At 41.9% G+C, this 144179-nt stretch overlaps 2 protein-coding genes and 1 long non-coding RNA gene across 5 annotated transcripts in view; 2 read left to right on the top strand and 1 right to left on the bottom strand.

Moving 5' to 3' along the window:
• LATS2 (large tumor suppressor kinase 2) overlaps positions 1 to 22780 on the top strand; it is a 50561-nt gene extending 27781 nt beyond the window's left edge. For all 3 annotated transcript variants that reach the window (XM_075419003.1, XM_075419014.1, XM_075419022.1), the window contains exons 3-8: positions 9455 to 9587; positions 13503 to 15040; positions 17452 to 18034; positions 18671 to 18853; positions 19266 to 19372; positions 20138 to 22780. In XM_075419003.1, coding sequence (XP_075275118.1) covers positions 9455 to 9587; positions 13503 to 15040; positions 17452 to 18034; positions 18671 to 18853; positions 19266 to 19372; positions 20138 to 20632 — 3039 coding nt within the window. In that variant the 3' untranslated portion in view covers positions 20633 to 22780. The remainder of the gene's footprint in view (positions 1 to 9454; positions 9588 to 13502; positions 15041 to 17451; positions 18035 to 18670; positions 18854 to 19265; positions 19373 to 20137) is intronic.
• A 15980-nt stretch (positions 22781 to 38760) lies between these two features.
• On the bottom strand, positions 38761 to 47086 carry LOC142362138 (uncharacterized). Its single transcript, XR_012764701.1, has 3 exons — positions 46883 to 47086; positions 39716 to 39795; positions 38761 to 39361 (listed from the first exon to the last, which is right to left on the bottom strand). It is a non-coding gene; the product is annotated as an uncharacterized LOC142362138 (long non-coding RNA).
• Positions 47087 to 49720: 2634 nt separating this feature from the next.
• Positions 49721 to 142453, top strand: XPO4 (exportin 4). Its single transcript, XM_075418950.1, has 23 exons — positions 49721 to 49870; positions 78760 to 78865; positions 82377 to 82518; positions 82777 to 82915; positions 95817 to 95933; positions 96722 to 96875; positions 105700 to 105812; positions 108235 to 108392; positions 108665 to 108839; positions 113579 to 113755; positions 115955 to 116097; positions 116211 to 116356; positions 117668 to 117845; positions 119523 to 119682; positions 121332 to 121501; positions 122453 to 122627; positions 123738 to 124031; positions 124942 to 125122; positions 128623 to 128741; positions 129690 to 129820; positions 130607 to 130724; positions 131983 to 132075; positions 135458 to 142453. Exons 1-23 carry the CDS (start codon positions 49802 to 49804, stop codon positions 135653 to 135655), a joined length of 3456 nt encoding a protein of 1151 aa, XP_075275065.1. The 5' UTR covers positions 49721 to 49801; the 3' UTR covers positions 135656 to 142453.
• The last annotated feature ends 1726 nt before the right edge of the window (positions 142454 to 144179 follow it).

Here is a 144179-nt window from a genome sequence, read left to right as displayed (position 1 = left end):
CATGATTTTACCTCTGTATAAGATTTCTGAATTAGCACATAATACTGCTCCTGGTTTGAGTTCCCTCTGCTCCAGTGCTGAAGAAAGATTAGGAGAGATTTGTACAACTTTCTGTCTGTTGATGCACCTGACAAGGGTCATTTGGTTAGACTGAACTCCAAATAATTTAAATATCTCTCCAATGAGCAGACTTGAAGAGTAATGAGGAACAGTTATGGCTGTATATGTAATTGTTTGTTCTGTTTCAAATTAGAAATCGTTTTTAGAGTAGGATTCTTCCCGTGTGTTTGTGTAGGGCTCAGCGCAGTGCAGGAGGCTTCAGGTGCCATCACAGTAGATGGGGTTTTTTGCAGCTTGGAGATACTTCAAGCAGTGAAGATGTAAAAATACACACTTTCCCCTCTCCTTTATTTTACCATTAATGGAAACTTGGCCTGTGAATTGTGGTGTATAGATAGTCCTGTAGTGCTACAGGTGTTCAAAGCTGAATGCTCTGTGTGCACACTCCATACACCTCTGTTCTGATGTGGGATCTGAAGCAAAGTGTGTGTTTTCCAGAATGGAGACCTTCTGTAGTCAGGGAGGTATTACTGTTGGCCAAGTTTGATTGCCAAATCAGGAGCCTGTGCTCCTTCATAAGTTGGGGGAAAGAGTGAGTGCCTTCAGAAAGGGTGCTAGAGCCTCTGAGGTAGGCAGCAAGTCACCACGTATCTTGGGTGCTAACAGTGTCACTCTCTCCACCAAATATGTAGGGAAACTAGGCTTCTACCACCAGCTCTTCTGCCACAGATATGCTTTTTTCCCAGGCTGGGTGGGGGACAGGGAGAACAGGCTGTTTGCCACTGTTCCTCAGGTCTGTTGATTAAGCTGCCACTGTGATGGGGTCTCTCTGCACTCTGTTGGGACAGAGCAGCTCAGCTCTGTTCTTGCTTTCCAGCCTACTTGGAAGAAAGGAAAAAAAAAAAGTGGTATTCATGATGGCTTTTGATTATTTTAACAACAGTAATGGAAAGGGAGTAAATACTGTGGCGTCTTTCTCCTTGCCTGTTTGTAATTGTTCTTTCATGACACTTGAGTTTCATGCAGAGTGCAGATTTTCTGAGTCAGGACCTCTTCCAGGTTCCTGCAGGCCTTCCCCTTTCCAAATCCTTTCCAGAGTGCCTGACGGGCTTCCAGAAATGCTATAATAAATATGTTTGTGTGTATGCATATACAAAAAAATTAAATTACTTGTTTTGCCTGACTGGTGACACAAAGAAGAGCCTTATTTCTTCATGAAAGAAGGAGGTGTCACGTCTTTTTTAATACATTGCTTTCAAGGGGCTCACAGACTTGCTTGAAATTAGATTAATTTCAACAAAATCACATGCACAGATGTGCGTACATCATTTGATATCTGCATGTGTGTATACATACACACACATACTCTCTGGGACACCAGCAGGAGTTGTCTGATTAAATGTTCTGATTGGATTTGGAACTTGACATTGCAGTGCGTGTGCGTTTTGTCTTTAAACAGATTGCATCTCTTGAATAGTTCAGCAGAGCTTACTGGAGTGTTTACATATGCGTTCTTTGTCTGGAGATGCCTTGTTATAAATGCTCCATTTTACAAGCATTTGTTTGGAAATATGTTGAGCAGCCATGCTTGGTGTATTTCCAAATGTCTTAACTTTGAGACCTTGGTTTGGCTTATAGCCTGAAGTTCGTATCTCCCCTTTTCATGCAAAGAGCCATGTTTGAACAGCTCTTGGAACACAAGGACTGTAGTGTAAAATGGCAGGCGTCCTCTGTGAAACGCTCATCGCTGAGCACGGTGTGTCTTGCAAGGAGCTGTGGTGGGGGAATGTACTATACAAGTTCAGTTAAATGAAAAACAACAACAACAAAAAAAAAACACACAAAAAAAGGAGTAGTTATATCCTGCTACTTGATACAAATGGCATAAAGTATTTTGATGTAGCTGGTGCCTTTTGAGACACCTGCTAAGAAGCGATGTCATATTTCCAGGTACCATTCTCACCTCTTGTTTTTTTTCTCTGTTGTCCTTTCTGAGTTGATGAAGGTGTTACAGTGGTTGTTCTTTATAAGTACCCTGCTGCTAAGTCTGTAGAGTATTTTTCCTTCACTTAGAAGAACTTTAATAGCTTTGATTAGTCATGAACTTAAGGAAAAGCAGCTGAGAGAAAACAGCAGAGAAGTGTTTTTTATGATACTTGTGAAAGAACTTTGTATTAGCTCTAGGCCTAGTAAAATAAGAAAGCTAATGTGATGAATTTCAAAGGTTGTCTTCATTTGTCTGGTTCATTTGTGTGCTTTTTAATCGTCCAGAGCTGTTTTAAATCTAAAAGGATACTGGAAACATTTTGAACAGCTATAATCTGGATCATTAGAAGATGATTCTCAGTCTCTAGTTACTTTTGTTTTATTTTACCTCATTCCTTCCATAACTACAGGAAATGTGCCATGTCCTGTGGCTTAGACGATTAAGGTAATCTTATTTCAGGGATGGTTTGTAGTGGTAGTGATATGGGGGTTTCTGTCCTGGGACCCAAGAGACACTTTACCCCTCTAGCATCTTTTTGCCTACTACTCCAAGTTAAATATTCTGGGCTGGACCTAATTACCTTACTTTGATTTAATAATAAGTTGTCATTCTGCCATAAACACAACAATAGCAGGACCCCGTTGTACTGAATGCTGCACAAACACAGAATAGTAAATACAGCTACCTTCTGTACATGACTGTCTAAATCAAGACTAAGAGAGTTTGAAGGCAAGCAGAATGAGCTGTGGCATAGCAGTGAATGTCATGTTAGGTATTTTTTTTCCTTCTGATAGGATGTTTACCAGAGCATTGTATAATTTCCAAAATCCTCTCTCTAGGTTTTCGCCATACTCCCTTCGTTAGTTCTTCAAATGTCCCTTGAAAATGTTCTATAAAAACTTTCTGGTTAAAGTTGTTCCTTACCTGTAATTCCCCATTCCTAATTTACAGTCGGTTATTTTTTTCATATGTTGAAGTGATTTGACTTAGTAAGTCTTACATTTCATCACCTATCCATATTCTTTTTCTGTCTGCGCCAACTTTATGTACTACAGGGTGTCCTTTCTGCATATTTTTTCCATTAGTAAGTCTAGTATTAGGATAAAAAAAAAAGGAAGCAAGCACTCTCACAGTGTGAAGTGCTAATGCGCAGTCAGTGTAAAGGAGGGCTGGAGTATCTGACCAAAATATTGGATGACCTTAAGGACTGGAGTGGTACCAGAACTGAAAATAAATTCAGGAGCATAAAGGAAGGACTAAAAGCCAGGATGAAAGCCCCAAACTCAAAATTCCTCTGCTGAAATCAACAAAGAAAAGAAATGACTTTACCACAAGGGTAATTTTTCCACCAGTATTGCACGTCATCAAGAACAGCGTGTGCAGCTCCTATCAAAACCATGTCCCAGTCTTTCTTGATCTATATCTTTCTTGATATAGAGATGGGCTACTACAGCAATAAGGAGACTACAGAGCCTGTTTTACCAGAGAAAACGAAAAGAATGTGGTTTGTTTAGCCCGGGAGGCCAAGCTGCAAGTATCCCTTAGGATGAAGGGGGCTTGCTCTCTGTAGATAACAGCAGAGCTGCTGAAGTTAAAAGACACTCAAAACTGAAGGCAGAGGGAATGAACTGACCCTGCGTAATTTAGGCTGAAAGTAAGAGGGAGGTTTATCACTGCAAAAACGGTATAGCTTTGGAGGAGCTTTGTAACAGGAGGTATGGGGGCAGAAAACTCTTAACTAGCCTTGGGGTAGATCTCCTTAAGTTTCTGAATGGGTTATGTGCTTTATGGATGGACTAAGTGATCCTGCAGCAAACAAATGGGCACTCAGTAGGTTTCTGCCAGTGCTGATTTCTTCCAGCTTTTTTGATACAGTAAAACTGAAAAGCGCTAATGATTCTCAGGATAGCTGCTTAATTATGTGGCTAGAATATTTTAATCAGGGTCACAGTTAGGCATGGGGATTTGAGGGCAAAATTTAGCACCTGGTGTTAGCAACCTAAAAACAGGCAAAACAAAAGTAGACTACAAAATTGGATGAAGCACCCAACTAGAGAATAATTACAGATAGACAATATTTCAAAATAAGGTTCTCCATTTTGTGGGGCTGCAGCAATCCTGACAGAGCATATTGTACACATTGTTTCCTGAGTTTCTTAGGTTTTGCATGTTTAAAATCATGAATGAAAATACCTGCAATGGTGGACTATCGCAGAAAGGTTCATAATCAATTCTGGATCATCTCTTCTGGCATGAACTTTAATTTTTTCCCTTCCGCAGGGAACCTGTATCTGTTTCCTGCATCTGTCACCCACCCTGCTTTGTGAATGGAAAGCAAGTAATTAATTTTTTTTGTTGTTAGTAATCAATTACTTTTGCCAAATCTTGGAGGACCTATTGTCTCCTTCAGACACAGTGTTCTTGGGAAAAAGTCTTACTTATTGTAACCTCTTGTGCAATCTTCACTTGGATGATATATACATCTTGGCAACTAGGAGCTTTCTGAATGAAAAATGTTGCTGGACAACCCTGTAGTACAGCAAGAACGCAAGCCTCTGCCAGTGCTGGTGGAGTACAGCCAGGCGGGAGGGTAAAATGGGGAAAGCCTTTCACATTGCCTACCGAGCACAGAATGGAATGAAGTCTGTATATGCACACTTCCAAATATCTGTTTACCATCAAACAAGGATTTTCCCTGTTGAGCATCTGAGCTCAAAGGTGGCCTTCCTTCTAGCAAAATCTTGAAATCTCTTGGAAAGCTGCCTTCTACCAGCGCAAGGCTGAGGAAATGAGGGAGAGCATGTTGACCATGCAGCTGTCTGGTTTGAGTAGCTCACTGTAGGAACTAGCTGGGAAACACACCCCTCCCCATTTTTCTCTATGAACCCACAAATTTGGGATCCTGCAGAGTTGTCTCAGTCTGCTTTGTGGTTCGTGGCCTGACTGGTTTCCCATTAGATCTGTCCAGAACCACAGTTGACCACTGAAACCTCATTTTAATATTGCAGTTGTAACATTAATTACAAAATTGTTAGAGTTAATTGTAAAAGCACATATTCCTCTTGTAGCTTTTCACTTTACTTCTGGTTTAGCTTTCACCAACAGCTAGTGATGTCTGGAAGCAAAAAGGTACAAAAAAGCACTGCACAGAGAGGTGTTTGAATCCTCCAGAGGGAATACACAGAATGCAAAGCATGAGTTGGGGCCAGGACTGCCCTGTTCCCTTGTGGTTTATGTGCCTGCTGCCAGTGGCTTGTGTTTCTCCTTGCAGGCTGACAGCTGGCTGGGGGGTTAGCAGAACACAGCTAGCAGCCAGGTTTCTCAAACCGTCCTGTGGCTGACAGCGTTTGGCCTGGTGAAAAGGAAACGAACTGAAGTGGAGGGCCTGATGCAGTGTACCTTGCAGTTAATGGAAAACTTTGTTGACCTCAGTGGGAGCTGGATTTGATCCTGTGCCTACTGGAATGTTTTGGCGTTGGATATGACACCGAGTGGATTTTTTTTTTTTTCCCATGTCGCATTTCTGGTCCTTTTTCCCTTCCCTTTCTAAAACATACTTACCTTAGAGTGGTGTAAAATCAAGACAGCTCAATCTGTGTCAGTGTAGCTGTGCACTTTTGTCCTTGCCCAGTGTCTGTCCTCTTGTTTCCTCAGCTACTTCTACTGTCTATGGTATCAGTTTGCAAGATTTTGGCATTGATTGCCACCTTCTTGGAGGAGATTCTTCTTATGTTCTGCTGCTTCTTACAAACACCCTCCATCGCACTTAAGCTTCTGCTCTCCAACAGGTGTAACCGCTGGCACTGCTTAATCCCACTTCTGCCCTTCTTCCCATCTTTCAAAACAGTCCTTGTATCGATTTCCAGCAAATGCAGCCCAGGCTCTGGGCCCTGCCCCCAGCAGGGAGCCAGCTTCCCCTTCAGCCCGCTCCTGGAGGCCAGCCCTTCGCTGCCTTGCCCCAGCTGTGCTCCTTCGCTTGGCAGAGCTCATTGCTGCGTTGCATGTAGGAAGAAGAGGGCCACCATGCCCCGTTAGCCAGCGGCCACCTCGGGCACAGGGCACACCCTCCGTGACCCTCAGCCATGCATCAGCTTGCCTCCATCCCCGATGAAAAGGTGCTGGAGTGAGCGGAGCCCTCTTCATGTGACTGCCAGAGAGGAGAGAGCTGTGGGCATGGAGGGTGGCGATGGGAAAAACAACGCAGAGGAGGCCAAAGGCCAGCTGTAACTGGAGCAGTGCTGGAGCTTCTTGTTGCCCTCCAGTCTCTTGGAGTATCGCATGGCCCCAGGGGGATTTGTCTCCTGGGTGGAGAATTATGGTTGTATGTGATCTGCCCCCAAGAAAAACCCTTTCCTTTTGTATGTGGAATGTTTTGTTGTTGTTGTTGGTTGCTCTTCATTTGCTTGGAGATGATACAAGGCTTTTGTGAACCAGCATCAGAAACTGGGGCTATTTGTGTCTCAGGATAGCTACAGGGGAGAGGGCCAAAGCTATGGGATGGTATACAGGGGAATCGCAGGTGTTCTTCTGAACGACAAAAAAAACTTAGTTCATTTTTTCCAGGAGCAGTGTAAATGCTAAGCAAACAGAGTATGTAATGAGGAAACCCTTTGGAGGGTGGGACCTGACCTAATGAAAGATGAGGGGCAAGGAGCTGGAGCACAGGGCTGCTGCTGCTGCACTGGGGGCTTGCGGGGGTGAGATTGCCAGCAGCACATCTTCCAGTCTCAGGTGGTTGCTGGCCCTCATAGGTCATTGTACAATCCAGGGGTGATTCTGCCCCTCTACTCTGCTCTGGTGAGACCTCACCTGGAGTACTGCGTTCAGCTCTGGAGCCCTCAGCACAAGAAGGACATGGAACTGTTGGAGCGGGTCCAAAGGAGGGCTACAAAAATGATCCGAGGGCTGGAGCACCTCTCCTATGAGGACAGGCTGAGAGAGTTGGGCTTGTTCAGCCTGGAGAAGAGAAGGCTGTGGGGAGACCTGATTGCAGCCTTTCAGTACTTAAAGGGAGCCTATAGGAAAGATGGGGACAATCTCTTTAATAGAGACAACAGTGACAGGACGAGGGGTAATGGTTTTAAACTAAAACAGGTTAGGTTTAGGCTGGATATAAGGAAGAAATTCTTTACAATGAGGGTGGTGAAACTCTGGAACGGGTTGCCCAGAGAGGTAGTGGAGGCCCCATCCCTGGAAACATTCAAGACCAGGTTGGACAGGGCTCTGAGCAACCTGATCTAGTTAGTGGTGTCCCTGCTAGCTGCGGGGGGGTTGACTAGATGACCTCTAGGGGTCCCTTCCGACCCAAAACTTTCTATGATTCTAAATCGATGATATGGGCTGTTTGATTAATCATTAAGAAAACTGTTTACCAAGCATGGATTCTCTTGGTACCCCACTGCAGACAAAACAAAAAAAAAACCCCAACATTCAAGCCACCCCAAATGTCTGCATGGAGCACATTTGATTTAGGAAACTTTAAGACTTGTGATCTAAGGCTAGATCCAGCTGGTGTAAATGGGCAGAGTGCGTTAGCAGCCCTGTGGAATGGGCTGTAAAGTCCAGAGTCCCTGGAGGGTGAGAAAGCTGAGCACTAGGATGCAGAATTGCTAACACTTAAGAAATGTGTCCAGAAGAAGAAAAAAGAAAGAGAGGAAAAAAAAACATTGTGGGAAATTCTTTCCTGCATACATAATAGTTTTCTGTTGATTTAAAATTGCCCTTACTAATGTGTTGATGCCAGTGAAATATTTCAGCTATAGGAAATGTGAAACCAACTACTGCCTTTCTATGAATTATGAGTCATAAATTGTATGAAAAATATTAAAACTTGCTATAGCTATTCCCCAAGCAGAACCTCTGACTAATGGAGAAAATGCTGCCATTTTGAGGGGAGTAGGAGGGGACTGAGCTAAGCGAAGCAAAATGTGCCAGCGTATGGCTCTGTGCTGTGTGAATTTGTGTCATCCGAGATGATCCTCCCTTGCAAAGTAAAGAATTAGTGAGTATGTTACATGTACATGCAGTTCAGTTGAGCAAAGTTGCTCTTTGCCAGATGATACAGGAAAGAGACGTACATGTGAGGCTACCTGACTGCTAGCCGGTGCGCAGAACTGCCTTGTGGGAGAGCTGTGTGCTTGTGCCAACCCAGCCATCACATCTGCAGTTGGTAACCCAAGCCAAAAAGGTACAAACTCCATCTGATTCAGCACTCAGTGGGTAGGTTGTGATGACAGAATTCCCCTAAAAATGGCACTACAGTGGCAAGATAATAGGATACTGACATTTGCAGGCAGGTCCCTGGTGGTGACATTAATTTCATCCAACTTTAGCCACCTAAGAGCTAGGAGTCCAATTTAAATTAGTCCTCTAATCTTCTGTCACCAAAGGTCAGTTTATCTCCTGTTGTATCTATTTAATGAATTGCCTTTCAGAGGTGATTATAGAAAGGTTCTCAGCAAATACTTTTGACTAAGTGTCTAACTTTGTGGTGGCTGAAGTTCAGCGACGTGAATTCAACATTAAAGTTCTAGATTTCAGTTTCTTCACTAGTTCAGAAAAGCACGCAGTCTTGCAAGGATTTGTGAATTTTGCTTTGCAACCAGAGTCATTGTTGAAAGGTATTCTATATACCTGAGCTACAAGTAAACGTACAAACAAATTCCAGAAGGTGACTTGCTGGCTGTAGAGCAGGGGACACTAACCGTGGTTGTGTTGGGGTAGTTTAACAGTAGTATTCATATTTACTCCAGTTGTAGTTTTCAGGTTGTGTGTCTGGCACCCATATTAACTTCTCAGTGATGGATGTGTGCCCAATAAAATACAGCTAAAAAGACTAACAATATGAAATGCAGTTTGGTGTGCTAGTCATTTTCCAAACAGATAGTGGATGGTGTCCCAGCTGTAGTGAAAACTGCAGTCTTTCTTCCCCATTGGCTCTACAGGGGCCAGGATTTGCACAGCAGAAATCGGTCCCTCCCTAATTAACTTCTTGTGACATCTATGAAACCATAAAGCTTTTACTGTGTTCAGGTATGACTAAGAGACATGCTCTCGAATACCAAAAGCTAAATATTTCATTCTGTTTCATCCTATGTCAAACTATGCTGCCTTTTCCAGATTTGACTCAAAGTTTTTAAGGAGTCTTAAAGTACACATTTCAATTTGATGCTTCTTTAATTGCCAGAGTTTGGGTAGGTTGTGTTTTTTCTTATTGATTGAATTTTTGAGTTGTATAAGGCATGCGAATATTTTCAAAATATGAGTCCGTTTGGCTTCGGGCAGCTATGATCTGGTGTGAATTATAAAATGTTTCTATAAATGTAAGAACACTTACTGCTTTCTAGCCTGTAGTACAGTGCTTGGATTTTGTCTCGGTGTGATTCAAGTCATGTTTGCTTTATACAGGAGATGGCTGTCCGAGCACTGAAGCAGACGGGTAGCAGAAGTATTGAAGCGGCTCTCGAGTATATCAGTAAGATGAGCTACTTGGATCCTAGAAACGAACAGATAGTACGTGTAATTAAGCAGACCTCACCAGGTAAGCATGAACTTTTTTTAAAAAAATTGTGTTCTTCTTTCTTGCAATAAGCTATTTTTGGAAGTAGAGTCGTTGCTGGTGAGGAGTAGTGGATTGGCAGTATTCAGTAGCAGTCTTGTAGGAGACAGTGAAGGAAATGTGGCCCTGCAAGGTGAGGTGGGCTGGAAGCTGAACACAACTAGCCTGCGTTGCAAAAGCACATTCATAGTTCATCTGCTTAAAGACAACGCTATTTATCCCTCGTTGCAAATCACCAAAATCATTTCAAGTTTACTGAAAGTAAGAGCTTGCAAGTACGTAATTGCTATGGAGTTATGAGATAGCTCACTTCCCAGGAATTCATTCATGTTAACATCCTTGTAAGTACACTGTGGAAGTAGCCTGGGCCCAGATAACAGAAGCTTTTCGACTCATCCCTGCTAGTCTGCCTCTGTTTCATGCAAATTAGCAAATAGGAGGATTTGGGCCCTACATATGTCTCAGCTGACAAAAGGACTTGCAAGAGCGGTTTCCCGTCAGGTGTTGGCACTTGCAGCACTTCAGAATGCTTTTGATGTGTGATCAGGATACACTGGTTTGATAGTTTGTTACTTTTATCTTCTTTCAGTTTCAAAAATTGGCGAGGCAGACCAGTAACCATCCTCTGACTGACTGAACCTGTGTAATTGCAGTGTTACATGTTGCAGAGGGGTTAGTGGACTGAGCGGATTGAGAGCTGTTGGCAGGGGCCTGTTTTTCTGGACAAGGAACTTCTCTTGTGTCAGTGGCAAGATTTAGACTTAAAAGGTCGTGTCATTGTTGGACTAGTTGAAGCTAACAAATCCATTCAATCAGTCTGATTACAGTAGTACAGACCTCTTAAGTGTGGTCATAAGTCGAGTTTACTGAGCTTAAGTGATTTCCACATGACAAATTTCTCTTCTTGGCCACCTCAGCAGCTCCTTTTTTCTTGCTTCGTGATCACATCAAAGGTCTTTGTTGGGAAGGGTGTTAAATTTGCCATGGTTGATAGAGACACACACCCAGAGATGAGGAAAGCTGACTAAGAGAAAGCCCATTCAGTTTACAAAGAGAAATCCCTGGATAGGAAGGAGGTTTTGAGTAACACCACTTCTTTCCTGAGCCACATATAGGGAAGACGGAAATGGGGAGGAACCCCATTTTCCAGGTGGTCGCTCTCAGGAATGGAGTTTCAGTGATGGGAAAGGGTGATGGTTCTGTGTAAGGACCAGCTCAGCTGCCTTTTCTATCAGTCTTAGCCTTTTTGTTTTATCATTTGGGGAAATTCTGGAAAATCCTAATTTCTGAGAGTGTCACCCTGCAGGGTGACCACCTGATAGACAAAGTAGTACTAGGCAGTTCGCTATTTGGAGAGCTCTGTCTTAACACATGCGCAAATGTGGGCTCAGTTGGGCCCTAAGGAGAATTTAAAATAACTTTGACAGAATTACTGAACTGTATGTTGCTTTATATTATGAAGGCTTTATTCCTTAAAGTGAAAGAACACACCCGGTCCTAAAGTGCATACTTTTCCTCTGAAAGGGTTGAAAAATCTTTCTAGGCTAACATTTTAATTACTCGGTTGCCTTTCGTTTGTTTTTGCTTTCTTAACATTGCAATGCATGCAGCTGTTTCGAATACTAAACCTTTCGAGCTGAAGATCTACCTTTGCTTCTAGGATACACAGAATGCAAAACTTAAATATCATGCAATTGATGTTTACCTGACTGAGATGCCACAAAATCATATTGATTTGCTTGGTATGGTATTGTTTGTGCTAGGATAGCATAGGTCTCCCCTAGTTCATTGGTAAGCATGTAATGCTACTTGGGAAATTTTCATTTGCAGTTTGAGAAATCAGATCTCCCATGTTTGAATTCCATATATTGGTGTATGGAAATAGATTTTCAAATTACTTGGTTTTGTCCTGTTTTAACTTCAGTAGTAAAGGTGACAAGAATTTCAGTATACTGGCAAGACACAAATAAAAGTTATCAGATACTACTGTGCAGCAGAGTTATGTATAAAAACAGATAATCCCATAAGTATAGTTGATTCATCTCAAGAATTACAATCTAAAGCATTCATAGGCAAGAGATAGTCATAACAGCTACTGTGCTGAATAGGTAAACGCATAGAATAATTATGTGTTATCCACACATCGTTACTGTGTGGAATAAAAAAAATATCTGCAACTACCACGTTTGGTATCTTTCACAAATCCAAATATTCTTACATCAGACCAGAACAGGCTTACTGATGTACAAATGTAGGAGGTGGACATCGTATCTCTCTTAATATCAGCAAGATTCCTTGCACAGCTGAAGTATGTGTCCCAAAGGAGGACAGTTACTGCTGCTGCTTTCCTTCATGGCCTCTGCTAGGGAAAAACAAATTCAGTTTGCCCCTGAGGCTCAGCATGAATCCTACTGAGAGAGATGACAAATGGATCTTACAGCTGCCTCCCACCTCCAGGCCAGAGTGGCCGCTTCTTGGGATGCTTTGGGTTGCCATAGCCTCATCAGTGCATCTCACTGTGTCCCAGCAGGTGAGCTGTCGGGGAGTGCTGTTATACGTACAACCTCAGTAAGCACGGCCTTGTGCTATCATAGGAAAAAGAGATGCCGATCATAGATTTCACTTTAAAGAACACTGATTATTTGTCCGACTTGATTCCATTTAAAAACACAGCACTGTCTATAGAAGTGTCACTTAGTGTGGGGGCAGCCTCTTCAGTGTGCAGAGATGGTGCATAGACCTGTGTTAATAATGTGCATGTCCTTGTGTGTCTGTATATAGCACGGCTTATGTGTCAAGGTGAGGAGTTAACAGCTGTGCTCAGGTGTGCTGCATCTGGCCCAGCTGGGACATGCTGTAATGCAATAATCAGAGAATCTTGCAATCCAGTGTTCAGGCCTGTTAGCTCAATACAACTATTTCTGCAGACCATGTGAAGTCAAGATTTTAAAAGGAAATTCTTTAGGCATAAATGGGCCAAGTCCTGTGATCTGTGAAGGGTAAAGAACCAGAAGGTGAACAAAAAAATAGCGACAGCACAATCTCCCCTTGTCTTTTTAGCACAGCCAGTGCTTTGATCTGAGGACAAATTGCAGGTGTGTAAAGAACTGATGAAAAGTACCATTAACACTTCCAGTGTAAGAATGCTGCTATCTCATCTCTGCACATTCTTCAAGCTAAGATTAACATGTTGACACCCTGAAAGATTTGCCTTCCATACAGATGGAAGATGCGTAATATGAGGAGATGCTCTGTGTCCAACATGTTGGAAAGTACACAGGACAAACTGTATGATGCCTGTGTTGTAAATGAAGGAGAGGGAAACGATTTTTGAGGAGAACGGTAGAACAGAGAGATGTAAACAGATCCCCAGCGTGAGCAGTGAGCTCACTGTACAGAAGATGTGGACTATGTGATGACCTGGTAGCTTATAGTAATGTTGACTTTAAGTTGTATTGACAGTCCTTCCGGGAGCTTTTTTTTCTCCTCTTGGTGCTGTACTTAACCCCCTGCTCTGTAGCTTCCTCCTGTCTGTGAGTAATGAGTGGTAATACTGGTGCAGCTTTAAAAGCCAGGCTGTAGTGTAATTTGATGATTTCATAGTTAAGGAATTTGTGCTTCTATTTTCATGATTTGATAGGACTCCCTGATGATTCCTGGCATGAGCAGTGTTGTGAGCCAGTAGCTCATTATCAGTAGTAGTACTTGGCACCTGTAACTTTAAATGTTCAGAGTGCTTAATTTAGATTTTGGAAGGTGTTTTTATAACACATGCTCCCTACGCAGCATACGTGCATGTGTCTGTATGTCTGTATGTATAGATGGATGAGTAATGCAAAATAATTGGTTCACCTGAATTGTTTCCTAACATTCTTCTGTGGTTTTTTTTTTATAAAGGAAAGGGTATTGTGCCAAATAATGTAACCCGCAGGCCAAGCTTCGAAGGATCAAACGAATCTTTTCCGTCCTACCACCAGATCAGTAATGCAGCCTATGAAGGGACAGGCTTTGGAGCAGAAGGTGCAAACATGCTTACTGATGTTCCAAGGCCATACATGGACTATTTAATCTCTACTTCGCAGTCTACAGCTATGAATGCTCCTGTACAGCGGCCTTCTGGTGTAGGCACTCACAGCACACCAACAAGCCATCAGCAGAAAACATACCCTGCAAATATTGAGTCTTCTGTGATTAATTATCCAGTGGCTAATCACAGTAGTCAAGCTTTACAGCTGCAGGCATCCCATGGCTCCAACAGCCAACATTACAGTAGGCAGCACATGATGGTGCAGGGGGAACCTATGGGGTATGGTGTTCAGCGGAGTCCATCCTTCCAAAACAAGATGCAGCAGGAGGGAGGATACACCAATCTCCCAAATAAAGGGGCAGTTGTTCAGAATAATTCTGGTCATGCATTTCAGCAGACACCGGCAAGCCTGTATATATCACATTCTCATCACAAACAGACAAGTCCTTCTTCTCATCAAATGCATGTGATATCGAGAGGTCCAGCCTTCACTAATGATTTTTCAGACAGTCCACCACAAAATCTATTAACTCCATCTAGAAATAGCCTAAACATGGACCTCTATGACATTAATAATCCTCAAGTTCAGCAGTGGCAGGGAGCAACACCATCACGCCGAGATTCTTTACAAAATCCGGGAATAGAAACATCTCCACGGCAACATGTACCCTTTAGACCCGATGCCACAGTGCCGAGCAGAACAAACTCCTTTAACAACCACCAGCAACAGCCACAAGTGACAGTGTCTATAAGACAGGTTCCTGCAGGAAAACCTGATCCTTCAATTACGTCTCCTAATACGATCACAGCAGTCACATCTGCTCATATTCTCCAGCCAGTGAAGAGCATGAGAGTGATGAGACCTGAGCCGCAGACTGCAGTGGGACCATCCCATCCTGGCTGGTTACCTGCGCAGGCACCAGCTGTGGATGGCTTGGAGATCATTGAGCAGCATGTGCCACCTGTTGGAGCAGCTAATGCCTATCAACTAGATGTGGATTATGGTAACCAGGAACTGCGGTGTCCGCCACCACCGTATCCCAAGCATTTGTTACTTCCTGGTAACTCTGAGCAGTTTGATATCAACTGCTTGTGCATGGGCGTAGAGCAGACCCTCCGTGTAGTCCCCAGTTCGACGTGCAATAAGGCTGAGGAGAACAGTGAGCGAAATGATAAAAGCAGCAAGAACGCTAAAGCTGAAAAACCAAGCAAGGATAAAAAGCAGATTCAGACGTCTCCGGTGCCTGTGCGAAAAAATGGCAAAGATGAGGAAAAGCGAGAATCGCGAATAAAGAGCTACTCGCCTTTTGCCTTCAAGTTCTACATGGAGCAACATGTAGAAAATGTCATAAAGACCTACCAGCAGAAAATTAACAGAAGATTACAACTGGAGCAAGAAATGGCTAAAGTAATTCTCCTTGTTTTGTTATAATAAAAGCTAATGGGGTCAAATTGATTATTACTAATTTTAATCAGTAAAAAAAATTTATAAAAGCAGACTCCACTGGAAGTAGTAGGTATCTAGCACCTCCCTGTACCAGACTATTTTCACTTAGAAGTGTGGATGCAGGTCTGGGAGGCTGTTTGAAAAACCTGAGAAGTGAAATAATATATTTTGATACCAGAAAAGTAAAATGAAGCAAAACCCTCCATAGCAGGAAAGTGTTAGGTTTGCTTAGGCAAGAACTCAGAAGCCAGGTTTGAGGCCGAGATAACACAGGCAAAAATTTGGCAGCTCTTCCATAACTCCAAAAAAGGTTTTCTCTTTGCTCCAGTTCTTCCTCCCTGTTCCGTGATAGCCACTCATTCACCAAAGCCATGGTTCAACTTGGCAGTATATTCACTGTGCCGTCTTTTCAAGTGAATATCTAATACTTGACTGGAAGTTGTCTGTTGAACACATGTAAGTAATAATATTGTGCAAGTAATCGTATCTTGGCCAGCTTGACACTGATCTTGGGACCCTTGCTGGAACTTTGTCTACAAGCAGGTCTCAGGGAGGTGCGCTTTCTGGGTGAGAGTGCTTCTTTTGTGCCTAATAGTAGCTCTCAAACCTAAGCTGATTCACTGATAGAGCTTCTTAAAACAAAGCTGCCAAGTTCTGGTGGTTGCTCTGGCAATATTGTTTTTCATTTTTAAATGTGGAAGAGGTTTGGTTTGTTTTTTTTGTTCCCCGGGCATGACTAGAACATGACTAGTCTACTTTTGTATTTAAGAATAAACTCTGAGGAAAGCTGTTATTAATGCATAATGGATAATAATTAAATGCCCCATCTTCCCTAGCACAGTCAGTTCCAGAGTCAAGTAATCTGATGCTCACATTGCTCCAGAAAACTCAGCAGTTTGTTTGTTGAGGTTAAAATTAAACGAATATGCTTCTAAAATCTCTAGAAGGGTCGGCATTTTAGTAACAGTTAGTAGTTTGTCCTCACTGCAAGTACAGATTGTGTTGCATTGCTTGGATTTAGTGAATGTTTTCCTGAGATTGAGATAGGGAATGATCTCTAGAGAAGTAAACGAGCAGCTAATCGTGTTAGTTGTTCTCTTCTGACTCTTCAGCTTTCCCTCATTTCATAACCCAGAGGTAATTCGGCTATAAACAAAACCAACTCCTTCCCCTAGCAACCTCATCACTGGCTGGAATAATACACTTGGGAGATTTTGGCTATCTGAATATTGTGTTATTCTAGAATTAACCAAGAACACAACACACTAATTATTTCACCTTAAACCAGTAAACACTTCTTTTATTATGGATTGATGTACTTGCTTTACCTTTTAAAAACAGTATTACTTGTTTTGGTTTAGCTGTTGCCTTCAGTCTTAAAATTCATCCTACCTGTTCTGCAAGTTTCTGCAGACCTCCTCCATCCTTTATTCATACAGATGTCATTTTTATACTGTGGGAATTTCACTGCGTAGTCTGGCTGCCTACACTCATCTTTAAAGACCTAGACTACAGATGTGAAGTTAAATCAGTCTAAGCAGGGGCCTTGTGGGCTAATCAGTCAGCTTCCTCCACCCTCCTCCTCATTGCCCCTTCCCACCAGGCACTAATCTTTCTCTCCCAGTGCTTCAGTTGATGCCAGTTAATTCAGGATTTTGGAAATGGGGTATGCAGAAAGAAAGGGGAAATGCTGTGGAAGATAAGTTGCCAGAGGATCCTGAGGCTTCTGCTGGTGGCGGCTGCCAGTGGCTCTTGGGAGAGGGACAGGCACGGAAGCTGGCAGAGTTAGCAGTGTGCAGGCTCCATCTTGAAGGGTGGGGAAAGTCTAGATGGATACTGCTGTTTCTCCCTTTCTCAGGAGGTATCTCCCCGCAGCCATGTGAAATGTTACTTGCAGTTACTTGGAGGCTCTCTGGGGACAGGAGGTGGCTGGACAAGCCAGAACAAAGTGAACTGCTGCATCTAGGTTTAAGTTTCAGTTGAAGTTAAGCTGTACTGCAGTGCATGTACGTGTAGTGGAGTGCAGTGGTAAAGCGCGCATTTGAAAGGTGTAAATCAAACCTCATGATCAGGTTTGTTGTGTTATATTCCCCTCTCTGACAGTATTGCCCCATGTCTCTTTGTTCACCAAATAGGAAAGGCAGACCAGTCTCAGATACAGCAAATTCAGGTAACAAGTTATGGCACAGTGAATTTGGTGGTATTTCAGAAATACCTCGTCAGAGAGATAAGAGACTATATCTCCCATGAATACATCTTTTCTGGTTCTTGGTTAATTTTTCTGAGAAAGGCATTTTGGAAATGCTAGTTTATTATTCTCTCCCTGTGAATGTAACAGTACTAGCTCTTGTGGTTTGCTTTCCTTTGTAAAGGCTGGCCTTTGTGAAGCAGAACAGGAACAAATGAGGAAAATTCTCTACCAGAAGGAGTCCAACTACAACAGACTTAAAAGGGCCAAAATGGACAAATCTATGTTTGTGAAAATCAAGACTCTGGGTATTGGTGCATTTGGAGAAGTATGCCTGGCCTGCAAAGTGGATACCCATGCCCTGTATGCCATGAAGACTCTGCGAAAGAAGGATGTGTTAAACCGAAACCAGGTGGCTCATGTCAAAGCGGAGAGGGACATACTTGCTGAGGCAGACAATGAATGGGTGGTTAAACTCTATTATTCCTTCCAAGATAAAGAGAACTTGTACTTTGTGATGGACTACATCCCAGGAGGGGATATGATGAGTCTGCTGATTCGGATGGAGGTCTTTCCAGAGCGTCTGGCTAGGTTTTATATTGCAGAGCTCACTTTGGCTATAGAGAGTGTGCACAAAATGGGATTTATTCATCGAGACATCAAGCCTGACAACATTCTAATAGACCTTGATGGGCATATCAAACTGACTGACTTTGGACTGTGTACTGGATTCAGGTGGACTCACAATTCAAAATACTATCAGAAAGGTAGTGTTCTTAGGCTTTATTTGTGATGATATTGCATTATTTATTTTGAAACAAACAGGTACCTCTTGGCAGAAATGCCAGCTCAGAAAACAGAGGTGTGTACGTGGACAAAGGGTCATGACAATATGATGTGTCTGTCTTGCTCTTTCAGTTAGTTTGTTTCCAGTCCTTTGTTTCCAATAGTGTTTAAATCCCTACCAGTAATCTGGCTGACCACTGCAGTAGAAGCAATTAAGCGATTTTTCAGTTTACACTTGTTTGGAGGGTCTCTTTTGATGGTGAAATAATTTAATCACAGATTTAAAGTACTCCATGCACCTCCTGCATGTGCCATTGAGGAATATTGGTGTCTTGGCAAAAAGGTCATGAACAATTGGTGTAGCTAATCTAAATACACTCTATTGTTCTGTGTCTCCCATATGGGAGCATACTTCCTTGTGCTGAGACAGAGGTGTTTTGCTGGTTGTGGAAAACCAGTTGTGAACGGGAGGGCAGAAGGAAATGCCTTGAGTTTAAAGTTTAAATTCTGTTCTTCAGTGAGAGTAGGAGATAGCACAACTAGATCTAGATAAATACTTTGCTCTTTGTGTGTTGTGTTTATGACTGTGAATGTAAACTTTCTCTCCCATTTGAAAGGGAGCCATATCAGACAAGACAGCATGGAGCCCAGTGATCTTTGGGATGATGTGTCCAATTGTAGATGTGGAGATAGGCTGAAGACATTGGAACAAAGAGCTAAGAAGCAGCATCAGAGATGTCTAGCCCACTCATTAGTTGGAACCCCTAATTATATTGCTCCTGAAGTCCTGCTTCGAAAAGGTAGATAACCTGTATTTTTCTCCTGTTTAAGTGACTGTCAATGCTTTGATTTCCTTCCCTCCCGCCCTGCCCGCCCCCCCCCCCCAAAAAAAAAAAAAAAGCTTTCTGCTTTGGAAGATTGTCATTCTGAAGGTTACAAACACTTAAATTAAGGAGAACACATCTCTCTACATGCTCCACTGTTTGATTCCCGGACAACAGGATTAGATCTTTACTGGACAGCAGTAGAATTTAGGTCAGCAAACAGAAGTGACTTTATGGTGAAGGTGTACTGGGAGTCCTGTGTTTTTAGATCACAGATTGATTGTCTGAGAAAAGGCAGAAATCTGTGCTGTGTGTTTTAATACTTGTTGCAAGTAACTGCATGCACATTCTGCTTGGTTGGAGAACAACCTTTTGACTTGCCTTTCAGGATACACTCAGCTCTGTGACTGGTGGAGTGTTGGTGTGATCCTCTTTGAGATGTTAGTGGGACAGCCTCCTTTTCTGGCTCCTACGCCCACAGAAACCCAACTGAAGGTAAGTTGAAGCAAAATTCCAGTCTGTGGTAGCAAAATTTTAACCTTTTCCCTTCCCTTCTCCTCCATGCACAGACCTATCCCTCTTGTTTTACTAGAGAAAGGAGCAGTAATTACAAAAGTCTGATTTTAGATAGTCCTATGCAGGGACAAATCCTTTCCCAATCAATGAAGATACTGAATATCAGACTAGAACTGACTTGTCCAACTGCATAGATAGTTATTAGTTTTATGGGTCTTTTCAGCACAATTCCAGTCTCTTAAGCATAAGTTCATCTATCTAAATTCCTTACGATGCCTGTCAGATTTGAGTAAGCTGATATGCTAGTGATAATTGCAGTTGACAATCTAAGCATTTCAAAGTCAAGCAGCGAGTAGTTTTTTATTAGAAAGGCTGTATCTCATGACCACTTTTCCTAGTTTACATTTTGGAGATGAAATGAAGTAATTCTTTGAAGTCATTGCGTGATGTCATGTGTAAACTGAATATGTTCTCAAATCGGACTGTGGGAGCATTCAGGAAGGAACTTGTTTTTTTTAAAAATGGAATTGCTCCTTTTATCTGCTATCTGACAATGTTTCTTGATTCGTTAAAGTCATTATTAACAGCTGATGCAATCTAATCTGTGGGTTCTTGAACATTGAAAATCACTACACAGACTGTGAGTTGGCTAGCTATGTGTATACTTCTGTACAGTTAATGTTGACAACTGGAAGGGTTCTGTTTCCAGGATTAGAAAATGTTTAATACCTTTCTTATTTCCAGGTGATAAATTGGGAAAGCACGCTGCACATTCCCTCACAGATCAAGCTAAGCCCTGAGGCAACTGATCTCATCACAAAGCTCTGCTGTGCCGCTGAGGACAGGCTTGGAAGAAATGGAGCAGATGATATTAAGGCCCATTCTTTCTTTCACTCTATGGACTTCTCTACCGATATCCGTAGGCAGCCAGCTCCCTATGTTCCAAAGATCAGCCATCCAATGGACACTTCAAATTTTGATCCAGTTGAAGAAGAAAGTCCTTGGAATGATGCTAGCGGTGACAGCACCAGGACATGGGATCCACTAGCCTCTTCCAATAGCAAACACACAGAACATGCTTTTTACGAGTTTACTTTCCGAAGGTTCTTCGATGACAATGGGTATCCGTTCAGGTATCCCAAACCTTCAGGAATGGAAGTTGGCCAGTCTGAGAAATCTGATGTAGAAGACAAAGGTGTGGTGGATCAGACTGGAGCTTGTCAGCCTGTATATGTGTAAATTACTGTATAGAGTACTCCAGATAAGACTAATCTCAAATCCAGTAGGGCCTTTAACTGATGCTTTAGGAGCTGATCCTGCAGTCCTTGTTCGGGTGTAACTTCAGCTGATGCTGTAGTCACCCTGGGGAGTCAGAAGCTTGCAGGGCCAGCTCCTAAAAATGGCACTCTTCAAAGTTCAGGTCAGTTTTACTGTAAATAACTTTGTTGATAATTACACTTGAAATCCTGGTCGCCACCAAAATCTGCAAGGCCAACAGTCGATCATTTCTAGGCCTATTTTTATTTGAGGTCAGCATCCCCCTACTCAGATTAACATTTACAGACTTCTGCAACTGTCAGCGTTATTTTTTAAATGAATAAAGAGCACTTATATTTTGTTTATAGCAGGGGGGGTTTCCTACTAAATTATAGGGATTAACTTTGACAAATCATGCTGCTGTTCTTCTTTTCTACATTTTAATTTTATCCATAGCACTTATTTCACATTTAGGAAGATGCATAAAGCTGAAGAACATGTGATGAAAGGTCTCTGTGCAATAATGTAAGAAAGGAAAAAAGAAAAAAAAAAAAAAAAAAAAAGAAAAAAAACAAACCTGCTCCTCTAATTTTCTAAATTTACTGATGCCATTGTGTTCGCACCGTGATTTTTGTTTGTTATGTGTATTTTCCACATTTCAAAATTGTGACATAACCTTAAAGCTGCTTTATTTCCTTCTGCTTATTGGAGTGTAATAGAAAGTGTGAGCAAGTGACAATATGGGTGTGATTTCATTGTCTAGTGTGTGAAGAATGTTGCATGAGCAGTGTTTTTCTATTTGAAATGGCCTTTTCTTGCCATTCACAGGCAGGTCCTGTGGATCCATTTTTACTAAGGGTCTAAAATTAGACCATTTTAAAGCGTGTGTTGATAATGTATTGTGTGGGTGGTTTCCTCTCATGATTGTATCCAATATTAATTTTGTAAAACAGATTGCAAAGGTTATAACTGAATAGTGATTTTGTGGTCTGATGTAGTAGATCATTTTAGTAAACACGTATCATCAGCACGCACGTTTCCCCAGGAAGGAGCAATAGCAAGACCATTGTTACAAAGCTGATTTGTGGCAACAGTCGAGGTTGGGCTTATTCAGGTAGCATGCAGCACAGTGGCCGTTGTCTAATACTAGCAGTAATGCAGAGCACCAGTGCTAACCTATGTAGCTCAACGTCTTCAAAACAGAATGTCTGACGCTGTGCTCCCGTAACACATCGAGAGCCTGAGTGCGATGAGGCTCATGTTTAGCGCATGCAGCTCCACGGGCGTCTATGGAACCTGGAGGTACGTGGCTTTTCCAGACGTTAGATCCCTACACGTGACTGGCTGTGTATCCGTTCAGGATCCTAATGTTTTAGGCACTGACATCTGAAAATGTTGGCATTGTTTGTAGGTCTTTCTGCCCTGTTGTCGATCGGTAAAAATGTTGCTGTGATGGAGCACAATAGTCCTTCATTTCTGTCAAATCATAAGCATACTTTGAAATATCAGTTCTTAACTATGTTAAAATATGCATTTTTCTTATATGTATAAGTGAGAATTATTCAAGGTGATATCAGAATACTAAAGATAATTAAGCCATACGTATTTGCATATATACTATATATAACTAAATAAGTAAACACACACAAAAATCCTTAATTCAAATTAGTGTAACAGTCCTATTTAAAGTGATTGACGTAATAACATTTGAGGAAAACACTCTTTAATGTGTTTTTGCTTTATTTTATTTTTAAATCTGGAGCTTCATTATTTTTTCCGTATGTTATTCCACATATTATTCCTTAATGTTTTAGCATATCCTATCCTATCCATTGTTTAGGTATCTAAGCAACAGCATATAAATTCATCAGCCTAAACTAAACAAAAATGATTGTGTATTTGTTTACATTTGTATGAAAGGAATGTTCTGAGGTATGCAGTGCTTGTGTTGTGACAGTTCATGTAAGATTCAGTATTACTGCTTTTTATATAGTAATGCCATTTTTTGTTATTTACATCTATCTGACATTCTTTCATGTGGTAGGTTCTTTCTCAGGAACTCAATTTAACTGTTATTTATTGATGTATCATTGCCTTTGAAAGCTTCTACTGGCACAATTTATTAAAAATCTGAATCAAAATCTAAAAGGCGTTACGTGTTCTTGAAAAGGATCGTTTCTGCCTTTTTTAAGGCAGAATTTTTAATTGGATTGTCTTTGTAATGCCAGTGATAGGTTTGAGTTAGAACTGTGAAATCTTGCCTCTCCTCCTGCAGCATTTGATGTGGAGTCTCTGGGTACATCAAGACAATTCCTTCTGTCCTCAAGGCCCGTGCGAACAAGGGGCAGGATTCCCCGGTGAGACTTCCTCTGGTGTGACTGGCTCAGCAGGCGGCATTAAATTCAACACCATCATGTCCTCTGCCGTGGTGGCTCTGCCAGGGCCGCCACAGCCGGAGTGCTTGCCCCCTCTGTCTGTTGGCTCCAATGTGTTTCTAATGCGTCAGTAATTCATCTGCAAATACAGAGTCTTTGCAACTAAGCAAAACAAGAGAACCTAGCCCAGAAGGAAGCAGGTGCTTCCACAACGAATATGTTACTCATTTAAAATCTATGCTGCAGGGAGCAGAAGCCAACTCGCATTTCACCTAAAGAAGAACTCATTTGAAAAACAAATCTTTCCAGTTTATCGGGTGCTGTCTCTAGAAGGCTCACGTCCTTTGCAGACATTTCCAGGGTAAACAGAAACTTGGAGTAAATTCTGTGAAATTTGGACAAGTAAACAATGTGCCATATGTTGGGACTGGCTCTAAGCAATCTTGGTTCTGCTGAACTTCCTGCAAAAAGCATCTCATATCTTCTTTTAAGAAGTTACATCAGTTCAATGTTTGCTTAAAAAAACCTCTCTTCCTTTAAAAAAACAAACAACAAAAAACCCCTGACGTATTTATTCCTGACTGAAAGCAAGGAGTTTATTAATTCTGAAGTGGTGTTTGTAGTTAAGGCCACGGGTTACACTGGAGATGTAATCCTAACTTTACTCCTGCTGCTGGTCTCAGTGAGGCAGGAATTTCATTCCTGGGTTTCAGCAAAGATGCAGTAACACCATTTTCTCTGTGTGCAGAAGTCTCTGTAATTGCCGCAAAAAAAAGTAAGTAATTGCTGTTTCCAGAACAGAAACTTTATAATGCAAGCGTGCCAGTGGCACAGGAACAGAAAGGGCCCCTGCAGCCTTTCATCCTTGTATTCTCTGCGGCCAGAGTTGCCAAGAAGCAGCGATGATTGTTGAGAAGCAAATTATTCCTAACTGGATGCAAAAGAGCTACCAGTGGATGTTATAACCAGGTACCTCGCCTGAATAACATGAAAGCTAAATGAGGGAGAGAGGCATTGGACTTTTAAATGGAAATGGAAGAATGAGGTTAACTATGCAGGAAGCAGGCAATCGCCTGGGACTTGATGGAAAACCGGTCTCATAAATGTGAGAAAATTCTGCTCTTTTCCCTGTAATTTTTGAGGTATGAAATAACTTCCTTAAGAGCTTTCCTAAAGAAACTGCAGTGAGAAGAGGAATTTAGAACATATAATTTGGTTCCATCCCAAAATACAGAAACATTGGCAGAAAATGGCAACTGTTACTAAAGTTATTATTGGAATTAAAAATATTAAATCTTTCTCACAGGAAATACTCTCAGGAATAGATAATGTAGAAATAGCAACCATTAAAACTTAAAAAAAAAAAGTGTAAGAATGTTTTTTGTGGCAAAGAAATCTGCTGCAGCAAGAACACGGAAGTTGTGCCTTTCTCTGGTTTCTGTTCTGAGCAGTGAATGAGCAGTGAGCAGCACTCAGTAAAAACAGTCCTGGCCTCATTCGTATCAAAGTAAACGGAGGATCTGATCCGTAAAGCTGTGGTCACCTTCTGCACACGCAACAGCAGCTCCAAGCCCTGCAGAAGAAACTGGAGCCTGGTGACACAGACGATGGAAATTCAAAGGGACTGACGGATGCGCTGACTTGTCGGCGTGGTTTGGAAGGTGCCCTCCCTTCAGTCCTGCGAGATGAAGAATACCTGTGCCGGCACCTCTTCGGTTGTAGGCAGTGAAGACAGCGGGGCTTCACGAAGGCAGGCCGTGTGCGATCTTAAGAATTTCCTAAACTTCGGTGGAGCTCAAACAAGAGCAGGATGGAAGGCACACCTCATCTCCTGGACTTGGTCCTGGGATCCCCATGACCCAGGAAAGCCCCAGGCACTTGGCCCCCTTGGCTGCTGTAAGGAAAGGGGGGATTGAGTGTGTGAGGGGTGCACATGGGTGAGGGGAAATAGCTGATCGTGTCAGATCACGAGTGGCAGCCAGGAAAAAGACTTTAAAGCTGGTCCAGCCTTGCTGCAGCGGTTACCCCATGGAGGTGCGTGTGTTGAGGAGATCGTTGATGTCGGCGCTTCCTGTTTGTCGCAGACTTTCTGGGAGCACAGAGCACACAATGGCCTCCTCGGCGAGTCCTGTTGGGCAGGAGGGAGCCTGCAGACGTACGTGGTCGTGTAGCGAGCCAGACCCACAGCTTTGGGCCACACTGTGCGGGGATGAATGCGGCCACATTGCCACCTGGCTCCCACACCACCTCCACCCCCGGGCTGCTTTAAAGCAGAGTGGAGCAACAGCGATGCTGCGGGTTTGCCCAGCCAAGTGCCACGAAGGAGCTCACCATATGCCATAAGGTGCTTGTCACAGACAATAAGCTTTTCCCCTAAACTCCTGACTTGCTTCTGAAGGCTGCACCGGCTGTCCCATAAATACCCTTGACGTAAGTAATAGCTGTTCCTTTTTTCCCTGGCTTTCATGCTGTTGGGAAGTCACGGGTGGTTTTCTTTTTTCAGGGCACCAGGTGACTGCACAGCTCTGTCTCTTCCCAAAGGGAGCACTGTTAGCTTGCTGTGGCCAGAGGGGCCATTGGGCTGGAAAGGAGAAGGATCTGCGTGTCACTCAGAAACACAACAAGCCTGATGGGATCTCTTTAGTGATGCAAGGTCTGAACATGAAATCACTCCTGAGGGCGGTAGCTCAGCCCCTCGTGGTAGCCTCATGGTCTGATGAGTTACGGTGTCTCTTTGGTGATTGCTTTCCATAGCACTGGTTGTTCTTGGCTTTAATAGCAACAGTAAGCTCAGCTTAACAACTGCCTGGCTTTCGTTGGTCTGATGACAGTTTCAGACTAGTTCATTTCACTAAAAAGTTACCTGATTGTGCTGAATAATGTAACCATTGAAAAGCCAAGAAAGGAACATGTGTTTACTTTTTAAGTGTCTAACTTTGCTACTGGGCCCTCATCACACGGGCAAGCGTTCATTAGCACGTTCTTCTGAACGGCTCAGTTGTCCAATGAATACCAACCTTACAGGTATGTTCACCAGCTATCTAAACCAGTGTCTGGTTTTAGCTCAATGTTAGGGGATCGGTAAGAGGTTTTTTGGTTTGGCTTTCTAGACATGAAATCTAACAGATAGGAAAGGGCAAAATGTAGGATTGATTTACCGGATAACAGCTCCAAAAGCTTCTGCGTAGAGTGTGGTTTAACCTGATGTGATGATGGAGCTCCAGGTCTGCCTTGTCCTGGCTGCGCAGCAGGACTGTAACGCTCACACAAGTCAGTGCTCTGCCCCCCCTGATGCTTAGCACTGGAGGAATTATCTAAATAAGAGTATCTCCCAGAAGAAAGTTTGTCTTTCCGTTCCCAGGGATCGGGTGGGGACAGGCCCTTTCCCTCAGGGAACTCTATTTGTGTTGTGAAGACCAAGTCACTGGGCAGAAGGAGGTGAATTCAAACCCATAGTGCGTTTTTTTTCCCCAAAGAAAACACTTCTCATAGGAAAATATTGGTTTGACAAGAGGGAAATATTTCGGGGGAACTTACTGGTGTGTTTACAACTATAATTCCAAAAAATGATAAAAAATATTTTGTTTCAAAAAAAACCAAAGCAAAAAATGTAATAAAAAGGCCAAGGGTTTGCATTGTGTATAACACAGTATATTCAGAGTTATAAAAATAAAAATGAATGGCTGTGAGTAGGTCATTTTGATGTTTCCAGACTGGATTTTTGAAATATAATTTCTTGGAAATTTCCAACTGTGTGTTCCAATTTAGGCCTAAATGATTTTTTTTAATGTTCCATTTCCCACATAACAGAGCCTGCCAATTTAAACTAGCTCTAAAAATAATAAAAGAGGTCAAACCAATCCAGGTAATATCTGGAATTAAAATGAACTTAATTGACAACCTCACCTCGCATAGAACTCTCACACCATCAGCCTTCTTGCCCTCTTCTAAACTTAACCTGTATCCCAGCCAGGGCTGGGAGCAGGGGTGATGGCAGCCAAGGTGCCGCAGTTGTGCCACGCTGCGCCAGTGTCCGCACCGTCCCTCGGCGGAGGGTGTCCCGCGCCGGGGGGACAGTCCGCGCGCACACACCGCAGCGCCGGCGCGGGGCCCTGCCTGACGGGGGTCAGACAAGCTGCTGGACTTGCACCGCAGCAGCCGCTACCCGGGGCTGAGCCGATCGCTGGTAAGCGTCGCTTTGTAAAGTGCCGACACGAGACGAGCAAGAGCCCGTTTGCTCCGGCTCGTAGCTGAGGGATTGACGCTGCTCCGCATGCAGTCCGCAAGGACGTGACTTCTGTGTGGGCTATACCTGTTCTGAGAGAGCTGGACCAGGGGCTGATCGCTGTTTCTGAGGCCAGGTGGTACCAATGGGCTTGTGTTCACAGTGACTGGGACTAGCGTCCCACCCCCAAGGATGCTTTTCTGTCCCCAGCGAGTAGCCGAGCACGGCAGATGGTCGCAGCCCGGGCGAGCTGTCATCTCGCTGCTACAGAAGGACACAGTATGGGGGACATGCAGCCATCCACGGGTGACAGCCAAGCCTCCGTCTCCACTGCCGCAGGCGAGCGTGGCACATGGAGTGCCGGGCAGACGTCAGGCTGAGCGCGGCACATGATGCCCTCAGCAAGCAGCGTTCCGGGGCACCTCCACCTCCGCTGTCCCCACAGACAGAGCCAGGCCTGCCATATGTATCTCCCTAGCCAAAGCCAATTCCATGTTCCTAACAGTCTTGCACTCGGCCCTGGTAATTAATACAGTCACGACCTTGAAGCTCAATTACTCAAAGTCACCGTAAAATGAAGGACCTCAAGCAGATTAGAGGCGACGTACTAGAGGCAGTCTGCTGAGCGACCATGATTGCAGTGCCTGTGTGTCTGCAGTGCTTTCCTCCAGTGTTTGCTCTCTGTTAAATTGAGTGTACTTCAAAATCTTCTATGCAGGGTGAGAAACTTGGTGGCAAGCTGCAAAACTATAGTTGCTCGGTGTGGAGATTGCTTGGAGGGATTTTTAACAGCTGGTTCGGAAATCAGCTGATTTAATAAGTGGCTTTGCCAAAGCAGAGTAAATTGTTTCCAGCACGTTCCTGCTCCACCTCAGCTCTAAGACACCTTGAGGTGACCTTACGCTGCCCTAAGCAGCCCTGTCTCAGTCCAGTATGGCAGACCTGCGGGGCCCCTTCCAACCCAGAGGAGCCCGTGGCTCTGGGCCAGGGGTGGCCAGGACCTGCGGGAGGCTCCCCCAGCCAGAGGGTGGAAGACTCAGCAGCAGAAGAGAGGACCAAGAAATAAGATGGAAAACAGTTTATCTGGAAAGAAAAATCCTCTTTTCCAGCTACTGAGAACCAGCAGGGAAAATGAAGCACGGCTGTACCCAGTGAGAAGAAGAAAACAGTGACAATTCGTGAGCCGTGGAGTAACTTTGTGGTTCCCGCTAAGGAGGAGCCATGGTGCAATAGAGAGAGGCCAACGCCAGCGACAGCAGCTGGAGTTCAAGGGACAGGGAGCAAACTTTTCAAAATAGATTGCAGATCTCTGTTCCCTACCCACGCCCCCCTTTCCTAATACATTTAAATTCACTTTGCAGCTAAATGACTGACTTAGATTAAATTATTAATATCATCACTCTTACATAAAGTTCCATTATCCTTTTATTATGAATTTTAACATTACTTTGCATTTTCTGAGTGTCAACATACATAATCAGGCTTGACTTCCTTTTGAGAAATATCAATAAAATAACAGCTTCTACTGTCAGGCTCTGGCACAGTTCCCAGTTATTGAGCTGCTTGAAACAACATTTGTCATTGCTAAAAACCATTTTTTAATATAACATGAAATAGGCCATAGAAGCTTAACTGCTGCCCTCTTTTGGGTAGGTTAATTACTGCTCATCTCTGTCGAGATACTCTGCCACCAACGACACTGAATTATCTCAGTGTTGGGAGGAGAGTGGTGGAATGGTGTTGTACACAGCAGAATATCCTTTAACAGCCCGAATTCCAGATGCTGTTTGTACCTTCCTTCACAATTAACAGTGGCTTGTCTCTGCAGGACTTCTGCAGTCACTGACGGTTTCTGTGTCTCCTCGTTCTTCTTCTGCGGTTCCTGTGGGGACTGAACAACTCCGTGCTGCAGAACGCTGTGGATCACAAACTGCTATTGTCGGCAGGGGTTTTGATTGCTTACAGAATAGCAGGGAGACTAGTGTAGGTTAACCCAGTCTCTGTAGCCTGATTTTCAGATGGCTTTCTTTTGCTCTGGGAAGCCCAGAGTTAATATGTGCTTATATTAACATGAACATATTGTGCTTCTATCAAGGCTCTTTCCCCTAGTGTCTGTATTTATTTTTAAAGCAAATAACAGCAGTTAAGTGGTCACAAGGGGGATACCAGACTCTGTCAGAGCAGATACTGGTGAATGTCCCAAGACAAAAGCAGTAGAAATGTAGAGACAGCAAAGGATGTTTAAAGCCCAGTGAAAAGACATTAAAGAACACCTGTCCATTTGCAAATCAGCTACTAGTTTATTTTTAAATCCTGGGATACGAGTCAAAGGTGAAACCTTGCCCTTGGAGTCCCTGGACAGGGCAACTATAGCTGATCAGCCCCTGTGAGAAGCAGCAAGAGGTGACCAGTATGGAATCAGTGGAGATTTTTTGGGAAAAGACCTGTCCCTGGGTGGCACGCTTTCCTTCTTCTTTGACTGTCAGTGGACAAAAAGTGAAATGAGGGCAGATGTAGGTTCAGTAAATCTGTTGTTGTGTGATTCCTCCAGCCTGCCTTTGCATTTGGCTTCACTCTTATCACTGAGGTTCAGCAGAGGAGATGCAAAGTCTTGTCACTAGGATTATTTTCCCTTCCCCATCACGAATTTCCCTAATAGACTCTTGAGCAGCGGGTTGAAAGGTGGATGTCTCTTGTCATGAAAAGAGCTGAAACCCAGTTGCTGAAAGGTACTTATCTGCATCTGATTTCTTAGTTGCCTCTTGCCTCATTTAGACAGCTCGAGCAACTCTCAGGTTGCTGCACAGCTGCCACAAAAGCCCCCCGAAGTCCAAATGCCATAGGATCCCTGAATTCACGGGACAAAGAAGCTCAAACACCAAACCTTGTCCCACTCCTTATAAGCTGCTGAGGGTCCTTCTCCAAGCTGGTGCCAGGCTGGCACAAAATTCTCAACCTAGACAAAGGAGTGCTCACCTGACCATCAGAGCCCTTTTTGTTAGAGATGTTCTGGGCATCTCTAAGGCAAAGGGTGGCTAATTGTGTCTTGCTCATTAGGGTACTGGAGTGGGATGTAGGGTGAAGCTTCTGCTTCAGATTTTTCAGATTCTTTCTTCTGTACCTGAAGGCAGATGCTACTGTATAACCTGCGCAAAATTATATGGGTTTCTTGCAAGAGGTTTTTAAAGTGTGTCATCTTTTAAAGGAGTGTTTTACTAACTGGAAACAGAGTTGGTCCCTCTCTAGCTTCATGTTGCTATTTATACTATATGAAACTTCTTTAACATGTGAAATCAAGAGAGCTTCCACAATATGACAGCCAGTGGTCTGATGAGACAGACTGTCACAAGAGTGGTAGGAGGAACTTTTGGCTTCAGGAGAGGCAGAGGTCAAAAATGAGCCCCTTGCCCGCCTCCACCCATGGCTATGCTCAAGCAAAAGCAGCTCCCTCTTTGTTTGCGGGTGAGAAAGCTGGGCTTTGGGTGTCTGCTGCCCACAAGCAGATGCAGATCTCTGGCCAGAGGTACCAAACGGGTGACATAAGTGTTGGGTATTTTCTCTGTATCAGACTTGGCTATTTCAGGTGGCTCCCTCAACAAAGGACTGTCTTTATTATAAGCTTCTAATAAGATACCCAGCTCAACCTAAGAATTATTTATGGGACCTGGCGATGTAATTTAAGGCTATAGAAAATAAGCGACACCACAAGTTCAGGCACTGATGTCCCTTTTGTTAATCTACTCTTGGCAATCTTTAAGGCTGGGGTCTGGATGCCCTCTGCAACTGCTGATGCTTATAAGAGCTGAGAGCACCCCATAGAATCACATAGAATGGTTTGGGTTGGAGGGGACCTTCAAGATCATCTTGTTCCAACCCCCCTGCCATGAGCAGGGATATCTTCCACTAGACCAGGTTGCTCAGAGCTCCATCCAGCCTGGCCTTGAACGCTTCCAGGGAGGGGGCAGCCACAGCTTCTCTGGGCAACCTGTGCCAGTGCCTCACCACCCTCGTGGTGAAGAATTTCTTCCTAATATCTAATCTAAGTCTGCCCTCTTTTAGTTTAGAGCCGTTCCCCCTTGTCCTATCACTACACACCCTTGTGAAAAGCCCCTCTCCGTCCTTCCTGTAGGGCCCCTTCAGGTACTGGAAGGCTGCTATAAGGTCACCCCGGAGCCTTCTGTTTTCCAGACTGAACAGCCCCAACTCTCTTAGTGTCTCAATGACCTCCTGATCTCACCCCATGATCTCACTAGATTAAGTGCTCACCTTAGTAACTGCTGATCTAGATGTTCGCACTCCAACAGCCAAGAAAAGGAAAAAACTCTGGAAATTTAATTTAATCTCTCAGGACGAGCATCTTGGGTGAGCCTCATCCCTGCCGCTGGACTGTCTCCTCACAGAACCCTCAGCCGCCGCCTTGAGGGACTGTGGACACAGTGCTTCACTTTAGACATTGTCCAGTCTTCACACAACTACAACCGAGTTAACTGTGTCAAGAATTGATGCTCGTGACATTTGTTACCCCATGAACTGGGCAAAGAGGACTCGGCATTTGCTCGCTGTGGACCCCAAGGGTAATCACACCCCACAGGCGTGATACATTGGAAAAGCATTTTGTAGAGTAAAACGTAACTATCATAATTCGTGGAACCTGCAGAAGCCAAGGGTCAGCGCTTCCACGCACCATCGGACAGCGGCCAGCCACGCACGAGCGGCGGTTGGTAGGGGCCATCTTGTGGCAAGACACTCGTACAGTCATTTTAGTACGGCCCGTAAGGAGGTGCCGTGAGGTGAAGAAGAACCATTTGGGCTTCCCCTGGCCTTTTTTGTGTTACTGATAGTATTTTAGTCACCCAGAAATGAAGATGACTGCGTGATAACTATTTGCATTAAACGCAGAGTGGGCAAGGGCCCGCAAAGTCAGGCCTCAGCAGCAGGCCGAGCCAGACTGTGAAGAAAAATGGATTTTATCTTTATCAGGTAGATTTCAGAAACTTCTCAGGTTTTAACTTTAATTTCCTGGCAGTTTTAAAAATGGTGCCCAAGAACACTTTTAAAAATAAATACCATAGTTATCACAACTCCACAGAAATGCTAAAACAAAACTATAACAAATTTGTGACATGCAGGCTACTGCAGTCGGGGTCCTCATCTTCATGCCAGAGCAGAGTATAGCAGGCTGTCGTACGGCCAATCCACAAAGTGAAAATAGTGGTGTCAGACCTGAAGAACCTTTGAAACTGTGATGTAGATGCTCTGCTGCTGCATATTTTGGCCAAAGCATGAGGATACGTGCAGCTTGGCTTCCTTTGAAGCAGAACCAAGACAGCTGTCTCCTTAATAGCTCCTTAAAACAAAGTTACACCATTCTGCAAACAGCAGTAAACTGGTTGTCTTCTGGAATTTTCCAAACATTAAAAACCAGTAAACAAAAAAGTTCTTTTTTGCTTTAATTTATTGAATTTTGCTAATAAAGTCTTGAAATTGAATTATATTATGTATTACTCTAATATATTGTTCTCACTTGCCTAGGCTGGACCATTACTTACAGCTTAATTAATATTGATGTCTAACAAGTGGCACTTATATCTGGTTTTTAATACTCAGTTTTCAGGAAACTATCCATTCACAGAGTTGACCTATAAGGTAATCCTCTGCTTCAAATAACTAGTGACAGCAAAATATTTGAAGACTAGTTCCAGTATAAAAAAAGAAGGAAAAAGGGCTCTTATCTTTATGCCAGGGAAACTGGATCAATCACTGCATTACTCTGGGGCCTACTGTTGCTTGATGAGTCAGCCCTCCCCTGCTCATTCTCAGTTTGGACTCCAGTTTAGGAGCGATTGTCGCCAGCCAAGTCCCTTTCCACCCGTGGTCACGTAACAGTTAGGACAAACTGATGCTGGGGAGCTGCTCACCTGCATCAGGTGAGGAGGAGTGTGCACAGGAGCATTGCTCAGCTCAGATAGGAGAAGAGAGTTTTCCTCTGCCTTTAATTGTGCTAGAGAGGTTGTTCTGCCTCTCTCCCTCCCTCCCTCCACTGTTGCAAATAGAGCAAACACTGGAGTAAGTACATCAGTGCCCTACACAGAAAGAAGACATGAGGAGAGGAAGGACTGCATTCAAACATAGGCAGCTGGCATTCTCTTAGGCACCTTCAGGTAGCCCATGGACAAGCTTACCAGGAGTGTCTGGATAGTCCTGAGTTAAACAGGCCATGGAGGCCAAACCATCCTGTGGTTTCTAAAAGTGATTCCCCCAGTCAAGGATGCCGTTGGTCAGCCGGGAATCTTGCATGGCTGCTACCAGCACAGGAGGGAGCATCTTGCCAAAACAGCTTCATGAATAGAAAGAAGATGGACCTCAGGGTGGGACCCCATCCTGCCCCTGGGATCCCACCTCTCTCTGAACAGTGTCACAGCGTTTCATGAGAAGCTGCCTCCAGCAATGAGAGCTGTTGAAGGGATCCCTCCGGTGCTGCTCGTGCTCCATCCTGCCTCTCCCTGCTCCTGCTTGCCATTTGCCACAGTGCAGCTGTCATCTCTCCGAACACCCTGTGCAACAGCAGCCGCCGGTCCCGTTTCATGAGCACTGTCCTCACGAAAATATTTGGAGTAGAGCAACTAGAGGCAGTCCCTCTAAATAAAGGCGCATTTATTTGCAGGATTGCCTGAAAAAAATGAAATTGCCAGTTCTCAAACAAAAGTTAACGCAGTTGCCATTGTTATTCCAGGAATTCAACAACACTGAGAAAAGATGACTGATACTTACAGCTATGTTGGAGTTGGTACATCGGCCCCCAGTGCATTTCCTGCTAATTTGGTAATAACTACTTCCTGGCTAATAAACACAGTCTCAGAGTTTATTTGCCTTAATCACCTTGGCCTTCCGCTTCAGAGTTCATCCAGCCCAAAACAATGCTATGGCATTTCTTTTGTTTTTTTTTTAGATACATCCTGATGTCAGAACTACAGCTAGCGAAGGAACAGGACGGAGGACACTGCACTGCTGGATCCCAGAAAAGGGAGGTACTGTTAGTGGCGTTGCATGAACTGTTGAAATGTTCCTGTGTTGGAGCCTACAGACCTGCTATTACTTGTCATGATGTGCTTCTTCCCATTTTTCAGCATATTTGCACTGATATACATTTTACTTGGATTACTCTGGATGGGTTATTCCTAAACACTGCTACTGACAATGTTATACCTATGGTAGAAAATAAAACAAGTCCTGTACTAAGAGCTTTGAAGAATGGAGGGAATCAAAACAGCAGCAATAGAATAAAGCAAACACAGTCATAACTCGACTCCTGTCACACTTACTGTCCCAACATCCCGACAGAAAGCCTTCTTCAGCATTTTGTTCAATGCGTAAGCCATTTGAATGCTCAATAAAACCGAAACACATCTAACTCAGCATAACAACTTCTTGTTACACGTGTGACATTTCTCCCTCCTTTATCCATACCAAAAGTCGTGTTTGGATTACACCATTTTCTCTCTCTAAGACAACGTAAAGGACCATTTCTAGTCAGTATTTCAGAGCAGAAAATGGCACTTCCAAGCCTTAGAAACATCTGGCTCCACTGCATTTTACTGTGCCACCCTGAAAAACTTGACCCCTCTGCCCTCTTGAGCAACTGCATCTCAGGGAAACCACCCTCTGAGTAAATCATCAATAATAGTATCTCTGAGGCTAACAAAATTGTTTGTCTCTCTTGTTCTAGTCATTTAGGCAGACTATTTACTCTGATGCTCACTTTCAAATGACACATTATGTAGAATTACTGAAAAATGTGTTGGCAGATGCCACTGCTAAGAATAACATGAAGCGGTCAGGTGATTTGCACAGGGAAAACCTGCTTATGAAGATGAGTAATCCAACAGATCATTTTGTTTTCTTAAGTTAAAATTCTAATTGGGAATGTTTTGCCAATTTTCAAATTATCAATTTGCTTTTTAAATTAAAAGTTTTAAAATAAAATGTCAGAGCATTTACGAAAGATGTGTAGAGATTGATTATAAATTAGGATTGCTACCTTCATTTCTCCAAAGCAGGACCCTTACCTACTATTTTGATTGTATAGGACAATTGTTCTCAATATTTCATTTTAACATTGGCTATTTACTCACCGAGTGGTTTGTTGGGGTGTTTTTTTTTTTTAATTAAGGGTTAAGCTGGTTTTAAACTTGTGGTTTTTTCATATAGTAAATTCCTAATCAAGCATGCTTGTAAGGGTAATGCTCCCCAAATCCTCAAACCAAACCAAATCCTATCCCTGAGGAATAAGAGTGGTTCTTTCAATCCCATGGTATTTGGGAAGCAAATTTTCAAAATATGCAACTTACACAACATATCACAGAATCACAGAATCACAGAATCACAGAATGGTAGGGGTTGGAAGGGACCTCTGTGGGTCATCTAGTCCAACTCCCCTGCCAAAGCAGGGTCGCCTACAGCAGGCTGCACAGGACCTTGTCCAGGCGGGTCTTGAATATCTCCAGAGAAGGAGACTCCACAGCCTCCCTGGGCAGCCTGTTCCAGTGCTCCATCACCCTCAGAGGGAAGAAGTTCTTCCTCATGTTCAGATGGAACTTTCTATGCTTCAGTTTCTGCCCATTGCCCCTTGTCCAGGTGGATAACATTCTGCCTTTCCCTCATCCACTAGGCAGGTCACCTGGTCACAGAAGGAGATCAGGTTGGTCAAGCAGGACCTGCCTGTCATGAACCCATGCTGGCCGGGCCTGATCCCCTCGTTGTCCTTCACATGCCCGGTGAGCGCACTCAGGATGATCTGCTCCATAATATTTCCCGGCACCAAGGACAGGCTGACAGGCCTGTAGTTCCAAGGATCCTCCTTCCGACTGTTCTCAGCCTTTTCCTCATCCTTGCTGGCAATGTTCTCCCCTGCATCCAATAAAGGACGGAGATCCTCCTTGGCCCTCTTATTGTTGTTAATGTACTTGTAAAAACATTTTTGTTGTCCCTTACAACAGTAGCCAGCCTGAGTTCTAGCTGGACTTCTGCCTTTCTAATTTCCTCTCTGCATGACCTAACAAGACCCCTGTACTCCTGTTGAGTTGTCTGCCCTTTCTTCCTTAAGTGGTAGACCTTCCTTTTTTCCTGAGTCCCAGCACGAGCTCCCTGTTCAGCCAGGCCGGTCGTCTTCCCCTCCAGTTCATCTTGTGGCACTTGGGGACAGCCTGCTCCTGTGCCTGTAAGACTTCTTGAAGAATGTCCAGCCTTCCTGGACCCCTTTGCCCTTCAGCACTCTCTCTCAGGGGACCCTCTCAAGCAGTGTCTTGAACAGGCCAAAGTCTGCCCTCCAAAAGTCCATGGTGGTGGTTTTGCTGACCCCCCTCTTTGCCATGAACCGAAAACTCTATCATTTCATGGTGGCTAAGCCCAAGACAGCCTCCAACCACCACATCTCCCACCAGCCCTTCTCCGTCAGTAAACAGCAGGTCTAGCGAGGCACCTCTCCTGGTAGGCTCACTTACCAGCTGCATCAGGAAGTTATCTTCCACACACTCCAGGGACCTCCTGGACTGTTTCCTCTCTGCTGCGTTGTATTTCCAGCAGGTGTCTGGTACGTTCAAGTCCCCCACGAGAACCTGAGACTTCTGCCAGCCGTTCGTAGAAAACTTTATCTGCCTCTTCATCCTGGCTGGGTGGTCTATAACGCACTTCCACTGGGATGTCTGCCTTGCGGGCTTGCCCCCTCACCTTTTAGATGAGAAAGTTTGACTTCAACTCTCTTAGAGAGTTTGGCCAAAAAATAACCCAGTGAAACAGTGGCTGCTAATTTTAGCTGGATTGATTTTCTGAACCACTGCAATGCATGGTGACATGGACGGTTATGCCGGCATGGTGAGTGAGCACAGGCAAGTGGGGGGGATGGAAGGCTGGGGTAGCACGGGCCCGGTGGGGGCTGTCTGCAGTGTCCCGCTTGCTGAAAAGCATCAGTAACTGTGATGAGACTAGCTCTGTCACCACAGGAAAATTCACGAGTACAGTCTGGCCTGTCGTGAGTCATCATTCCCCACGTCACTGTTTTTCTTTTGGAACAGATCACACGCTGATTTCAGGCCGTCAGCTTTCACCTCCGATCCCGCCCTGTGCACAGACTTCCGTGCGAAGTACGCTTGGAATAGGTCTTGAGGTTTCCCGCATATGAGACCAGCAGCTCACCAAGAAAAATAATGGTTTCACAAATTAAACGTTAGGGTTTTCTTAATTCGTTAATGCTTGTAGGCAGACTGCAATCTTAACAGACCTAGTTTGGGAAGCTGCGCTCGCAGCAAATTTTCAGGTGTTTACTACAAAAATTCCTGTGAGAAGTTAATACACATGGCTGCTTATCTAAGAGATATGATGCCTTATATCATAGCGTAATATTTCCATTTCTGACTGGCTAGCCAAATTATTATGCATTTGCTTTTCTGGTCGATACAAATGTAATCACAAAATAAAGCTACTCTGTGATTAAATAAATCAAAGTCTTTATCTGAAGAAAGAAATCAATGCAGCTCACTTTGAATTTATTATGTATTGTTATTATTTTTACTTCTAAATTTATCTGAATAATTACCTGAATGTCAATTCACTGAAAATATTATACATGAATAACTAATAACAAAATCATTCTTGAAGTATTTGAATATGCATTCCATTAATGCTCTGCTAACTGGGAAAGGAGACAGGGAAGTCATGGCGCAAGCAAGCTGTGACAGCCTTGAGGAGGTACAGCACATTCTGATGGTACGTTGGCTCATAAAATCTTCATATCCATACAGCTCAAAGTACTCATCTTAAACCCCAGCCACTACGTGCATGTATCTCCTAAATCATCTGTAGTGCCAAAGGGTTACAGGGTTGGCCATGATTGTACTTGCGTTGTAAATTAACTCCAGGTCAGATCTCGAAAAGAATAGATCAATAAAACTTTTACATGCATCTGACAAATTTGTTGAAATGATACTTAGCAAGAGAATGCACAAATGCCTAGAAAATCATGAGATGCTATGTTAATGTTTAACTACCAAGCTTTCTGTACAAGACGATCATGTTCCAGTAATCTCCTAGTGTTACTTAAAAATTGTGACAAAATAATGAAAAAGGGAGAGGAAATTTGTATTTGTCTAGTCATTCAGGGGACTGTTTAAGAAATGAAGTGGCCCTGAAATGAGAATTCAAATAATAAACTAAAAAGGAACTGGTTAAAAATACAAAAACCTAAAAGAGATTTATGCTCTTACTGATAAAAATTAAGAACAGGTGCTTCAAGGTTGTGTATTAATTCCATTATTGTTTAAGATACTACCATGTGGAGGGGGAAATATTAAATAAAAAATGTGCAGATTGTACAAGTAAATTAATTATTTTAAAAAAAAAACAAGCACAGGCCATGGTACTTAAGAAAGATTTAATGAGAATATATGAAGCGACAACATGATATCAAATGAAAATTCAGCAGTGACAAATACAATATAATAAACACTGGAGACAAAAAATGTAAACTATCCACACACCTTCACAGGGTCTAAATGAACTTGCTCAGCTCAAGAAAAGCACCTGTGCGTGAGCATAGGCAGCTTAGTGAATACCTCCGGTAAACATGCCGCATAGCCATGAAAGCATGTCAAATGTTATAATGGTCAGGGAATATATAACAATATTAAATAAATCTCCGGAATATCTCCACGTGGCACCTTTCATTCAGTTCCATATCTTCTCTCAAATTTTTCATTTTTGATGGAGGTGAAAGGAGGAAAATGAGAGGGGGCACTACATGCTGCACTAATAACAGCAAACATATTTGCACACAGAGTATGACATAGCGCAACTCTAACCAGGTTTCTGAGGATGAAATTTTAGAAACACAAAAGGATTAACTATGTGCAAGGTTGTAAAAGTTCACAGGTGCTGTTGTACATTTCTATACCCAAAAGTTTACACTAAAATGTCTTCTGTCTATGGAAAGGATATCTTATTCCGGGTCTATCTTCAACCATTAAAGATGTGGATGGCACACACTGAGGACATAAGAGTCTGTATCTGCCAGCTGTTCATCTATTTTCACCTTCCTCTTCAGCATTTCATTCTCATCACCTGTAGATATAAGGTATAGTATTAGGTCTATAGAAGGTCTAATCCAGCATGGGAATGCTTATGTACATATGCGTTTATTTAGAAGAACCAAAAAAACTACAGAGTCAAACCATCATTTTAATACAGATTAAATTTTCTGGAGTTCAAACCCAGTTGTTCCATTGTCCCACAGAAAACTATCAGTTAAACTAGCGATGTTTATGACTGTTAGAATAGAAACTATTAGAGAGAAAGCTAGAATGGATTGTACTGCAAAGAAAATGGGAGGAGAGGATCTTGACTGAAAGCTTCTAGAGCCATAAAGAGCAATCCATTAATAACTTTCCTCCTGTTTTCTTGTCAGTGGCAGCTTACAGTCGCCATGAAGCAGGTCCGGTGTCTCAGCAGTGGAGTAAGCGTACTGTAGCTGGACTGATCAGGTGGGTGGGCAGCACCTGAAACATATAAATGACAAGAAAGCAGTAGCAGTCATGCAGGACTGTTTGGCAACTTCTAGGGCAAAACCCCTGACTAGAATAAGGTGAGATATCTACAGCAAGAACAGTCATCTTCCAATACCCCCCTGGAAAACCAGAGAGAAGCTGAGACACTTGTCCATCGACCTTCCAGAACCAGAACACCAAATCTGAGGGACCAAAGGAAAACTTAACCTAGGGAAAACAGCTTGAAAGATCTGTCATCTAGTTCCCCCATGCTGACACACCAGAAGTAGAGTGGCACCAAAAGGAGTTGTTGACCAGTTTCTTCAGCTAACATCACAGAGTTGGCCACCAAGGTGCCCACTGGCTACCCTGCCAGACCTCAAACAAGAGAAAGAAAAGCAAGATCAGGGCTCTCGACTGCTGATGAAGGGGCCAGCTGGGGGCTCTCAGAGAGCTCCCACTAGGAAGGGCTGGGTAAATAAACGGGATCTGGGTACATCAATGGGATGGGGGTATAACTTTGGAAAGAGTGGTTAATCCAAAATTTTTCATACAGCTGCTTGAGACTTCCAAGGCCCTCCTGCAAGATGGAGAAAAATAGAATTCCTGTTCTGAATTTATTAGAAGGATTAGAAACTTCTCTGTAGTTATTTATATGAATTTCCCTATGCAGAGGTGATTCTAGCACTAAAACAATCTGCAGTGAAGTCCCTTGGGGGATGATAATGAAAAATAGAGATGGTATTTCTGCCACATAGACACCATTGCAAAGGGGCATGTTGAAGGGTGGAAAGCCTATAAATAGACCCAATTTTAATACTTTTACAAATGGCTTGAGATCAAAAAGTAGAGCACATTAATGAAATCTGCAAATAGTATTCAGGCGCATTCCATGAAAGATTATTAAAAGTACTGTAAAAGGAAAACCTAAATTACTTCAATGCATGGAATAATAGAAATGGCATGAAGATTTTTAGTGTAAGACATCTGGGATTAACACCCTAAAATTCCTGCTGTAACGTATGTATTTGTATCAGGTGATCTGGGGATGGCGAAGCCGCTAAAATGATGCAGATGTGAAATTAGTGGAGGCAATTTTACAACCTTGGTCTATGTATTTCCAGGAGGGCTACAGAAAAAGTAATGTCCTTGTAAAACGTAGTCTGGAGTATTACTATTCTGGTGGTCATTTGTTGAGATAGATCAACTCATGTTAGAACAGGAGAAGCACTAGTTATGGGAAGAAAACTCTTCTAACGCTATATGCACGAAATGAAGAATAAGGGCAACATGACTTTATAAATATACCTAGAATAAACACGAGGAAGGAAGAAAATCTAATTGGGATAAAGAACAGTATTCCCGTGCCAGTGAGCTAACAGCAAATAGCATGAAATCAAATAAGCTGGAAGTCAGAAAGATTTAGAACTCTGAAAGGTCAGACTCTGGAATAGCTGTTCAGTAAGAGACATGAGGACAAGAAACTTAACGCTCCTTAGACACTATGAGCTTATGCATGGCTGCACATGACTCTGCAATGTGAGGGGCTTAAACTTAGAACTGTAAGGCACTTCTGATTTAACAGGTCCCTCTCACAGATGATAGGCAACTTTTTTCCCTGGTTGACTTCATTAGGCTGTCATAAATCTGGCCATACCCACTCTCCATATGGATAATGCTAATCTCCGATAAGGCTAGCAAACGTTCCGACTATCTGGTACAATCTGAGCTGCTAAAGCATTTTTCTAATGTCTCTGCACACCAGGAAAATTAATACCTTTTTTTTTTTCAGTAAAGCAGTCAAATCCACCTAAGACTAGCGTAAGAGTTTACTTCTAACAGTGCAGTGTTGCAGTGTGTTACAAAGGCCAGCAGGGAGGTGCAAAACAGAGGCAAGACTTTCACTGGTTCAAAACCACAACGACAGTGGTTATGGACTCCGGAAACACGGCAGGTAAGAGTGATGCCCAGAGTTCCTACTAAACCCATCATCCTGGAACCTCCTTCTAAGGCACACTGTTACGTTCCAACCATACAACTCAAGGCAGGAGAGAAAGAAATCCTTTGAAAATCCTAGTTTATTCTGGAACTGCCAAAGCTGAAAGATCTCATCCTTAGGATAAGCCCAGATAAGCACTGTACTCTGTCCTTTGGTTTTCAGGGAGCTTGTGCAAGCTATAGACCCAAGCTGAAGCAGCAGACTGGTTCTGTGTAATGTCCATTCTGTCTGTGTACCCCCAGGTATCTTCTCCCAAGTGACAGGACGAGAGGAAATGGCCTCAAGTTGTGTCATGGCAGGTTTAGATTGGATATTAGGAAACATATCTTTACCGAAAAAGTTCTAAAGCATTGGAACAGGCTGCCCAGTGAAGTGGTGGAGTCACCAGCCTTGTGGGTGTTCAAAAAATGTGTAGACATGGCACTTGGGGACATGGTTTAGTAGGTATGGTGGTGATGAGCTGGACTTGAGGATCGTAGAGGTCTTTTCCAACCTTAATGATTCTATGATTCTATGATTCTATGAAATATAGAGAAACTAAACAATGAGTCCTGTTGCATATTTCTGCTTTGACTTCAGAAGTTAACCACCTTTAGATAGCCTATGTCCAACTAACTTCTGGACCTTTCTTTCTCTATTGCAACTGATTTCTTTACATGGCACACACCTATGGCAATTGTACAGAGGACAGGTCAGCTGAGTTATTAGCTTGCTTTCCCCTGACTGCCTTCAAAATAGATGATGAACCAGCTTACGAGTACTCCGCAGTACTTCTGCATCCAGGAAGAAAACTTTCAGGCAAAAGTTTTCAGCTTGTGTCAGAGCTGCTTAAGGGAAAAGCTCCGAAAGTACTATAGCAGCATTCCCAAACACTACAAGTAAAATAAGTGTATGCATGTATGTGTGTGTGTGTGTTTTAAGCTGCAAAGGCTTCCTCGGCACCTTCTTCTGTGACCTAGCACAGATGTTTCACTTCTCAGATTCTCCAGACCCCGCTGCATAACACACAGGGAGAGTCAGACATCCAGACTAGGCCCATGAATTCCCCTAGCACTAAATTGGTAAGTCTTACTTTAGGGTCTTGTTGAGGACTTTCACTTTTTATGCAGGATCAGTGAGAACTTGTCTGTGACTTGTAAGCTATGGAGAAGAAGGAAAAGCCACCTCCTAAACAAATGGCCTTGGGAATAAACTATTATTTGCAGGTATCTTTAGAGCAGGGCCAGAATAGAACAATTTCAGAGGAGAGACTAAAGCACGAGTACTGCAGCCTATGCTAATCAAAAGAATGACTTAACCTTGAGTAAATGACACTTAGATGAAAGAACTAAGCGCCTAGAGACAGTAGCCTAAAATACACTGGTGCATTGATCCCTTTTGAGTTGGCAAGTTTGCCTTCACAAGTCTTGAGATGAAAGAGGCAGTAAGCTGACAATCCGAGTTGCCATTTTGTGTGCTTGAACATAGATATCTGCTGCATGAAGACTTTTAAGTGTTTGTTACAGACAAGATGAAACAGGCTAGCTTAAGCTATCATCCTACCATTTAGTGTACCGGTGAAGTGTTCCCAAACACCCTAGAAGACCATGGGAGAGGCAGCACAGAGGCTGCATGAAGGAAAGCATGCATGTTTTCCAAATACTCGGTGTAAGTTCGTGCTGATAAACTTCCAAGTGCGAATCATAAGCAACGTGTTCTGGTGAACCAGTCATAAATCCTAAAGATAACTTTGAAGGTCAAAATAGCTAAACTTAGTGACTGTTGTGTTCAGCTCCTCCTTTCTCGGTACACTGAAGCGCTAACTGACATATTGGTTGCTAGACAAGCAGAGCCAGGAAGAAACAGAACATAAGCAGATACAAAAACAAACACAGCAGGTTTCCTGTAAAACAATTAATTCACTCACTTGTTTTAAACAGTGCTTAAGCTCTTACTATTACAGCTTCAAATACAGGAATAAGCATCACAAGATGCCAAAAGTCTAGATCCAGTAACGTTATCCACTTAGCCTACATTTTTTTAGTTCTACTGACATTTTGCCTCCTGGTATCAATTGTTATCTACCCTAATGTAATGCCTTGCTTCCGAAAAGCCAGGTTAAGTGAGAGGCATGTGCCTCAATTCTTGGGCAAAATACTACTTTAATAAACACTAAGCATGATTCAGTCATCTGCGTGTCTGACATCCTCCTGAATTCCCCTTCTGCAGGCTGCTGTTGTGGCAACTCGACCGCCGCTCTGGGTGTGCCGTGGCTGCTCCTGGCCACTGTCACCCTTCACCACTCTGACAGCATCACAAGCACTGCACACACAAAGCACCAATTCTCTGTAACCTCATTGTTATCCCCTGTATCTCTGTCTGTGTACCACTGGTTAATATGTTTTGTACCTTCCTTCCAGAAAGACCCAGTCTTACAATGTGGAGCTTGTTCACTCAAATACCTAATATTTTATCCCTTCCCAGTTAACATCACTTACTACACATTCCATTCTTAGTCAAACTCCATTCTTAGCAAAACTGAGAACTTTAAATCAATTACTTGAATGACTAATCCAGCTATGCATCATTGCATACTGTTGCTTTGTAAGAAATAAACTGAAAAGTCAATGTCTACTTCAGTGTGAACAACCCGAAGGAACTCTTCTTCAGATACCAAATAAGTTTATTTTTAATTACTTTAATGAAGCTCTCATTGTATTTACTTGCAGTGCTGCCACAAATAGACCCCAGAAATGAAGTCAAGACCCATAAAATAAGACACACAGCAAACATATGAAGCCTGGTTTAAGCCCCTCACCAGAAGAATGCAAGAACAGGCAGGCAAAGATAGGTACTCTCCCAGAATTCTTGGGATCTGCTTAATCATTTTCATTCATCCTGCACTTCCGTGACATGAAAGGTAAGGTTCCTACTATAGATAAGCTGCTTCTCTCACAGAACTCTGATCTAGTGTTGGATCTTAATTTATTAACGAAAAAGACTTTGGGGAATGAGTATCATTCTCCATATCCTGAAGTAAAGCAGGAGTAACGGAGAAATGGACGGTGGCTGCAGAGACTTCAGCCAGAAGCAAAAGCTGTGAGGGGCTGGGGCACGGCCTGGAGGATGAGGCCTGCGCACTCCAGTCACGCGTGAGAGCTGTGAGGGAAAGGATTGTTCTGCGATCCTCCATGAACATTAAGATGAATTGTCATTGAGAAGGGAAATCTGCGGGCTGCATTTGCTTTATCAAATCAAGTACATGTAAGCCTTCTTAGTTTATTAGTTCAAATGTGGCCAAACACAAACTGATTATCAGGTACGGGAAAAAACATTTCCCAATCAAAATTTTGCTCTTTCTCAAACTCTAAACCCGTTTTAAAAAAAAAAAGAAAAAACAACTTTCTGCAAAAGCCTCAGTTTAATCTTTCAACTTTACTTTTCCCTAGCTTTGTTCTCAGAAGCAACTACCATTTTAGCACAAGTGCACATATTCTCTAAGCTTGTAACAGATACCTCGCATGGAAACCTATATTCCCAAAATTCTGAACTCTGCCCAACTTCAAAGGCAACGGAGAACTGGGTTCATAATGGGAAGTCCTGACCAACATCACTGGGCAGTGCTACCTGACTTGCTTACAATAATGTTGGCAGAAGCTTTTCTTCAAGAGGGGAACAGTGACTCACGTGCCTGTATAACTTGACTGAGGCCATTTGTATGGAAATCTAGCCAGGGCATCTGAAGGAATTAAGCAGAATTGTTTGAAGTGATCCCATCAAGCAGTTCACACTGGTGGGAGATCTCCTGTGTCACTGGAGATGAGCATCACAGACCACCACAACTGGAACCGCTAGTACTGGAGCCACTACTCTGAACAGACTGCTGCTAGGTGCTGGTGAAAAGCCAGCAATAAATCAGAAAGTATTGCAGGAATTTATTGTAGAATTTATTTGCAATTCATTTGCAGAATTTATTGCAGGATTTGTTGCAGAAATCCAGCCAGTGAAGATGTCAGGAGATGTCAGGAAAAACGTCCGGGAAAGGAAGCAAACTGGACGTCCTGGCCAGAGAAATGAGGTCTACTGAAAAACTAAGTGCAGGCTATGTGGGAAGAGATCTCTCGAACACTCACGGGAAACAGGAGGAGGGAACAGTCTTAGAAACACCAGGAAATCAATAACCAAGATGCATATCCTGACAGGAGAGGATCATTCTGAAAGCTTCTGCTTAACCAATGACGAAAGGTTAATTCCTCTCAAGCTTGCCACTTGCAAGCTTGCAATGGTCATTGCGCTTTCGTACTAGTGATCTACTTCCCTACTGACTTCGATTTCCTTATCTCATCTAACATGCTCAGTCACTTCCATTTCCTTATCTTAGACTTTGTCAGCTGCTCCTGACTACAACAGATTATTGTGTGCATGCATAGGACTGTCTGATAAACACATATTTAAAACAAAATAAAAGAACCTAATTCATGACGGTTTTACCACCAACTGTTGGCTGATTTTCCTGAATATTTTAATCTTTAGCCAAAACTAGCTCTAGCTGGATGTTTTCAGCTATGGAAGAAAGCAAGCTACAGAAGGATGGCTAGAGCAGGAAGCACAGGCTCCACTACCGACAACAATCTTTCTGGCATCGAGTCCAAAAGCTTTGAACTATTTTAAGAGTATTAACACCACCAAAGAGGGAAGCATTAAGGAAGAATGTGATGCATATTATTTAGTCAACAGAAGAAATAGCTTCAGTATTCACTCTAACAAGATAAATGAACAATCAGCTTTTCTAAGACTAGCCAAGAGAACATTAAGATTGTAATATAGCTGAGAGAAAATGTGACTACTTGAATATGTTAATTTTTACTGCAGATTACTCAGTCCTTCCACTGGAAATGAGGGCAAGATGCACCTGATGATGATACGGTAAAAAGAAAGATTTTGTCTGCATGTATTATATACATTTGTGAAAAAAACACCTGGATTTAATAAACATTCTACAGTTGAAGTATGCTCAAATAAACAGACAACTTCAGGGGGAGAAGTGAAAGATACAGATTGACCAAACCGCTATACCTATTCAGGGAACTGACAGATGGATCCTAAGGTGTCATACCTTACCTGAGATGGAATAACCACCACAGTAGTACAGACTGAGGACTGACTGAAAAAGGAATCTGGAGGTCCTGGTGGACTGTGTCACGGACAACAAGAGCAGGGCCACTCCAGGAGGGTGGAAAAGCTGGGAACTGAGGCTGACCACAGGACAGGCAGGGCAGTGCCCTCGCCAACCAGAGCGCAGTTCCATAGGATTTGGGCAGGGCTGGTTGGTGACAGGTCTTCTTGAGAGTCCAAGACAAGGCGAGATAATGAGTCAGGTCCATAGTCCATCCAGGAACAGTAGAAGATAGCATCAGAGACAAGGTCCACACAGGAAAAAGGGCTGGAGACAAGGCTATATACCACACAGGTCACCCAGGAAGTCCAGCTGATAAGGCATGACAACAGGAGACAGGACTTGGCACAGTTAAACCCACAATACTGCACATGCTAAAGTCCCAGGTGAGGGTGTCAGGGCAATTAAGGCCCAGGCGTGCACTTTACTCGGCCCTGGCAGATACTGAGCTAAACATAAGTGAGCAGAACACCACAGCAGTGAGCAACACTACCTTTATACAGACATACTAGGTCGTTTTTACAGGCATGAAGCCAGTAGATCAAGAGAATCACTAGTCCTCTTCACTCAGCACTTGTTAGACGACGTCTGGAAAACCACATCACACTTTGGGCCCCCCACTATGAGAAATAAGTTGACAAATTGCAGTGAGTGCAGCTGAGGGAATTGAAGATGGTGAGGGGATGGGAGAACATGCCCTGTCAGGAGAGGCTGAGGGCGCTCAGTCAGAAGGCTTGAAGGGGGACCCAAGAGCTTCCTTCCAGTACCTGAGACGATCAAGAAAATGGAGCAAAACTCTCTACTGAAGTGCACGGCAGCAGGATGAGAGGCAATAGTCACACAGGGATGTTCTGATTTAAGGGGAAAAAACTTCACCGTGACAACAATCAAGTGTTGGCACAGGTTGCCCAGGTAAGTTGTGCACTTTCCATTCTTCGAGGTTTTGAGGACCCTGCTGGACAAAGCTCTAAGCAACTTGGTCAGAAGGTTGAAGAAGCAGAAGGTTGGTCTAAAGACCTCTTGAGCTCCCTAACCTGAAAAATACTATTTCTATTGCCCCCATGGCTATTCAAGTGTGCTGCTGAACACACAAGTCCACAGGAGAATAAACGAGCTTTGAGCATGCTGAAGAAGTTGTTCAAGAATCTCATTTTGAATACAAGCTGCAAGTACAGAAATACTCAACTGAAGTAGTCCTTTACGGAACACAAAAATCTTTAAAATCGCTTTTTTCATACTGTTCAGGGTTTTTTGACATTACTTCTTTGTACACAAACTTTTAAGTATTTAGTTTTTGGTTTGCTGTTCTTTAGAGTAAGACTCCTTGTACATTGCACTGTTTGCCCAATAAACACACTTCAGGCCTTAAGTGTGTTGTCACAGTTTCACCACCTCCGAACTCCTCCATCTCTGACTTTTGGTTCAATTTTCCTTACGGTCTTCTCTCAGCGCAGCCCTGCTGATCTCCCAACATCCTTCAGCAGTGAGGTTGAACGTTACCCTGAAACACATTTAATGTTTCAGCATTAATTACATTGCCTCCTAGGTAAACCACAAAACCAGCCTTTTACATGGTTCTGTTCCTACTTCTAGTCTTGTCTAGTCGTGAGCACTCCCATGCCCCCTTCAGCATTAAAAGCTGTAATTTCTTGGGAGAAAAATACTTCCATTCTTCTTCCGAATAGGAAAGATGTATTTCTTGCTGTCATCCCGTTTCCTTGATGCTTTCTTCTGCCTTTGGCTGTTACATTGTATCACCTGCATGGAAACGTTGCACATTCACACTCAGCTTGCGTGAACAGCTTAGGAGCACTGGAGACTCCCACCAGCCTGCTCAGCCAGCTGACATGCTCCGAACTTCGCGTGAGCTCAGCACCAGAGGTCAGCTCACGTCTCCTCAGGGTTGGGAGCACGGGAGAGCTATGGCTGGAGACACCCGGCTGCTGTGAGGACGGAGTGTCCCAGCGGGGTCTGGGAGGGGAACGGCCGGTGCTGCCCAGGGTCCGCGCTGCCAGGGGCCGACTCCGACGGGAATCCAGCCCGGTCCCAGGCGCGCGGTACTCCTTGGCAGACCTTCCAATCCAGTTTCATCTGAAGGTATCAAAGCTCCGGGCCCGCTCCAGTGTGCAAGCTGAAGTGGAAACCACCAAACTTGTGTAAGGGGCAACTCCCCACACCAGAATGCAACGCCAGGGAGGGACAGCCCCGGAGTCCTTCCGCTCTTCGGCGTATTTTTCAGAGGTGACGCTGTCTGGCGACTCCCATCCCATCACGCGAAGGGAGCTCCGGATGGAGTTAAATTTCAAATTAAAAAAAAAAAAAAGGCATTTTAGATCAGTTTTAAACCTTGGCCGGATTTTTTTGTCTGCCAGAAGGCAGTTCCACTCGTGCAGGCGCTGGCCACCTCCTCCGCTCCCCCCCCGCTTTCCTACCCCTCCCCGCCCCGCCGAAACCGCTGAGCGCAGGGCATCGCCGGCCCCGCCCGCCCGCGGCCCCGCCGCCTCGGACGCGGAAACGCGGCCGCCCCGGGCCGTGCCCAGACGGGGCCCCCGCCCCGGGCCTCGCCCCGCCCTCCCGACGGCGCCGCCTCGGCCCGGGAGGCCTCGCGCCGCTCCGCGCCCACACGCGGGCCCCGGCAGGTGCGGCGGCCCCACCCCGGAGGCGGGCGGGGAAGGAGGGAGGGCGGGCGCGGCGCGGCGCGGCGGGGGCTGTCTCCGGCGGCGCCCCCCCCCCCCCCGCCTGGCAGCCACGCTGCGGCGGCGCCGCCGTTTCGCCTCCGCGCCGGGGCCGGGCCGCGGCCGGGATTGGCTGCGCGGCCGCTTTGTCCCAGAATGCAGCGCATGGCGCGTCATTGAAGAGAGACCATGATGGCGGCGGCCGCGGGGGCCCCGGAGGTGATCGCCCAGCTGGAGAACGCGGCCAAAGTGCTGATGGTGAGGCGGGGCAGCGGGAAGGGGAGGGGGGGTGGGGGTCCCGGGTCCCGCCGCCCCGCGCCTCCGCTCCCACCGCCCGGCCGAGCCCCCCGCCGCCCTCAGGCGCGGGGCGCGCGGTGCCTCCGCCGCCCCCTCCCCGCCTCCTCCCGCTCCCCGGGCGGCCTCCCCCTTCCCCTCCGCTTCGCGGGGGGCCGGCTCGTCTCTGTCACCCCCGTCTGCCGCCCGCTCCCCTCCGCCCCGGGCAGGCTGCCGCCGTCCCGTCCCGTCCCCCCACCCCGAGCCCCCGCACCGCCATTGTCCGCCGCGGAGCCCCGCGCCCGCGGTGCCGGTGAGCAGCTCTCCCTCCTCCCTCCCTTCCGCGGCAGCGGGTCGTGCCCGGGCGGCGGGGCAGACTCGGCGGCGGCGGGCCGAGCCCCGCTCCCTTCCAGAGTTTTCCTTTCGGTGGAGGCTGACAGCGCTGCCCGCCGGAGCAGACCCAGACCCTGCTGTGACCGGGTATCCGTGCGGGCGGGCCGCGGGCCCGTGGCCTGGGGTTCTCCGTGACTGCGCGGAGCAGAAAGTCCGCCCGGAGAAAGCCGGCCCTGCCGTGGAGCCGAACGGCCGCAGCGACTGTCGGCCTTGAAGCGTCCTGGTCGCGTATCCGTGTAAAAGTGGTTTTTCTTGTTCCTTTGGATGAGGAGCTGTGTGTTGGCCTGTGTCGCTCACAGAATGGTGGGGGTTGGAAGGGACCTCTGTGGGACATCTAATCCAATCCGCCGGCCAAAGCAGGGTCACCTACAGCAGGCTGCACAGGACCTTGTCCAGGCGGGTCTTGAATATCTCCAGAGAAGGAGAATCCACCACCTCCCTGGGCAACCTGTTCCAGTGCTCCGTCACCCTCAGAGGGAAGAAGTTGTTCTTGCGGGTTTTCTAAAAGTGGCTAGGTTAAAGCCTTCCCCACGAAACCTAGCTTACCAAAATGGGGTTCCAAAAGAAATAAAGTTTGTAAGCTGCCGCTATTACAGGGATTTCAAAAGAGCCAAGCAAATAGTTGTTGGGAAGTTTGCCTAGTATTGATAACTGATTGTTGACCAGAGCCTGGCTGATTGCGAGATTAATCTCCAGCCGAAGCAGCCCGACTGTGAAGCGACAGGTGATTAGCTGTATTTGCAGGTGTCCTCGTCAAGATACTTGTGTGCCTTACTCCCTGAGAAATCAAAGCCTGAAAAATGTTTACTGTGTTTCCAAACGGGAAAGTAAAGGGTTAGCAACAAGCACTGATCTTCTTAGAAAAAAACTTCTCGAAGTACATGAACAGTGATGCGTCTTAAGCTTTGAGTTGCCTTTGATTCATGCATGCCTTTGCAGAATGTGACTGCATAGATTGTTGGACGTTCTCGTAATGCCTGTGTTTCTCAGTTTTAAAAATAACGTGGTCGCTGTCATTACCAGAAGCGTTTGACTGCGTAGGGGAAAGAAGTAACGAGTATTATTATGAGACAGCGCACGTGTGTGGAAGGAAGCTGGCGGTTAGGTAGTTTTCAGTATCACACTGGTAGCACATGGAGCGATGTGTCCAAAGTTCTGCATTTGTGCTAGAAAACTTAGTGTTACCTGTGTTGGCATCATTTCCCTAGCCTAGCCCTGCTGCTGTAGAGAGGGAAATGCAACTTAAAGTGGTTTTTAAGTAAATAAAAATGTTAATACAGTGAAAAGACACAAGCCTTTTATGGTAGTGTTTGTGCTTCTGTTGAGGAATAGGTGCTAAACTTGCTGGTAGAATGAAGTCTCAGGTCTGTCAGCAAGTGGTTGTTGGGATCCTTGTGGAGTTTCTAGCTTCCTCTCTCCCTCCAGCCTCTGACAGTCTGAAAGCTGACTTGTTTCGGTCATCAGCTTTTGTTTGTTCTATTGTTTTGTTTTCAACAGCTGCTCTTGGAAGCCTCATGGACAACACTGAGCTGACAAGAATTAGTTAGATAGCGCTTCCTGAGGAAGTGCGTAAAGCAGAGATATTTACTAAAGCTAGCCCGGAGGCTAAGGACCCAGGATCAGGCTTTCAGCTGGTTTGGCTCTAGAAGAGGTGTGAGAACTGCTTGGGGTTACTGCTCTGTGTTTGTTGTTCTCCAAAATTGTCAGGTCTTTGGAGTGACGAAGGAGGGGCGGAGTGCAGCTCGCTGTGTGTGCTGCTTTACAGAGGGGCACGTGAGACCCCAGAGACTGGAAGGGTTATGCGCTCTGCTGCTGTTCGTTCTCACCAGCAACTGTGGAAAAACAAGGGCTGCGTTGTGTTTCGGGACTGCACCTGGACAGTGATGATCTTAATGTAGTTTATCCAGAGGACTGTGCTGCTTGGTAAAATCTGGCAAAACATCTGCTTGGAGATGAGGGCGAGAAGTAACTGTGGGTGGCAGATGGGAGGTGCGAACTGATCAAGCAAAGCGGTGGGATCACTTAGAAAGGTATTTATGTAAAAATACGAGGACTTGGGGGAGGGTGGTGAACCTGCTGCTAGTAATGGAGATCGTGAGTAGAGCCTGGCGCCTTGCGGTGGAGCCACACCTGCAGCGATGAGAAAGGGCAGAGCTGCAAGATGGCAGCGAGTTTTAGCTGGGCAGGGCGTTGTGGAGGGGTTCGGTGAGGTTTTCTTCTGGCGGTCTGTGGCAGCTGAGACTAGCAATTCTTGCAAAATACAGTTGGCTAGGGAGGCATTGGAGGTGGTGCAGCATATCTGAGGACGGAGCTGGGTGTGGTGGTGATTTACATGATACTTGTCTTGATTTCAAACTGAAATACTGAGCCGCAGGGAGAAGAATGGACTAGAGGAATTCAGACATGCTAATAAAAAAAAGTGAGTATGTTTAATTAACTTTCTTTGAGGGTAAGTATGGATTACCATGAGCTCTCTAAATGTTTGAGAAATATTTTAATAGGTTTTTTTATTGCTCTGGGTTAGTTGAGTTTTCCTTTGGAAAACTACATTTTATATGTCGGATAAGAGACACCTTAGTTCTGGTCTCATAAATTGCTGATCTTTATGGACTTTACAAACCGTGGAATGCAGTGTATGAAAACTGGAAAGATCCAATCAGTTCTCTTGTCAAGCTCCTCTGCAGCTGTGTAGAAATGCTTTTGTTGTGTTACCAATAATGCCTTTCAACAGGTTCTAGATAGCCCACATTCAAAAGGCTTAGTTTGGAAAATGATTGAAATTTGGGATAAGTTGAAAATTTGTTATAGAAGATGAAACTTGAGTTGTCATTAGCTGCTAAATATGACTTTGAATGCTGGTCCTAAGACAGGTTTCTGTGGTGTGTGTGTAAGAGTATTTGCTGTACGAAAAAGTGTGTGCTTTTTGGGTACTTCATTGATTTCCAGCAAAGCTAAATGGTGTTTACTGGAAGTGAGGTCCCCATAGTGCCTTGTAACTTCAAGCGTAAAATTCCGTGCTGTTGTTCAGTGCCACGGGCTGGTGTACGCCTTTGACCTGTGTGACTTTGGCTTGGTGAAGACCATACACCAGGATCTGTATGAACCAAATGAATTTACTGCTCCTCCATTTCCAGCAGGCATGGCATCCCCTAGCCGGATGACTGTGGTTCCTATCTATTATGTTCTGTTTAGCTCAGGTAGTAATTAGTGCCGAATATAATTAGTATCAGTTAAGCACTGTTTTGATAACTGTCTTCATGGGTGAGAGATGATGTGAGTTGTATTATTAAGGGAAGAAATGTAAATGTCATTCCATAGGTGAGAGGATGAAGTAGGAAGGATGCCTAAGACTGTTTAGTTATTGCTGAGAGTTTATTAAAGCAGGTTGAAATTTTTTAGTGTACGATGTTTTGTGACACCTAAATGTAAATTCACAAGTTATAGCTTGTTCCCCTGCCCCCTCCTCCAAAAAGGGGTGCTCTGTTCCTACCTGTAGCTTCACCCTCCCCCTGGTGACCCTGTGCTGAATGTATTAATATTGCTGAGATGACATAGGAATTAAACGTGGGAATGGATTTCTGCCAGGTTAGGAAGAGGAATTGGCTATCTGTGCAGCCATTTAGGTCGCAAAGCTAGCACAAGGCAGGACTGAAATTAGCTTGTTGGACATGTACAGGGCTGCTGTCCCTGTTAGCAGTGGTGAGCTGTCGGGTTGGCTCAAGTGTATCACATATCTTCACCGTACAATTTACTTGCTGACTCTGGCTGTCTTGGTATTAGAAATGCCAGACGCTTCTTGGAGATGCACAGTGACAAGCCAAGAGGTTGCATGTTTCAGAAAGGGAAATTCAAGATGGAGAGAAGGCCAAAAAAACCAAAAAATGTCACAGTCAAGTGTGGTTGGTGAAGGCAGTGGAGCAGGCTATCTGTAGAGGCTATGGGATCGCCTGTCTTTGGAGATATTTAAAACTTGACTGAACAAGGCCCTGAACAACCTGATCTAACTTTGAAATGAATTCTCTTTCGGGCAGGGGACTGAGCGAAGTGAGGTCCAGAGGCCCCTGTCATCCTAAGCTGTTCTGTGCGATATGGGTCTGCGTAGCATTAACAGGTTCAAGAACACTCGAGCAAAGGCTTTTGCACAAGAATTCCCTTCTTTAAAATTTTGTAAATGTTCTTGTTTCACCGTGGTCTGTTTTGAGGGTGGTGGGGGATTCACACATTACTGTCTTCTCGGGGTACTACTTGGTTTGTGACTTATCCTGCCCTTGTGAGGGAGGTTTCAGGCTAAAGTTGGGTAGTCTGACAATGGTCATACAAACTTCTCTTTCAGATGTTGAAATAAGCTTATAGAATAAGAGCGTAAAGGAGCACGTTAGTGTCCTTAACATCCAAGATCAAATTGTCTATATCATCTACCCTGACAACTTGTATGGTTTGCTCTTTTTTTGGCCTGCCTTTCTTGGAGTTCAGGGCCATGACAATCCTCCTTCCAGGAGGAAGTTCAGTTTCCCGCTGCAACCTGTCTTCACTGCAGTGCTGTTTTTTGGATTGTGGAGCATGACTAAGAGTAAGGGTGAAAGGGAGAGATGGACTAGCTCTTGATTTGTTATCGCAGGTTATCTGTAGGAAGAAATCAGGCAAATGAATCATTCCAGTATATAATGGCTGGATTAGACCAAGCATCTGCCCAGATGAGTTCTGTTTCCAGTGATGGCTGATTAGAGAAAGGGTCTAAAAAATAAGAATAATGTTTTCACCAGTATATGCTTCACCTTACTTGAATTAGCAATTTCAAGAGCTTGAGGTAGTTGTGTTTAATGATTGATCAACTTTTCTTCCACAGATGTGTCCAGTTGCTTCTGGAATACATTTTTTTTTAATTTTCTTAGTTTTTTTATTATACTTGCCTGGTAGTAATGAGTTTCACAGGTGTTTTTTGGAAGAACCCTAACATTATGTTATTTGAGAGAAGCCTGCTGTTTGATCATTTAATTCGTTCTTGAATTATGAGAAATACCTGATCATTGTTCTGATTTTTCTTCTATGCTATCCTTTGTGATTTTTATAGCTCTCTATCATATTGCATCCTCCAGCAATCTGTTAGCTAAACTGAAGGGTCTTGTCAGTTTTTCACGTGGGAGACTCCCCGTATATCTAATCATCCCTGTACTCCTCTGTAGCTTTTTAGATTTATGATGCCTTTTTTGAGATGGACTGACCAGAACCACATTCTTTTGTGATGTGCATGCTTGAGTGTTTTAGAAGGTTTTAAATTTTTGGTATTCTGTATTCCTTTCCTAATAGTACCTAACATTGTGCTTTTCTTTATTGCTTCAGAGAAGCAAGGTGATGTTTTCAGAGGACTATGCCCAAGCTGTCCGGATCTTTTTCTGGAGTGGTACTAAGTAACTTAGTCCATCGTGTGTATATATAGTTTTGACTCCTTTAGCTTAAGAACTGGTATGGTTGGTGCATTTTACAGGCACACGGTTCAGATTACAGCTTGGGAGATAAGTGCATGCAGTGTGTGGCACGCTAATGAAACTTTTACCTGGGAACTGAGAACAAATGTGCATGGAGCATACCCAAAGCACACAGTTCTAAGGGTGAGGAGTTGAGCATAGGAATGTGAGGATTGATACAGATTCTGGTATTTTTGAAAAGCAAACATTGTGTCTGATGAAATGAAAATCTGGCGAAATGGGATTCTTCACGCTTAAGTTTTATTTCTCCTGACAGTTTCACAGAGGAGGGAGTATTTGTCTTTTTGAATCAAGATGTTTCACACTCATTTGACACGTCACTGTTACATTGGCATATTTCTATATTTTGTTCTGAGCTGTCAATGAAAATACTGTGTCTGCTCCTAGAGTTGTCTGCTGGGAAGCTTCATTAGTCTGTAACTCCATCTGGATAATTCTTCTTCTGGCACTACCTACTGCTGTCTTCCCTTTAACCTGCTTCCTAAGAGTCTTATCGTTGTTATGCTAATCTGTGTTCATTAGTTAATTAACAGCTTTCCATATGGAGGGGTAGAAGAAATCCTCTTAAGTTGAGCTGATGCTGTCACAAGCAGCTAAATAAAATATTCGCTTCCGTCAATTTTGATACTAAAAATTCTGTCTGGATTAGGTATACATAAGATCTCCACTTCTGTGTTGTGGCTTGATGTAGGTAGGGGTGGAATTCTGGATTTTGATTATCATGTCCTTTTCCGTTTTACAAGGGGGAAAGGTATTCTTCATATGTATCTCCTTTTCTGCTTTCCTCGGCTTCCCCGGGACAAAACAAAGTGGAACTGATGCCTGTGTTGGGGCAGTGACCTGGTAGAGGGAATGTGGTAAAATTTGGAGCAATTTTGATGCATAGTGGGGTGTATGCGTGGCATGAAGCCACGTGTGTGCTGGGAGATGTGGTGCAGAAGGAAGAGTGTCAGATCTGAGCTGTGGGATATGTCGATGTGGGTCTTCAGTTCTTTTTCATCCCTTTAAAGTCTGTCTGAAACATCCTGTTGAATAGGGAGTAGTTGTTGAAATAGGGATTTTGGAAAATGGAGGAAAACTGGCAGGAGGATGTCTTTTAAATACTCTCTCTTCTTCCCCCTCCCTGCCTCCCGAAAAGGAGAACTCCAGACTTTCCTACTTCTGAGACATAATGAGGAGTAGCGGCTGTGCAGTGCTACCTTTGGCTCTACTGAAACACAGAGTAGTAGTATACTCACCTAAGTGGCTGCATAGTGAACTGGATTGGGAAGTGGATGCAGGCAGAAAAGGGTTTTTTAATTTGGGTAATTTTCACTATGTTGCATTATAAACAATTTTGCTACCTTGACTGAGATGAAAAAGCTTGCCTATGCTCCTAAAAGAAGTTTGGTTGAATTAGGCTGTTAAATCACTTAGGAAATAGCACATATAATTCTCTTTGTCTTCAGATCAAGACTATTTTTAGGAAATAGGAGATATGATTCTCTCTGTCTTCAGATCAAGGCTAGTTTTTTTTTTTTTTAACGGAAAAGACACTTAAAGTTTAAGTGAATGAAGTTTTATTGCTTTTGTTACTCTGCCTACCAAATTCAAAATTTACAGAACTGTATAAGTGAAGATGAAGAAAGGCTAAAGGTATATCATGGTTTGTGCTGAAATTATGAATTTCAGTATTTATCATCATGCAGTCCAGCTGTGTTATGTGCAGCTGTGCAAAATGATAGAGGCACAGCTGTAGTAGTGTTGAAAATACGCCCTATGCCAGGGTCTCTCGAAGGCTTTGTATAATTAATTTATGGCTGTGAAATCTAAGTGCAGAAATGTGTTTTGCCGTGGAATTTTACTGTTTATGATGGTGGTTCCTGGGATTTCAAAAGGCTTGGCCAAGGTGAAGAACATCTGCAGTCGCAGGCTTGTAAGTGTGATGCAGACATAGGCTTCTGTGAAAACGTAATCTAAAGCAGCGTAACAGTGAGTGGGTGAGGAAAATCATTGCTTCTCTTTTTGCTGTGTTGATTATCTGCTAGGTTTAATGAGCTGGCCTGGCTTACAGAAGGACCTGCCAGTTGCTAAAGCTAGCACGGGGTAATAATGTGTGTCTAGGAATGGAGAGTAATTAGCGTGGTGGGAAGGAGAGGAGGAAGGTCTGCGTTGCCTCTCCGGGAACCACAGCCTTGGAGTTCTGGTTCAGTTAGTTGTCTGACAGTTCACTACTATCAACTTAGACTAGGATCCTGTTGTAATGAAGGAAAAGAATAGTGTCAGCGTCCTGCACGAATGTGTTTCAAAATCTGTTCATGGGAGGAGCTGCAGAGAAGTTAGATGGTATTTGTCTTTTTCTGTACTTCACTGAAGTATTCTGTTTTCCTGCTAAGAATGGAGTGTAATGCTTAGAGTGCTGGTGTTTTGAGGGGGTTCCTGTAGTATGGCATTAAGGCTGTATTGGAGTGGGTGATTGTTCCTTGGCTTTGTTTCCAGTTTTTCAGAAATGGGTAACTTGATAGCTTTGAAGACATTGAGATGGTCGAGCCACTTTCAATTGGTTCTTCAGTCTGCTTTGGAAGGACCTTGAATTTGACTCTTTCATCTCACAAGTGGATATCCAGGCCTCTGAGGCTTTTGCTCCAACAACAGGTGAAGGAGGGCAGAGGCAGTTTGTAAAATTAAAAAAACCAGGTTGCAGTATCATTAACACGAAGTCTGAAAATCCGTGGAAGCTGGTGCATTGGCCTGTGCCACAGGGCATCTGTGGCTCTGGGACTACAGCATCGATTTGTACAGAGATCAACAGTGCAAACGGATGAAAACCAACATGGAGTGGTACCATCCTTTATTATTATAAAACAATATGCCAGCTGTTGTTAATCGTGGCATTAGTGATGATATGCCAATAGTATCAAAGCTAACACAGCAGAAGCAGTTGTACAAACGGAAACCATGCTGGCTCATGTACGCGCTCATTGATGAGTCGCCGCAGAACTGCCACCTTTCTGTCATGTGGCAGCAGAAGAGAAGTCATACGTCTGCACCGACCGGGGCGGGGGGGAAGGTTCCCACGCTGGTGTTGTGGGGGCAAGCATCATCCTCTCTGGAGCAGGATCTGCACGTGTAGCTTCTCTGCTTTGGGCATGCAGCGAAGGCTCTGCTCTTTTTGCCGATTTTTACCTGGCTCTGCAAATAGGTGGCCTTCAGGATTTTTGGAGTGAACTTCCCCAAACTTGATCTGCCACAGCTCAGGCTTGTGGCGGTGGTCTTGGCATCACAGGAGCCCTTAAGTCAGTTCCTCGTTTGTCTTGCCATGACTTTACCCAGGCGTCGCTGGCGCTGGGGGACCCTGCCTGCCTGCTGTGGGTTTCTCCTTACAGCTCGGTTAGTTTCCTCTAATGTTACACCCCTCAGATTAAAGCTACGTTCTACGTGTTTGTTGCTGGTAGATTGCATAAGGACTCCTCCACAGCATCTGCATGCGTGTGTGTATACCGTAACTGGAGATCCCCAAATGGGAGACTGGAGCTATGGGTCTGTTGCAACAGGACTGCAGCCCTCGGGGGGCAGGGGGTGTGTGTGGGGGAATATGTTCCCTCCTGCAGCTACAGGTGCTGGTTTGATATTAGGTGCCTGAAAGCTGAGTTGGTCTGGTGTTAAAGCAATGGCTGAATAGCGTTACTTTAAACTTCACTGATCTTATGTGCAAACAGAGCTTTGGGTGTTTTCTGCACTGATCATAGTTTTTGGTTGGTCTTTTTTTTTCCATTAAGGTCTTAACTGTTCACATTTAGCTTAGCTTTATCATCTCTTTAGTCACTGACTTCTGCTGTTTGCTTTGCTAATAAAGTTGCTGCTCTTTGACTTTTCTTTCAATCACGCTTTTTTGGTAGCTTCCCAGATGGCTATGGCTTGCATGGTTACTGAGAAAACGTGCAAATAGGTTTACAAAACGCATACACTCCTCTCTGGTGAGGAAAAGATGAATAGCGCTTTCCCTACCTGTCAACAACAACAAAAGCCCAACCCAAAACCCAAACATGCTTCTTCCTGAGAGAACTAGGGAGGCTTAGCTGCAGAGCCTTTATTTTGTGAGGTTGTTTTAAGTGGGATTAAGAACAGATGTTGGGTAGCTTCAGGGTAATGAACTGTTTAGCAGGGAATATATAAATACTAAATTCTAATATCAATAGAAATAATATTGTTTCTGGAGCTATTCTCCTGTTCATGTTACAAAAACATTCCCTCTAACAGCGCTGTGAGTAAAATATCTAATTCTGACCACCCTTCTTCACAATCCTTTTTCAGTGAGTATGTGGAGCCCTGTGACTGTTCAGAACTTGACTTAGCTAATTTATGCAGGTTTCCTAGAGTGAACTCAGGTGTTTACCTTTAAGGGAGTCTTAAAAATTGCATTTTCTAAATAAAGCCCCAAAATGTGTGTATGTGGAATAAAAAAAAATTCTTCATAAAAAATGATGTGTAGAAGAAGATTTCTCAAAATGTGTCATGGATCTGCTCCTCTGTATGTTGGAGGATGAATGTAGAGATTTGTAACTTCTTTGGTAATGTGGTTAAAGCAGTATCTGCAAGAGCAAGACAAAGTACCGAAACAAGGTAGAAGTAAATGACAGCCTACCTTCTCAGGTATGTACAGTTGTAGATAGTTGTAGATATATTTTGCCATTTGCCAGTAATGAGCACAATGTTAGGGAAGTAGCTTTTTCTGGGTTTGTTCAGTGAAGTTCTATAATTTTTCCTGCTTTTGAATGAAAGGAGTTATTCACTTCACAGTCATTTTTGTTTTCATAATTTTGCTTGGCTTCCTTATCCTACAGGCTGGCTGAGGTGATGAGCTTCCTTCTCTGGCCTCTGTTTTGTTGCCTTTTTTTTTTTTTTTTGCCAAGCCTTGATTTCATGTCTCTGTAGCTGCATTTCTCTGTGCTTACGTGATTCAGGTGTTGTACATTGTGTGTATTTGACTTGTGTCTGCCTGTAAGTTTCCATTAATGCTCTACCAGTTAAAAGCCATTAATAAAGGTAGGTGTTTTAGGCCATGCTGTTTTGAACGTACGCTAAGCCAAAGGAGTTTTCAGTATCAAATTTAGATAAACTTCGAAATGTTTAAAAACTCCCCTATCTTACTTTTAATCAACTCCTCCTAAATAACTGTGATGGGACAAAGTGGCTTTGAAATTTTAGTAAGATTGATGGAGGAGGAAGTGCTACAACCTGAATTTTGGCAGGGAAGCTGGCTGCCCTGTGTGCCTGCCTTGCTTCATTAGCTTGGTGGGAGGAAACACTTTTGTGATAGGAGGCAAAGCTTAAAACTCTCAGAAACCAAAATGCACCACTGTTGCAGTTTAAATATTTCACAGAGTGCTGACTTCTGGCTTCTGTGTTGGGGGCAGGGGTGAGGCGGGTGAGGGGTTACCCCTGTGATGTCCTACTCCATCTGCACATGCTTACTGTAGAAGGCTACATGCAAGTGAAAATAATGCCACCCTTGCAACAGTGGGTGGTTATAGCTGTTCTTTCAGCAAGTATAGTTTGAAATTGGACAACAGAAAAAAACAGATATTATAAGACACTTCTGCACATGCAGATAAAGTTTCTCTTGCAGGAGGAGAGCAGTTGCAGACCGTATTTGACATACAGTGAGCCTGGTAAATGGCTTGTATATGACGTACATCTCAACTTGCAAAGGTTGCAAAATGAGTATTGCCATTACCAGCGTTATTATGATCTGCTGTCTAGCAGAAGAGGAGTCACAAGGGTTCGTTCTTTATTTAGAACTTTGTCTTGAAATTCACTGTCACAATCCTGGCATTTTTTGTTAATCTGTGTCTATACTATCTTGTCAGTAGAGAAATGGGCAATACAGAGATGAACTACTTGAATCTTACAATCAAGCTGTGATTAGGATTTCAGGGGCTGTGGATGCGCTAGGGCCCTATCTCTTGCTGGAGAACCAGGACCTGTCACGGGGATAGTCCACCTGGCAGCGGAGGCTGCAGTGTGTTGTTGATGCAGAGACTCCTCTCCTTCCCCCTTCAGGATGACAGACATGGGGCCTGAACTGGGGACCCGTTTATCTTCCATACCTCCTTGTGGGGGGGCGGGGAAAGGAGGAAGCATCTGTAGCTGGTGGGAGCCAAGGGATAAGTTTGGTTCGTTTCCACCAACCCTTCTACTCTTTGCTGCAGGAAGAGGAGCCTGAGTTCACTGCAGCTCCGGGAGGCAGTCAGAGGAAGGAAGCAGGGGAGCAGGACTTCGGGCTAGCGAGAGTGCAGTTGCAGTAAGGGCATTTTGGGACTTTTTGTAACCTTTAGTAGTGTATGTTTTTAGGGTTTCTGTGCTACTGCAGTAGTGATGTGTCATTCCTGCTGAAGTCAAAGCAAACTAATTTTATTTGTTAACATTAAATGGTTTAAAAATATTTGGAACAATGAAGTTTTCCATAACTGTTCTGTGTAGTTACGACATTTTTCTTATCTTCGTCCTTCTTTTCCATGTTGAGTCACACTTGTTCTGTCTTGACTGAGCTTTCCCTGGTCTGCATGGGTTGACTTCTTGTTGCTTTGTGGGATCTTACTGACTTCAAGGGACTTTGCGTGGATTTGCCCATTGCCATCAGCCAGGTGTTTTGTGGAAATTACTTTGCTAAACAGAACTGTGGGTCAGACCTTGCTTGTGCTTTGAAACGTTAGAACAGTGAATGTGGAGATTAGGAAATAAATAACATTTAAGGGTCTGAACTGTAACCTCTTGTCAGTATTCATCCTCTGGCTGTCTACAGCTGGACCACTGTAAACTAAATACCCATTATAGGACAGTTCTCAGATTTATCTATTGTCAGGGTCCTTAAACTGATGTCCTAACTGTAGTTATGGAGGAAACAGTAACAAATAGGTATAAAGCTCACAAGTAATTTTCTAAAGCGTTTTGTCTTCACTGCTGTGTTATGCTGTATCCTGAGTTATGTTGCCTAAACTTACAGATGTGAAAGAGTGTTTAAGTTTACACTAATTTTTCTTGAAACCAGTTTTCTTGATACAGAGATTATAAAGAAGACATGAAGATTTAAAAAGAAAACCAGATTTTGATCATAGTGTATGTAAGGTCTGTGATAATTCTGTGTGCTGCTTTTGTGATTCCTATATATGGGGATCTGTGGGTTTTGTCCAGCGCTGACAAGTTTAAACTTGTACCTCTTGATATATGCAGAGTGCCCCATGCAGAATTGAGTCATTTTTCCGAATTCTGCTGGAGCAATCCTCCATGGGATGGATGGAGTCTGGTCTGATCCTGTTCACCTAATGCTTTTAGAGGTTGGCATGAGTCAATGTGCTGTTAGTTTAGTTGAATTTGTGGATTTTCTTCTTGAGCAGTGAGCACAGTGGTCAGAAAAGAGAAGGTACTAAATGAATCCTGTGAGGAGACCGACAACAGTCAGAGCTGATAGTGGATGAACAGCTTACATAGGTACGTAGACCAGCTACAGACATCTGTCTGTCAGTGTCCTACCACAGCTACCTGAGGGCTATGCCTTCATCCTCTGTTCTTTTCTCTTGCTCCTCTGTGGTCTTGCTTCCTTGAAAAAAGACTCCCCTTGTCCCCCACCTTCCTCCCTTTTGCCTGTCAAGTCCTACCTGCTCCTCTTCAAACAGCAGGTCTCGGGTACCTGTTTTGATGCTGAGAGGCAGCCATGAACAGTGGGAGCAGTTCCTGTGCAGACTGGTTACCACTGGATACCATGTATCTGAAGTATAGTGCACATAAATGAATGGTGGCCCTCCACTGTGGCCCTCCCCTCTCCTTCTTTCAGCGGAGACCCTGTAATAGTCTGTATCTGAGGGTCAAGTTCTCAGTAGAGAAGTAAAATCTTAGTAGTTTTTGTTACTTACCTTGGAGAGGAAGTCTTATCTTGGAAAATGTTTTCATGTTGATGGTAGTGATTTATTTTATCTCTCTATTCAATTAATTTGTATATATAGTGCCTTTTATAAGACCGTTTCAAAACTGAGAGTAGGTCTTGTCACAAACCACAATTTATCTCCTGTTTTATAGAATCATAGAATGGTTTGGGTTGGAGGGGACCTTAAAGATCATCTGGTTCCAACCCCCCTGCCACGAGCAGGGACATCTTCCACTAGACCAGGTTGCTCAGACTCCATCCAACCTGGCCTTGAACACTTCCAGGGAGGGGGGCAGTCACAGCTTCTCTGGGCAACCTGTGCCAGTGCCTCACCACCCTCATGGTGAAGAATTTCTTCCTAATATCTAATCTAAATCTTCCCTCTTTTAGTTTAGAGCCGTTCCCCCTTGTCCTATCACTACACGCCCTTGTGAAAGGCCCCTCTCCGTCCTTCCTGTAGGCCCCCTTCAGGTAGTGGAAGGCTGCTATAAGGTCACCCCGGAGCCTTCTCTTCTCCAGGCTGAACAGCCCCAACTCTCTTAGCCTGTCCTCATGGGAGAGGTGTTCCAGCCCTCTGATCATCTTCATGGCCCTCCTCTGGACCCACTCCAACACATCCATGTCCTTCTTATGTTGGGAGCTCCAGAGCTGGACACAGGATTCCAGGTGGGGTCTGACGAGAGCGGATTAAAGGGGCAGAATCCCCTCCCTCACCCTGTTGGCCACGCTTCTCTTGATGCAGCCCAGGATATGGTTGGCTTTCTGGGCTGCAAGTGCACATTGCTGGCTCATGTTGAGCTTCTCATCCAGCAGTACCCCCAAGTTCTTCTCCTCAGGGCTGCTCTTGAGCCACTCTCCACCCAGCCTGTACTTGTATTTGGGATTACCCCAACCCATGTGCAGGACCTTGCACTTGGCCTTGTTGAACTTCATGCAGTTCACGCAGGCCCACCTCTCCAGCCTGTCAAGGTCCCTCTGAATGGCATCTCTTCCCTCCAGCGTATCAACCACACCACACAGCTTGGTGTCGTCTGCAGACTTGCTGAGGTTGCACTCTGTCTCACTGTCCACGTCATTGACAATAATATTAAACAACACCGGCCCCAGTACCGACCCCTGAGGCACACCACTCATCACTGGTCTCCACCTGGACATCGAGCCGTTGACTGTAACTCTTTGAGTGTGTCCATCGAGCCAGTTCCTTATCCACTAAATGGTCCATCTGTCAAATCCATGTATTTCCAATTTAGAGACAAGGACATCATGTGGGACAGTGTCGAACGCCTTGCACAAGTCCAGGTAGATGATGTCAGTTGCCCGCCCTTTGTCCACCAGTGCTGTAACCCCATCATAGAAGGATACCAAGTTGGTCAGGCACAATTTGCGCTTGATGAAGCCATGTTGGCTGTCCCTAGTCACCTCCTTGTTATCCATGTACCTTAGCATAGTTTCAAGGAGGATCTGCTCCATCATCTTGCCAGGCACAGAGGTGAGACTGACTGGCCTGTAGTTCCCTGGGTCTTCCTTTTTTCCCTTTTTAAAAATGGGGGTGATGTTGCCCCTTCTCCAATCAGTGGGGATCTCCCCGCATTGACAGAACCTCTCAAATATGATAGAGTGTGGTCTGGCAATTTCATCCACCAGTTCCCTCAGGACCTGGAGGTGCATCTTATCAGGCCCCATGGACTTGTGCATCTTCAGGTTCCTTAGGCAGTCTCGAATCTGGTCGTCTCCTACAGTGGGCGGTTCTTCGTTCTCCCAGTCCCTGCCTTTGCCTTCTGCAATTTGGACGGTGTGGCTAGAGCACTTGCTGTTGAAGACTGAGGCAAAAAAGTCATTGTGTACCTCAACTTTCTCCACATCCTGGGTAGCCAGGTCTCCACCTTCCTTCCGGAGAGGGCCCACATTTTCCCTAGTCTTCCTTCTATCACTGACATACCTATAGAAGGCTTTCTTGTTCCCTTTGACATCCCTGGCCAGATTTAATTCTGTCAGGGCTTTAGCTTTCCTAACTTGCTCCCTGGCTTTTACTTATGAAAGACTGTATAAAATACTTCAGCTCCAAAATATAAAGCAAAATCTGATATAAAGAAAAAAAGAAGTCTTTTTACCTATTGTTAAGTCTCTGCATGCAAGCAAGACATGAGTGAGTAGATGTGTGGGAGGTAATTCCTCCAGCAGTCACGCATTTGTTCCAAATATATACCAAAAAATACTGGGCACTCTGGGGTTTAAATAATTCACATCATAATTGGTTTTGGGAAAGAATTTTTAAAAAAATTCAAACAAAGTTTTTGTTCAGAAAGTCTTAAATCTCCACCATGTTGTCTCTTCTGCAGGTCTGATTGGAAGCCATCTATTGCATCTTTCTTGCCAGTCTTCAGAAATAATCTTGAATATCTTTTAAATTGGAAGATGAATTACTGCTGTAGTTTAAAGGATTATTCCAAAAAGCAAGTGCAAAGGAGGTAATTGGAACATAGTTGAAGTTGTTTATTATGCTAGCTAGGGTTTCTGTAGTAACTTAGCTATTACTCAAGGCTCTGGCAGTCGTGTAATGACAGATCTGAATTGGACAACAGAAGCTGCTGTCGGTACCAGTTGTCTAAACTGCCTTCTGGCCTGGTGCCTGAGGCAGGAACGTCTGATCCACTTGTCAAGCAGTTGTTGAACGCTGCAAAGCTGAGCATCTTCATGTAGCCTGAATTGTTGGCTGGTGGCCTCTGCTTCACGAATGGATCAGACATGCTTGTGGTGTTGGGTATCAGTGTCTGCTAGAGAACTGGGGTGAATAGCTGAGAACGAAAGTGTGGCTAATTGTCCAGCTCTCTGTGTCTGACCTACCTGTATTTGATCTTTTTGATTAGCTATTTTAATAAGACAAGTGACAGTTAATGAATGTGCTGTGATGTACTGTAGGAAAAAGTTTAAAAAAAGTTTAAAACACTTGAAAAGTGTTACTGGTAAAACTGGCGTGGAAACTCATTATGGCTTGACTGCACGGAAGTCAGGATAATGCTGTCTTGGGGCATGTTGCTTGACGTGACTTTGTTAGAGTTAAACTTGGAATCTCCTTATTCTGAGAATATGATTCTTTTATATAACTCACCTATATAGCGGAACTGTACTGGGGAGTAGTGCTGTTAAGGTGTTTTTTGTGATACAGAAATCTTTTTTAGGGGGTTTTGAGCATCTTGGTAGAAGAGCACAGTCAGTTAAAATTTCATTACTTTTGATTACTTAGGTGTGTTGCAGCTATAACGATTACTTACATGGATAGAGTAATATATTTAGCTGTCCTAAACGCAGTATGTGCACTAGTTAAAAATTATTTCTTGGCTTGTCTTTGACTTTTTTTTTTTTCCTTTTTTTCTCTTTCTCTTTCTATTTTTGCCCATACTCCTCAGCTATGTTATCACCATCACATGGTGTTCCCCTGCACATGCTTCTCGAGTTCACTCCTGAACTTTCTCCTTTGCATATGCCTCGCTGTTACTTGGCTTCCCTGCCTGCTGCGACACGTTGGCGAGCCATCTGGGCTTCCTTTATTCCTGGCTTCTCTGAGCGTCTCTTGCCTGATGGTGGCTGTCAGCAAGGTCCAGACCCAGTGGTGCCATTGCCGTCTGTGGTGGCTTTTGCTTATCCGTGTATACTGATAGAGGTTCTGTTTCTTATTCTTGTCTCTGTTAGGCTTCCAGGCTCTCTGCAGCAGAGTTTAGACGCCATTCTGAAGAACAACTGATGTGTTTGGTTTTTCGTAAGCCGATAACACCCCACAGACCAGAGTTTGGGAACAGCTTTATTTTACCTCTTGACTGCGGGGAAGGCAAGATTCCCCTACATGTTTGGGGAAGCTCAGTTTGGAGAGTTTGTGGTGAATTTTATGAAGTCACACTTCAGTAGAAATCTCAGATTTTTGTTTCTACCCTTGTCAACTTTGTAATGTACTTCACTTGCAGACGTAAACATTGCCTTAGGAACTTTCTTGCCATCTTGGCTTGAGTAGTAGCAGGTAAAAGCAATCTGAGAGTTTATATTTTTTTTTTAAACCGAGGAAAACTCTTTTAGTAGGCATTTGCCTTTCCGTAATCCTACGAGTGTTTAGGCTGTGCTGTTCATAGGGGACCTTTTTTGTAGGTGGGAATAGTGTGGGTGTCAGCTTAAAACACTCCAGTGCACTCTCTCTGTGTTCTCTTAAGCAGTAAAGTCTGGAGGAGTGCGTGACTGTTCTTTGTGACATGATAATTTGCAGATTTTCCCCAGTGTAATTGTAGAAAGATGGTGAATTTGGCTGTATTCAGTGCTGCCTTGCCATAACAGAAGTCTGTGAAGTCAGAATTTGTCTCTAGCAAACTTTTCTGCCTGCAGGGAATGAACGCTGTGCATCCCATCCTTAATTGTGTTTATGCACAATCATGGGCAGGACTTTTCTTAATAGAAGTATGATCCAGAGATAACAGTGCAAACTGATTAACTAAATTGTGCTTAAATAAAAAAAACAAAACATTCCATTATTGATTTTAATTACAATGTTAGAAGTTCTTAATTTTAAGATACTGTCACTGCCCGCAAGTGACCAGTAAGTAATACTCTCTGGCATCTAAAATCATTAAGATAATACTGTCACTGTATTTTGTATGTCTTTGATCCACATGAAACTGCTTGAACAGAATCACGTGGGGGGGTGGATTTGATACTTTTTTTTTTTCAAAAAAGTAAAAAGTGTTTTCAGAAGTAAGGGGAAGGAGCTAAAAAACCAGACACAACATCAAATGTGGATGTGGTGTTACTTCTTCAGCCTGTTGTTCGCGAATACACAGTGACTTCAACTTTAGTCTTATGAAGAGAGCATCTGATATTTGCAGTGCATTTGCTACCTTACTCATGTCTCTGTTACCCTCATTGCTTGGCACTTTCCATCCTGAGAAGTCATACATATATATGTATTTTTAAAGGTATGCTGCTGAGGTAGGAAATACTTCTACTAGGCATGTGGTTCTGAATACATATGTGTAGCTTCAGATTCTCATTACTACTTCTATTTAAAATAAAACCCCCAAGCCCTTATTTCTACCCCTTATTTTTTCCACTTGTACCTTCACCAGATGTTTCCTAGTCATGTGTGTGTTTTACAAATGGCAGTTGATCTGTTTCTCGTATCTACTTTTTTCCTGTTCAGAGTGTCACAATGAGTTAATACTTTAAATTATTTGTAGTATCTGTTTGTGTTAATCAGTTTCTGCCTAGGTAATGTATGCTAAATTTTTAGCCTTTTTAATTGTGCCCAGTTGTGCTTTCCTTTTTTGTAGCATCAGTGAATAATATGATATCATTTAAATTGATGGTGTGCCATCAAGGGAGGAGCAGAAGAAAAGATGATCAAAGTTAGAAATGAGAAACCTGTGTTATATGAGGAAGAAGCAAAGATGGGTTATTTTGGAGAGGAAAATGTAAGTGACAATATATAAACTTACAGAATTAAATGGTGCAGGTATATCAGGTGCTGCTCTTTATCTTCCTGTGGTACAAAAGGATGGTTGCAGGCAGTAAAAATGGGAAAGATAGTTAAAAACCTACCAGTACTCATGGCTGTTGAGGATAGTTTGCTGTATGGAGGGTTTAATATTGTTAATTTGTTGTGTTTGTGACTTCTGCATTTTTCAGATCAGTGGTTTGCTTTTACTAAGATTGCCAGAGGTAAACAGTTGTTATGAACAATGTTGGCGCACCTCCTGTTTTGTTGGTAGGGAGAGGGGTGATGGAACTTCATCTGTGATACGGTTTCTCATAACATTCTCATAGTAGTAAGAAAGAGAAGAAAGACGATTTAAAGGGAGTGTACTGACCTTGAACTCATTGAGAAGAAACACTTACTTTGATAGAAAGCTGGATCCAGTTTTGTTTTTATCAGGTTCAACACTGGAAAGAAAAGGTAGTTGCATGGAAGTTATGTTTAGATTTTTAGCCTAGTCAAGGAAGGCAAAAGCTGGTAGAATTAAATCTGTCCAGGGACGTCAAGGGCAACAGGAAAAGCTTCTGCAGGTATGTCGGTGATAAAAGGAAGGCTAGGGAAGATGTGGACCCTCTCCAGAAGGAAACGGGAGACCTGGTTGCATGGGGTACGGAGAAGGCTGATGTACTCAGCAACTTTTTTGCCTCAGTCTTCACCAGAAAGTGCTCCAGCCATACCACCCGAGTCACAGACAGTGAAGGCAGGGACTGGGAGAATGAAGAACCACCCCCTGTAGGAGAAGATCAGGTTTGAGACTGCCTAAGTAACCTGGAGGTGCACAAGTCCATGGGATCTGATGTGATGCATCCACAGGTCCCAAGGGAACTGGTGAATGAAATTCCTAAGCCATTATCCATCGTATTTGAGAGTTGTGGCATTTGGTGAAGTTCCTACTGGTCAGAAAAGGGGAAACATAACCCCCATTTTTTAAAAGGGTAAAAAGGAAGACCCAGAGAACTACAGGCAAGTCAGTCTCACCTCTGTGGCCAGCAAGATCACAGAGCAGATCCCTCTTGGAAACCATGCTAAGGCACATGGAAAATAAGGAGGTGACTTATGACAGCCAGCACGGCTTCACTGAGGGCAAATCGTGCCTGACAAATTTGGTGGCCTTCTACAGTGGGGTTACTGCTTTGGTGGATATGGGAAGAGCAACTGATGTCATCTGCCTGGACTTGAGCAAAGCATTGGACACTGTCCTGCATGACACTGTTGTCTGAGACACATGAATTTGAGGAATGGACCACTTGGTGGAAGAGGAATTGGGTGGATGGTTGCACTCAGAGTTGTGGTCAGTGGCTCGATGTCCACGTGGAGACCAGTGACAAGTGATGTTCCTCAGGGGTTGGTATTGAGACTGGCGCTGTTTAATATGGGCAATGGGACAGAGTGCACCCTCAGCACATTTGCTGACAACACCAAGCTGTGTGGTGCAGTCAACATGCTGGAGGGAAGGCATGTCGTCCAGAGGGACCTTGACAGGCTTGAGAGTTGGGCCCCTGCGAACCTTATGAAGTTCAACAAGGCCAAGTGCAAGGTCCTGCACGTGGGTCGGGGCAATCCCAAGCGCAAATACAGGCTGTGCAGAGAATGGATTGAGAGCAGCCCTGAGGAGAAGGACCTGGGGGTATTGGTTGACAAGAAGCTTAACATAACCTGGCAGTGTGCTCGCAGCCCAGAAGGCTGCATCAAAACCAGTGTAGCCAGCAGGTCGAGGGAGGGGATTCTGCCCCTCTACGCCGCTCTGGTAAGATCCCACCTGGAGTCCTGCATCCGGCTCTGCAGCCCTCAGCACAGGAAAGACATGGAGCTGTTGGAGAGGGTCCAGAGGAGGGCCACAAAAATCGTCAGAGGGCTGGAACACCTCTGCAGTGAAGAAAGGCTGAGAGAGTTGGTGCTATTCAGCCTGGAGAAGAGAAGGCTTCAGGGAGACCTTATGGCAGCCTTCCAGTACCTGAAGGGGGTCTACAAGAAAGCTGGAGGGACTTTTTACAAGGGCCTGTAGGAATAAGACAAGGGGTAATGGCTTCAAGCTGAAAGAGGGTTCATTTAGGTTAGACACAAGGAAGGAATTCTTTACTGTGAGATTCTGTGAGATACTGTGAAATTCTTTACTGGCACAGGTTGCCCAGAGAAGCTGTGGATGCCCCCTCCCTGGAAGTGTTCAAGGCCAGGTTGGATGGGGCTTTGAGCAACCTGGTCTGGTGGAAGGTGTCTCTGCCCATGACAGGGAGGTTGGAACCAGGTGACGTTTAAAGGTCCATTCCAACCCAAACCATTCTGTGATTCTATGAAAACTTGGTTTGGGATTAGTTTTACATGATAGTTCCTGTCCTTCCAAAATAATTGTGTCATTGCTGTAACACCATTGTAAGCTGAGCTAGGTTATCTCCTGAGAGTGGGCAGATTCTAGTGGTTTTTTTAATGTACAAAAAGTTAAAAATCAAATGTAGGGTGATATGTGAGTGTGTGAAAGGAAACTATTAAGACAAGAATATAAGAGCCTTATCTCCCTACTATTGAAGATCACTGCCCAACTTTTGAAAGGCTTCCCTGCATCCGAGATGCAGACTGAGAGACTTGTTCTTGGTAGAACTCATCTTTGTGTACAGAAGGAGCTGTAGTCATTCCCTGTGCGTCCAGTCTTCATAAATAAAGTTGGAGCACGCTTACACTACACCAGAGAAAAGTGTTTGTACCTATGATATGGACAGCTTTTCTGTTTGGCTGATCTGTGCCAACACGTTCCTTCAAACTGCATCTGTCTGCCTGTATCCCAAAAAATTAGAAAGGTGCTGACTGCTGAGGACTCAGTCCTGTATTTACCATCGTGTGGAGAACCTCAGCCTCCAGCTCTTTTCTTCTTTTTTTTTTTCTCAGTCCTCTTTTCTGACTGAAGTGTTAAAGGTGTTTCCTACTTTTGACTTCACAGGCTCTATTTCCTCCTAAACTTTAGTGTTTCTGCTCTTTTCAAAAAGATTTTTTTTCCACTGGCTCGTTGACTGTTGATGGCTTGGTGAGAATCAGCATAATTATTTGTGATGTTCTAGGAAGAAGAGAGAGAAGGGAAGCAAAGACGTTCACTTTCCCGTGCTTTTTCCTTGAGTAGAAAAACCCCACTAAAATTTTTTCACAGCCACATGGAGAAAGTGTGGGATTTCTGTAAGCACGTGCAGGATTTAGATCTTCTAATGTATGCTTACTTTGTTCCAATTTTGTCATCAAATACCTTACCTTAGTTTTTCTCTCCTTTTTTTTTTGTTTTTGTTCAGACTAGCCATAGCAGTAGATGAAGTACAACAAACCATGTTTCTCTTTTTTTATGAACCGGTCGACATGAAAGGATAGGGGTTACATTATTTCTTTATTAGTTGTTCAGGCTTTCAGAGTTCAGTGGTCCTGAAAGTATTAGTGCTAGTCTGCCCGAGTGTTTCTAGTCTTGTCTTTTTTCAGTTTCTCTTTTCATTGTGTGAATAATCGCTGTTTGAGTCAGTAGTCCTGCTGGATCTGATCAGTGGGCACTGCTGTTGCTGTTCCTATTCTGTATCCAGACAGCCTTGGTAGCTGAAAAGATGTAATTTTATTTATGGTACTGTGTTGTATAGGAACTCTATTCTTATGGGGCAGTATCTTGCTGTGCTAAAACCAGAAGGATGATCATTGTCCTGGAGAACTTTTTGTAGGTAACTTGTAAGACGAAAGAGAGAGCAGATGGGTGGTAGCGGTGACATCAGCCAGCACAGGAAGGGAAGTGGTATAGCTGGAAATGGTTTCAACAGGCCAGAAGAGCCTGATCATTACCACACTGGGTTAATTCCCTGTAAGCTGGATAGTAGAGGAGAGTTTGAAGGAGACAATTAGAAAGAAAATAGTGAATGTGTCAGTATTTTGAGGGGACCTTCCGAGCACGATGAGTAACTCAAGGTACATTTCTAACCCTGTTGTGCCAAGGCGTTGCTGGGCACCAGCTTCCAGGGCTCTTGGGCTCACCTAAGCCAGTGTTCTTGTAATGTGAAATTTGTACACAGAATCTGTATATGCTGGACTTTCCTTTAAAGCCTCAAATTAGCTGGGCTTTGCTACCGGTGTACAGAGAATGACTGTTTGAATGCAGTGAAGGCGGTAGGCTGTGCGCTTTAAGCTCCCCCTCGTGGCTATGTGGTACAGTTTAGATCTTACCTGTGGCAGTTTTCTGTTCTGGACAGTTCTGAAAGTCTGAAGTGTGTAATGTATTATTAAATTATTGTGATTTTAAAAATTAATACATGCATATGAAGTGCTGTGTGCCTTTCCAAGGTGCCAAAGGTCTTCTGTAGTCAGACTTCAGTGAAGTAGAAGAGTTAAAATAATGTAAAGTTAGAGGTATCTTTTCTAGTTATTGTAAGCATAAGAGAGTATTTCCCGTAAAACTTCAATTCTGTCTTTTTTTAATGGTGCCATAATTTGCTGCCAATGTCCCTGAAAGTGCCTGTAAATATTACAGAACACTGAAAATAGGTAGGATTTCTAGATGACAAACTCAAATATGCTTTCTAATGCAAAATCAGTTCAAGATTGGGTAGCCCTAATTTGCGCTTCTTGCTCTAAGGATGTGAACATAAATGACCCCAGACATGCAAAATATGCTTTGTCACTTATACGCAAAGGATACTTCTGACTTGGCTATGATTAGTAAGGCTTCACCAGACTGCAGAGCTGTGAGCTGCAAGGTCACAGAATCACAGAATGGTAGGGGTTGGAAGGGACCTCTATGGGTCATCTAGTCCAACCCTCCTGCCAAAGCAAGATCACCTAGACCAGGCTGCACAGGACCACGTCCAGGCAGGCTTTGAATATCTCCAGAGAAGGAGACTCCACAACTACTGTGGGCAGCCTGTTCCAGTGCTTTGTGACTCTCAAAGTGAAGAATTTCTTCCTCATGTTCAGATGGAACTTCCTATGCTTCAATTTGTGCCCATTGCCCCTTGTCCCGTCACTGGGTACCACTGAAAAGAGCCTGGCCCCATCCTCCTGACACCCACCCTTCAGATATTTGTAAGCATTTATAAGGTCCCCTTGCAGCCTTCTCTTCTTCAGGCTAAATAAGCCCAGCTCCCTTAGCCTTTCCTCATGGGAGAGGTGCTCCAGTCCCCTAACCATCCTTGTAGCCTTCCGCTGGACTCTCTCCAGTAGCTCCTCATTTTTCTTGAAGTGGGGAGCCCAGAACTGGACACAGTACTCCAGATGGGGCCTCACTAGGGCAGTGTAGAGGGGGAGGAAAACCTTCCTCGACCTACTGGCCACACTCTTCTTAATGCACCCCAGGATGCCATTGGCCTTCTTGGCAGCCAGGGCACACTGCTGGCTCATGGTTAGCCTGTCATCTACCAGCACTCCCAGATCTCTCTCCACAGAGCTGCTCTCCAGCAGGTCTGCCCCGAGCCTGTGCTGGTGCATTGGATTATTTCTCCCCAGGTGCAGGACACTGTACTTGCCCTTGTTGAACCTCATCAGGATCCTCTCTGCCCAACTCTCCAGCCTGTCCAGGTCTCACTGAATGGCAGCACAGCCTGCTGGTGTATCCACCACTCCTCCCCGTTTTGTGTCATCAGCAAACTTGCTAAAGCTACACTCTGTCTCTTCATCCAGGTCATTGATGAACAAGTTGAACAAGACTGGGCCCAGTACTGACCCCTGGGGCACACCACTAGTTACAGGCCTCCAACTAGACTCAGCGCCACTAATGACAACCCTCTGAGCTCTGCCATTCAGCCAGTTCTCAATCCACCTTGCTGTCCACTCACCCAGCCCACACTTCCTGAACTTCCCTAGGAGGACGTTATGGGAGACTGTCAAAAGCCTTGCTGAAGTCGAGGTAGACAACATCCACGGCTCTCCCCTCCTCTACCCAGCCAGTCATGCCATCATAGAAAGCTGTCAGATTGGCCAAGCATGATTTCCCCTTGGTGAATCCATGCTGACGACTGCTGATAATCTTCTTTTCCTCCACTTGCTTGATGATGAGGTCCAGAATGAGCTGTTCTATCATCTTTCCCGGGATGGAGGTGAGGCTGACTGGCCTGTAGTTGCCTGGGTCCTCCTTCTTGCCCTTTTTGAAGATTGGAGTGACGTTGGCTTTCCTCCAGTCCTCAGGCATTTCTCCTGTTCTCAAGGACCTTTCAAAGATGATGGAGAGTGGATCAGAAATGACATCTGCCAGCTGCCTCAGCACTTGTGGGTGCATTCTATCAGCACCCATGGATTTGTGGGTGTCCAGTTTGCTTAAATGATCTCTAACCTAATCCTCCTCGACCAAGGGAGGTCATCCTTTCTACAGGCTTTCTCTCTTACCTCCGGGGCCTGGGATTCCTGAGGGACAGCCTGAGCAGTAAAGACTAAAGCAAAGAAGGTAATTAATAACTCTGCCTTCTCTGCATCCTCCGTCACCAGGACACCCACCTCATTCAGCAGCAGCCCCACATTTTCCATGGTCATCTGTTTGCTGTTGATCTACTTGAAGAAGCCCTTCTTGTTGTTTTTGACATCCCTTGTCAGATTTAATTCCAGGTGGGTCTTAGCCTTCCTCATTGCTTCCCTGCGTGCTGTCAACATTCCTGTACTCTTCCCAAGTGGCCTGTCTGTCTTTCCGGAGTATGTAGACCTTTCTCTTCCATTTGAGTCAGGAAGGTCAGTAGTACTGACAGGGCAATGTCACTCCCCTCCTTTGCTCAGCATTGTTGCACTGGCTCTGGCACTTGCCTGACTTCTTGATGCTTATTAAAGTAACAAAAGAGTGTTCATTCCTCTTCCCCCCATCCCCCCTTATTTTTGTGGCCTAGTTGATAGAGGGGGTAATGCAGGGAGGTGACAAGACCATGCAGGTGAAAGCAAGAGTGGAGTGGGACTTTTCCTTTTGGTAGCAGGGAGTTAGTAAAATCAGTCACTTGAGAGATGTGATTGTTCGTGCTCATGAAACTTCACTGATGAAAGCTTGTGTTCCTTGAGACTTCAGAGTATTTGCCATGGCATTGCACGACAACAGAGGCTGTGGATTAAATGCACTTTAAATGGTAGTTGGTGCTTGAAAAAGCAGCCTGTCACCAGCTATTATGTCTTATGCTGTGCTGGCTTATGGTGAACCAGGCTGGGGGACTGATTCAGATGAAAATAACCTGCCTTTGGTGGGATGCTTTTCGGTGATCGCTTCCCCCATCCAGTTCTCTGTGCATTTGCAGAAATACTTGCCCATACAATAGGGAAAAAAGTGGGGACTGCTTTTTTGTTTGTTTGGTTTGGTTTGTTTGTGATAGCATTGACTGAAATGCTGTTGCTATACGAGTCATTGCTGTGTTTTTGATAACCTGCTCCAAAGATTCTTCTGGCATTCAGTACAGCTGGCTCTGTTGCAGTGAATGAGCTAGAGTCCACACAGAGGAATACTGCCCTTTGGACTGCAGAAAGCATGGGTGGCTGGCAATGGCTCCTGCGGATGGCTGGCTGCACACAGGAGAGTGGAGTTTGTATTACAGAAGTGTCAGGTGCCCCAGTTCAGTGAGGCTGCTTCTTTAGAAGTTTAAATTTGCTTTAAAAGTTATTAAAAGTTTGGGTTTCTGCATTGGGTTGGAGTTGGCTGAAGCTCAGTGTCCTGGAAGCATGGAGCTTGCTTCTGTGTCGGTTGTTCAGCAGCGCGTAATGCCCTGAATGTCCGAAAGCTTTTCTGTGCGTGTGTCTGTCTGCGGCCTGCCGCCTCGGGCCCTGAGACGCTGCTCCCAGCACACGGGCGACCGACTTCAGCTGAAGGCACGCTGCCGTCTACTTGTGCGCGCGACCTGCCGCGGCCTGCCGCCTACCCAGGAGCGGGCACGGACCAACGCTGTGTCCCCAGAGCTGGTACGGTTGCGCTGTCCTGTACGCGTTCAAATCGCTGCTGGGGAGGTCCTGCCCCAAATTGGCTGCAGCAGAGCAGGTTTGCGAAGGGACAGAGCATGTATTCTGTGTCCACGAGGCTTTTTTTGCAGCCGCTTTCTTCCACTTCTTTTTTTGGTCCCTTCCCAAGGCGTTCACGATATCTGCACTGGAAGAGTTGTAAGAGTCAGAGATTTGCTGTGTAAGAAGCAGCACAGCTGTTGATCAGGACCAGCTTGATGCGAGGACCAGCAATGAGCTTTCCTTAGCTTCATGTTGTCAGATACTGAAGAAACGATTGAGGAGTAGCAGCGTTAATCTGTGGTGTTATTAGCTCATATATGAATCTTCTGTTGTGTGTGTTTTCTCAAGGGTGAAAAAATTAAATCAGATTTGATGTGTTTTATTTACTGGAAAATATTTCTCTGAAGTTAAAGACCTTGTTCTTTATGCTGAGGTCTTCATGCTTTTATTCCCAAAGCAGCAGGTGCAAATCAAAACCAAAAGATAGGTGGCGTGTATGTTCCCCTCAGATTGCCAGGGACAGGAGTCGAGTTTGGAAGTTCAGCTGCAGTTCAATAAACTGCTCTGTCACCTTGACCTGGCTCTGTAGTGTTTATGTAGTCTTCCTATGCGCCTGTGTTGGTGTCTCAAAGGTGCATCGGTTCAGCTTATGCTGCCCTGTGCTGTCAGTCCCCTGTAAGAGTATTTGTATCGTGTGCTTGTTCAGATAAATCCCAAATAGCAGAAATTGGAGAATGTTAATGGCAAAAGTGGAGAGCAGGGTGGTGCTGTTAACAGCTGAAGTTTTCTGCAGGGCTTTTTTTACCTTGTGGGACACTGGGAGGGATCTCAGGGTTGCTCGAGGAGGTGAGGCTGCAATACGGGCGGTTAGCTCTCATCTGCGCTCTGTAGGCGATATCCCACCTCGCAATGGTCCAGGGTACCACTTAGTTTCATGCTTTACCTATAGTTGATTTTCAGGTAGAAACCACCCTGGAGCTGCCTGTCAGCAGCGGTGGAGCAGCAGGTCCTACCTGAGCAGTGGAGGAGCCTGTGATGTAAGGGGATGGGTGTATGAGAGGGTGGGCGTAGGCAGCTGGGGGTGAACGGCTGTAGCCATCCCCAAACCAGCTGACCCCGCTCTCAAATTCAAGGACTCAGTCTTTAAGATGTCGACTTTAATGTGGAACACTAGAGGGTAGTATGTTACTGCTAATGCTTTATTTTGGAACATATCCATAGTCGTGATTTTTTAATCCCTTGAATTTATGATACAATTCAATATTTTAAAAGAATTGCAGAACTAAAGAAAAAATAGTACTTTGTGTCTGTGACTGTGAGCATGGTGTGCAGTGATATTTTTGGTTCGAGTAGAAAAAGTATTGGATTGAATGTAGATTTGTCTTTTATTTTTCTTCCGAAGCATCATTAGGAACACAATACTTGGAATTATTCCCTCTCTGCCTGATGTTTCAATATTCACACTTAGGTGTACACAATGTAAATATGCAGTGGTATATAAGAAGAGGCCATGACTGAGAATTGGTAAAACTGCGTGTTCTGAGATACTTGGTTTTGATGTTTAACAAAGCAAATACTTGAAGTTCATGACATTGCTTATATGTATTGACAATCAGGGCGAGGTTTTAGTACTTGAATAACTTTACTTTTTTTTTTTCCTCTTTTCTTTTAGGCACCACCTTCCATGGTCAATAATGAACAACGCCAACATGCTGAGCACATATTCTTATCATTTAGAAAATCAAAATCACCATTTGCTGTTTGCAAACACATTTTGGGTAAGTTTTAATAAGTTAAGCATGTACCTGTTTTTATAACTGGAACTGTGCTGGTCTTCTGCAGCTGGGAATACAAACATTAGTTTTGATACTTTTTTGATGGAGTGTGAAGCCTATTGCTGCCCTTTGGTTTTGTTTCTGACAGCTTTGAAGTCTGCAACGTGCAACTTTGTGTAGCGAAGTTCCTAAACTGATTTAATAGATTCAGGTTTCCTCACCTACATGATTATTGTAATACTGTCTGATCTGTGCAGCTTGTAGAACTGCTTGTGGTGCAGTTGCTTGGCTTGATGCTTCCCACTGAATCAACCAACGATGCAATTCTATATGCATTTGCCAGATTTTGCACTGGTGCTAATTTTTCCATGGTGACAATTAATTTCAGATTTCAGGTTGAATGTCTTGGTAAGTTGCTGTTAACAATGCAGCTGTTGTGGTTTTTTTATTTAAAAAAAAAAAAGGTAGTTAGAAAAGTTTCTGTCCACCTAAAAGAATCAACAGAGTATTGATTCAAAGTTTTGTGGGATTATACATGTGGAGAAAGGAAAGAGATAGGTAGGTATCAGCTTTTATCAGAAATTTCTTGGATTTTAATGGAAATGTTGTAAATATGGTTGTGTTACAAGTCTTTAAAAACAAATCTGTTTTTGTAGGCCCTGTAGAGACTTGTTAGTTTGGCAGCTAAATAATCTGAAAATGGCAGGAGCAGTAAGCATGTAAGATTCCTGCTCAGCACCGCTGTACTGACCAGATGTGGGTGCTGGGGGGAGGCAAGGGGGAAATTTCAGTGAAAGCTGACTCTGAAACCTGGTGAGGAAAACCTGGAAATCTGTGGAAAAGAACACACACCAAAAACACAAAAAGCAACTTTTCTTGAAAAGAATTTGCTAGAATGAACAGAGAAATATTAGAATTGTGTTTAAAATATGGTTCTTTTCATACTTAATTCATTGCACAGTTTTTTTTAACAATTATTTCTAAATTTACTCTTAGAGATGTACAATTCATGGATATTGCGATGTCAGTGTTGCAGGCCTGCTGCTGTGTTGTTAAATTATAGTGTGATGTATAAAGCAGGCTGTGGTTCCTTTCCTACACACATTCCCCAACCAAAATTTTTTCTACAAATTAGTTTCTTCTAGTTTTAGTATATTATGTTAGTATTTCTTCTGGTCCTGAAGACTGTAACCACACTTTTTTTTATGGGTCTGCAAAATTCATGCTTTCTATTTTCACATTGATTTTTAGAGAACTTTAAGTGGGGAAAAAAACCATACCTAAGTAACTTTGCAGAACGTTTTGGTGTCTCATAAGTGATTATTTGTCACTACTCAGAAGTAAATAATGGAAATTTATGCAATAAAAACCTAGTAGTCCTAAGGGATACATCACTGCATCTTGTTCTCAAAGGGAGTACAATTTAACATTAATAAGGAAATATCACTGCAGACATATTTGTGTGGTTTTTGATTCTAAAATGTGTCTGGTTGGAAGTAGGGGACCCTGTTTTTAACACCTTTTGGACATCTAGAAATACTACATCCTTAAACTGCCCATGTGCTATCACCCCTGAGAAACCAGCATGTTTCCACATGAGGCAGGTTTCTCCTGCCAGTGGCTTCTCTAGTAGGCAGTTGTGATGCTGAGGCCTAAAAATGACAGACTGTTCCCAAAACTTTGTGCTTCCTGAGTAAATGTTTGTACAGTCCAGACAGAAAGAACAGCCGGGGAACACTTGGGAGGTGAGAAGCGAGAGGCAGGGGTTGTGAAATCAGGAACCATGAAGGGAAAAAAGCTGCTCACGAAGGAGGAGAGAGTTAAAGTGTACTGAAGGGTTGTGTGCAGGCAAAGGTGGGTAGGAACCAGAGGATCAGAGCAGGTGGGTTTAAAAAGAAACAGGGAAAAAACAGTCAATACAGGAACTGGAATGAGGTAGAGAGAGATTTAGAAGGATGTTGGTGGCATTCAAGGAAAGAAGAGTGTACGAGCAATATGGGCAGAGCAGTAGAGGTGATGAGCGTAAGGAAAAGGGAAACCGCTACTACCATACAGTTTCTTTAGGAACCTGGAGTTGAACCCAGGAAGCATGAGGCTCTATGTTCTTCTGCTGTAAGCCTGTAGCTCTTAAATGTACTGGCAAAACTTGTCCTGTCTTTCTTTAGTAACTTCATACAGAGGATAATGGTGCTCTGACTAGTTATAAACTTACACCGAGTGCTGGATGTCTGTGCTGTTAACGATTGCAGTTGTGCATCTGCAGTACTTAATGCAAAGGAGAAATTCCATCCTCTTTTTTTTTTAATAGCATTCTCCTTTTGTGTGAGCTTTGTACAGTTTGAAAAGCCAAAGACCCACGAGGTAGAAAATACCAGAATTAAAATACCTGTGCAGGAATAATCTGGCTCATTTTTATGTGTGTGTTAACATATACACTAATCTTTTAATTAAGTGGTTACTTATTTTTCCAAATTAAGCTAAGCAGATTTAAAGGTGGTTTATTTTGATTTAAGCACGTTTACCTGTGTAGAACTTAGATTTGGAACCTGATTAAATTACTTAAAAACATTTTAGCAAATTGGCTGCTATCTTGGATATAGAACTTGTATATAAAGTAAATATATATTATGAACTCGTGTGTATGTAATCAGGGGAAGAAAGTTTGTTTTGTAGTTACTTAAAGCCCGTCATCCACTGACTGAGGCTTTCTCATAGAAACACAGTTTTTTCTAGTCCTAGCAGGTTGCCCACCACAGCTCAAACTCCACTCTTGTTCAGGAATTTTATTTCACCATTTCATGTAGCCACAGGGTGGCAAAAGCATAAAATATATTTTATGAATGCTCTTTCTGTGTTTCGTACGGAGCTTAGTATGATTTGAAACTGGCTACTGAGATGCTACCTGTGCTTTCTAAGTTAAAATTTTTAGAAGCAAAGGAACAGTAACAAAAAAAAATTCTCTGTAACTTTCTGTCATCATAAGAATTAAATTCAAATTCCATTTTTTTCCATAAATTATGTTTTGTAGTCACACAAACTGTCATCTGTTTCCATAACATCTTTTTCTAGTGTCTTTAGTGCATATACATACAAAGCAGTTGGATATTCAGATAATAAAGGCCAGTGATTCCTACACTTTTTTTAGAAAGTTAATATTTTGATTACCTCAAGATAAATACAGAAGCTTGAACATAATGTGGAATACACCAGTCTGTAAAACTTTGGTTGTAATAATTAAACACAAATGTTATCTTCATGTGTAAGTGGACTTGCTTCGCATTACTACCCATAAAATACATGTAATTTTATGCACTGTTGGTTCAAAAGGCAAGAACACGAATGACAGAAGAATCTTCAGTTCTGGCATGCCCGACAGTTTAATCATATCTTAATGTATTGTGATTAAATCTTGTAAATTTTATTTTATTTTGCTCCACAGTTTGTTAGAAATACATACCAGCTAAATACATGGTATGTCTTCTGATACTCCAATTGCCTTTGTTTTTCCCCACAGAAACTAGTAAAGTGGACTATGTCCTTTTCCAAGCTGCTACAGCGATAATGGAAGCGGTAGTGAGAGAATGGATTCTCTTGGAAAAAACTAGCATCGAGTCACTGCGAACATTCCTTCTAACCTATGTCTTACAAAGGCCTAAGTAAGTGTGGAAAAAATACCTCTGAACATGTAGAATTCTGCATAAAGTCTGGGTTATCCTTTTGCTTCCAAGGGTAGCAGTGGAAGACTATTTCAACAATTTGTCTTCCGTTCTGAACACTTAGTTGAATTCTGTAGAGTTGTCAGCTTTCCCTTATGAATTCACACAAAATGTTTGAGAAAGAAATGAGTTTAAAATTTTATTGAACATTGATGTTTGAAATTAATTGCAAACGTATTTTTGCAATGTTGTTTACAGCCTTCAAAAGTACGTTCGGGAGCAGATTCTATTAGCAGTAGCGGTGATAGTGAAAAGGGGATCATTAGACAAATCAATTGACTGCAAAAGCATTTTTCATGAAGTCAGCCAGTTGATCAGCAGCGGTAACCCCACTGTGGTAAGTATTTTATTTTCTTCTTCAAAATTTAGGCAGTCTGTGTCAGCAGCATAAGCTATATACTTAGTGACTGTAAATCTCGTGTACTTCTCTTATCTAAAAATAAAAATTAGTAATTAAGCTGATAGCTATTCAAGCAATCATTTACCAAATCAGAGATTTTTGAAGGAGAATGTTTTGGGACTAGTAGTAGCATGTGTAGTTCTTTGGTACGCAATTACACCATATTTCTTAGGGAATAGGTTTCTCTCAGTAGCCACTTTAACTGTCACTAGTGTGATAGGGTTTTTTTTTTTCGCGTTTCTCTGGGTTTCTTTAACAGAACAGCATGATCTAAAATTAATTTTCTGTTAGCTGGCAGGTTTTCTACACGTTCTGTTCCCCTTCCATCTGTGCAGTGCTGCACCCTCCTGTGGCTCAGCTGTCGGAATAGGCTACCCAGCAAGAGGCATAGGCCTCTGCTGTTCGCTGGGAGACAAGTAGGTGGAGAGAAAGGGGTGAGAGGAAGTAAAATGTGGAATGGAAATACAAAACTTACTCTAGATTTAATGTCATACTCCTAGGGGTAAGTGTTACCTTCAATACTGAGCTCAAAGTGGAAACAAGGTGTCCAATATCTATCTGTGCGTTTAGTGAAATTCCACTTGCTATGCCAGGAGATAAGTTTAGAGTAGGTCATAATAGAGGCATGTAACTAGAGATTAGAGAGAGGTGATTTTTCTCCTACCAAATGCAGATCGAAGACGATGTAGATTCCATGCTGAAACTTTTAACTGAGGCTTTTCTCAAACAAAACAAACCTTGAGGGAAAGGGCTGGTAACATTGCTGAGCATTTAGAGCAGCAGTTGTACTAGATGTGAGCAGCAAATGTTTAACTCTGAAAATTCGACCAAAATGTACTAGAAGTAATGCAGCTCGTGTCATGGTCCTAAAAATAGTGTGTCACCTCTGAGCACAAGTGATATCCCCCCAGGGTATGGAAATTTCAGTTACACTTCTGAACCTTAATTTCACTGTTACTTAGCTTAAGGAGAACATTTCACTCTTTTGGGTTGTGCATGACTTGGATAGAAGTGGGTATTTGTTTAGGAGAACAATGTTAAATTCATGCTTTTTTCCAGGGAACACAGCCTTGTTATTAAAATGGAGTTACAACTGAGATTTCCAGGTTTTTTGCATGCTGGTGTGTTTGTAGTTCATATGATCTTTCCATAAAGATACAAAAGTGGAGTAAATAGAAACCTGGATGTTGATAGAGAAGTCCTCTCTGAACTAACTCTTGCACAGTCCAACTTCTGTGGTTATATTTTGTGCATGCACTAATACACAGAGACGCTACGCTGAACACAGCATGCAGCAAGCTAAGACTGCCAGCTGTAAGCAGATGACCCTGGGCTTGCTGCAGAACAGAGCACGTCGCAGAGGAACTCTGACTGGGGGAAGGGACAAAAATTTCACTCTCCTCCAAGTTTCACTCGCTGCCACCATACAGAGACCAAGCTTGGCTCAGCTTTTCATTTCCCTTTAACTGCCCTTCTTCACAAGTATTACTTTCTCCATAGTTTTTCCGAAGTATTTGTGCTCATGGTTTAGGAAGGGTATTTAAAATGTATTTAGTATATGAAGATGTTTTGTATTCCAGTATGCTAATACAATGTACTAGTAAGAAATGACACATCTTTTCTGTAAGGCGCAGTATATCTTTGCTAGTCTTTCACAGGCTGGTTGTAAACACATGCTCCCATGTATGTATGAGGTTTTATATTATAAAAAAGTTCTCATTCATAAAAATGTTCCTGTAATCTTCTGAGACTTTGCTGCAAAAGAAACTCTGGTACGGGCACAGATTCATGTGACACAGGGCTTCGCATACGCAATAATAAGCAGTAATAATATTCTGTTAGCACAGTACCTGCCACAGCTGAGCTCTGAGTGGGTTCAGGGTATGTCTGTTGTATAAATATATAATAACTTTCAAAGAGTGTATGAAATAATTCTTGTAGTGAATTATCTACTTACCTTTTCAGATATGGGTGGGTGATTTTAGTAGTGTCTCTGTAGTCTTCAGCCATGCACATCAAGCCACGTGGAACCACTGTGGTGCGGCTTCTGTGCTGCCAGGTGGAATCACAGAATGGGTAGGGGTTGGGAGGGACCTCTGGAGATCATCTAGTCCAACACCCCTGCCAAAGCAGGGTCACCTAGACCAGGCTGCACAGGACCACGTCCAGGTGGGTTTTGAATATCTCCAGAGAAGGAGACTCCACAACCTCTCTGGGCAGCCTGTGCTCCTTCACCCTCAGAGGGAAGAAGTTCTTCCTCATGTTCAGACGGAACTTCCTGTGCTTCAGTTTGTGCCCGTTGCCCCTTGTCCTGTAGCTGGGCACCACTGAAAAGAGTCTGGCCCCATCTTCCTGACACCCACCCTTAAGATATTTACAGGCATTTTAAGGTTCCGTCTCAGCCTTCTCTTGTGGCTAAACAAGCCAAGCTCCCTCAGCCTTTGCTTGTAGGAGAGACGCTCCAGTCCCCTAACCATCTTGGTAGAACCTCTCTCGACCTGCTGGCCACACTCCTCCTAATGCACCCCAGGAGACCATTGGTCTTCTTGGCAGCCAGGGCACACTGCTGGCTCATGGCCAACTTGTCATCCACCAGGACACCCAGGTCCCTCTCCACAGAGCTGCTCTCCAGCAGGTCCGCCCCAAGCCTGTACTGGTGCCTGGGGTTCCTCCCCAGGTGCAGGACATTTGCCCTTTTTGAATTTCATCAGGTTCCTCTCTGCCCAACTCTCCAGCCTGTCCAGGTCTCGCTGAATGGCAGCACAGCCTTCTGGTGTATCGGCCACTCCTCCCATCAGCAAACTTGCTGGGGGTACAGTCTGTCCCTTCATCCAGGTCATTGATGAAGAAGTTGAATAAGACTGGGTTGAGTACTGACCCCTGTGGGACACCACTAGTTACAGGCCTTCAACTGGACTCACCCCACTGATGACAACCCTCTGAGCTTGGCCATTCAGTCAGTTCTCAGTCCACCTCACTGTCCACTCGTCTGGCCCACGCTTCCTGAGCTTCCCTAGGAGGATGTTATGGGAGTCTTAGTGGAAGGTGTTTCAGGGTACAGTATGAAGCTGGCGAAGTGGTACTGCTACACCTGGGTCGGGGTAATCCCCAGTATCAATAGAGTCTGGGGGATGAAAGGGTCAAGAGCAGCTCTGCTGAGAGGAACTTGGGGGTACTGATAGACGAAAGGCTGGACATGAGCCGGCAATGTGCGCTGGCAGCCGAGAGGGCCAACCGTGTCCTGGGCTGCATCAAGAGCAGCGTGGCCAGCAGGTCAAGAGAGGTGATTCTGCCCCTCTACTCTGCTCTGGTGAGACCTCACCTGGAGTACTGCGTTCAGCTCTGGAGCCCTCAGCACAAGAAGGACATGGAACTGTTGGAGCGGGTCCAAAGCAGGGCTACAAAAATGATCCGAGGGCTGGAGCACCTCTCCTATGAGGACAGGCTGAGGGAGTTGGGCTTGTTCAGCCTGGAGAAGAGAAGGTTGTGGGGAGACCTGATTGCAGCCTTTCAGTACTTAAAGGGAGCCTGTAGGAAAGATGGGGACAATCTTTTTAGTAGAGACAGCAGTGACAGGACAAGGGGTAATGGTTTTAAACTAAAGCAGGGTAGGTTTAGGCTAGATATAAGGAAGAAATTCTTTACAATGAGGGTGGTGAAACACTGGAACGGGTTGCCCAGAGAGGTAGTGGAGGCCCCATCCCTGGAAACATTCAAGACCAGGTTGGACAGGGCTCTGAGCAACCTGATCTAGTTAGCGGTGTCCCTGCTCGCTGCAGGGGGTTGGACTAGATGACCTCTAGGGGTCCCTTCCGACCCAAAACTTTCTATGATTCTATGACAGTGCTATGCAGTGTTGCAGGTGTTTCTGCACGTCACTGGAGAGGAGTTTGTATTGGTTATTGATAAAAATGTGCTTCCACCCAAGTCAGGGAGGAGGCTAGGATATGGGTGTTTAGAGAGATCAGTAGATGTTTTCCAGCCCTCTGTGCCTTCCTGACTCCTTCCACTTTTTAACACATCATTCCTGTGATGTGCACTCTTGCCTCCAGCCTTGTATACTCAAGTTTCAGGAGCCTGTCACACCTTTGTGACTCCCAGTTCTCTTTTGAGTCACTTGGTCCCTTTCTGTATCCTTCCCAGACTTCTGCTCTGTATTTCCTCTCGCCTCCTGCCCACCCATTTGTGTCTTCCTACTTGAGGTTCACTCCAGCAGCTGAGAAATAACATATGGAGTCAGCAACAGGTCACTTCATATTTAAAAATATTTAAAGTTCTCAAACATGGCTCTTAGCTGCTGAGAATGGCTTGCTTTCTTTTGCCTGCTTCCCTCTTGCTTTCTCCTCTCTGCTGTCTCCGGAGCTTCCTGGCCCTCCTTTATCTTACAAGAATCAAGCAGGTACTTAATCTTTTCCATTCCCTGCAACCCTCCACCCAGTTGCTGTTAGACATCTGTACTAGTTTTGTGTGCATTACACTCATACTCTTTAAAATCCTTGGAACTTTCAGTAACATGTTGTCAGTGTCAATTCCTGAAGCTTAGTGTAATAAGAACAGCGAATGTAGATGGTACTAAGTCATCTGCATGTGTCCTTTTGCAGGATTTGATATGCTTAATATCTTAACTTCTCAAGTATTAGTTAAAAATATCTTTAGAAATGGATTTGAGGATGGAACTTGAAGGTACGTTGAGTAACGCTGCAGCAAATGGACATGGGAGCAAGACTGGTGGATGAACTGTTGAGAATGAAACAATGAAAAGGAGATTGGAAGGAAGAGGAAGAGTAGTGATGAGAGTAAGAAAGCGGGCCGGAGATGAAAAAGATGGCTTTAGTATTGAGTAATCTCTTGACAGTGGACCACAGTGTACACGTTAAGGAAATATCAGGGCACAAAGGAGAGGTAATACTACAGGAATGGGAAGGACCACGTGGTCAGGGTTTGAACTTGGAGCTGTGGCTCCTGCTGGCACTTCTCTGCCATATGGACTTCTGTGGACCTTATGGAAGAAATCTCTGTCTGAGAAGGGAAAGCAGACTACAGAGGGTCTGGCTGCCTATTAATTTATAAACGAGTTTAGGTAGTAATCCTGTGGGAGGACAAGGATTAGCTTTGGAGATCCTGGTTTTGTTTTTCCTGTCTCCTCCTGCTACATCAGTACAAGCCATCCTCCTGCTCACAAAGGAGAGTCTGTAATCTCCCTGTGATAGCAGTTTCAGGATGTCTCTTCAGAGTCTTCATCTCTGAAGTAGATACAGTATCATGGGCCAATCTTAAAATGCTAAATACATATTTTCTGTCACTGATTTCAAAATTTTTGAGAATTGTGTGGGCCAAGTTCTTCTCAACTATAAATGCCTTCAATTTCTTGGCCTTTTCTTTTTGTGTTAGAGTATTCTACTTTTGCATAGCTGAAGGATTTTGTTTGTCCTTCATCCTTGCCAGAAGGGCAGGAATCCTGGCAGCTAAGGTGACTGATCCTCAGGAGAAGGAACTGGTCTGCCTGTGAGCAGAATCAGATGGACTTTGTTTAAAACTGGACTAGGATATGGGCTACACCTCGGTTTCTTCCATAGTATGGGTAGGTGGATGCAGAGGAGTCCAACTGCTGTAGACCTGACACAGGACTGGAAAGCAGCAGAAGCTGTGTTTTTCAAGATCTACAATGAGTACAGTAGAATATATTCTAGTATAAAGCTCCATACCTGAAGCCTAAATTTTTCTATATGTGCAAGAATACTTGTCAAGACTTACTGAAAGAGCTCTGGGATCCGAACAGTTCCTTTTCTCTTAAAATCTGTTGGTCTGTTTCCCAGTGTTTATGGTTGGGCTAGAGAGGAGATTCATATGCTTCGGGTTACCTAAAACTGCTGAGGAGTGGGTTGTGGATGGATCTCATGTGAACAGCGGGAAATATTAATAAGGAGAACTCTAGGCATTAGTCTTCATTGAAATTAATCTATCAGTAATAATGGCTGCATAGATAACTAGTTACATCTGTTTAGCATTTATGGTTCTTATTTCTGTTCTTTAAGAGGAATTTTACTTTTGGGTCCCTGTCTAACTGTTGCTGTCTCGTGGTCAGGTAGGAGTTGGAGAGGCTCTCATGACTTTTACATTTTGACAAAAATATATATATTATTTTTTCCTCCTCTACCCTATGCTGTATCTTCTGGTGTAATAAAATTATTACCTTGTCCTGTGAACCTTACTACATTTGAGACATGTTGAGTATAGAAACCAGATGGTAAATCAAGATATTTAAGCTGTTTCCTTCATGCTGACAAGCGCTCTATAAAGGCCTAAGTTAGTGTGTTAAAGATTGGTTTGGGAATTTTAGGGATCCAGAAACTACTCCAAATATGAGGTTAAAACTCGGTAATAAAAATGTAAGAGAACTTTAAAACATAAGTATTTTTTTAGTAGTTGTATTAACCCGGATGCCTTTTAAAGTTTTCTGATTTTTCTTTAGAAAGAGCGCGTACTCTACTGTAGATGCCATACAGCAGGACTCCAACTTAGTTGCTTAATAATTTTAATATTAGACATTGATAGCTCCCCGTATTCTCATTTACAGTCGAGCCACAGTTTCAAAGACAGGGCTTGGAAGGGAGGAGGCGTGATCCAGAGGGGAGGTGTGTGCCCCCTGTTCTGTGTATGGCATCCATGGCTCTTCGCTTCCTCAATTCTGCTGTCTCATGAGATGTGCAAGTGTAGGCTGGCACCTGTAGATCTCGAAGACTCATTGGGAAGGAAGAAATGGTGCCTTTCCATGTGGTACACCTATTTTTCTTTAATTACTGCGGTGACACACAAATGAATAGGCTTGAGGGCAAAAGCCTCTTTAAGAAGTTTATTGACGTCCTCCTCTCAGAGGTACTGCCCTTCTGAATATATATGTTGAATAATAAACTGGATCTGCGTGGAAGTCACCTTAAGAACAACCAGCATTCTCCGTCCTAACTTTTTTTTTTGTTTAAGCAGATCTGCTGTGGAGCACAGCCCTGTAACGCAGCTCATTTTGCATACCTGGCAGTATGGCAGGCGGAGGTGGGCGAGAAGGACCAGGAATGAGTAATGGGGAAAGTGGGGGGAAAGGGGACACCTGCCTGCCAAAGAACGCTTGCCAGGATGATGTATATTTAAATCTGGGTGATACTGATGGCGAGCTGCGTGGCTAGTCTTACTATTCATTATTTTGAATTTAATTGAAAGTCTTGGATTTGTTCATGCTACTACTGTAGGAGAGAAGATTCAACTGGTGCCTGTCAGACAAGAACCTGGAGAAGGATATGTTCCCTCTAGATAAGTGGCTTTCAGACCTTCAGTTTTTTTGATGACATTACTTTTTTTTTTTTTTTTCATCCTGCTGATTTCTGCTTCATTACTTCACCTGTCCCCGGAGAAACAGAGAAAAGCGTGTTTTCCACCCTGAGCTCCAGCAAACTCTGCCTGTACCTCTTCCATTATTAGCAGAGGCTGCTATTTCCCTGCTCTCTTTGGCCAAAGCCTACATGCTTCACATGCCACAAAGATCATCTTCCTGTGGCCCCCAGTGATTCGCAGAGGAACTGGTTGTCTCTTTCTTGGCTCAGTCTTGGGAGTTTCCCTGGATTGGCTTGCCTGGCTCCCTGCAAGGAAGGGAAGCGGGGTCTCACCCGTTGTGCCGCTGTAGGTGTGGTGTGTTAACCTGGGGCTGCTCGCCTAGCTTTGCACAGTGGCAGAGGGGGAGTGGGAGGAGAAGAGTGCGCTGCCCAGCCTGTCCCTTACTGCTGACAGCACAGAACTGCAGCTGTGGGTCCTATTCCTATCACCCTGTCCCAGCTCTACAGCTTTTTTCCACCAGTTGGTTTGTTTGGGAAAGAACAAACATAAAATCCAGTGGGTTCTTCCTGTATTTCTTCAGAATATGTTCTGGTTTTCCTTGGTTGGGAACTACTGCTTCAGCTCCTGGGGTTCCCTGCTGCCACTGCAGTACTCACAGGTTGAAAAGCTGGAGCAGCCCCGGTTACTCTGTGTACGTAATGGTATTGCTCTGTGGTCACCCTGTTTACCTTTCCGTTTGGAGTTGCAGCTTACATTCTGGGGACTTTGGTGCTCTGCAAATGTTAGCAAATACAGCTGTGGTTATTCAAGGGAGTTAGGGAAGACGTATGTTACATCCTTGGTAAGGGAAGCCTCGGTTTAAACAATTCATTTGGTAAAACTGCTTTTGACACATTCTCACTACAGAATTTTATCACCTAGGAGGAGCACAGCAAGTTATACCTCTGACAGATTTACTCTTTTATTCTTCCAATTCTTCTGCAAGTTAAAATTAGCTGATTTAGGGTTATTATTAGATGCTTCTTGTGGCTTCCCTTTGGTTTCAGTAACAGAGTTTACATTATACTGATGGAGGCAAAAAGTCCTCTAAATGCATATTCAGGCTGTGAATCTGACATAATGGGGTAGATGTTATGATATGGTCTGTTCAGGTGAGACCTTTATTCTCTTAAATATACTTACTTATTTTTCTGTAGGTATAACTGACACTTGCAGAAGGTGGGGGAGGGATTGCTTAATAGTTTAGGTTTTGTAGTAAAATAAATTATTTAATCGAGCCTCTGACAACCTAGCTGCTCTGAATTTCAGAACAAATGAAACACTTTTGGTCTTGTAGTTCGTCGTGCTTTGTCTGTTGGCTTTTCTGCCTTGGAGCTGGTGTACCACATGTCCATTTTTTCCTAAGCTGTATTTGAACTCTTCTTCCTTTCAGATGCTTTGTAACCTAACTACCCCCCAATGAAGCAGTTCACTTATTCCATGGGCAGTCCAGGCACAAGTGTGAAATCCCTTCAAACATTATGGCTTCAACTTTTGTTATAGGGGACATTCCATTTGGAGGAATAAGTTGCATTTACCTTCTGCATCTGAGTTTGATGAATTGTGTATAAATGTTGTTTACTGTTAAAACGGTGCATGGTCTTTCTGTAGTGTCTGTGTTTTATTAGAGTAATTTAAAAAGAAAACCACTGAAACGATGTTACTACTGGGTGTCTGATTGCCAAGTTAATCTCTTATCACAAGTCCCATTGATCTTCTGTTTGAGCAGCTGAGAGTCTGTTTTATGTATAGCGATCTTTCATAAAGTTTATTCCTGGTAATAAAGCTAACTGGGGTGAGTGCCAAGCTATTCTCAGAGGCAGTCTGCTCTCAACAAGAGGAGTATTTTATTTTGTTAGATGGGGTTATTGTTTGGGTATGTACTTGTGGCAGAACTAGTGAAATTGCTAGCGAGTGAGTCAAACTGGGTTCAGAGGTGTACTCTTACTGGTATGAAGTTAATGGCATTACTGCGCAAATAGTCATTCAGGTCTGACTTTTAATATGATGCCCAGAATCGCATGCATTTTCTACTTATTACTGTATGGTATTATTAAATTGGATTGTTAATCTGTTCTGTGGCATGGCAAAAACCTTAAAAAAACCCCACACTACAAAACAACACAAAAACCCGCTCCACCCTAGAACTTTCAGTGCATTCAATTTTATTATGTGTAAGAGGAAGTAATTTTATTTCACAGAGCACAGCTGTATTGATTTATCTGAAACTCTGTTGGTTTTCAGATTTTTGAAATCTTGCTTCTAATAGCCTGCATTTGTGTGGAGGTACTTAAAGTATCTTGGTACCAGGCATACATGAAATTGAAAAAATAAATTATTTCAAAATATTAGTAGTTAACTTTCAGTAAAGTTACTTTTCATAAAGTAAAATTTTACCTTTAGTAAAGTTTACTTAAGCTTTATTGCAAAGTTTCTGAACTATTGCTGTGTATTCAGAAGAGTTCGATAGATGGCAGGGCACATGTTCTTTGTGCTAATTATTTTGTTAACATTCATATGAAAAGGGCAATCTCACTGCTGTGCACAACAATCTGAATAAATTCCTATAGTCTTATGGCAGTTTTGGGAAGCAATGGTGGAAATGTGGGTGCAGAGAGTGGCAGGAGGGCATGGACGTGCCTGTGGTGCACACAGAGGCGTGGGGATGGTGAGGGAACGGGGCAGGGTTTGCACTCCAGGTATCGGAATACCAAGGTGAGGGAGTTGGCGGGATTTCCATCCTTTCATGCTGAAAGCAGGGGCTGATGTCAGAACTACCTGACACAGCGCTTACTGAAATCGCGAGGGCAGGTCACTGCTCAGGCTGCTGTATCAGGCTCATAGCACTCTAGCTGCATCCATTGCTCTTTATAGCTTTGAAGAGATTCTGTACCATGAATCATAAAATTTAATGTTCCCTTTAAATTTCTCCTGAAATGAGGAGAAAAGCACACAAAAAATCTAGAACACGCTTTTATCATGCAATAGCATGTTACGATCTAAACAGAAGGGATAAATTATTATATATCATATAAGGAAACTGGAGAAAATGGAAGGAGAAAATGTCTGTTATTTCAGCCAATATTAACTATTTGTAATCACGGTGGGTATAAACGTTTTTTTCCTATTGCTCCTTACCTGTCATTCAAAATTACTGATTTATAATGGGCAACTGACTGCAAGTGATGGGTAGTCTGCATCACTGCCCAGCTTGTCCTGTGGTGGTCTGGGTGGTGGCTTAGTGTGAAGATCTTGGCATGATAAAGCAGAAGCAGCTTAGCTTTAGCCAGGCTGTTGTACTGTTGTAATCGTTAATGCCACATAGTAATCATGGTATGTTATAGAGTGTAATTGCAACTAATGATGTCCTTACATCATGGCTTCTCTGAGCTGAAAAGTATCAGTGTGTCAGTAATTCAAGCATAAAAGAAAAGCCTGCATTTTAAAGTATTTAGAGAGCCTTGTGAGACTTCTGCATCTCCTGGCACATAATGGAATTGGGCAGTGTTCTCTGGCAACTTTGCATTATTCCTTTAAAAACATGTATTCTTACCTGAAGCATTGTTGTAGAGCCAAACTTCGGGTTTTGAGGTTTTTTCCAGTTTGGGGTGTTTTCCCAGCAGATTATTTCTTTTCATATGGAACTTTTCAGGTTGGATTTAAAACTCAGTGTTAGCCTACACTATTTTTTTTATATTGGATCAAATCTGGATTTCCTCTAAATAAAAAATATTTATTGTGTAAATAGCTTACACAGAAATGTGGAAACAGAAATATTTCTATGTAGCTCAGACATTTCAGTATTAAGTCTAGTATAGAACTGGCAAAATTGCACTTTTGCTGGAGTAAAGTGTGGTGTTCTTCACTGGCTGAACGTTGCTTTTTTCGTACGTGACGTGTGACAGTGGTGACTGTAGGTGAGAAATAGTCCACTTGAAATAAATAGTTCTTTCTTTAAAATGGGAAAGCTTGGATTTTCTAACTGGATTTATGCTGGTCCACTATACGGCTTTATTATCTAGTAGAAGAGAAACCCATATATTATCATGAAGCCACTATGTTCGATCTGTCTGGGACTTATTTAGCAAGTAAGAATGTTAATTTAGTGTATACTGGCTAAGATAACTAGTTGTCTGGAGGGTCAAGGTACTGACTTCAGAAGCATTTCTGAACAAAGATGTTGCAGTTGGTGGGTGGATGGCACTGGTCTCAGCTGTTGTATGGGCTTGCATAAATAGTATCATCTCCACTTTAATCTTTCGCGTGTTCAGAGGTAGTGTGCATATTTCTGTTTAACCCCTGGACACTTGCTGGCATGCATGACCCTTTAACAATTCCTATCCCTCTGTCCATCCCTGGCACCTTGGCTCCAAACAGTCTGGGAGGATAGCCAGTAATTTTGAAGTTTTTTGTTAAGAACATCTCTTTAACAAAAAGCATTTTCATTTCATCGATGTGCAGTTTCTGTTGTAATTCTCGCATCTCTGCTGTACAATATTTACTCCCTTTTCTATGTAATAATCGGTTAAATATATTAAAACTGGTGTTGATGGTTACTGGACTTTGGCATCAGGAAAAAAAGCTTTTTTTATTTCAAAAAACAGCAACAAAGGCTGGAGCAGTGTGTTTCATAAAGGGAAGTTGGCTTCTAAGTTGTGTTTTAGGATAAGCATTTTATTTCCTTTACCTTAAAAATCTGAGAATGAAACAGATACTTAAACCGTCAGTCTTCGTGGATCTGTTTCTCCAAAATTAACATGCCTGTATCTCACCAATTTTTTTATCGCTTCAGAGACATAGTTCTAGTAAAGTAGTTTTAGCGGCTTTTTCTGAGGCTTGTGGATGTTGTGCTGTGGAGGGAAGTACCCAAAGGCTCTCAAGCATCAGGGCTTTCTGCATATCTCTTTCCTGTTTTTTAATGGGGGAAGAGGGAAAAGATGCAGTAGACTGTGTATTGCAGGCATTGTTTTTGACTAGCTTTTATCGCTTTCGGTGGTATAAATTTAATCATGCTCAAATACCAACACGGTAAGTGTAGCAAATGCAAAGAAAGGCCAAAATAAACTTCAGAGTGACCTGAACTATTAGATCAATAGGAATAAGTGGAAACTGAATCTTCCCTGAAACTAATACCAGTAAAGGCCTGTGCACAGGGAGAGAAAGTAAACAGCAAGGCTGGGAAATGGATTGCAAGAAGTTTGTTTCCATTTGGTAGCGACGTTCGCACAGCTGCTAGCTTTTGTATTGCTCAAATGCTTGAATTTCTTTTGTAACGATGGAGCCTGGATGATCCCAGAGGTGGTTCACCCAAGGATCTATACTCCTGAAAGTTTGAGTCGTTCTAGTTTGTGTTAGAAGAAACTGAAGCTGTAGTCATAGAAATATGCTAATAAAATAATTTAAGGACGATGTAGGTGGTATTACGTTATTGGACATCTTTTAGTTATATTATTCCCCCTTATTTTTTTTGTAGCAAACTTTGGCCTGTTCCATTTTAACGGCGTTGTTGAGCGAGTTCTCAAGTTCAAGTAAAACCAGCAACATTGGACTAAGCATGGAGTTCCATGGTAACTGTAAACGTATATTTCAGGTAAACTAGTTCTGTATCAATATATGCTACCTGTCTTTCTAAAATTTAAACACTGAGAAGCAGAAGTACTTTCTTGTGCCAGGTGCACTCAGGTACAGCGTGTGCCTAGCAGCATTTAATAGGTCAAATATTATGTTGTAAATGCAGATACTGGCTACTTCAGGAAAGTTGATAATGTATTTTTTAAAAACTCATATCGAAAAGGTGCAATCCCTTTTTGCTCATTTTATGAATGTAGAGCTACAGATCTTTATGTGGTTGGACTCTTTAATTCCTTGGCTACCAATTGCAAACAAAACGAACACTCTGTGGAACAATGATAGTCTTAAATATAGCTTTGGTTTAAAGCCAAGGAGAGCTATGTATTTAAAAATATTATTGCAGATGGTGTAGTCTGGTTGTCTCAGATGTATTGTTTGGCCAGGCAGAAATGTTTTTGTGAAGGCATTGCTTTAAACTGACTGTTGTGGAACAACTTACCAACTTTTTTTCATGCCAAAGACCAACCCTCTCTTCCACCAGTTGTTAAAAACATTGTTAAGTTTTTCTTTTAATGACTAGCATTTATGAGAAGATTTTTTTCCTTATTCTTTCCAAACACGATCTATTGATTTTGGCAAAAAGTCTGGGGGTTGTGACTGACACATTCAGAATATTTTCTGTATTTTAATGAAAATGGGGTGAAAACAGAAAAGTCTTTTCTCTTTAGAAAAGTATTTCTTCTTAATCAACATTTTAATTAATGACTGAGAGACTCTATTAATATATTGTGTTCGTCCTGACTGTAGGAGGACGATCTGCGGCAGATCTTCATGCTCACAGTAGAGGTACTTCAGGAATTCAGCAGACGTGAAAACCTCAGTGCTCAGATGTCTTCAGTGTTTCAGCGTTATCTTGCACTAGCCAATCAGGTCTTAAGCTGGAACTTCCTTCCTCCAAATCATATCCTTTTAATGTCAGGTCCTTTATTTCAGCTGACTTGGGTTGCTTCTACCAGGTGATAAGTAAAGTCTTTGTGAGGAGATTAAAAATGTAAAACTTACAAGCCTGATATTTGGTCCTTGATTTGTTTTCTTCCATTAGTGCTCATGGTCACCCCTGTGCCTGCTAATGCAGAAGCTGCTCTTGCTCTGCATTGAAGTTTTAAAGTGTTTTATATAAAAGGCAAAACTAGTTCAGCAGAGCAGCCACTTATTGCAGGTTGATGGTCTGTCTGGTTGGGGCAGAGGAGAAGTGTCATATGCTGCTTTAACGCATAACCAAACGGTGAGAGGTCTAAGCACTGCTGAATTTGTATGTGGAGGTCTGATATGTCCTACTTTTCTCCCTCAGAGAAGAGGAGGCGGCAGGTAAATGCCCGATCATCTAGGAATGTGCCGGCTCAACCGACTCCCCATAGGAGAGCACGGTCATATAGTAGAACATGTAACAGGTTCTCTTTGGTCTAAAGAAAAAGTATTTGCTAGCTAAGAGAAGAAATGGCATCTCCTTTTTTTTGGCAATACACAGGTGCCATTGCTTCCCTATTGACATCTTTGTGATGTGTGCTGATTATGAAAGTCCAGAGAAAGGTAAAGATGAAAAGTTGAGCAGGAAATGGGAATCAGAAAGAGTCTTGGTGAGGGAGAGAAGAAAAAAGATACAAAAATGGTCAGCCCGAAAAATGGGCTAGAAGAATATTGTAGAAATAATCAATCACATTCTCTATTTAATAGAGAGTTACGACAGCACTTGCGATAAAACATTACAACGCCTCTTTCAATAGCTAGACTGTCTTTAAGACGCTCAGCAAACTTTCCAAGAGCCAAATTTTTAAGCTGGTTTATAAACTTCTTTTCTTAAAACCATTGCTACTAAATTACACATACTGCAGGAATGTGGATGTTGCCTTCAAATCCAATGTAAGGATTTTATTTGCTTTCCTGGTTTGAAGGTCAGAAGGCGCTATCTATGTGTTTGTTGTCTTTGATTCCATTCATTGTGCAGTGGGTAGCAAAAGTGAAATTTATTTGAAACTGGACATTCCTTGGTTCACATCTGTAAAGCAGAATACCAGTTATTTTGTCTTTATGGAAGGTGCCACAGATTAAAAGTAAATATCACAGTGCTATTAATCACGGAAGTGATTTGGCGGGGATCCAGAGAGGAATTTAGTGCATGTGCCTACAAGACTGAGACTGGGGTTAAATTATTGCATCTTACAAAAGGTTTTGGAAGAGAATTTGGGATTTGTAAGAATTCAAATATGTGAACACTTTTTTTTTTCCTAAGCTGTAATCTTAAATAGAAGGGAAATGCTCTTGTGTTGTGCAGTGGTGGGTAGAGGTGGTTCCCTCTGAATTTTAGTCTTGCTGTGTGCAAACCTCTGAAGTAGTTCCAAATACTGATGTTGTTACGGTTTGAAAGCGAGGGCTCTAATTCTTCTTGGGCACTTTATCCTAAGCTAAGGTTTGCAGTGGTGGAGCTAGATACATACAAGCAAGATGTGAAGCCTTGGGAGTTCCAGCTTTCATTTGTAACTATATAATATGAAGTGATTTAGTCTGTAGGTGCTAGTAAGTAAGTGTTAACTGAAATAGCTAAGCAAGCTGTTCCGCTGCTTAAGATTAACCGTGTTTTCTGCTACTTGGCCTACTTGGGATACTATGAAAACAAATTCTGGCCACTTCTGGAGATCAGGTGGACCTTTAGTCTGAACCACTGCAAATGCTTCTACATGTCTCTATTTCAAATCTTTTCATAACTTCTGCTCTGCTTGATACTATCTTTTTATTTTCTACTGTTGGACATTTCATTTTGCGGTAAGAATTACAGCACCAGCTTGGTTCTCCCTCCTCTACATAGCAACCTGTTTTCACAGAAGTTGAAATGACTTTAATCATCCTTGAGAAATGCAGGTCTTAGTTGAGTAACATCTCAGTAGGTGTTGGGGTTTACAGCACCACGTTGATTATATTGTGGCTCTTCCTTAAGAAGACTGGCTTAAAAGTTGATTGTTGGCACATGGGCAGTGAAACTTCACTTGGCTGCAGTTTCTAAATAGGTAGCACATTACAAAAGAACATAAGAATTGCTGTGTTGATTGATCAGTTGGTATCCTTTTGGTATCCTCTTTCCAAATCTTGACAGTACATATGCTGAAGCAATGGGCATAAATTTAATACTTGAAGCATGGAGTAAACCGATCCATTGTATCCACAGACACATCTTTTTTCCTTTAGTTGGTATTTCCCTTGGCAAGATAGTATTGGTTCTCAGTATTCCCTACAGCGTAACAGTAATCTGCAGTATTTGTATACAATCTTTAGCAAGATTCTTGTATCTCCAAAAAAAGGAAGTGGCATAAATGTGCATTAACTCTACAGTGACCATCGCCAAGAGGTACATTATTTAAATCACTAAGCTGCAAGAATTACATCAAAACATACAACTTCTCAAGAGTTCTGCTACAGGATAACTTAGTATGTGTTGCATTGTTAAATGGACAGCGCTGGCACCAATTATAACAAAAGAGTTGTAGTAAGTCTGTATAGTCTATTGCTAGCAAGGGGAGCTGGCAGGAAAGATGCATTCTGGAATAGCCATCTCATTGGAGCAACAAAAGAAGGGAGGCTGGGACCTACCTACTTTAGGCTGGAACTCAGTAATTTTTGAGTGTCTTAGCATGTAGTGCCTGCAGTAGGAAGGGCAGAGCATGATGACCTAGGAGTCCTCCTTTCAGTCATGTGCAGTTTCTTCTACTTCATTTTCTAACACACAGGCAATAATCTAGTGTTATTTTTATCTGCTACCTCAAGGTATTAATTCACCTGGTGTCTGCAGATGCTTCAGAGGTTTTTGGCAGTACTGTTGGAAATGACAATAACACAGGATTCCAGTTTTGCACTAGGAACGTATGGCAGTCTGTTGTGGCATGTTGGCTGCTGCAGAGTTTCGTTTTTCAGTGCTGTTAACAGCACTGTTAAGTACTGTTTACTCGTATGGAACTAGTTTTAACTGCATCTTTTCTTAAATGAATGTTTTGACTAATTAAGGAAGTGCAAGTTATCAGTATTAAGAGGTACAGCCCTCTCCTTTACAAGGGTGCTTTCGAGGATCCCATTCCTAGTACATGATCAGTGTTCAAAGTCCCCAGTTAAGGAGCAGAACGTTGCTGGGCTTTAATGCACCTTGACATGGACGTATAATACAGCCTGTGGAGTAAGGATGTAATTACAGTTTATATTCTTCTACCTCCAGAGATGTTTCTCGCTTCTTCTTGACTTTGGGATTTATCTGTTCTTGTAGCCACGTTCTAATGGACTTGGGATGAATGTTCTCAAATGCAACAGTTCTTAAACAGAACATGAGATTTTGTCCAGCTGTTTCCCATCTACAGAAGGGTGTTTATTATCTGTCATTAGGAGCTGTCATAGAACTACTTACCCTTTATTTGTTAAGGTACAGATTTTTACAACTTTTTGTAAAGTGTGCTAATAGTACGTGGATAAAGACGAAATTGAGCTTTAGTTCTTGTTTGGGATTTGGTGCCTGTACTTGCTTGGAGGCAAGCTGGCAGTTTTTCAAGTGAATGTAGCATATGAGATTAGGTTTAAAATCCAGGTTGCATAAACCTAATGGGATGCACTCCACTAGTGTGCATTGTTGCTGTTCATTTGAAATTAATGGTGTGATGGCAGTTGTATGAACTGACTGAAGCTTTGTCTGATCTGCATGCTTTTTTTTTTAAGTATGTGTGTTCCTCAGCCACACGGTTAGAGGAACAAGCTCTTCATATCTCTGTTCTGAAAATGTCATTTGTACCTCAAGCCAGGATGAGACACCTTTATGGGAGATCCTGTGAACCGTATAGCTCTGCAGACTTTCAAGGTTTGAACTCAGTCCAACCCAGATTGATCGCGTCTGTTATGTGCAATGGAAGTGCACGACAAGCACACAGAATGCTCCAGAAAACTTTAGGTTTGTTTTGAGAAATGATTTGAGTTGGCATTGCTGCTGAAAAAGCACCCTTGTTCTAGCAGCTCCCATGAGCATGACACTGAGCAGGGAACCTCCTGGCTGAAAACATTTTTTAGCAGGTTGAGGTCCTCACAGCAAAAGAAATGGTTGAACCTGTACTGAGGAGCGCCAACATAGATTTCCTTCAGCAGCAGGGCTGCTTTCCTTAGGTCTTGTGTTTGGTAGCAGCCTGGGACCTACCTGAATCTACTACAGCCGTGTGCCCTTATCTGAAAGGTGAAGGGTTGGGGTACTATCCTGGCTTTTGTTTGGGATATAAAGAAAAATTCAGTGTAACTCAAATAGCTGTATGTGAGAATGTGCAAAAGAGAGCAGCATTTTACTTTCCTCAGACTTATCACTCCTAGGTAAAAACTGACCTGACTTTGAAATCCCCGATATTTAGAAATGATTTCTAGGATACTATGTGTTTCCTTGATAACCCTTCCTAGCAACTTCTTAAGACAAAGTTGAGCAAAACCAAGAAGATTGACAGATGCCCTGAATTTGGTCATAATTGCACTAAGCATGTTTGTATTGATATTGAATTTTTTAACAAGTAGGGTTTCATCATTTGGGTTTTTGCTGAATTCTGAAGTAAGTTTGCAGTGAAAGAGCATCGCAAAAGCAGGTATCAGAAGAGGAAGAGAGGCTAGTAATGACCCTTTTTATGAAGGGGAACTGAGAAAATATATGAGTGGTTTTCTCTTCTGCTTTCTTGCCCCAGTGGTTTTAAGTTTCCAGTTTTGCAGTACTTTGTCATCAGCTTCCTAGGTGGCAGCCAGTATATAGTGGAAGGGTGTGACTCTTCACCTGCATCTGCATGACGGTCACGGTGCTTTAAGCGTAAGCTAGGCTTAAAGTGATGAGCTTGCGTACTATTAGCTGTATAACCATTGCAGCAAAATGTAGCAGGAGCTGCAGAATCCGCTTGGGTGCTCAACAAGAGACGGGGTACCGGTACAGCCACACCACTAACGGCTCCGTAATTGGCCAGTTTTAAAATTAGCTTGGGGTCTTCCTACACTTCCACGCTTGTTGCTGCACAGATGCTACGTGAATCCAGTGTCTCCAACAAAAAGTAGTTGTTTCTCTCTCATGACAGTTAAGAATACTTGTGTTTAAATAATTAGATATTTAAGCATGCATTCCTCCTTCTGAATGCTGGATATGTTTGCTGAGAGTGTAAGTTATGTACAGGTTTGTGAAGCATTTCTCCATAGGGGGCAGCAAGTCTCTGCATCAGTTTTAGACAGTTGCTCCTAGACTCATCCCATGTGCTTGGCTGATGAGCTAGCAAGCCAGAGGAGGTCTTAAAAATCCAAATATAATCAGTATGTTAGCATTATAACACTGGGTGGCAGATTTTGAATCAGTTACATTTCTAAGGCGGTTTTTTATTTGTAAAGTATAAGCCTAAGACTGACACAAAGCTCTTCAGAATTGTTCCAAACAGCAAAGGAGAAGTGATTACAATAACTTTTAAGAAAGATATTCAGGCCTTAGCACTTCGGGAATTTTCCCTCCATTTCTGAATTGTTCTTCACTCCTGTGGAGAAATTTGTGAACAAGGATCTGGCAGAAGAAATCTCAGCTTTGATTTCAGAGTTCCTAATTTACTGCTTTGTGGAAGGGTAAGCCTTACGTCTCTTAGGAAAAAGACTGTGGGATCCATTCTCAGCTGCTGGAATTTGTGGGAAGTCCTGAAGTGAAACGTTATAGTCCCTCGTGGCTGCCTTAGGATATGAAACATTTTGATACTCATCTTCACCCATCAGTTGCTTCCTGGGACAGAGGCAAAGAGTGGGAGGAAAACCACACGTTTATTTATCTCTTTCTTTTTTTTATATATTCCTCCAAGGAGCATATAAAACTTAAAATTTATTTTTTTTTTACAAATGACAATTTTAAAATTGCAAGTTCACAATTTTAAAAAGATTACTCTTAGTTCTCCAGCTTATGAAACAAAACCAAGCATAGAGCTAATGGATATATACATAAACTTTAACAAAACAGATAAAGGAAAATCTGTTCTACACATTATGGTCTTGTCTTCTTCCTCTCTAGGCACTAATTAGTGAGCACATGAGCCTTATCATACAGGAACGCATCTGGTTATATTCTTATGCTTTTCAGTGGAACTTGGTACATGTTCTTGAGTAACCTGTTCCGATTCAAGCAGGAGGTTCTGGTCTCTGCAGGAATCGGTGCCGTAAGGTTTGTGAACTGGGTGAAACATTGCTGTGCTTCTGGTAGCTGTTTCTTAGCTTGTATTTCCATGTCATTCAGAGTGACCTGTAATGAGAGTTACTCATTCTTTAGTAGAATTGGGAGAATTGCAAGCATTTATATTTATTACCAGAAGTTTTACAATTGTTTTTCATTTGAAAAACAACAACAACAAAAAAAATCAACTCCAGCCCTCCAGCATGTCAAAATAGACTGATCTGTGCTTGTCGTAAATCCATGTTATAGCTTGAGTGCTTACAAATAAGTGTTGTGCTAGTTCTGTACTTTTTGTTTCCTCATAACTATTGAGCATTATATTAATTTTTGATGATGATGACTACATTTGTCCTGTGTACACCCAATTTTTTCCAAGTTTGGCATAGCAGGACTGCTGCTAATAAGGCTGAACCATAGCACAGATCAAGTTGAGGTATTTCACAGCAGCAAGCATCTCGACAGCTAACTTATGCTAATATTTGTGTGCGTCCAGTATGTGATGGAAAATGGGTGTAAGATCTCCATGATAGGTGCAGGCTGAATTTTTGTTGTTCGGTGAACAGAGATTTTACCCACAAATCTGCAATTGTCAGATGTGTCATCAGTCCATTAGCATGAGAAACGATACTAAAAATAACAAGATAGGGCTGCTAAATACTGAGGCTTGTTAAAATAGTGACAGCAAACTAGCCCTTCTTTCTTTCCACGTGAAAAGTATTACGTAGCTGGTCCCCTCTGTAGATTCAGCCTAGTGAAGAGCAAATTGATTTTCAGAGATCAATGATGTATCTGTGATCATCTTCTGATATTCATGTATTTGCAAGCCCATTGTTTATTGGAGAGTTACACCAAAGGATGCTCTTGTCAGTAAACAATTTTAAAATGTTGTTTTTTCTAAAGCATTCCAAATGAAAAGGAAAAAAGTATAGCTTAATTTGCCAGATAAAATTAGTTTTAATTTGTGATGTTACTCCTGATGAAGGATGCTGGCGTGCAATAATTTCATGGCTGTGTTACTTTTTTTTTCACCTTGGAGAGCTGAATAATTTTTGATCACTTAAATGACATCTGTATTTCAGAAGGAAGTAGATTAGGCAATTCTGTGATTTTTAGTTTTTCCCTATATGAAATAGTGCAGATCTAGTGTGGTTCAACACACACTGATAATTTTGAATAAGGTGAAACTGGTTTTGCTTTGCACGAATGTGGAAATCCCTGATTGTTCTTATGCATTATAATGTGCTGACAGCAGTTCTGGACGCATACCACCAGTGAAGGTCCAGTTGGTACTGTGCTGTGGAAGAAGTCGCTTTTTTGCAATGTGGTTCTGCACAGTGCTGTTAGGCATTTCTGGTTTTGGCAGAACTCAGAAAATTAGCATAAATAAACTAAAATTGTGCATCCTGCCTTGTGCCACAGCTCTTCGTATTAAGCTAGATGTTTGCTTCATATATTGTTCTCTTAAACAAAACCCATCAAAAGTGAAGGGGTCTGCTTTCTTGAATGGTACCGTTCTGAAATGTATTTTCTTCTAGATATATAAATACTTTTTGATACACATTTTTTTTATAATACCAGATGACTTACAGCACAAAAATTAATACAGTTCATTACCAATAAGTAAATTACATGCAGCTGAGCATGCTGTTACTTATTCTGATGGTTGGGTTAGAAAGGGATCAGAGAGGATAATGAAAGGCTTCAGAAAGACAAACGAAAACGTAAGTTGCCGAGTTAAAGCATTTTTACTACTGCTTGGATTGTGGGGTGTCACAGGAGGCGGCATTTGCAAAAATCTTTGATAAACACTCTTCTGCGTGATCAGACTGACAAAGAACGTAACCTGCTTGTTTAAATGTTTTTGCTTATGTCTCTTTTTTTCTGTACTAGAACATTTGCAGAATTTTGTAAATTCAGTTATCCCACAACACATGGTAAGAACTGAAATGAGTGCAGCAAAATCATGGCTTCACAGTGTGCGCATTTTTCATGTGTGTCACACGTGTTTAATATGACAATGCCTTGTGGTGCCTTATGCTTTTGTTCTTCACAGTGTGATTAAAAAATGTAGATTAATGCAGGGCTAACATATCTGCATTCTGTGACGCATATTTGGCTATTTAGAAAAATAGGATATAGATTTCAATGAGCTATCTTTAGCTATCATAAAGCCTTTTTAAAAGCTGCCAGGAAAATTTTTTAGAAAATGATTTCCTATTTTGCATAAATTTGAACACCTGTTAATTGCGGTTGCTTTTTTCCCTTCTCGCTGTGTCACATTAGACACCCTGGTTATCAAAGTGATCGTATCACTATGGTATGTCTCATAATTATGATCAAACTGTTATCTAACATTCCTGGAGCATTCTTTTTTTCAATACTTAATACCTTTTATTCCTTGGCCTCATGCATGAATTATGCTGTGTATGTGAAGAGGCTTAAAGTTTGTTTCCATTACATTCTTTCTGAATGGATCCTGTTGTATCTAGGATTTTTTTAAAGCCAAGTAGGAATGTTATTGTTGACCTTGACACCAGATAACTGGGCAGACATTATATAGCTATGTTTGAATCCTCACAAAATGTGATGCTAAAGCCAACAGAATCCTGGCGTGAGACCCTCCTGGACAGCAGAGTTATGGAGCTTTTCTTTACAGTAAGTTTCTTTCTTCAACTTTCGTAGTCCAGACCACAGGGAAAAGCAGCTCCTTCCTGTTCTAAAACTATATTGTTGGACTCTTCCTTTTGCATCAGGTAGGACTGATTCTGTTAAGTTCAGCTTGCTTATCAAAGCAAATAGAAGTATTGTATTCTTCCTAGGTTACCGAATATGTATTTTGCCTATAAATTGCTTCAAATTGATGACCATTAACAGAAGAAAAAGATGTATAGTTATATAAATTTTTATACATTTCATACTTCTGGATATGTACTTACCAAATGAAACCAAGCATGATGAGCAGTAGCAGAGTATATCTTTCAGATAAGGTGTAACAGCTCTCAGAAAAGATCAAATGAACAGTATGTGTTTGCTGATCTTAAAACATTTGCTCAGCGGAACAGCTGAAAATAAGTAACGTAGTTGCAGTTTTCTAGCCAGTTTCAGCATACAGAATTCTGCATCTCTTTCCTCAGCACAACATAAATCCAAACACGTTAAAATAGATTAAGTTAGGAGGAATGGGGAAGAGGTAGAGTTGGGAAAGGGGAATATAATACTCAAGTTCTGTAACTTGAAAAACACATTCTATTAAACTGGATAAAACTAGTGTTGTTTTCTTGCTACAATTGTTGGGAGAAGTTTGTAGTCATTGCTTAGCTAGGAGTTACTGCAGCAGCAACATATATTGGCTTGTAAATTCATTTACTGTGCTATCTTATCTTACGTTACATCTCTTGGGACCTGAGAATTCAATGTTCTCAGGCTGTTTTTATTTTTGCAAAGCAGAGAAATAGCGTGCTCAAAATTTGGACATATTTGTTATTGGACAAAGTAAATGTAACTCTTCAGTGCTGCTTGAGAGTTGCTTGATACCTGTTTGAATACATGTGGATTTTTTTATAAATTACATTTTCTTAAGAAAAAAATTTTTTTACTACAAGTTTATCTGTTCCAGCAGTTTTGAAAAGGTGAAAAAATCACTGACAGAACTCTTAGCAGCTACACACGATCTGAACAGCTGTCTAGACTATCCAGACAGTTGCTACTGTCAGCTGTGAACCTCCACATGCAAATAACTTTTTGGCTTCCACATTAACCCTTCCTCGTTTAATAGTATGAAGTTGACATGGTTAGATATCTGTTTCTTTGGTTGGTTTACAGTTACTTGTTCATGATAAGAATAATGTTTTGAATAACATGCAGAATTGTTTTAATACATTTGCATTTTACTTAATAGTAACCAAAACTCGCCTGTGTTTGACTATTTTTGAATGAATGTTGGCCAGGGCAGTATGCTGTCGGTTTTGGGTTTAGATTCCTGATTTGCAGTGGTTGAGGCTTGTAGTATTAGTTTGCTATCTGAAGTCATGTAAGTGAATGGTAGTAACTGATATTCATTTATCTGATCTGAGAAATTTTAATAACCTTGCAAAAGTTGGCAGGGCTGCCATGTTAAAGAGAGAACCTTCAGTTGTAATCTCAGCCTAGTGTGGGACATAAATTAGGAGGGGTATTTCTGTTGCGGGGTTTTTCTCCTGCTAGTTTGATCTTTCAGAGATAAACTGTACAGCTAATCCAACTAGTTATGAGTTGGGTGGATTTGCAGCTATAATGTCACAGAGAAATGGTTAGTGGTTTAACTGTATTTTATGTATAATATTGTTGAAATAATTTAACTAAATTTGATTCTGGGGGAAAAAGCTACCCTATATTTATCTATTCAGTAAATCTTATGTGAAAAAATAGGAGGCGTGAGCCCAAGAAAATTCTTTAAATCCATAAATGATGATTAAAATAAGTATATGATAATACGATTACTGAAATACTAAGATCTGAATCTAGAAAGTCTCACCAGCAGAAGTAATGACATAACAGTTCGCAGAAATGCGGGAAGATTACTGCTGGCCTCATATAATGTAAGGGTGTTGCCAAGGAAGTGATGCATTCATTTTTGTGTATGTCTTCAGTGTTTACCTCTGCTAAAGCAGCATCTATATAGTCTTGATTGAACTTGTTGACTAACTTTAGCAAGACTCTGTAGCCTAGGCATAGTTAGCATAATAGAGATGACTGTCATTATTGCTGTTTTTAGAAGGAGCAGTATGTCTGACTGGCTGGCATCTGTTTCTCTCTTTAAGACATAACATTCAGTAGACAGTTCAATTTTCAACATGTAGGTGAGACTTAACTAAATGTTGGTTTCAGTGAGTTAATTCAAGGCTTGCGATTTTGTGAGCTGAGTCATGATCTTGACATTTACTGTGGTTTAGGGAGTTGTAGAAACACTTGCATTTCAGACTGAGTGGAAGTTATAGTAAGCTTTTTTTGGTGTGTGCTCTTTTGGATTGAGAGCCATGTGACTGTTGTAAGAACACCCTATTTTCCATGTATTATTAACTATCTTACTTCCTGAAAGGTACATCGAAAAATCAGAGAAGATACAGATATGGCCCAAGATTCATTACAGTGTCTGGCACAGCTGGCGTCTTTGCACGGGCCAGTCTTTCCTGATGAAGGTTCACAAGTTGATTACCTGGCACACTTCATTGAGGGATTACTGAATACTATCAATGGGTATGTATGCCTGCTCTCTAAATTTAGATGGCATCTTATAATCTTTAGTTTGGAGTGTAGCATATCTGTGTGGAGAACTGGTATGGCTTGCTTATTTCTGGGTATAATTTGTGCTTACCGTTGGATTACTGAAATGAAGAAAAGGCAGTTTAAAGTAGGTGGTGCTTAAATAATATGAAGTAGATTTTTTGATGGAAAATGCATCAACAAAATCAATTCACTTTTAGCATTTTTCTTAATGACAAAAACCTAACTGTTATTTCTATCTATAGAATTGAAATAGAAGACTCTGAAGCAGTGGGAATTTCCAGTATTATCAGCAACCTAATAACTGTATTTCCTCGCAATATTTTAACTGCCATTCCGAATGAACTTTTCTCTTCATTTGTTAACTGCCTCGCACACCTCACTTGTTCTTTTGGAAGAAGTGCTGCCTTGGAAGAAGTGGTAAGTATCTGTTCTCGAGTAGTAGCAGTCTTTTTTTTGTTTCTATCTATTTGTGAAAAGTATAAGTGACATGAGAATTTGACTGTTTTATTAATAACTGTTGTGAATTCAGTGGTTTTGCTTGATATATTTCTGAAATTGCATCAAAGAGGATTTTCTTCTTGTTTCAGACAAGATAGCTAACGTACTTAACACACCGCGTGCACCTTTCAGACTTTGTTTTGATTTAAAGTACTTGTCATATTCTCATTTTAAAAAGAATGGATTCATTTAAAAAGATTAAAGTCTTTAAATATTGCTGACTTGCTCTTGTAGGACGTCTCTGAAAAGTGGTGTAGATAATGAACAAGCTACAGTCCTGGAAGTTTAAAATGACTACATGAACATATGGACAGACTGAAACTTAACTGCTGTCAAGAGTTCTGAGTCAGGAACTTCTGTTTTAACTGAATGTAGCTGTTAAGATATGTTGTTGAGCGCGTACTTCTGAGTTGTTCAAATAATCCTTTCATTGCTGACACAGTTCAAATGGTAATTCCGTGTACGAATCTAGCGCAGGAATTCAGAGGATTTTTTTTCTGTTTACTTCTTTTGAACTTTGGTTGTGACATTAAAGAGCAGTTGGGATAGTCTAAATCTTCTGCTTCTAAAAAGTGCATTAAAAATAAAACCTTCTAAGGAGACCTTGTTTAAGGAAAAAAGCCCAGAAGAATTAAGGTGAATAATCTTGCACTTGAGCTATTTATTTGCAGTAGCTGTTGATTTAAAATGAGACTGTCAAGATACTAGACAATATTTCCCCATTATAGTTAAAAAGTATGAATTTTTACCAGTTTTGCTATATTGGCTGGGCTTAATTACCTGGGTTTGAAAATAATTATGGAAGTATTTAGCTATAAAGTTTATGGATGTGTTTCTTTACCATACATCACAGGTGTATTACTTAGCATTCATTGCAGAGCATTAGATCACATCTTTGCTGCAAAGTTAAAATGTATTGCATTCAGCCCATTGCTCACTTAAACTTTCAAGTGTGCTCATGTCTTAGTCAAAAAATTTATGATCAAATTTAGAATCTAAAATACAGTTATTTTCCAAACCTTATTGGTCAAAACTTGCCCTGCTTTTGAGATTTTCTAGTAGAACATTGGATGTATGTTCTGATGCTCACCAGCACGTTTAGGAATGCTCCGGAAGCCTTTATAGAAAAGATTCAGCAAAACCATAGGCACCTATTGTTTAAACTAAATGGACTAAAGGGATGTTGTTTCCTCAGTTAGCCTCTGGTTACTGGAGAGCTAGAGTATGCAACCATGTTTAATGAAAACAGTGCTCAACATAATACCATTCAAAACACTTCATCTCTCAGCAAAAGCTTACGGTAGCTTGTACTGCTGTCTGGTACGAACATTGTTTTGGAAATGACCGGCCAGTTATGCCTAGTAAACTGTGGCTGCCTACACCTATATAATCCCATAGTTTTTGCTAAAGAAAGTCTTTTCAGTATGAAACTTAAATGTTCTCAGATTCAGCAACATCAGAAAGAGAGAATGCAAGATTTTTTTGTTTTGTTTTAAGAGAGAATTTTCTCACTGTCCTTGAATCTTTCAGCCATTCTGTGGAAGGAGAAACATTACACTTTCAGCCTTAGCTCTTGCAGCTATTGCAACTTCATGCTGTTCCTCTGATTTCCAGGATGATACAGAATTCTGTAGTGATGGTCCTTAAAACACTTATTTACCAGCGTGTCAGCAGTAAGGCATGCTACCGAGACTGTTAAGTTATTGCTGACTTAATCCAGATAGCATAATGATACTGTTTGCTGTGCTTGTAGAAATACTTTACTTTGCATCCCTGAAAACAATCTTTTGGCTTAGGAATGTGCCAGGCATGGTTAATGTGTTCCCTGAGCTTCTTGCTTTGACTGCTTGTAGTGACACCTTCTGTGAGTTCATGTGCTGTCTGTAATTAAGAACTTTTGGTAGATAAAATACCTTGTGCATTGGGCTCAGTAGAGTCCTCAGATAATATTCCTGGAACTTTTCAGAAATCTGGAGTGCAGCAGAATGCAGGCAGGTGTAGTCCTTAAGCTTTGCTGGTCGGAAGAGCTTTTTTTCCCCATATTTCTGCTGCTTCACGTGCCAGCAGAATGTCTCACGTGAACATTGCAGAAATCCTGTCAGGCACAAGGAATCTACTTAGCTTGAAGACCTGCTATGTAAACTGTCAAAATTGGTAAGTCCTGAACCATAATATGCATATCACTTCAAAGCAGCTAATACTGATTTTCAACCAAGGGGGAAAAACCCACAGTCCAAACATCATGTTCAAACGTGTTGGCCTGCCAGTTGGGGCTGGGGAGACTGGCTGAAGGGAGTTGAAGCAGTTGCCTGAACAGCTGCACAGGTGGAGGGCAGCAAGCTTCAGCAATGGTGGAGGTTTGTTTATGGTGCAAGTTGGACCAGTAATCTCTTGCTTCAGTAGCACTGGGTCTGCAAAGATGCTTGTCTGCAGCTATGCGTTGTCTTGCTCAACACTTATTGCCTATGCAGAAGTAGAAATGAAACAATCCATCTGAATTAGTGAAGAGTGTGAACAGGATGTTGGGTGAAAAGTCAAATAGAAATAGGAATTATATCAAAGGCCTCTTTTTCTCAAAACTACTCTTAACGCACGATTCCTTTTCATATTTTTTTTTAAAATATCGTGATTGGAGAGATCGTTCTGAATTTGGTCCTCTTTGCTGTGCTTGCAACTCTTTCCAACTTGCTGCTGCTTGACAAATTTTAGCAGTGTTCTTTCTTCAAAGGGTCAGCAGGTCATGAAAGAAGAAGTACCAATTTACTTTTCATTCCCATACTAGAGAAACTTAGCGTCTTTGCTTTGACTTTACTGGTTGTATCTTGCCTCTCCTGAAGATCTGAGTCCTGAACTGGGCTCTGCCATTGCTTCTTTTGGATCCATCAGAACAATTCAGCTCCTCGGTCAACAGCATGGTTACCTGTGTGACATCTTTGGTAGCCCAGCTGTAGCTAATCTGAAGTAAGGATTGGGAATTTTTGGTAAGGTTCCTTTGTGACCGAATTTTTTCAATATGGATAAACTCTTTCTTCTATGTGGGCACGTACTTTATGGAGGCACTTATTAATCCTAGCTTCCTTATGAGAATACTATAAAGTGTTAAAACTTTTTTTTGTGTCATTAGCTTCTGTATTACCTTCTCAAATAAATTAATTGGATAGATGTGAGTTCTTTTGTTGTTCTTAAAAAGACACGTCAGTTTATTGGTTTATGCTCTGGATTCTTATAAATTATTAAAAGTTATAAGATATATATGTAAATGTATCACACACGTCAAAATATTTCAGGACTGAATGACTGTCTATGAATTTGTGTGTCCTTTAATGAAGTTTTAAACAGACGTGGTGTCTGTCCTAAAGTTGTGGCTTGTGTTAGCGTTAAATACAATTTTGCCTCTCTCCTTGTCATCTTCAGCTTATCTTTTCCCACTTGCATCAGTGTGTCCCATACTTTTCCTTCTGTAAATATGACCACTTTGCAGTTATAAAATTATGCTGTGAAGCTATCTTGAAGTGCTTCCAATGCAATATCAGTTTTACCTCTTAGTCAGTCATCCAGCCAGTGTTTTCTTTTCCTTGCCCGTTCATCCAGCCATGTTTGTAACTTCACTGAAAGTCAGGAATTCTTCTGTCTGGAGCATGATTATGGCCTTAGTATCCCTTTATTTCAGCAAGGAATCACTTTACTAAGCTGTGCTATCTGACACCAACCTCTGTGAGTGACCCTGTCAGTTAAAACTTGAGAAAAATTCTTAGAGGAAAGAAACGTCCTGCTTTAGCAGCATCTTTATCCATACAGTGACACTTTAGTTATTTGAAGTTGGATATATTTACTAAAGTTCAAGTTTTTGCATCAAACCAAAAAGTTGATAGGTACATTAAAAATACTTTAAAAAAAGAAGTGGCCTCTTTGCTATTTGTGTTCTTTAGTTTTCCTGTAACACAGGACTTTGGTTTTCAGATATGTTACTTCCTTTTGCAACTTATGTAGAAGCATGTATGAATAACTAAAACCATGAAGCACTAAGCAATTGGAGGTGCAGGCTTACTCTGTGGAGTTCTGCTTTTTTTTGTTTGTTCATAGAATGAGAAGTTGTGTATCACCATCAGAATTGACTACCTGTACTAAGATTTCTTGAACACATGCGATTTTACATTGATGTCCTCTGAACAGAGAATCGTCATCTTTTCTCTCTCTTTATTTCGGAAATAGTGGAATACATATAAATCTATATGCATATGTTCTATAGGTGTCTAATTAAAAAGCAGTGGCTCAATTTTTTGTTGTTACTAGTAAGCGCGGAGATGCTTGGCAACTTTGTGGTAAAAGCTCAGTAGCTCCTGTATGTAGGTAATTATGCATTAAAGGCTTAATTAAAGACTGTTTTGGTTTTGAACATCAGATGAAGAGAAATAGCTAAACACTTTGACAGTTTTTTAAAGCCTAGCAAGCATGAAAACTGTACTGACCTTTCAATCCATTGCTTCAGTTCATAGTGATATTTTCTTGGCTATCTTTAGATGGATTTTGTGACTGACGTTTTTAATTGTTTCCACATTAGAAGAACATCTGTTAAATAATAACAAATATATGTAAGTATGTTCCTCTGGTTTAGTCAAGGAATAAGATTTTTGTTTTGTTTCTTTCATCTCTTACAGCTTGACAAAGATGACATGGTATATATGGAAGCATACGATAAGTTGCTGGAATCTTGGCTTACTTTGGTACAAGATGACAAACATTTCCATAAAGGTTTCTTTACCCAACATGCTGTTCAGGTCTTTAATTCCTATATTCAGTGCCATCTAGCTGCTCCTGATGGTACAAGGAATTTGGTAAGCCCTCATTTAAGTAGTTCTTGATGATGATATATAGTAGCTAGCCCATGTCTTCTGGTGTGTACTATATTATGTAGCTCAAGGGAGCTAGTATAGAATTACTCTGTGTGACTTTGGAAATGAAAAATTTGCTGAATTTGTTACTCAGTGGTCATTTTCCAGTCTGTTTCTCTCATTCTGAAGAGGAAATAAAGGAATACAAACGTGGAAATCACTTTGGAGAAAAAAAAAAAGAAAAATAAATGGGTTACTCAAATCAACGTGCATCTTACTGTTCTTTCCACAGATGCAAGGACTAAACTTTTCACCATTCTTCCCTGGACTAGGGTCCTAGTTGAAATCCCCAGTGAAACTGGAAGCTTTTTATACAGTTGTTACTTCCCATACATTATCTTCAAAGTATATTTTTGAAGTATAATTGCCATGCATAAATACTGAAAAAAATGTAGAATGACTACGCTCAGACTAGAAGGAATTTGCAATATTATGTGGTTCTTTTGGATAAAATTAATTCCAAGTTGAATTTTTGAGGTGAGTGTTCTAGAGAAAACCTAAAAGTACCTCAAGTATCTCTTGAACCATTGAGAAAGAAAGCAGATTAGTCTCTTTGCCAGGGGTCTAGATCTTACTAAAATAGATTCTCATACAGAAGGTTGGATGTAGATACTGGATGAATTGATTATTGCATAAATTCAATTCAATAATTGTATAAAATGTCTTTTTAATGTGATGCAGTGCGAAGATCTCCGAGATACTTCATTCTGAAAAGCACTGTATAAAACTTAATTCTGCTATCTCAATATGTAACAGATGGTAATAACACTGCCAAAACAGGGAGAAATATTTCACATGAGAACTTTGAATTCATATCAGGCGGTCTTGAAATAACTTGTATACACAGGTTAATTCATGTCATTCTGTGAGATAAGTCGTTTATCCCATGGGTAACTCTTTAAAAGCCACAGCTGGCATTTCAGAATGCGTCTTGTTCAATATCAAAGCAGTAGCAGGAACTTTCTGTCTCTGCTTTGAGAGCAGAGGCTCACCCTTCAGTAAACAGCTGCAACTTTGAAGTTGCCAAAAGAGAATGATTTGCTGGGTTACATAAAGAAAAGATTGGTTAAAAGCACTTTGGGATAAGGAGTTGTGTCTGGATTCAGTTCTCCAGAGCCTTTATAGAAACAAAGCAGACTGATAGCTTTCTGTCACTTGTATTTTACATTGTTAGTTGTGTAAATGTTATGATTCTTTAAGAGATTTTTAAAAACATTTTGAACATTGACACTTAGTTTCTACGTATCATAGTTCATCTCTTCAAGGAATAAGATCTGATTATTATTTAAGTAGTTTTATAATACAGGCAAGATAAGCTTTGAGAAATCAAACAGTGCAACTTCTGCATCAGCAAGAAATATAACTGAGATTATGATGATTATTATAATGGTCTTCTGTTTTCCAAGATTATAGCCTTTACATTGTAAAGCTTTTTCCCCTTGAACAATGGGTTACAGAAAATATTTAATGAAGGAGATGATTTTTCATTTGATCATGAAAAATACTACCTATTATGTGATTTATATCAGATTTCAGACAACTGAGAACAGTATCTTTGACTAATGAATAGGGGAAAGCGTGGAAGTTCCAGTATTAATATGGTCCTTGGTCTGTTGTGTGCGTGGTTTGAAATGCAAATGTACTTCAGCAATTTTCTGACCACTGCATTTGCAGACCATCTCTGTGAGCCAGTTGCTCAGTACCTTGTATCACACTGCTAGCAGTGGATGCTCGACAGAGCTGATTTATCTGCCCTGTGATGTGAAGAAGCTGTTTTGCTGTTGTCTGGCCTATGCTTATCCTGTTAATAACAACTATCAATTTTCATAACTCTTACCCTTGACTCTTTTCACAAACAGCGAGTCTTTTAACTTGAAAGCGCTATTGGAAACAGTAGCAAATGTACAATTAACTGAATGTGGCATTTTGCTAATGAGTTTGTGAAATGCTGATTTTAAAACAATATGAGGCCATATTTACTCCTCTGCTTAACTCTTTTCTGTCTAATTTAGTATGAGTTGTTCATCCATGCAAAACACCTTGAAAGAAAAAGCTAACGTAATGTAGAAAATTGTGGTCATGATAAAATTTAACAAGTATAACAGTAACTGGTTGCTTCTAATTTTGTTGAAATAACTGAAGACTGCCAATGGTGTGGCCTCTCGGGAAGAAGAAGAAATAAGTGAACTGCAGGAAGATGACAGAGACCAGTTCTGTGACCAGCTGGCCAGCGTAGGCATGCTGGGGAGAATTGCTGCAGAACACTGTATACCTCTTCTTACAAGGTACAAAAAAATAGTCATGAATGCAAATCAATAAAGCCGTCACATATGAAAAGCCTTATTTTGCCAAAACAATTTAAAAACAGTGAAGTAATTTTATTGTTATTTGTCCACAGTTTATTAGAAGACCGAGTGACAAGGCTCCATGGCCAGTTGCAAAGACAGCAGCAGCAGTTACTTGCCTCGCCAGCATCAGGCTCAATTGACAATAAAGTGCTTGATGACCTGTATGAGGATATTCATTGGCTTATTTTAGTTACAGGTTAGTGAACAGCTTTAAATAGTACTTATTCTGGTATTCTTATTGCAGCTGGAACACCTCAGGAAAAAAAAAATCCCTTTATATCAACTACTCTTAATTGACTATAAATTTTATCCATTATGATGCTTTCATCTTACATGCACTACTCGCAAAGTCTTTGTTTTACTTTCATCTGCCTTGAGTGACATCAACGTTATCTTTAAAAGACTGATGAGATCTTTACATGAGGTAATATCCTTTGGAAATACCCTCAACTAATTTTGTTACAGATTTTTTGAGATGTGTTATCAGTCAACCTATGCAAGAAATTAGTCTGTTCATGATATCAGCTGTATTGGCTGGGGGCACATTACTTTATAAGTGAGTCAGCATGAGATCAGGACAATGGTATGACTCGGTGGTGGCAAAGAATCAAGTAAGTTCCATAATTTCTTAGTGCTGATGACCCATGTCCTGGTATTTTGTTATGTTTCAGGGAACTTGAATTTAGAACCTTTTTGGTTTTGATTTTTAGATGGAATTATCTAACATCTGTTTGCAAAACATAGTAACAACTAAGACAGTGCCTGTACTTTGTTAGGAGAAATGTATTTCATGAAATAATTTGTGGGATCTTTTTGAACATCTGATGGTTTAGTCGCTCTCAGATGTTGACATGAATGTGTTTATAATATTTTTGTATCGTTATGGGATGGAGTTTGTAGCTCACAGATGGTTATGAGATCAGACATTGAAAACTAGAACTGGAGTTAATTATCTGGACACCAGAGTATTGTATAAAAAGCCATGCTTCACCTGATCTGCAGTTGCTATGCAAGGAGAACTTCATTGTAGCACATGTACTTGGTGTCTGAAAGCTTCTGACAGATTTGAAATGTTAGCAGAACAGAAGTTCCAAATGAGATGGGCTCGGTGAGGAAGCTGTAAAATCAAAGCTTTTTTTTGTCACATAACAGAAGAAGGAAAAAGCAACAACAGAGTGTTATTTTGGGGAGGTTTTTCCCCCTCAGTAGTTGAATTGACTGTGCTACTTTTACATGAAGCAAAGCTTATATCTTCTTTTATTTGTTTTTTAGTTTGGTGGTTTCTTTTCCAGTCTTGGTTTCTTGTCACTTTAGATTCTTCTTTACTGAATGGCTTTGAGGATTCTAAAGTTAACTTATATGTATTTAAACAGTGTTAGTCAGGGTTTGTAGATACATGTCATTCTCGTGTGATGTCTGCAGTTAAGCCAATGAATTCTCGAAGCAAAAAGCCATAAGTTAACCTAGGGTAGAAAGTTGTGATCACTCTTTCTTTTTTTAATGTAAGGCTACCTCTTGGCTAATGATACTCAGGGAGAGACTCCACTAATACCTCCAGAAGTAATGGAATACTCCATTAAACATTCAGCTGAGGTTGACATCAATACCACGCTTCAGATTCTGGGATCTCCAGGAGAAAAGGCCTCTTCCATCCCAGGGTACAACAGAACTGATTCTGTAATTAGGTAAGGATGCATCTCATCTTATTAGGTATGTTAAATGCTTTTTCAGAGAAAAACAGTGAGAATGTGGGTGGACTTCTGTGAATTTGAAAAGTAAAAAAGCAATATGTAAACACTGAGCACTGGAAAATAAATGTCTTTTAACTAGTATTAAAGTGAGGGCAAATAATTTATAAGAGACGTATTAAGGTAAAGCTGTAAAAGAGATTAAGAGAAGACAGAAAAGATGAAGCGACTCTTTTTTTAGGGTAAAGAAAGGCAGGGTAGATACAGATGACATTTCTGGGGAGGACTGAGAAGAAAAATGAGAGTAAGGCACCAAATGAATAAAACTGAATCAAGATGGGAAGGCTGAAATGACTAGATTGACCTAATAGTCTTAACAGAGGACATGAGCCAAAGTCTTGGAAATAAACAGAAATAGTTTTATCTCTCTACTGAAAAGCCATCTTTGATCTATTTGTTACAGAAAATCCTTGAAATTACTTAAATTACTAAAAAGATGGTAGATCAAAATCTTTAGATACTATATTGTATAATTCATTTGACGTGTGTACAGCTTAAACGCTTCCAGAGCATCAGTGAGCTTGTCTACTTTGAACATGAGTTACTGTCCAAGCAGCAAAATTGGTCCTCAGCGTGGGAGGAATTGTTGTCGCTTCTGTACACATATCACTGTTAGCCTATAAAAGGAGCAGGAGAGGGGATTTCCGCTGTCTTTTTGCAAGAAGGCGGATGCCCACAAAGGACTTCTCACGCTTCAGAAGACTGCATGCCACTTTTAACTGACATGGAAGATTCTTCACCCAAGATTAGTTGTTGTGTACTTAACATTTTCTTCTTCTGCAAGAAGCTAGAAAAAATGAATCTTTGTTAGCAATTATGTGCCTAATGTTTAGAAGTTTGCGTACTGCTCACTGATACTATTGGCAGCTTCAAGAAGTGGCCACCAAAGAGGATTTCTTGATGCAGCGTCTCAGTGGTGATGGGAATAAAATCAGATCTAAAAAAGTAGAAATTGCTCTCTGGCAGTACCTCTGAAACTTCTTCAAGAAAGAAGAGCTCTGTCAACTCCTAAATTCCTTGGTGCACTACCACATTCTTAACAAATTTAATTGATATACTACAAAAGATAATGTGGTTTTATGGACTTGTATTAATGCAATCACCTGGTGATCTGGTATTTCAGACTGTTTCTCTGCAGTAATGAAAAAGAGAGAAATAACTGGTCTTTTCTGTATTTGTTCTTTAGCATGCATCACGCTGCAAAAGCTGCACAATTAAGACTCACTTCGTGGCTCAATGGTGGAAGGAAGGGAGAATCAGTTTTTCAAAAAAGCTTTTCAAGCACTCCAAGTAGTAGTCAATTTGTCTTTGTTCCCTCAATGTCAGAATGCTTGTGAGGATTCTTTGTGGCAGTAATTTTGATGTCGAAGATAATCACCTTATCTTTTAATGCATATTCTGACTTTTTGGAGGATACGTGCCAGTCTGTCATGCATCTCTCTCTCCTTGCATTTAAAGAAATAATAAATTCAGATGCTTTTTACTTCATTAGAGTTGAACTACTTCATTTTATCCTGTTCCTTCTGTAATATTTCATGAAAAATGGAAGTGTTTGTAGTTGCATTGCTGCTCCAAAACCACTCTCAGCATCCTTATTGTATCTTATATCTGCAGGTTGTTATCTGCTATTTTGAGAGTGTCAGAAGTAGAATCCAGAGCAATAAGGGCAAATCTCACGCACCTCCTGAGCCCCCAGATGGGCAAAGATATTGTATGGTTCCTCAAGCGCTGGGCAAAGACTTACCTCCTAGTAGACGAAAAGCTGTATGATCAGGTAAGGATATAACTTCTATGGATTAGTTGGTGAGTATTAGCAATATTATCCTGTGAATGCAGATGTCAGTGTAGCTATATTAAAATGCAATGATAAAGCATTTTTAATGTTAAATGGATTGTGGTTTATTTTGGAATTTGTTTGAAAGTTGATGTTTTCTTCAGTTCTTCAGGGGACCCTTTTTGCACGTTTTGGTGCTAATGTGATTATTTTTTTTTTTTAGTCATTGCGATAACAGAATAGCATAACACACTTTCAGGCTGCATAGTGGGTAAAACTCACTAGCTACAGCAATTTTATAAGCTACTTCTCAATATCCATCAGATCTTACAGTTCATCTCTAATATAGTGGTTGCCCTTGATGGGTGATTTAGTGAGTAACCTGGTCATGATTCTGAATTAGATATTTAACACCATCACAAGGTAATACACATTAGCTAACATCATGCTACTTTCTCTCTTCTCCCCGTTCTCATATGTTCTCATTGTAGCTATCATGATTTCAATGGTGCGTTCTTCATAAAGAACAACTTCTTACCATGTTTGGACAGCACTAATCATGATTAGACCTTGGTCTTGATTTTTCTTATCAAACTAACTGTAATCCAGCTAGCTGATGGAGGCCACTCATCCTGAGGAGGTCCTGTTGGCTCTGACTTTAGAGAAGGAAGCTTCCTCCTCCTCCCCTTTTTTTCCACTATTGAAGCAACTAAGAATACTAACGCTTCAGGAGGCCCCTCCTTAACAAAAATAGGTATATCATAGACTTGTAAATATTTGGAATCATATTATTCAGCTTGTACTTACAACAGAGCTAAGAATTTGTAAAAGTACCAGTTTGGGAAGAATTGCAGTGCATGTAAGAAGGAGATCCATGTGACAAACAATGTGAAGAAACAAAATGGAATATGTAGGAAATGCACACATTTAGTTTGTGTTGACAAGTGAAAGTAATTGAAACCTCTATTTCAACCATATGCTCAGTCATGTATATATCATGAGTTTTTAAGTTAGAAATATTAGTGGTGTGCTGACAGGAAGCTCCTGCACAATTATTACAAAATCCTTGGATTTCACTCGTGAGAAATGTTTTTTAAAGACAGGAGAATGGGCAATTTCAAGAAAGCGTATTTTAACATGCCAGGACTAGAATGTGTCATCTTTCCTAAAAGATGTATAGATTGAAGGACCAATATGCAGAAAGCAGATGCAGAAAAATTGCAACGAAAATAAATTTTTACAAGATTCAATCTAGATCAACAGCTAGGTTTATTCCAAATAATTTTCATCACTGAATTCTGAGGAATTTCATCGTAAATTCACAGAAAGTTTTGGGAGATGATTTTTGGATCTTTCTTTTAATTTTTTACAGCTTTTGAACTTTCATTGGCATTAAAAGCTAGACATACTCAAACCTGATTTTGTGAGGAGGTTGAAACTTTTCTTTGTTTTAGGTTTTGTGCTTAAAATTGCAAGATAAATTTGGCAAAGATTTTTCCATTACAGGTATTCTTTGCCTTTGTGTAACATTTGTGTATTTTAAGTAGGCAAGAAGTGACAGCCTGAAAAGAATTTGCTGACAATGATTACCATACACTTTGGGGTTCTGGATTCTGTAAAACTCACTCATTTTAATGCTTTTCTTATAGATAAGTCTGCCATTTAGTACAGCATTTGGTGCTGATACAGAGGGTTCCCAGTGGATTGTGGGTTACCTTTTAGAAAAAGTGATCAGTAACCTGGCAGTGTGGAGTTCAGAGCAGGACCTTGCAAATGATACTGTACAACTGCTAGTAACATTAGTGGAAAGGAGAGAGCGGTAAGTTGCTATACCTCTGGAAGTCAAAAAATTTCTTTTGCTTCCTTTAAATATTTTTTGGCCAAAGTAATCCAGATATAGGGCACTTCATATTCATGTCTCTGTAAGTCAAATTACTTTAGTAACATACTATAAATTAAAAAAAAAATTGTCTGACAAAGTAAGGAGTGAGACCTATATTTGAGAAAACATAACCTAATTTTTGTTATTGTTTAGAAGTGCACTCTCCTTCCATCACCATTGTGCCTCACTCTTAAACAGTGAGAAAGGAAAACTCTCCTGGTCTCTACTCTTATTGCAAGGATTTTTACGTTGTTGTTTATTTTTGTTGGACAAGTTCTTCTGGATTAAGACTTCAGATACCGGCTAAGCCAGTATAAAATGTGTTTTGTGAACATATAAAATTATTCTTAAAAATCCAGGATTTGGTGAATTCAGACAGATTTCAAAGTTTTCTTTGGTATTTCAAACTGTGAAGCAGGAAATTCTTGAATGTTTTACTTCTGTGAATTGAATTATATATGCAATCATGCCATTCACAGTCTGCTGAAACTGTTCCAAAGTTTCACGATTTAAACATTTGAGGAATTTTCTTTTTAAAAAGATCTAAACCTATAGGAGCTAGTTTTGGAATAAACTGCTTATTTTATCATGACATAATGAGACTAAGCTTTTAATCCATGCAATATGTCCCTTAACTCTGTGTGTGTATGTATGTAAAACTAAAGCACTTCCCTGCTTTTCTCCCATATGAACTGAGCTATTTTCAGAGTATATGCTTTAGAAATCTTAGAGGTGAGGCATTAATAAGATAAAAGTCAAAAGGCGATTTAGCCTTAGAATAAAGGAATTAAAATAAAAAATCTTCTCACAACTGCTAGCAACCTAATGTGCTCTGTTCATTCAATTTTGTGGCCTCTTCTTTAATTAAACTGTTTTTCCCTGTTTTAGGGCAAACTTAGTTATTCAGTGTGAAAACTGGTGGAATTTAGCGAAACAATTTGCAAGGCGAAGCCCTCCTCTTCACTATTTGTCCAGTTCTGTGCAGAGAACACTAATGAAAGCTTTAGTTTTAGGGGGTTTTGCTCATATGGATACGGAAACAAAGCAACAATACTGGACAGAGGTAAGCTATTTCGATGCTTCTGTTACCTCCATTTTAGCAAGTAGTACAAACCAGTTAGTTTAGGGAGTTTTATGGTGACACAAAATCAACTAGTATAGAATCTTTTGATTTTGAACATCTTTGATAATTTTTTAAGTTGTTCTCTCTTTGAAGGTCAGCAGTTGTGTGGCACACACAAGCTGCCAAAAGTTGTATCTAAAACATCACAACCTAGACAGAAACAACTAGTAATTACCTGGAGGAGTTGTGAAGCAACGAGTATAGCAGTATGCTTGAGACTGCTATAAAAGGTTAAGAATTTCCCTCAGAACTGTGTCACTTCCTTTTGTTTTAATTTGGTGGTGTCATTAATTATTCAATTATTCATTTAATGATAATGACAGTAAGTAAAAAGCTAATGTGGAACATAATTAAGAGCCTTGACCAGCTTTTTGTGCCCTGCCTCTGTTAAAGCTCAGATATTTAATAGAGAAAGATTGGCACTAGAAAGTAGCGGAAAGGTTATCAGGAAGCACCGCATGAGTTTGTAAAGCGTCAGCCTTCTGAGAGAGACTTGCTTTCATTAGTAAAGCTGTGAAATTAGTGATTGAAGGTAAGACTATAATGCACTGGAAGTAATTGGGAAAAACTTCTAACTATTTTTATGGACGTTTCTAAATTGGTTCCAAACACAGCTGATTAAAAAAGAGGTTGTGCTATTGAGAATCATATGATAAAGATGATTGTGAACATGAATCCTAATGCTTTGATTGATGAACTGTAACAATTTTTTCCCCTAATACTGAATTTGGAACAGCATCAAATACTGTGAGCCAGAGAAAGTCATTGTCATTTGTTTACACACTACAAAATAACATAAACTATTTATGGAGGTGCTCATTTTGAAACCAGTGTGCAGGTGATGATGAATAATGAGAATCGATAATCACTACCACTTCAGCTTACATTGATGTAACAGATAATAACATAATTAAGCCGCTGGAAACTGGAAATGATTGATTCTTGTGCTGCCGTGCCAAAAGCAACCCATGAGCTTGCTAAATTACTTAACCATCACATCCCGTATAATAGTATGTTTAACTTAATATGACTTTTCTAAAAAATTTCAAGGTTCTTCAGCCACTTCAGCAGCGATTCTTGAATGTGATAAACCAAGAAAACTTCCAGCAGATCTGTCAGGAGGAGGAAGTGAAACAGGAAATCACTGCTACATTGGAAGCACTCTGTGGCATTGCTGAGGCTACCCAGATTGATAACGTAGCAATTCTCTTCAATTTCCTAATGGACTTCCTTAATAACTGCATTGGATTAATGGAAGTATACAAAAACACACCAGAGACTGTTAATCTGATAATAGAAGTCTTTGTTGAAGTTGCACATAAACAAATTTGCTATCTTGGAGAGGTAAATGCAACCAGAAGGGGAAGGAGGGGAAGCGTGTGTGAGTGTGTGTGTGCACGTGCATACATCTGTATACAGTACTATCCCTTAAACAAAATAAAGTGTAGTGATTTTTAGATTCTGTAGAGAAAGAAATGTTATACGGTCACATCTGTTAGAGGAATTCCTTTGTTTAAAAACATCCACTCGCAAAGATTAAAAGCAGGACATATAGATTATTCTTATACCGGTAAACTTAGCCACAATTCATCGCTAGTCTAACTCTGTGCGTGGGTGGCAAAAGAGCGCAGACCATGTTGAGTACTTTCTTTAACCACATCAGATTTCTCTGAAGGCTAGTCTAGGAGAATCACAGCACTGTTTTATGTGACAAAAGCATACCATAGAGACACTGCCTTGGTCCTAAACAAGGCATTAATCGATGCCAAGAAGTTAACAGGTAACATGAGTCAGTGCAGTACACTTACGTCTGCGCACCGGTGGCTGATTTTGCGCTTGCATCTAGAAGAGTTCCTGCCTATTCCGAACTGGGTATGCACACACAGTGTATTGGGGCTCCAGGCTTTGATGGCTGAAGTGAGTCTGCAAGGGATTTTGTTGATAATCTAGTTTGTGAGATTAGTGAGATGTGTCAGCCTGTCCCAAGCCACTCTTGTCTTTTTTGTTTTTTTTGTTAAGATTGAGGAATTGATAAAAGTAATGTTGTACTGTTCCAATCAGTAGCACATCAATATATGGCTAGAAGTGTTCTTATTGTTAAAGGTGGCTGTTTCCTTGATGGTTTTTTAGAAAAACTGGTTGTATAACTGAAATTAAAATCTTGAGGTATCATCAACCAAGTAGCACCATCTTAAAATAAAATGTGTCACTTTAAGCATATGAAGTTTTCTTATTATCTAATGCTGTTTTATAGGCCAAAGCCATGAACTTGTATGAGGCCTGCCTAACTCTGCTCCAGGTGTATTCCAAGAATAACCTAGGTCGACAACGGATAGATGTTACAGCAGAAGAAGACCAGTACCAGGATCTCCTTCTCATTATGGAACTTCTCACTAATCTTCTGTCAAAAGAATTCATAGATTTCAGTGATACAGGTATGAAGGAATTGGTAATTGCTGAACCATAGCTTTTGTTATAAACTGTAAAAAACATTGTGGGACAGGAGTTCAATCCAGGTAAAGTGAAAACTGAAGTTTAGGCTTGATTAGATCAGGTATGGAAAATACTATTTAATGTGCCAGTAGCAAAGGAAGGACTTTTCACAGTATTCTAGCATCTGAAATTATTATTGCTCGTAAAATAAATAGAGCATGTATGAAACAGCTTGAAATCTGAATGTTGCAAGTCTGAACACATAGTAGCAGCAGTTTTACAACAAAAAAAAAATGATAGAGAAGTTGGAATAGTAAATTACTGCAAGAGGGCAGATGGATTATCATCTTAGTACCAGATACAACTTCTGTGAAGTGCTGAGCTCATTAAAATTCTGTCACATTTGAGGGTTTTCTGTATTCCTCATTCACAGAACATGCTTTATAGTATGTGGGTGTAATTAAGGGTTCTTTTTCATATCCCAGCCTGTTACTTTCTTCTGTATATTTGCCACTTAAAATTGCAGTAGTCCCAAATATGATCTGCCAGTTCTACCTTAGCTGTGCTGCATTGCTTATGAATAGGCTGAAACACATTAGCATGATTCAGATCTTACCATGTCCTATACAGTTTGCACAGAAAACATTCTCAGTAACAAACTGAATCTGCCTAGGTTGTGCTAGTGGTGTTCATTGCTTTTCTGAGCTACATCGTGAAAGAGAAGACCTTGTACTCTGAATTAGATGCATCAGTCTAGTTTTTTGTCATGCGTGTACAACACAAATACAGAACCAGATTTAGACTTTGCCCATTGAATGGACAACTCAGGAGACCCACATGGATGAGCAAGGAGCTTCTAGTGGAGCTCAGGTGGAAGAGAAGGGTCCATGGAATGTGGAAAGAGGGACAGGCCGCTTGGAAAGAGTACAGGAATGCTGTCAGAGCATGCAGGGAAGCAATGAGGAAGGCTAAGGTCCACCTGGAATTAAATCTGGCAAGGGATGTCAAAGACAACAAGAAGGGCTTCTTCAAGTACATCAGCAGCAAACGGAAGACCAGAGAAAATGTGGGGCTGCTGCTGAATGAGGTGGGTGTCCTGGTGACGGAGGATGCAGAGAAGGCAGAGCTACTGAATGCCTTCTTTGCTTCAGTCTTCAGTGCCAAGGCAGGCCCTCAGGAATCCCAGGCCCTGGGGGTAAGAGAGGAAGCCTACAGAGAGGATGACCTTCCCTTGGTCGAGGAGGACTGTGTGAGGGATCGTTTAAGCAATCTGGACACCCACAAATCCATGGGCCTCAATGGAATGCACCCACGAGTGCTGAGGGAGCTGGCAGATGTCGTTGCTGAGCCACTCTCCATCATCTTTGAGAGGTCCTGGAGGACAGGAGAAATGCCTGAGGACTGGAGAAAGGCCAATGTCACTCCAGTATTCAAAAAGGGCAAGAAGGAGGACCCAGGGAACTACAGGCCAGTCAGCCTCACCTCCATCCCGGGAAAGATGATGGAGCAGCTCATTCTGGATGTCATCATCAAGTGGAGGAAAGGAACGTTATCAGGAGTAGTCAACATGGATTCACCAAGGGGAAATCATGCATGACCAATCTGATAGCTTTCTACGATGGCATGACTGGCTGGGTAGATGAGGGGAGAGCCGTGGATGTTGTCTACCTTGACTTCAGCAAGGCTTTTGACACGGTCTCCCATAACATCCTCCTAGGGAAGCTCAGGAGGTGTGGGCTGGATGAGTGGTCAGTGAGGTGGATAGAGAACTGGCTGAATGGCAAAACTCAGAGGGTTGTCATCAGCACCGCTGACTCTAGTTGGAGGCCTGTAACTAGTGGTGTCACCCAGGGGTCAGTACTGGGCCCAGCCTTATTTAACTTCTTCATCAACGACCTGGATGAAGAGTTAGAATGTACCCTCAGCAAGTTTGCTGATGACACAAAACGGGGAGGAGTGGTAGATACACCAGCAGGCTGTGCTGCCATTCAGCGTGACCTGGACAGGCTGGAGAGTTGGGCAGAGAGGAACCTGATGAGGTTCAACAAGGGCAAGTGCAGGATCCTGCACTTGGGGAGGAACAACCCCATGCACCAGTACAGGCTTGGGGTGGACCTGCTGGAGGGCAGCTCTGTGGAAAGGGACCTGGGAGTGCTGGTGGATGACAGGTTGACCATGAGCCAGCAGTGTGCCCTTGCTGCCAAAAAGGCCAATGGGATCCTGGGGTGCATTAGGAGGATTGTGGCCAGCAGGTCGAGGGAGGTTCTCCTCCCCCTCTACACTGCCCTAGTGAGGCCCCATCTGGAGTACTGTGTCCAGTTCTGGGCTCCCCAGTTCAAGAAATATGAGGAGCTACTGGAGAGAGTACAGCGGAGCGCTACCAAGATGATGAGGGGACTGGAGCATCTCTCCTGCAAGGACAGGCTGAGGGCTGAGAGGGGACCTTATAAATGCTTACAAATGTCTTAAGGGCAGGTGTCAGGAGGATGGGGCCAGACTCTTTTCAGTGGTGCCCAGCAACAGGACAAGGGGCAACGGGCACAAACTGAAGCATAGGAAGTTCCGTCTGAACATGAGGAAGAACTTCTTCACTCTGAGGGGGTGATGGAGCACTGGAACAGGCTGCCTAGGGAGGGAGGTTGTGGAGTCTCCTTCTCTAAAGACGTTCAAGACCCACCTGGACAAGGTCCTGTGCAGCCTGCTGTAGGTGACCCTGCTTTGGCAGGAGGGTTGGACTAGATGACCCACAGAGGTCCCTTCCAACCCCGAACATTCTGTGATTCTGTAACTCAGTGCCATGTAAGGTATTCTCTCTGAGGTCAGACATTGGATGTTAGTTGCATGGAAAACACTGTAAAATACTTACCATGGAATTAGGGAATGTGAATGCTACCTAAATATATTGCCCAGAGATCAAATGTATTGAAAATTGTCTGCATACTGTTGCTGACTCAGCGCAGGAATTATAAAAGTAAGGTCACTGCCAGCTGATGGGAAATGTAGGTCTTGCCTGTAACCGAAGAAAACTTGGCAATGTCTAAACTACCAAATCTTCTGCATTAACTCTCACATTTTTTTTCTTCTTTTGTTTGTAAGATGATATATAAACATATGTAAATATATAATTTATATAAAGTATGAAACCACAGTAATATTTTGCTCACTATCTGTTTATGTGTGCAGGCATGAAGCAGCTATCACTAGAAACAAATGCAATGTTCTGTAATGGAAAGGAGCCCTCAGAGTATCTGAAGTGTTCTGGTTTAGCATGCCATCTGGTACATGTGATTATGAAATGCTTAGTCCTAATGAATATAAATATAGAGTGGTGTGGCAGCTTCCACTCGCTAAGGTTCTATTTTAATACAGTGCCTCATGGTTTTGTTTGGGGAGAGAGGAATAGTCCTATTTTTAAAAATGTCTTTATTATAAAGAAATAGGACTCTTCCTTCAATATGTTTAATCCTCCTTTTATACAAAACATTTTTTGCCTTTTCTACAGATGAAGTATTTAGAGGACATGAGCCTGGGCAAGCTACAAATAGATCTGTATCAGCAGCAGATGTTGTCTTATATGGGGTTAATCTAGTTCTGCCTCTAATGTCCCAGGATCTGCTGAAGGTAAGTATTTTTTCACGTGCAGCTGCTAGAATACAGAAGCCTTATAGTAACGAATTCTGGGAATTCCTATATGCATTCCACCTCTGTAAGTGGAGTTTTGTAGGCTTTTTAAAATGTGAATAACTGTTCCATAGTTCTAGATACTCTTTGAAAAGAAATATTGTCAGCTGAGAAAATGTGTATTTGAAGGACCTAAGCAAAACTTTTTTTTTAAAGTGAGTCTGTGCAGGACAACAGTTAGCCAAACCTGAAATACAGCTTGTGGAATCCTTTTTCTGATAGTGTCAGAAATGTGATAGGAAGCATAAACAGTGATATTAGTTTTTTAAAAAAAAAATTAAAATCTGGGAGCAAGTAGTAACTCTTCAGTTATTTTCACAATGCAGCTGGCTTTCAGCTCAGACACCAGCAGCTTGTAAGTAGAACAGTAAAATATGAAACAAGGGACCAGCCATATTTTCATTGGGTTGCACTGTGTTAATGTTTTAGTTTGAATCAGGGAATACTTCTGAAGTGTATCTCAGTTGTCCCCTCTTAATATGCTTCCTCATCTGGTTGCACTTACTGAGCATGAGAGCTGCATCCATTTTAGATGAAACTGAGTCACAGGATGTACCCTAGGAACCCTCTATTGTGCTCCAAATGCTTGTGAGGCTTTTACCCCACAGGACAAGACTTGCTCGTGTCTGAAGTAAAACTCCTTGAATTTGTATAGAGCAGATACCAGGTTCCCACTATCAACTGTTTAGCTTTAGCAATCTTTTTTTGCTGTACCACAGCAATTGCTAATAAAGTTGTAGCCATACTAATTACTCTGACGTTATCTACTAAAATCGTCTTTTCTTTTTCAGTGAAAAGCATCAGTCCTGTCCCTTTGTACAGATGGAAATTATGTCAGAATGGAGTTACATGATTGATTCTAAAATAATCATGTTTTTCTTTTGACAGTTTCCATCCCTGTGTAATCAATATTACAAATTAATCACTTTCATCTGTGAGATATTCCCTGAGAAAATTCCACAGCTTCCAGAGGACCTCTTTAAGAGCCTAATGTACTCACTGGAGTTAGGGATGTCATCGTATCCTTTATAGAGCTTGGGAGTGTTTAAAAATCTGAGTTGCTTATATAAGGACCTGATAAAAATCTGATTTTGTTTTTCTTTGCATTTTTCTCCTTTTCTATCAATATCCATATCTATAATTATATATCGGTAATCAACTCTTTCTCTCTGTTCCCTGGCAACTGAGAGTTTCACTGTAGTGTCTACTGAGATTCCAGTATTAGCTGAATTTCCTCTGACTTGTGTTGCTTGAATGCAGCCTTTAAGTGGTTTAGCATGTAAGTTTTTTCTGGCAGCTATTCCTGCCTCCTCCATTACTTCATTTCAGAGTGTGTAACTTCATAAGCCTTCAGCTGGTATCCCAAAGCCATTCCTGAATTAGTTTCTCAGCTGGTAATACAAAACATCGCTGCTGTTCTACTGGGCTGGCTCCAGAGCATTTCCTGTCAGGGTGCCAATGGGCTTTCCCTCTCCTAGTGGGAGTACCATTTTCACTAATCTGTGGCACGTGTCAGAAACAGATGAGCTTGACCATAAGGGACTCTTTCTGAAAATGTTATGTCATAGAGGGTTATGTTACCTTAGGGTGTGTAGCTAATAAAAGAAGGCAACAAAGTTGTAATTGGTTTTGGTTGTTTGGGTTGGATTTTTAAATTTTTTTTTAAATTTTCTTATGAACAGCTTTATGGTAAAAAGAAATCTGGGAACATACAAGCATTTAAAAAATTTTCTAGTGACACAGCTGGGAAGTTTTACCACAATTCAACTGAAATCTGACTTTGATTCTTTAACGCCCATTATCAGAATGAGTTCAGAGGTTTGCCAGCTCTGTCTGGAGGCTGTAACACCGTTAGCAGAACAGTGTGCAAAAGCACAGGAAACAGATTCAACCCTTCTTCTAGCAACAAGGCACTTTCTTAAGGTAAGGCATCTGTGTTTGGCGTTACTTTGGTTTTTGGCATACAGGTAGCGACCAAACACTGATATCTGACCGGGTTAATCACAATCACACATACAGTAAGAAACAGCCTGTTACCTAAAAAACTGGCAGTCTAAGAAGAAAGAGAGTGTGAAGAACTGGAGACTTTTGACTAGAATACAAAGGAGGATGGAGGTGTAGAGGGCGGAAATTACTTATTGCCAATCAGCAAAAGACCTGAGCCTCTCAGAATGCAATTTATATTTATCCATGCTCTGCACGTGAGCTCTAGAATGAACCTGATTGACCGTTTTAGCAGTTATGTTTGCTATGAAAGCTGTGAAATAAAAAGCTTCCAGAATTGTGTGAACTGGAGGCTTGGTAGACTACTAAAACAAGAGGCAGAAAAAAGAGCATAGTTGGGAACTACAAAGAAAATATTATCATTTATTCACTGTATCCAATGAATTATACATTTTCTTAATCCAGTATCACAGTCAGTACTTTCCTTTCAGGACCATCCACTTTATCTTATTGAATTTTGGAGTGACCTGGTAGCAACCAGGTTCCTGCTAATGGGGAGCAAAGTAATTGTGAAATTTGTGTGCCTGTCTTCAGATTTTGTAAAAGCTTCAATTTTGCTTGAGACATATTTTCTTACCAAACTGACATTCGAACTTTTGGGGATTGCTTATTAAAAGCATACATCAGCCAAGCTGGCAGAAGGAGAAACACCTTAAATAATTTTGTTTGTCTTTATATTTCTTCTAAGTTAACATAGCTTTCTGCCTTTTCTCTAAATTTCCACTTAAAATTACCATACCGTTCTTATTAATCTGTTCCCTGTTTGGCTTTCTGTGAGCTGTAGGAGTCTCCAAAACTTGAAGAAAAAGTTCCCTGTTTTATTCTGGAAGAGCAAAGGCTTTTTTCATTATTTCTCTGGCATATCTGCAGCTTTTGGAGAATAATGCAAGAGGTGCCATTTCTCTCTGAAGAACACATAAATCAACAACAGTTTCAGTGGTTTGAGATGTGAATTTGTGCTGTTAAACCAAGACTCAACTTCTAAAAGAGCTTGGCTTTCCAATTACTGATACCTAAATTTGAAAAAAAAGGCAACAAAATCAACAACAACCTTGGATGTTTGTAAATACACATTCGTTATTATTATCAGAAGTGAAGATGAGATTCAGCAGCAAATATTGGTAAAGTAGAAAGTTAAGTTTACACTTCCATAACTGCTTCTGTTTTGTGATTTCAGATGGTCTTTGATATGCTGGTACTTCAAAAGCACAATACAGAAATGACAACTGCTGCAGGTGAAGCGTTCTACACATTAGTGTGTTTACATCAGGTATGGCATTCAGACACTTACAGCCTGAAAACCAATCATTTGTTAAAGGAGAGTGGTTAGTTACTGTGCGTCTGGCAAATCACAGAATCATTCAGGTTGGAAGGGACCCTCGCGAGGTCTGCAGTCCAGCCTTTTGCCCAAAGTGGGGTCAACACTGAATTCAGATCAGGTTGCTCAGGACTTTCTCCAACTGTGTCTTGCAAACCTCCAAGGTAGATATTCCAAAGCCTCTCTGAGCAGCCTGTTGAATGCTTTATTATCCTTATCATTCATGTGTTTTGAGCACCTGCCAGACAGTCTTGGTGGCCCACCATTGGACTCATTCATCAATATCCTTCTTGCATCCTTCTGAAACTGGACATCTGACAAGTGCTGTGTAAAGACAAATAATAAATGTAGCCCAGTATGCTGCTAGTGGTCATTGCTGACAAGGCACTCTGCTGACTTCCTTAGCCTGCTGTCCACCAGGACCTTCAGGTCCTTAATTCAGCAGAACTGCTCCCCAGTCTGTCAGTTCCCAGTCTGTGTAGTTGCAGGGCGTTAGTCTGTTTCAGCTGTGGGAATTTGCACTTGTCCATGTTGAATTTCATGAGGTTCCTGTCAGTTTGTTCCTGCAGCCTGACTGAATGTCAGTCCTGCCCTTGAATGCGCCAGCTGCACTCCCCAGTTTGGTTTCATGCACAGACTTGAGGAGAGTGCATTTCCTCTCCTCTAGGTCATTAACTAAAACATTTCACAGGACAAGGCCCAGATGAGTGCTCTCAGTGACACTTGTAACCAGCTTCCAGGTGGAATATGAACCATTAACTACAGTCCTTTAGAGGCTGATGATACAGGTGTGTTTCACCCATGTAGTAGTACACTAATCTAGACAATAAAATCCCAGCTTGGTTACAAGGAAGCTGTGCAAGACTGCTAAAGACTTGCTGACATCAGGCATCCACTGCTCTCTACTCATCCACAAATGTAGTCATTTCATCACAGAAGACAGTCAGATTGATAAAGCATCATTTACGCTTCGTAAATCCATGCTGGCTATTCTCAGTCGCTTTCTCTTTCATGTGCATAGAGGTAGCTTCTAGGAGTACTTGCTTCATGACCTTCTTAGTCGTTCAAAGATGATGGAAAGCAGCCTTGTAATGACATGAGCCAGCTTTCTGAACCCTTGGATAGATTCTGTCAGGTCTCATGAGCTTGTATCCATCATGATTTCTCAAGAGATCCCTGGGTTGATCCTCTTTACTATTGGTAGCTCCTCTCCTCCTTGAACCCTGTCTCTAGTCATAAAGGTTTGGGAAAACCTGTCAGTGAAGACCAAGGCAAAGAAAGCATTGAGTATTTCAGACTTATCTTTTGTCTATTATGCCTGAATCACCTGCTTCATTAAGCAGCAGGACCCCCATTTTTCCTGTTCCTTCTTTTACTGTTAATGTGCTGGTAGAAGCTGCTCTTTTTGTCCTTGATACACCTTGCCAAATTCAGCTTTATCTGAACTTCACTTTTCTGTCATCGTTCTTGTCCAGACAGTGTTTCTGTTTTCTTATTTTGTAGCTGTCCCTGCTTCTGTCTCCTGCATGTGTCCTCCTTGCATTGGAGTTCAGACATGAACTCCCTGATTAGCAGGGTCAGTGTCCTGATGTGTTTCTATTGTTTTCCTTAGTATCTGGACAGGCCATTCTCATGCTTGGAAGAGGTTGTCCTTAAAGACCTGCCAGCTCTCCTGAGCTCCTTTCCTCTTCAGAGCTCTCTCCCACAGGATCCCACCCACCAGTCCTCCTGAATAAGCTGAAATCTGCTCTTGTGATGTCCACGGTCTGTACTCAGCTGCCCTCTTTCCTCGCTCTCCTAAGGATCCTGAACTCCACTATTTCATGATAACTGTAGCCAAGGCTGCAATTAATTACCCCATCCCTGACTAGCTCTTCCTAGCTGTGAGTAGAAGATATAAAGTCACCCCTTGGTTGGCCCATCTACATTTGAGCAAATGTCAGGCAGATAATCTCTCAGAATTCTGATCTGGAAACTTTCTCAAGTTGCTTGAAGATGATTTGGTCCACTACTCACCCTGTTTTCATGATTAGTAAAGAAGCTCCCACCATGATGTCATCTTTACTACCTCTCCTCTGATCATGACCCAACTCAACTAGATTGTTGCCCAGTCCATAGAAAAGCATCCTTAATTTGAGCTGCCCTTTCACGTAAATGGCAATCTGCTGTCGTCTTCTTTCCTAAAGAGCTTCTCTAAAGAGCCTCTGTCTGTCCATTGGAGCACTCCAGCTGTGCTGCCTGTCCCACCACATCTCAGTGCTTGTAGTGATGTTGCAGCTCTGCATCTGCACGTGGAGCTCTAGCTCTTCCTGTTTGTGCCCAAAGCTGAATGCATTTCTGCACCAACATTTGAGGTTGGCCACCTCTCAGCCTGTTTTGTCCTTCCTGATGAGCATTCTTAAACCTGTCACACTTCCCTGCATTCTTACTGCTCTTGGTCTCTGTCTCCTCACATATTTACAAGCTGCTATCGCCATCCCCCAGCATGCCCTTTAAAGCTCTTCCTGCCAGGTTGACAACCCTTTGGCAAAGACGTTCCTGAGCCACTTTGTCATGTGGATCCTCTGTCTTGTTAGCAGCCCTTATCCCTCAAAGAGGGACTCATGATCATGTAAGACAAAAAGACCCTGTGACACTGGCCACAGATGGCAACTTTGTGTTGTGTCTACCCCCAAGCAAACCCTTCACCAGTAGAATTGAGGGGACCGTCATTCTGGCTCCCGTGTCCTTCATCCTTGCTCCTAGAGCTCCGCAATCACTCTGGACTTGCTCCAGCTGCCCCTTGGCAGTGTCCTTTTAGTCATGTTTAACATGTTTCTTTGTCTTCTGTTTCTGTCCAAGTAAGTATGACAGTAAGTAGGGAACTGTTAGAAAGGAATCTAAGCTCTCTGTCCCAGGGAAGGGAATCGAGAAAAGGGAAAACCTGTGGGAAGAGACGGTACAGCACAATGAACACAGGGCAGGCGTGAAGAAAGAGAATTGCAGTCTGCAGGAAGAAGGCTATACTAAGTAAGAGCCAGAAGGCACTTTGGTGTGCATTAAAATTTTCTGTTTACGCTGCACTGCAGAGCACTGTACCTAGCTCTGAAGGCACCTTACTGAAAAACCTGGTCTGATTGAAGGGCTTTTTCTGGTTTAGAGGTAGGTGAAAGGCTGCAGGTCTGTAGTTGCTTCTGGTACACTTAGTCAGTAAAACTGGGTAATGGGTGGAGAGGTACTGATAGTTTTCTGTCACAGCCTTGATTCTGGATTTTGTCCTAATGAGAAAAGTTGTACATATTGCATCTTGGTTTTTTTTTTTTTTTAGTTAATAAGGTTCTTGTTTATTTAACAGGCTGAATATTCAGAACTAGTTGAAACATTGCTGTCAACTCAACAAGATCCAGTAATTTACCAGCGGTTAGCAGATGCCTTCAACAAGCTTACTGCAAGCAGCACTCCTCCTACACTGGACCGTAAGCAGAAGATGGCCTTCTTAAAGAGTTTAGAAGAATTTATGGCAAACGTTGGTGGACTTCTCTGTGTAAAATAAACAACAAAACTCTATGCCTAATTTAGACCCTTTCTGCAAAATGCACTGAGAAATGCTAAATGCTGACTAAATCTTGTACCTGTCTCTGGGTTCTTTGCAGCCATCTCAGATTCTAGAGAGCCTGGAAGTTTGAACATAACACAATGGAATAGGAGAGGTCAACTTTGAATCAGCTTCTGCTGTTATGTGTTAGCTGCAATCTGTCATACTTGTGTGTGGGAGAGAATGAACAGAAAATTAGAATTTAAATTTTTTCCATATATCACAGAATCACAGAATAGTAGGGGTTGGAAGGGACCTCTGTGGGTCATCTAGTCCAACCCTCCTGCCAAAGCAGGGTCACCTACAGCAAGCAAACAGATATGGGCCCAATGAAAAATAAATGCAGTGCCTTTCCTCCCGCACTAGTTTGAAATATGAGTGGCCAGATAAATGTGCAGATTTCTTTTCTACCCAAAATCATGTTAGAATGTGATGCAGATACATATAAAGCTCTAAACAGTTTAGCTGATTTTAAGCTTTATTTTTCCTCTCTTAAAGTTTGAGTTTGTGTTCCAATGGGGAAGAAAAACCAAATGGTATTTTAACTTGTGTTTAGTTCTGTTTTTCTACATCATGTTTTTCTACATGCATGTTTAATTCAATGTGGGTTTTTACATTATGTTCTGCTGCCTAAAGTTCAGAGAAGGAAAAAAAAAAGGTGTATATTTTTGTTCCCCTAAAATGAACTTTAGGAACTGTAGCCATTTCATTGCCTTAATTTAAAAGAAAAAAAAAGCTCATATACTTTAGATAAGGAATTTAAGGCAAGATTTGACTCTTCAGAGGTGGTTTAGGATGTTAGCATTAAGCTGCTGTGTACCTGTTGCAGCCCTTCACGTTGACGTGTCATTTTGGAATGAGTGTCTAATGCAAGGTTCATGTGTAGTTTTACTTTCAGTATCTGTTTTGATTCATACCCAAGCTGCACGCAACTGCAATGTATTTCTACACTGAACTGTTTGCTTAAGGAATAACAACTCAAAAGGTGTAAATTACTGGCAAACTTCTTAAAGTTGGGGCATTAGCGAAAACAGTTATGATACAAAAGGGGCGTCAAACCCTTTTACTCAAGGGCCATATTTGTTTGACTCGAGTTGAGAAAGGTAATTGGAATGTGTAGTGCTGTAGGGATTTCCAGTTTCACTGAATCTAGCTCTGTTGCTGCACAGCCCTTCCAGCTGCTCTGCTCTTGCTCGGTTTTTTATATCAGCACTTTAGCTACTATGACAGCAGAATATAGTGCCCTGAGTATAGTGGACCAACAAGGGAGAGCAGCACACGCATACAAAAGCAAGGCGTGCTTTGTCTCCAGTCATGAGCCAGAGAAATCTGAAGCAAACACAAATGCTGCATGTCTGGTAAAATTGTTTTTTGTGGAAATACATGGAGGCAGAAGTGGGCCCTTTTGTTTAAGACCTCTGCTAGATTATGCTGTTGAATATTTCCCATGTGTTTTTAAAATTTATATAAACTGTACAGTATACACCTTTACATGGCTATGTATAACATCATGTGTGCAACTCTGTGCCATTCTTCAGCTATTCATCTCAAAATCAGTCACAATAGCCAGAGTTTTTAAAAGGCATAAATCTGTAATACTGTGCTATAAGTAATCTAAGGCTTTTTTATTTTTTTAGTTAAATCCATACCTGTCTCAAGCATGGATCCACAAGGCCAAAAACGCCATCTCTTCATTTTTCTTTTCTCTTTTAATTTATGTGAAAACTAGGCTAGGGCAGATTTACGCATTAAAAAATGACCATAAAACTTGTTACATAATGTACCTTCCCAGCTAGTATTTTATTTCTAAAATAATTTGCATAGTATTTTAGAACAGGGGTATTGCTCTCAACTTTTTTCTTGAAACTCCAGTGCTTTTCTTTAAAAGATCTCTTGACTGTGCACTTGATAATGATCCTGGCAGATCCTTCTGTTTTGAAACTGTTCTGATGGCTGATTTTTTTTAAATTTTCCTGGGTTTTGCTGTGGTTTTGAAACTGCTTCTGGACTTTCTCCGAGTTTGTACATAGGGTAGGGCAGCAGTTCTGAAACCTCATTTTTTTCAGATGGAGGGCATTAACTCCTGGGAACATAAGTGATGGTAGGAGCTGCTAGTTCATCATGATATGCTCGGTGTCAAATACCTAGGCCAAAGTCTTCAAAGAGATCATAGCAAATGCCTTCAAATTTTCTGGATCTGACTGAATAACCGATACACTCAGTCATCATTTCTTTTATAACTAGCTCTGTTGCTATCATTTTTTTTAATCCTAAAGCTGGCTCTCTTTTTAAAAATATTTATGAACTTCGAAATGTTGAAATCTTCTTGCATATTGTGATTGATGAACAGGAGCACAAACTTAGTATTCAGGACAAAGTAATGTGCATGCCTGTTTCTTTTCTTATCAGGCCCATTGTGTTATAACAAGCAGAGACGCACAGCATCTTTTGATTATCAAGACTTGCTAAAGTATGAACGCTTACTTTCAAAGACTCGTTTTGAAGGTTGCTTAAAACCTTCCTTTGTCCTTCGTTTAAATGTAGTATTATATGTTAAAGGGAAACTGTCCTACTAAAGTGGGGCTTTTTGTAGTTTTCCTTCTTGATGTTATGCTAAACAGCATTCTTCCTTTCTTGTTTCTTGATTTTTCTTCCATTCTCATATATTCAACAGGGATCTTTCTATGCCATTTTACGTTTCGTTTAGAGCAAATGCTAAGATGTCTCTGCTTAGTGACATCCCTCAAATTGTTGCAGAAGGTTCTGAGAATAAGTTTTATTGATTCTTACTCCTGCTGGCTAGGTGGCTGCTTCTACCTAAACTATTTGGCTTCTGTATCCCTTCCAAATAAAAAAAAAAATCCTTCAGTGATCTTCTAAACATCCCGTTGCTGTAAATCTAGATGCAAAAGCTCATTCAAATCCATAGGAACAACTCATAGACCACTTTTAGTGAACACTGAGAGTTGGCTCCACATAAGTGTTCTGAAATTTTTATAGCATCACTGCATTGATTTTCCGTTCACTGTGCAAAGTGAATAATGGTTCTAAAAATGCACCTGTTTTCTGAAGAGGGAAAAAAAGGCAACTCAAACTGAATTATAAATGTTGCATGATATAATTGTAACAAATATATTTGTCTAGAATTTTTTTGCTCAAATAGATCATTGCTCCAGTGTTTTCATTCTGAGACCAGAAGTCAAGTAGCTTCTTTCCCATTTTGCCAGTTCCTTCCCCATTGTAATAGCTAGTTCTAATGATGGCATAATAATTTCCTGTTGTTCAACCTGTAATTTGTGATGCTGGCAAGCAGAACCATCTGGCTGGGTCATGAAATTCAAGACCGTCTTGAAAGCACAGATACATGTGGACAGGGAGAAGTGGACTACTACCACATGGAACTTCCACTTTCATGTGCATTTATGCCTTAATTATCTTCACTGAATTCCCTCCAGAATCTGCTACTTATTGCCCAGAGGTTTGTGTTTCACTGTTTAGTGATAAAGGGCTCACAGTTTTCCTCAGCAATGAGAAACGTGTTTTCTCAGCATGTCCAAATCCTACTAGCTGAAAGAGAGAGGTTTGAATCAGAGTCATCTGATTGATGGTGCATAGCACTTACTAAAGCCCCAGTGTTTACCTGGGTAAAGCCCTTTATATCCAAGCCATGTAGTTCTAGAAAATAAGCTTGCTCAGAGCAGTCAGTTGTCCATTTAAAATCTAATTCTTTAAAAGGTAAAATTATTAAAAAATATAAATTGCAGCATTCTCTTGTAAAACACTTCAAGTAATTTCAGTTTTGATTACATAATTACATAAGAAGGGGTGTTTTTTATGGAAGTAGCTTGATGAATATAAGCGCAGGAGTAGGAGCCAGGCTCCTCTAATTTTGTATCAAGTTTTTCTGCTGGATCCTCTGTGGGCATTGGCAAGTCACTAGAACTGTGTCATTGTTAAAATAGCAGTACTATCTACCTGCCTCACAAGGATGCTGTGAGGATTAGCTTATGCCTATAAAATGCATTGAGGATCTGAGATGCTATGTAAATATTAAATATTTTAGTTTTGTGAGGTGAAAGATGTACTGTAATGAAAGCAGAAGATTTTCATAATTATAAAGCCCAATAGAGACAGCAGTGGTGCAGTATTCCCAAAGACTGGTCTGCTGTACAGTACACTAATGTTTGCTGTTAATTGTAGTTATTTCAATTACAGCAAATTGAAACAGTGGCTGCTTCTTAGGTAAGGTGAGATTCCCCACCAGTGTGCCTCGGTTCTGGTCTAGTGAGAGGACAGTTGTTAGTCAGGCAGTGGTGCCTCTGCTTGTGACAAGTGCCACTTGTGGTGGTAGGGTTTTTTGTTTGGTTTGGTTTTCATTTTTTTTACATTTTTCTGCAAGGAACAAACATCACTCATTTCTCCCATATCTGTTCCAGTCACTCTATATAACCAAAGCCTAATGATAACAATTAAAACTTGGACCCAGCCCCACCCTTTCCCAAATTTGCTTTTAATGAGTAGATTGTGCCCTCTTTGCAGTAATGAGATGGTTAATACAGTAGATGAGATGCTAAATGGTCTCCAGCACTAATCATGAAGCACATCATGAAGCGTGATTGGCTCTAGAGCCTTAAGCTCTCAGCTGTCTTACAAAACCCTTTTTCCAATATAAGATTTCTAGAGGCCCTAGCAACTGCGAAATAAGATATCCCTGGCTTTCCCTTCTCCTCAGTGAATTAAAGTAGATTCTGCTTTTCCATTTCTTCCCTTTCCCTATCCTGCTTTTCTGTCCGTTTAAGCCATTCTTAAAAAGATTTGGAAGACCTTTCCAACCTCAAGGGAAAAATACTACCCATGTAATTTTCCAATCTGTTACAGCTCGATACTTGAAATTTATAAAATCCTTTCGAAGTGCATTCCCCAGCACATTTCAGTCTCCCCATTTAACCATTCTAGAGTTTATAATTAGGAAAAAAATATTATCCTCTTTTATTTGTTCCCTTTGTGCAAAATAAGGAACCTCCATGCAGTGAGCATGCAGTTTTAAGGCAATAAATGCTAGTACTGCTGTTGGTCAAGTGTGTAAATATTTTAAATGTATAATTCAGTACTATGTTGAGTTTATATATTAAAAATGCAGGGATTGAAGTGCTAGTTGATTTCAAGTATTGTTTTACCTGTACAGTTGAAGATACGAAGGTGCATAGAAATATTTCACAATTTGTTGCAATAAGACTTGGGAAATGGCTGTGTAATCAAGCCTTATCACAACTGAATTTTCAATTTTGAAATGAACACTTTGTGTATTTTTAGGATCTATAAGCAGGAGGAGGATAAAATTGTTTTCCACTAAAGACTTTTATTATTTTGTTTTGGCCGTGTGTGATTTGTGTGTATTTTGTTTAGTATTTTTCTAAAATCTCACCTGTGTTGAATCCCTGAAATAGCATTTGTTATACCTCCTTACAGTAGAAACAAAATAGGAATGTTATGAAATCTCAGGCTGCACGTTGTGCTCTTTGGCTACTGTGAATGCACAGTAATTCAGTTAAGGTTGATGGGGTAACTTTAATTTACATCAGCACTTAAGGCATGAGTTTGTCCATCAACAGGAAAAAAAATGTGATTAGGTGTGTGACAGGAGTGTCTCACAGTGGACTACAATTACCAGAAGTGGCTGTGAATATATAATCAAATTAATCTTTTCCTCCATCCTCCAAAAAAAGTTTAATGGTGACTTTTCAGGTCACTGTTACTGGTGGTATTTGTCTACCCAGAGTTACTTCACATATGTCAGAGAAGTTCAGCTACAGGCAGCAGTTCCTAATGTGCTGTAATACATCTGGATAAACTACAGCTATTTTCTATTGTTTCCCTCTTACTTTCATGCACTCACATATTTAAAAAAAAAGGGGGGGGGAGGTGGGGAGAACAAAAAAAAGCTTCACAAATCCTGAAAGTAAAACTACGCGACAACTATGGTGGTGACAGCTTGCTATACATCTTGGCTGTATGTATCACTAGAATTTTACTTTTTAAAGAAGTAAAATTATTGCAGTTGTATTTGTATTGACTTGCTTTAGTTCAGTGCACGTTTTGGTGAAGGACAGAAACACTTAAGGTAATTTTGAGGAAATCCCTGAAAGGAGCCGGTAAGACTTAACAGCAGCAGCATATCCAAAAGCCTTTCATGTAGAAAATGGAATTATTCTGCTTTACCTTAAATATGAGGTCTGGAATAAACTTGAATGATTTGGGGAAAAGAGCCTTTATTCACACTTGTTTGTGTAAGTGTACGCAAAACCCATCAATTTTGCCTTTATGAAACTTACATTTGCCTCAGTTGTGAGTGGTGGAGTTGGCAGTGGTTTTTTCCCTTCACTGATTTGCCGTGTATTATAAGCAGAAAGGTAGGAGAGCTCAGCCTTCTAAGTGGAATTTGCCTGGCAAGTCAACAGAGGAGGAGGTCGTACATGAACTGGAAGAGGAGAGGAGGAGAAGAAAATAAAAAGCTTGCAACCTTACGTGAAGAAAAAAATATAGATCAAGCTAATCTGTAAGAAGAAATCCGTAATACAAATGTTACTGTGTAACTTTGTAACTTGTGTCATCCTGACAAGGATGAGGAACACCCTGCCATTTCATCAACTTTTTTTGGGGGAAAAGAGAAAGCTCTATTTTGGAATTGTATGAAATGTGATACTGTTGGTGTGAATTTTGTTAATTAAATAATAAAATATTCTTTATTTTGGGAAACACTCCAGACAAATCTACATCTCTGAGGAGAGCACTGAAGTTACCCACTGTGACCGATATAGAATTCATTACTGTTTTTTTTTTTTTCTCCCATCTGTATTTCAATCTCATGGAACAACTGTTTTCACCTTAACATCTATCAGGTGTTACTGGATTTGATTTTTCTGACACGCTGTTGCCTCTACAAGTTAGAGTAAGGCAGAGCTTTGGGAGTGATGTACTTCACTGGTTCTTCCCCTCTGCGTCTGGCCTACTGTTCACGGTTGCGAAGGCGTGTGTGTTTGATTTGCTTTAACTTACTGTCTTGGATGATGCAGTTTAGGTTTGTGGCATAATCAAACCGCTTTCAGTCTCTGCATTGGGCATTTACTGAATGGAAGTCATCACTAGACTCCAACGTGAGCATTGATTTGAAAGCCTTGTTCACAACTTGGTTTAGTCAGTTGTCAGGATATTTGCTTTACTTTCAGAACTGCACTGATACTTCTAATGGTCTTTTGTTCATTCAAATGATTGTTGTAACTCAGAAAAAAACAAAGCCCAAAGCCAAAACCCCACCACCACCCTGTGGAGTCTTTAGGAAGATCACTGATAGCCTCACGCAAGAACAACACTACTTTGGGGAAGGCTTACATTCTTCTGCCACTTTAAGGAAAGACTGTTCTTCTGAAGTACTTTTTGCCTGCTTTTAGGCTGTTATGCACTTTCATGATTTCTTAACAAACTACTGTTAAAAATGTACTGTAACATGGATTTTGATAAGCGCACATGTATTTAAACAATTCACTCAGCCTCAGGAAAGCTGGAAAAATTGGATGCCTGTTCTGTATCTTAGTTAAAATGTTTGTTACCTACATCCCTTAAGATGGCCAGATAATGTCTAGATCCTGTGAGTGTAACTATTTAAGATACCAGTATAGTCTGTAAAAAGAGGACAGCGTAATTTTACTCTAGGGACTGAGAAAATGGTGTCTTTCTCTTTATTTTTCTTAGAGGTATATATAGTCTGAATTGGAGTTTCAAAAGCAAAAAACAGTGATAAACCCCATTTACTGTTCAGGGAAAAAAAAAAATTCTTATGCTAGCTTTATTTCTGTTTTCTTCCTTCTCCTTAAAAAGTGTGTGTGAAATAAGTGCAGAGTATGTGTAGGAAAAACTGTAAAATCTGCTGCTGTACATAATGTTTGCTACTTGACTGCATTTTCTGTTCCACTTTAATTTTACTGGTTTTGCTAAATATATTTTATATATTTTCCTTCCTGCTTCTTGTGATGGCAGAGTGATTACATCTTTGGGGGGATAAAGTAAAAACAACCATGAGAAGGCTCTGGCCAGAAAATTCTATCAAGTTTGCGTGTTAGCATGTGTATCAGGGCCTTTTTTGAGAGAACCACCTAAATCAGGGGCAATGTGGCATGGTAAAATCAATGGGGATATTAAAATGTACAAAGGTATAGATACTGGTAATTCTGTTCCGTTTTTTTTTTTTTTTTAATTACTCCTAAAATCCATTTAAAATGTCAATAGCAGTAGGTGGTATTAAATGAGTAGTGGTTTTTCAGTCTGAAGACTGTGGCCCTCTTTGTGGTCCTTGAATTCCTTTTTCACGGGGTCCACAAAGCCTGGCAAGATGGAAAGAAGTCACTGTGATCGTGTATCACTGTAATGCTTCTAAGAAGATTTGCATCTCCAAGAGAGAAAGAGTTGGGAGTCTGTAAACCGTGTG

The sequence above is a fragment of the Opisthocomus hoazin genome, chromosome 1 (assembly GCF_030867145.1).
Source record: "Opisthocomus hoazin isolate bOpiHoa1 chromosome 1, bOpiHoa1.hap1, whole genome shotgun sequence".
Classification (NCBI taxonomy): domain Eukaryota; kingdom Metazoa; phylum Chordata; class Aves; order Opisthocomiformes; family Opisthocomidae; genus Opisthocomus; species Opisthocomus hoazin.
Note: the sequence above shows the minus strand (reverse complement) of the source record. Positions and strands in the feature narration are given on the sequence as shown.

What these genes read in the sequence shown, in the direction of transcription:
- XPO4 (XM_075418950.1), top strand. Translation starts at nt 49,802, where the DNA reads ATGATGGCGGCGGCCGCGGGGGCCCCGGAGGTGATCGCCCAGCTGGAG. An exon ending in TTGGCTTATTTTAGTTACAG is followed by an intron (nt 116,357 to 117,667) that starts GTTAGTGAACAG and finishes TTTTAATGTAAG; the next exon opens with GCTACCTCTTGGCTAATGAT. An exon ending in AGAACTGATTCTGTAATTAG is followed by an intron (nt 117,846 to 119,522) that starts GTAAGGATGCAT and finishes TTATATCTGCAG; the next exon opens with GTTGTTATCTGCTATTTTGA.